Source organism: Phocoena sinus, chromosome 2 (assembly GCF_008692025.1).
Source record: "Phocoena sinus isolate mPhoSin1 chromosome 2, mPhoSin1.pri, whole genome shotgun sequence".
Classification (NCBI taxonomy): Eukaryota; Metazoa; Chordata; class Mammalia; order Artiodactyla; family Phocoenidae; genus Phocoena; species Phocoena sinus.
This window is the reverse complement of record NC_045764.1, coordinates 20,251,491-20,395,669: the sequence shown is the minus strand read 5'-3', so window position 1 is coordinate 20,395,669 and position 144,179 is coordinate 20,251,491. Positions and strand designations below refer to the sequence as shown.

At 47.1% G+C, this 144,179-nt stretch overlaps 2 protein-coding genes and 1 long non-coding RNA gene across 3 annotated transcripts; 2 read left to right on the top strand and 1 right to left on the bottom strand.

Moving 5' to 3' along the window:
• Positions 1 to 23,366: 23,366 nt before the first annotated feature.
• On the top strand, positions 23,367 to 37,462 carry ECHDC3 (enoyl-CoA hydratase domain containing 3). Its single transcript, XM_032621668.1, is given in 5 exon segments — positions 23,367 to 23,567; positions 23,570 to 24,044; positions 30,198 to 30,259; positions 30,262 to 30,422; positions 35,927 to 37,462. Coding segments are annotated over 5 exon segments (1,110 nt in total). The 5' UTR covers positions 23,367 to 23,455; the 3' UTR covers positions 36,227 to 37,462.
• Positions 37,463 to 40,785: 3,323 nt separating this feature from the next.
• LOC116749899 lies at positions 40,786 to 75,865 on the bottom strand. Its single transcript, XR_004348724.1, has 3 exons — positions 75,706 to 75,865; positions 73,072 to 73,126; positions 40,786 to 41,258 (listed from the first exon to the last, which is right to left on the bottom strand). It is a non-coding gene; the product is annotated as an uncharacterized LOC116749899 (long non-coding RNA).
• PROSER2 (proline and serine rich 2) lies at positions 75,828 to 120,115 on the top strand. The gene is made up of 5 exons (XM_032624722.1): positions 75,828 to 75,890; positions 76,865 to 77,567; positions 96,738 to 96,957; positions 114,078 to 114,330; positions 116,038 to 120,115. The coding sequence occupies exons 3-5, from the start codon at positions 96,820 to 96,822 to the stop codon at positions 117,009 to 117,011; spliced, it is 1,365 nt and encodes a 454-aa protein (XP_032480613.1). The 5' UTR covers positions 75,828 to 75,890; positions 76,865 to 77,567; positions 96,738 to 96,819; the 3' UTR covers positions 117,012 to 120,115.
• The last annotated feature ends 24,064 nt before the right edge of the window (positions 120,116 to 144,179 follow it).

The following is a 144,179-nucleotide window of genomic DNA, read 5'->3' as shown; positions in this document are numbered from 1 at the left end:
AGCACTTGGTAAGTAGCAGCTCTTCGATGAATGATAAAAGCACAGTGAGGCCCCAGTGACTACAGAACTCCTGACTGGGTCACCTCAGGCCTTAGGACGGTCACCATGCTGCATTTTTCTATCTCACCCTCCACAGTACTGAAGGATTTCCCTCCTAGCCTCAAAGTTCCCCTGTTTAATATGAGCTCGACTGCCCTTCTCTCTCTACCCTAAGAAAATGAGGCGCATTCCCAAGATATCACAGCACACCACAGCTGGAAGGGATCTTCAGAATCACGTTGTCCACCCCTGAATTTATTGGCAAGAAACACAAGGCTCAGCGAAGTTAGGGCACCGTCTCTCTGCCAATTACTGACTGGTGGCGACCGCAGCCCGAGCCTCCCGAACCCCCTGCTAGGGATCCTTCTGTAAAACCAAAGCCAAGTGCTGATCCCACAACACACGGGAGGGTGGAAAGCAGTGTAGAGGGAGGAGTTCCCTGATTTGAGATCTGATTTGTTTTCAAAACAAGGCCTAGACGCCCAGCCCTTTCCTACTCAAGACATTTGCATAAACCGCCCTCCTGTCTAAAAGTCTTTGCACCCAGACGGCTTCCTCCTGGTCCACAGCCTTTCCTTCGATTAGGACCTAGAGATAAGCACCCTCTCAACAGCGGGCTTTTCTCCTTTATAGGGCTTATCGGTCATCACAGCCGCATTCTCAGTGGAGAGGTAGTCATTTCCCGTCCAGCTGCTACTGGCATGTAAGCTTCATATCAACCTTCTCATCCCCAGGTTTCCAGCACCTCCTACGACATCACACACACAGTGGGTGGTAGAGAGGTATGTACTGACTCAATGGCTGATTTAGCAAATTAAGGACTCCGAGAAGTTCTGCAGTAAAGCAGCCTATATAACTTTGCTTTCACTTAGCATTTCCCAGACCTAGTGGAGCCTGGAACCCTCTTCTTGAGAGATGGCCCTCTGAGGAGCTAGACTGTCCAGATAACAAGGGCACACCTGCGGAGACGACTGTGCCATGCTGCTGCACACAGACTGCCCCACGTTTAAAAGGTTCTGATGCCTCCTGCAGCCCTGTCCCGGAGAGAACAGAACATGGTTTCTTTATGAGAGATAAAAAGAAATCTGACTCACGGTCCCTTCTGCCATCAGAGAAATAAATATATTGTCATCATCCGCAAGCCTTCATTCTCAGGTCAAATAGATCTTCAGAATCTAGGACTCTTGGAAATCAGAAGCACCATCATTTGGCTTCTGCAGTAGTGAAGGTGCCTCTTCCCAGGAAGCAGAAAATTTTTCCGAAGAAAGTGAAATCAGCATCCACTGTGAATTCTAGTCCAGGGCAGGGCCTGACTCTCAATTAAGGTGGAGGAGAAAGGCAGATATTCCAGTCTGAAGCTTACTTTTATGTATCAACTTGACTGGGCCAAGGGATGCTCAGATATCTGGTTATTTCTGGGTGTGTCTGTGAGGGCATTTCCAGAAGAGATTAGCATTTGAATTGGTGGCCTGAGTAAAGAAGATCCCCCCTCCCCAATGCAGTGGGCTTCATCCAATCCATTGAAGTCCTGAATAGAACAAAAAGGCAAGGGCAAATTCCCACTCTGCCCAGGATAACAGTCTTCTCCTGTCCTTGGACATCAACACTCCCGGTTCTAACTCTGAGCCTCCAGACTTGGACAGGAACAACCATCGGCTTTCCTGGGTCTCCAGCTTGAAGAGAGCAAATTGTGGGACTTCTCGTCCTCTGTAATTGCATAAGTCAATCCCACATAATAAATCTTTTGATAGATAGATAGATAGATAGATCCTATTGGTTCTGTTTCTCTGGAGAACCCTGACTGATACACCAAGTGGTAACTATTGCTTGAGGAATCCAAGTACCCACTAAGGGACAACATCAAGGGTAACAGACCGTCTTGCCTGGGAAGATTCAGTTTTGCACAAGATCTAGAACACAGCAGAGGGAACAGGACTCAGCGGTGGGGTCAGCCCACATCCACGTGAAACCAGGAGCAAGAAGGGCAGACACCATGGGACTTCCCTGGTGGTCCAGTGCTTAAGAATCTGCATTCCAATGCAGGGGACGCGGGTTTAATCCCTGGTGGGGGAACTAAGATCCCACATGCCGTGGGGCAACTAAGCCACGTGCTTGAGAGCTCGTGTGCCGTAACTACTGAGCCCCGCGTGCTCTGGAGCCCATGCACTGCAACTACTGAGCCCATGCGCCACAAGTAGAGAGAAGCCCACGCACCGCAACGAAAGACCCTGCATGCCGCTACTAAGGTACCGCGTGCCACAACTGAGACCCGACACAGCCAAATAAATAAATGAATAAATACATATATATTTTTAAAAAAAGGATATGCCCTTTAAAAACAAAAAAAGAAAGGCAGACACCTGGCGGAGGGAGAAGAATCAGAACAAATGAACATCTCCTGGCTGGAGGGCTGTGGGCGTTCAGGGCAACAGCGGCTGCACCCTGGCCCTCAGGGCAATGACGTCACATGCAGAAAGAGCAGAAGGAAACTGAAAGGACCACAGCTGAGAGAGGAGAAAGCTCATCAGAAGAGAGAGGACAAGCTAGAGTAGGTCAAGGGTAACACAAAGCTCAGAGAGAGAGACATGGAGAGAGACCTTTGGCTCCTTAAATAAAGGTGGCGTCCGGGACCATCAGGAAGAGAAGCCTTAGTGCCAGCGAGGGAGGGACATTGGAGGCCCTAGCAGGGGAGGATGGAGAGGAGACCAACATGGCTGTTGTCAGCCGCTCCATCTAAGAGTCTGCAGGGAAATAAGACACGTGTGGAAGCCAGTGGGGCGGCAGGTCGGGTTTAGACTATTGTAATAGCAGAAGGAACATCAGTGTCCTCCAGCCACACGATCGCAGACCCATCAGGTCTCCGTAGGCCCTGCTCTTCCAGCCAAATGCAGGATGGTGGGCGAGGGGGCCCAAAAATGAGTGTAAGCTTTATAAACAATACTGCTTAAGTCATATTTAAAATCTGAAGTTGCCTAAAAGTGTTCTCTCTATAAAGGAGAAAATAAATGCTGGGAACTGACAATGTAGATAGGCCTAGCACCTACCTGAGTATTCCATATCCAGTTCATTCAGCAAAGATTTCCTGCTGAAAGGTTTACCAGGAACTAGTCGAGGCTCCTGGGATACAGCACAAAAATAGGTAAAAAACAGTTGCCCCTATGAAGTTCACATTCTAGTGGTTTGTGTTACTTAGGGTTCCAAGAGGAAAGAGCTGTCACGTGGCCCAGAAGGGTGATTAGGGTTTGATCGCTAAAGGATTAGCTCAAAGGTGTGATTGGGGGCCAGGGAGAAGAGTTACAGTGGCGACCAGACAGAGGAGGGAGGGACTTCATGCCGGACTCCAGGAAGAGAGGCTCAGAGGGGCAGTGACCTCTGGCCAAGTGACCTCGTGGGAGGAGAGCCAAGCAGGGGCACAAGCCTGCTGACCTCACCTGCCTCACCCCCACCTGGAAGCCAGGGGACAGGAGAGCCTGTGGATCCGTTCATACAGGTCAGCCCCCTGCAGCAGAGAGCAGGGTAGCGAAGGCCGGGGCTGCAGGAGAGCTGTGACCAGCCCCTCACTTACCTGGCCTTCTTCCCTGTGTTTCCATTTTTGTGTATCTCAGTCCTCCTCTCCCTGCTCTTATAGGGACATCAGTCATTAGACTCAGGGCCCAACCCAAAATGCAAGATGATCTCAACCCGAGATCCATAACTTGATGACATCTGCAAAGACCCTACAAGGGTCTTTATTTCCAAGTAAGGTCACATTTGCAGGTTAGGGCTTGGACACAGCTTTTTGGGAGACATTATTCAGCCCACTACACTAGCTATGTGGCCCCCAGCAATTGCTTAATTGCTTTGAGGCTCCATTTTCTCACCTGTGAAGCATGGAACCCCAACTGGAAGGGTTGCTATAGAGGTTTAGAAAAGATCAGGGCACAGGCTACAACATGAACGACGCTGAGGACATTATGCAAAGTGAAACAAGCCAGACACAAAAGGACAAATACTGAATGATTCCACTTATATGACGAACCAAGAGTCATCGAATTCATAGGGACAGAAAGCAGACAGTTGATAGGGGCTGGAGGGAGGGGCAAAGGAAAGTTCTTGTTTAATGGGTAGAGTTTCAGTTTTGCAAAGTGAAAAAGTTCTGGAGATCAGTTTCACAACAACACCTACGGAATTGTACCCTTAAAAATGGTGAAGATGGTAAATTGTGTTATGTGTCCTTTACCACAATGTTTAAAATGCATAAAGAAAAGAAAAGATTAGGTGATCTAATCTGAACCGAACGCACTCTGTAAACTGTAAAGCCTTATGCACGAGTCGGGTTTTATGACAGGCATCTCCCCAGAGAACAGTGCCCAGTATAATCAGGTGCTTGTAAACATTCACTGATTGAGTGAATAATCTTAACGATCATTGTTGTTATTCATAGGGGGAGAAAAGGCCATTAGAGGGAGGAAAAGAAGCAGCAGAACCTTGCCCTGCTGAACAGATATGGAGCTTCTAGAAATAGGACTCCTTGATCACCCAAAGCCATGCCAGCTGGGAGGAAAACTGTTCACTGTGTAAGAAAGTGTTGGGAGTATGGCTGATTCCTAACAGAGACCCTCTGGAATTCTGCAGTCACACCCTCTCTCCCACCCGCTTTTCTGCGGGGATGAGGAATGATAACGAGGGGGCATTCTGACCTCCAAAAAGGAAAGGCAGGTGCAGGGAGAGGGGGCTGCTGTGGAACCTCACACCCACTCTGGATCACCTGGCTGCATTTTGAACCACAGCTGGAGAGAGGACCTCGGGAACATCTTAGGGAGATCTCTGAACAGAAACAACTAGAATCCAGCCTCGACTGTCTTCTCTGCATTCGGCCCCTGTCCCTTTCCAGGTACCCGGCGCTGCTCCAGCAGAATAAAAAGCACACGAGCGTCCTCCCTCCTCAAGGGAAAGCATTAACTCTCTTCAGTACCTGCTGGTCTTCCCTCAGCAGCCCATCACTTCCTCCCCACCTTGCATCCTTCCAAGGACGTGCAGGACCCGCCATGCCTGTATTTTTTCACTTTGCATGGAAGTATCTCTGTCATCGAATCAGTAGAAACATCAACTTGTGTTTTCTTTCCTGATGAAAAGTCCCCTTTAAAACATCACTCCATCCTTGCTTTATTTGTTTGAGAAATAGCTGCTATTTGGGGCATCCACAGACACCCAGCTGCTCTGGGAAGCCTGCTGTGGTGTAGGTGTCTGTGTTTCCGGAACTCAGGGCATTATACAAAAGCCAGACGAGGCACCGCGCTGGCGTGACATCTCAAGGAGCAAACGAGACATCTGTATGAAGTCTCGGCCAGGAGTGAGTCTGTTTGTCCTCCTACTCAAATGCTAGTGGGAGGAAGGCCTGAGTGGGCCTGGCAATCCAGACAAAAGGCTGCCCAGGCGTTCACACACACCAACGTCCACTCACACCCTGAGAAGAATCCGCCAAACTGCGATCACGCCTGAGGAAAAGGAAGCCTAGGAAAGTTCAACTGAGAGGATGCTATCCGGGCGGTTTGCCGTGGACCGAGGCTAGGGCACCCCACGCTGCTCTTTTACCTTCTGGATCTTCCATATACCCTCATTCAGCACTTGCGTGAGGTCACAGAATCCATTACACATCGACTGCTGGATGCAGTGGAGGGAGAATTTATAGATGCTTTTGATAAACTTTAAGATCTTGGTTGGAAAAAATTCCTACTGGGGTTTGAACTTAGGAAGGAGGAGTTTTAGGAAGTAAAGAGGCAAAACCATTGCTACCACAGTGGCCTGCGTCCCAGTACCTGAACGGCCTGGGACATTATGACGTATGGCCTGGAAAATCTGAGACGCCTTCTGGCATCTCTGTTTGGCCCCCAAAGAGAGGGGCAAAAAGGCTGGCCTTAGCCTGACACCCAGCTCCAGGTCCGAGTAGGGATGTCAACTGAAGGAACAGACGTAGCCAGAAACCCAGGCTCCATCCCCCCTCCCCCAGCAAACTTGCCTTAAAATTCACCCCAGATCACAGGGTGATTACCTGGTCCTACAGTCATGGCCTGGTCTGGGGAGCCAGGATGGGTGGAGTGGAGGCTACTTGGCCCCAAATGAAGTCCTTTCATAAACGGAGCTGGCATGACCGGACGTGAGGGGACAGAGGCCCCGCTGGCGCTGGGAACAAGGGGGGAACGTCTATGCTCCAGGCACCCCCGTCCAGCCGTCTGAGGGGCCACCTCTCTACCCGGCGTCCCCACCCCTGCCCCTCAGAGCAGCACTGGCCCAGCGCCAGGGACCGGTAGGGGCCAAAGGAAAAGGCTTCCCAGGGCCTTGACCTAAGCACCTCCACAGCAGACATGCCCTCTCTCCTTTTTGACACAAAAGAGGCATCAAGGCCTCCGCCTGACACAGCGAGCCCAACCTCAGAAAGAGCGCGCAAGGAGGTGGGAAAGGATGGCCAGAAAAGGGAAAGAATGCTAAGAACTTTCATTTTCTCCCACTGATTGGGAAAGGGGTGGTTGGAACCAACAAATGGTGACTGGAGAGCAATGCTAATGGGGTGAGAGGTTGTTTTACAGGAACTACTGCTTATTCTTTGGTTGGAATGTGTGGTGTTTTTGTTGCTGTTGTATTTGTGAGTTGTTTATTCTTAGTGGGGTAGGATGTGGGGAAAGGAGAGGCTGTGAAAGCCACCAGGTTGTCCAAGATTGAAGACTCAGAAGGGGCTGGGTTCGGGCCACTGCATCCCCTTGGTGGCCACTGGGCAAGACCCTGGCCCCCCATGAGTAAGGGGTGGGCACACTTACTGCCCATCACCCTGGAAGCAGTCCAGAAGGAGCGAGGGAGAGCTGGAGAAACAGCTTCCTCCTTCGGGTCCCTTGAAGGAGAAAGCTGGGCCCAGACCAGGGGGTCGGGATTGGTTCAAGGGTAGGTTGGATTCTGCCTCACAGGCTGTGAGCATAATTCATTTATTCCACCAATATCTACTCCACGCCCTGTGCCTGTCACCATCCCGATATTACTCTCTGTGTTATACTCTCTTAAAAATAGAGTCTTGCCAAAGTGACAACCTGACTCGAGCTGTCACTTTGGCGGAAGGAGGCAAGGGAAGAGTTTGTGCGCACCTTGGGTAGAAGGCGGAGGGAATTCCTTGTTCTAGAAATCCGCACAGGACGAGGAGGCAACCGTGGTGACAGTGGCTGGGACCCACCTCAGAGTCCTGCACGAGGCCGGGGGAAGGTGGGCAAGCCAGCACAGATCCTTGGAAAGGCCCAGAAATGCTCAGGGGGAAAACCTAGGAAAGAAGTTCTTCTAGAAAAGCAAGATAAAAGCACAGCCATACTGCAGTATAAGCATGAATGTGTATGAGGCTGACCCTTTGGTGACGTTTGGGGCATACCGGTTGCGATAAAACATTCAAACATAATCTTTAAATATTTATACCCTCTGACAAAAGTTCACAAAATCTAAAACTTTCTATCAGGATCGATCACACACAGCAACCACTCTTGGACCCTGTAAAATGGGAAAGGGTTCTGTACCCATGGGTGACTCAAATGATAACTCACATTGGGCCCCTTTTTACCAGTCACCTCTACTGAGGAAGTTCGTCTGGGTAAGACCACACGAAGGAAAGGATGTGACAGATACCATTACAGTCAAGGCCAGATGGCTGAGAGCTCCGGGGCAAATCCAGCCACGGTCCTATTTTTTCCTGGCATATGTTCTTCTGTTTTGTTCTGTGTGTTTTAGGATCATGACCTCGAATGTGGAAGGATGTGTTTTCTATACGTTTCTATAGCATCATTTCTGTCTTCATGGCGGAAACCGATCTAGTCAATTCCAGGCGACCTGAGTCAATTCAATGACTTCCCAGTCGCTCTGGGTCAGTCACATCGGGGTTTTCCTGCTCCTGCTTCTCTCCACAGGGGAGGTCCTTAGGCCAGAAGATGTAGGGGGATAGAGAAGGGGCCACCTTCTGTCCTATGAGCCTCTGCAGAGATGTCACTTGCTTTAGTAAAGGTGACTTCTCTCCAAGGCTTGTAGCCTCCTTGGGCTTTTATAGAAAATCAAGACACAAGCCCTTTCTGTCTGAGATCCTCCCAAACTTATCTTGGTTTTTTTTATCCCATATGTTGAATTTTTTCTTAAGTTGTGCTGAAATACATGTAACATAAAATTGACTATCTTAAACCATTTCTAAGTGTGCAGTCCAGTGGCCTTTAAGTACGATCATATTATTGTGACACCGTCACCACCATCCATCTCCAGAACTCTTCTCATCTTGAAAAATTGAAACTTGACACCCTTTAAACAACAACTTGCCACTCATCCCCCTTCCCACAGCCCTTGGCAGCCCTCATTCTACTTTCTGTCTCTGAATTTGACTCCTCTTGGTACCTCATGTAAGAGGAATTGTGCAGTATCTGTCTTCTAGGGACTGGCTTATTTCACTTTGCATAATGTCCTCAAAGTTCATCCATATTGTACCATGTGTCAGGATTTTTTTTCCTTTTTAAGTCTGAATAATATTGCACCATGTGTGTACATCACATTTTGCTTATCCATTCATCTGTCAATGGACACTTGGTTTGTTACCACCTTTTGGCTGTTGTGAATAATGCTGCTATGAACGTGGTGTACAAATATCTCTTCAAGACTCTGCTTATAATTCTTTTGGCTGTATTCCCAGAAGTCCAACTGCTGAATCACAGGGTAGTTCTATTTTTAACTTTTTGAGGAACCGCCATACTGTTTTCCACACTGGCTGCACCAGTTTACATTCCCACCAACAGTCCACAAGGGTTCCAATTTCTCCACAGCCTCAGGAACGCTTTTTTTTTTTTTTTTTGTGGTATGCGGGCCTCTCACTGCTGTGGCCTCTCCCATTGTGGAGCACAGGCTCCGGACATGCAGGCTCAGTGGCTGTGGCTCACGGGCCCAGCCGCTCCGCGGCATGTGGGATCTTCCCAGACCGGGGCACGAACCCACGTCCCCTGCATCGGCAGGCAGACTCTCAACCACTGCGCCACCAGGGAAGCCCAACATTTTTTATTTTATGTTTTTTTTTTTTAAGCAACCACGTTAATGGGTGTGAGGTGGTGCCCCCTCTCCCCGCCTCCCCGTGGTCCTATCCTGAATTTTAAAAAATTTACTTCCAGTCCCCTCAAGACTCCTCCAGGGAAAGCCCTGTCCAGGGTATCCACATCAGAGTCTCAGTCTATTCTTTGCTGTCTAGATGTTATTTTTGTCTTTTTTTTTAATGGGAAATGTCATGGTCACATCACTGCGATTGTCCCCAACTCTTGTTTATCTGGCAGGGCTTCCTGGTGGTGGGCTGTTACCAGGATGGGTGTGTTGACTGAGAGAGAAACACGCAATGTCAAAGTGGTGAGTTAAGTTTTGCCTGGGGACCTTAAACTGAGGACTATAGCCCTGGGGACAGCCTCTCAGACAGCTCTGAGGAACTGCTTTGAAGAGGTAGAGGAGGAGTCAGGATATGTACAAATTTTTTTTGGCTGGAAATACATATAGTTGAACATACATCTTGGTAAAAGATTCCTGCTAATCACACACACAAAAACCCCAGATACCTCAAGTTAATGATTTTAGTGCTTTTCTATATTCAGGAAGACGCAACAATCCAAGGGCATCAAAAATTTTCCTTAGATATGCATCTTAACTATGTAGGGGCCATGTCATCAAAGCACAGAATGCTTCCTGGGTTTCTACATCCTGAAATCCTCCCAGGGCGCACTGCAGTGGCTAATGGCTTGATCCTTGTAGAACTGGGATGGCAGGCAACATTCTTTTCTTTACAGGTGGGACAGGATGTTGATCCCTTCTGCCTCTCCGTGGCCAGGTGGAGCTCGAGGTGGACTGTCACCCTGAGTTGGTGGCCAGTTGCATTGCCCAGTATACTCTACAAACACGGTATTATATAGTTTTCTATGTGTGCCACAAAGCGGAAACATTTAGGAAGCTCTTATGGTATAACCCTTGTTCTTTGAGTTCTTTGGGCTTTGCCTCTTCACTAAAAGTTAAACTTTTGGAAGTCTAGAATCCTTTCCCTTTAAAAACAAAACAAAAACTCAGCTCTTGCAAATGAAATGGGCCCGGGCTTTCAAGTCATGAATGATGATGATGAGTTTAAATGTTATTTGAGACTCAGTCAACAGCTAGGTTGTGTCCAGGTTATTCCATGATGTCCTTGTGTTGCAGCCCATGACCATCCCCATGGCAATGAAAGATGAGGTCAGGGTGGGGCAACGTGGCCAAACCTCACTAACCATCTCCTCCTTTTACTCAGCCACACAGGAGAGGTGTCATCGCTCTCCCAGAGCTCTAGAAGGTGCGTCTTTCAGCACTGAGTCCCGCCTTTCAAGCCCAGAGGCTGCCTCCTTGGCCACTGTGGCCAAACTGTGATTGGCTGGTTTCCCAGTGGAAGAAAATAAAATGAGAGAAGACTCCGGGTTCCATCAAGAGAAAAGAGAAATGAGTCTCTCCACAGCAGGGTGGCATTTAGCAGGAAGGGAACTGGTTTGGGGAAGCGCCAGCCCTGATTCACTCACCCTCCACCCCGAGAAACAATCCGTGCTATTTGAGGTCAGTTGTTCATCCCTTCTGTGTCCCAGTTTCCTCTTCTGCAGAACAGGCGCTAAATCATACTACAGCATGCGCTGTGGAAATGGATGAATAATCAGGGCCTCCCACAGAGGACGGATGCCCTAAAATGCAAGTCAGGAGCAGCGATGAACACTTATCCCTGGGAAGCGAGAGAGTTTCGGTGCTGGCTGTGTAAATGTGCTTCAGAAGGGTCTGTCCTTGATGCGTGTGACAGAAGGAAGGGGCAGACTGAGCATTGTGAGTTTCTGTAATTCATAAAAAGCCTCTCTCCCTTTCATGCAAAGTTCCCTGGGATGTCTGTTAGGAAGAAAAGTAAGTACTTAGCTTGCTGGAGGCTGACTCCAAATCCTACGTGTCTGCAAAGGTCTTCACACATCTAGATTAATGCTCTTCGTTCTACTGACTTAATTAAGGAATTGTGGCTAGAGCCCAGTATATCACACAGGTACGAGTGGAACTGGGGGACTGGGCGAGAGGCTAGGGCTGTCTGCTCTGGCCTTCGGCTCCACTCTCTTACAACCCCCAGTCCCAAGGCCTCTCCTCAGAACCCCTGGGGCTTCTCAAGACAGTTTGAAAAAACATCCGGACAAAGATCCCTCCTTGCTTAAACTCTACCCAGGCTCCCCTGAGCTTTTCCAGGCTTCAACTTTAGGACTTCCATCTTCATCTCTGCATTGTCCAGTTTTAGCAAGAATCCTGCTAATTTGGTTTAGCTAGAATCCCCCACCCTCCATATCTGATCATCCTCAATATCTGACCAGGATCCTCATCCTTCACCACCCCCCAGGCAATATCTGATCACCCCGGCCTGCCCTTGGCAAGAATCCCGTTAAGGTGGGTTAGCCAGAATCCCCCCGCCAACCCCTGATGTTTTTTCTTAGGAATCTTCCATCCACCAACCCACACCCACTCCTGGGCTGTAAATTCCCACTTGCTCACGCTGGACTTGGAATTGAGCCTGGTTCTGCACTCAGGTCTTTTCCCCTGTTGCAATAGTCCTCAGTAAAATGTGGTTTTGCTGCTTTAACCACATTCAGTCCAGCTCTGGAGTTTCTCTAATGACCCCAATTAGCTTCATGCTACCGTTTGATAGATGAATAGACAAGTATCACTAGAACCTGGGTGTCTTGATTCCAGACTCAGTTCGTTTTCTTTTATCAATACACCGGGCTGAGAATGGTGAGAGCCATTGCTAATGGGGTGATGGAAGTGGTGTTGGCAGAGTCACCACGGGGAAGCGGGAAGGAGGACAGAATGCAACAGATGGATATGAGCAACGTTTTTACAAAAAAGAAAAAAATCAAGGGGGCATGTCTTACTGCAGAAGGTCAGAGGCATTTCCTTCGTATATAAAAGACAGTGCATGGGCTTCCCTGGTGGTGCAGTGGTTGAGAGTCCGCCTGCCGATGCACGGGACGCGGGTTCGTGCCCCGGTCCGGGAAGATCCGACATGCCGCGGAGCGGCTGGGCCCGTGAGCCATGGCCGCTGAGCCTGTGCGTCCGGAGCCTGTGCTCCGCAACGGGAGAGGCCCCAACAGTGAGAGGCCCACGTACCACACACACACAAAAAAAGACAGTGCAGATAAAGGGAAAGAGATCCCTTTCCCATGAGTTGAGGACAGAGGAGAGGATGCTATGTGGGCCAGGAGGACCACACGGCCTGTGTTCCAAAGGGGTGTAACTTACTGAGATTGCCTACTTACTGAAATAAGCATTTTGTAAACTTGTTTCTTAAATCAAAGATAATCTAACCTCAAAGTTTTAACATTTGGGTCTTTCTCTGAAGTTTTTGCTAATCAACCTGTGAACTGTCTGGAATCATTGAACGATATAGTAAAGTAACAATGATTCTAAGATCTCCCTGTGCACACCCTGCCTATCCCCATCTCGGCCACATTTCCCTTCACTGTGATGAATGCAGAGGAGGTCTTTAAAATACCCAAGAAACTGTTCAACCCACAAGGCTGGATGTACATGTACAAGGTAGGGCATCCAGTGGGTGTTTTTATCTCTGCGGAGCAAATGAACTATATCAATAGGTGATTACCAAGTCTGATCCTACAGGTCAAATACATTTTCTCTTTAAAAAACTTGAGACCAGAAGAACCATACTTCTGGAGGACAATTTTGCAACAAGTACCAGAGGCCATCAAATACATTCTTATCCTTTGATCCAGCAACTCTGCTTCTAGGAATTCATCCTTGAGAAACACCAGAGATGTGCAGAGAGATTTATGCAAAAGGTTGCTCACTGTGGTATTCCTTTCATACTAAACATTAGGAAGAATTTAAATGTCTGTCAAGAGCGATTGGTTAAATAAGTTACGGTAAAGCGGTATTGTAACAGCATGCTGCTATCCAAGTCACTTGTAGAATATTCAGTGTCATGGAAGTATTTATTAGGGGAAAAAGCAGGTTTTAAAATATTACACTGTATTATTCTAAGTTTATATTACACGTTATAAAATACCTACATTTACAAAAGATCTGTGACTTAGGTATAAACTGGGCCCTCTTTACTTCTTAAGATCTAGTGATAATCTGTTCAGTACCCCCTCACCAACTCCATGCGTGCGGAAGTTCAAAGCATTCCCTGAGGTTCCTGCCTTTTCCAAGGAGAAGGATGAGGAAGAAGACGCTTATGTTATCACAGCTACACTATGTTGACCCAGATGTGAAACTCAGCCCCATCTGTATGCAGAGTACGGTTACACACAGACACCCACACATAGAGAGGCAGGACAGCCCCTTTGGGAAGGTGGACGGAGCTGGGAGGAGGGCTGGAGGATGGAAAGGAGGAGTTTCTATTTCAGCTTGTAAACCACCTTATTTGTCTGTCTGTTTGTTGGCCGCACCTCACAACATGCAGAACTTCCCCAACCAGGGCTCGAACCCGTGTCCCCTGCATTAGAAGCGTGAAGTCTTACTTAAACACTGGACCACCAGGGAAGTCCATAAACCACCTTAATTTTAAATCGCACCTTTGAATTCCGCCAATATATTCAGCTTATTCAAATTCAGTTTATCCAAATAAATAAACATGCAAATTAAAAACTGTAAAGGCCTTACAGTAGCACAGCATAGTGAGGAGAGATCGGGAAAGCGATGGTTTGACACATGTAAATCCAGGCATGCCAAAGTGTTCTATGGCTATTGTTGTATAGACATCCCTGGATTAATTATAATTAATGCTTTGCACATTTAGACCAATAGTGAAAAAAAAATAAATTTAGCCCAGGTGACAGAGCTCTTGGAGCCCATTTCCCACATAATGTCCCAACATTAAGAATGGAAAGAATTACATTCAAAAACAGAAATAAAATTCTGGTCCAAACAAACTAATGAAAGAGATTTGCCACCACCACGCCCATTATGAAAGAAAAAGCTAAGGGTGCTCCTTTATTACACGTATGATAGGTCTTCAAAACACCACCTATACTTTAAGAAAACAAAGTCAGAAGATCTGATAGGGGATTGAAATCCCGTTGTTTATTCCTGATTTATGTTTCAGCATTTTCTTTTTTTTTTTTTTTTGTTTACAATGTTTTTTTTTTTTTTTTTAAACATCTTTATTGGGGTATAATTGCTTTACAATGGAGCATTTTCTTATCTAAATATCGATCTTTCCTTGAAAGGAAAGAGGGTTTGAAAGGCAGCCCCTTCCATTCACACAGCCCATCTGAATCAGCTCGGGGTGCCCAACAAAAGTCTAGAGACGGGGTGCTTTAAACAACAGAGGCTTATTTTCTTACAGTTCTTGAGGCTGGAAGTTGGAGATCAGGGTGCCAGCATGGCCAGGTTTTTGGGAAGGGCCCTCTCCCTGGCTTCTCACTGTGTCCAGACATGGCAGAGAGAGAGCTCTGGTCTCTCTTCTTATAAGAACACTAATCCCACCATGGGGCCCCTCCTTCATGACCTCAAGTAAACCTAAGCACCTCCAAAGTCCCATTTCCAAATACCACCCCCATTGCGGGTTAGGGCTCCAATATATGAATTTTGAGAGGGCACAATTCGTTCCATGACACGGCCCCCAGCCCTTCTTTATTTGGAGGCCCACGATATCAATATTATATCCACGGTCTGCGATCACAGGGCCCCTCATTCAGAGAAAGCAGGCGTTGTGTTTCGCCTTGTCTCTCTGACCAGACGCAATCTTTGTTTTTAATTTATTAACTCTCTTGCGTTACCCACTAAATCGTCTCTTACATTTCTTTCCTGTCATCCACAGCTGGTCAATATGATGATCAGTGAGACAGAATTCAGAAGGGACCCCATCATCTTTAAAATAGTTTAGAAATGCAGACTCATGGATATAGAGAATAGACTTGTTATCAAGAGGTAGGGGGTGGGGGAGGGGTGGATTGGGAGTTTGGGATTAGCAGATGCAAACTATTATATACAGGATGGATAAACAAGGTCCTACTGTATAGCACAGGGAACTATATTCAATATCCTGTGATAAACCATAATGGAAAAGAATATTTTAAAAAAAGAATGTATATACATATGTATAACTGAATCACTTTGCTCTACAGCAGAAATTAACACAACCTTGTAAATCAACAATACTTCAATTTCAAAATAAATATTAAAGAGTAAATATAAAATAGTTTAGAAACGAATCCACCGAGAGCAGTCCGTGTCGTTTCGCTTGGTTAGGGCGCCTCCATGTGTCTCTAGAGGGAACTACCATTTAAGTGCTTTGAAGAATCGTAATCACTTTGAATCAATAACCCGTAACAATTTTTTTTACCTCACTTACGCTGAAGCATCGCGCGGTGGCATTTACAGAGGTGATGAGAACATGGATCGTGCCCTCAAGAAACTCGTGGTTTCGTAGAGAAACTCAGACACGCAGAACGAAACGTGAAAAAAAGAGGTAAAACGTGACAAATGCCTTCAGTGGTTACAGAGAAAACGCTATGAAAGCCAGAGAGCAGGCGAAATTAATTCCAGCTGGGGCTATCGTTTACGCTTCATGGCAGGTACGGCCCATTTGATACGGGCCTTGAAGACTGGGTATGATTTAGGACCAGTCCTTCATTCCTTCGTTTACGAAATATTTTAAGTAGTGGCATAATAAAACCATCAAGGCAGAAAAGTGCAGGAGCTGTGGGAAGAAGAACGAGGAGTTTTGCATTCCTGGAGCACGGACGTGTGAAGAGTAAGGATGGGAATTAAGGTCCAACAAACCTGGACTTCCCTGGGTGATACAGTGGAGCCAGAGAAGGGACGCTCGTTTATTCCTTGATCTACTCAACAGTCTTGTTCAACAGCTATCAGCGTGCCTGTCTGTGCCTGGTACACGGCATTGGGAAAAACACACACGGGCCCAGCTCTTACAGAGCTTATAGAGGGGAGAGGTGATAAAGAAGAATTCATACATATCAATACCTGATTAAAGGTGATGATAAGGCAGATGAAGAACACGGTCCTATAAAGAATAATGAAGGGCTGGGGACTTCACTGAGTTTGGGGGTCAGAGACGTGCCCTTTGAGACAATGACCTTAGAACTGAAGGAGAGGTGGGTGACGGCCAGGTGAAGCTTCGGGAAATGAACCTTCCATGCTTGTGTGACGGCTCTAAAGAAAAAATGATTTTGCTGAGCTCAAGAGGCTGGAAAAAAGGCTGGTGTGGTTGAAAGATAGGGGCAAGGGAGGCGGGTGGCCAGAGATGGCATAGAGGGAATGGACACTCGTCCATGCTGGCCTTACAGGTCACGGCAGTGAGCCTGCACTTTAAGTGCCAAGGAGAGTTGGGGGGAATGTGACCACACATACAGCTGAAAAACATCACTTGGGTCCAGTGTGAAGAATGCACTAGGAGTGGGTATGGGCAGGTCAGAGACACCAGTTGCGAGGCTTCTGCAATTGCCAGGTGAGACAGTGGGGACTGCACTGAGGCAGGTGTCAATGGGGATGGAGAGAAGGGCTCCAGGAAGGCTAATCTGGCTCCAGGATGGATTTCAAGGGGAAAGGCTAGAGGCAGGGAGGCGAGATTCAGAGGCCATTGCAATTGTCTTAATGGGGGTATAGGAGTGAACCATGAGAGGGAAAGGTGGTCAGGATGTAGTTTGGGGTGGGGAACCCTCAGTCTAGGGAACAAGCAATGAGACACTCCAGGCCTTCAAGGAGACGTGAAAGCTTTGAGTCTGCGTAGGAACAAAAGGAAGAAGTGTGATCGAGTGAGGGCAGAGCATGAGTTTGGACTGGGGCCTATCAGCTTTGGGAAGCAAGGATGATATCCAGTTGGAGACGTCCGGGAAGGAGTGAGAAGTGAGGCCAGAAGCTGTGGGTTCACGAGAGACTGTGATTCTCTAACCTCTGACCAAGCTGTCTCACTTGGGGAATGGGAGAGATGGAGATGATGCCCTTATTTGGGGGTGGGGGGCAAGTCAAATCCTGCCACTCACTCCCCTGCTTAAGCCTCCTATGGGTCCCCACCTTGCTCAGCGTGAGAAAGCCAAGGGGTTGCTGCCACCTAAATAAAAGGCCAGTATCAGCTGGCCCCGCCACCTCTCCTACCCACACTCTGCTCCCACAGCCACCACCTGGAAGCCCTCCTGCCCCAGCACCCTGCTGGGCTTTCCCCACACTTCCGGTTCTCTGCTCCAACACCATCCTATCAAAAAGGCCCTGACCCACTCCACACTTACAACGGAATAACACCCCTCCCTCTGCTTTACCCTTCTCCAGGGTGTTCATCACCATCCGACACACTTCCCACGAATCTATTTGCCACTTCCCTCCCTAGAACCCAAGCCCTCTGTGAGTAAAGACATAGTTGTGAGCACTGCTGTCTCCCCAGTGCCTAGAGCAATACCTGGCACGTGACGTGCTCAAGGAATGGATTATGCAAATTATTTAAATTATTCCCCCCATTTTACAGATGAGGGAACAAGGCTCAGAGATCACTGGCTGAGGTCATCAATTAGTAATCTAATAACTACAAGAGCTAAACCTTCCCCCTCCCTCCTTCCCAGAAACCAAGTAGGAAATCACCTCCCACTTCTGGTCAAGCAAACCCGCCTCGTTCCTTCCTCCCCTCCAACACTCCCTTAACTCCCTGCTGCTGAGGCTGTCTGGAATATTCCAGCAATAGACCACACTGCATGGTGGAATGTTCCATTTGGCTGAAGGTTAACCTGTTCCATGCCAGGATGCCCATTGCTTTTCCTTTCTTTTTAAAGTACTGACCTCATGACTTCCCTGGTGGCGCAGTGGTTAAGAATTCGCCTGCCAATGCAGGGGACACGGGTTCGAGCCCTGGTCTGGGAAGATCCCGCATGTTGTGGAGCAACTAAGCCCGTGCACCGCAACTACTGAGCCTGCGCTCTAGAGCCTGTGAGCCACAACTACTGAAGCCTGTGTGCCACAACTACTGAAGCCCGCGTGCCTAGGACCCGTGCTCTGCAACAAGAGAAGCCACCGCAATGAGAAGCCCACGCACCGCGACAAAGAGTAGCCCTCGCTTGCCACAGCTAGAGAAAGCCCGCACGCAGCAACAAAGACCTAAAGCAGCCAAAAATAAACAAATAAATGAATTTTAAAATAAATAAGTAAATAAATAAAGTACTGACTTCCTCTTAACCTCCTCTGCTGTTGCAGGATTATAATCATGGTGAGGTGTGATGCAGCTGCAGGAGGTGGGAAAGACAGGAACCAGTGGGTTCCCGCCCCTGCGGTGCTCATTCAGAGACCACGAACAGTGTTGAGCTGCATGGCTGTCTCTGTCTTGCACCATTTAATGGATCAAACATTCAACACGCCTCTCCTGAATGACCTCTTGCCCTCCAACAGTCTATCAACTCCACTAACAGGACACTTTAACTTTGCAAACTCATTCAAAACGTTGTCCATACACACCCCTTGTCATCTGTTTGTACCACTTTTCCATATCCTTTACCTGATGTTACTGAATTCATTGGGTTTAAGGCATATGAGCAAACTCAAGAATTTGTGCTAAGTGGGGATAAAGGAAGTTCATTTCATCCATGCACCCTGCTCCCCACCCCATTTCGTTTCTAAATTAATTTTCACCCACCTTGAGGCATGGGTCTTTCTGAAGAAGTTTTAGGTTTGCAAAAGGCATTTGGATAATGACTGGTGGATTATAAATAAAATACAAAATAAAATTGGGGCATTGAACAGCATCTGCAGCTGTGTAAAACAATGAACATGTGGGGCTTCCCTGGTGGCGCGGTGGTTGAGAGTCTGCCTGCTGATGCAGGGGACACGGGTTCGTGCCCCGGTCCAGGAAGATCCCACATGCCGCGGAGCGGCTGGGCCCATGAGCCATGGCCACTGAGCCTGTGCGTCCGGAGCCTGTGCTCTGCAACGGGAGAGACCACAACAGTGAGAGGTCTGCGTACCGCAAGAAAAAAAACAATGAACGTCTGAAACGTTCTGGTGTGTAGGCGCTTGATCCTCCTATGACTTTTCTGGGGGTGGTGGTGGTGGGGAGAAGGGACAGACGTGGGGAGAATGAGGGTGAAAAGCTAGAACAGGAGAATCAGCCGGATGCCAGAGGAATCTCTGCTGAAACTAAGCCCCCAGATCTTTCACATTGTACTCTGAACCGTGTCATTACGTGCCTGTCTTCGAAGGGCCCGAAATCAATAAAAAGAAGTTCAAATACTGCTCCATAAGCAGCTGAAAATCTGCCCTTCACTTTTCTTTCTCTGCACCCTGAGGAGTTCTAAATCTTCCTTCATTCCAACATCAAGCCTGAGATGCCAGGCTCCCTAGAACTGTCTTTTATTCTGCATTATTTCTGCAACGTCCTGCCAAGCATCGGTGGGTCTTTAAAGAAACTGAGAAAAGGTAGCGAAGACACATCCATAGGGCAAAGACATGAGGCACAGGGAAGGCGCACATAAATCAAAGCCAGAGAGAAGCCTGCTAGCAACCTGGAAATCAAATTGTGTCGGGGCTTACGTGGAAAAAGAGATTAGAAGGGCACTGAACAAGAGAGAAGAAAGACAAGCAGCCCCTACCAAAATTAATGAGAGGCAGAGGAGGCCTGGAGAAACAGCCCGAATGAAAAGACTCTCGCACTGCTTAAGGATGGATGAGCGGTTCAGCAAGCGATATCGACTCCCGCCTGGATGACGCAATGGCTGTCCATCTCCACTTCCGTCTTTGTGTGTTTCTCCACTCTCAAACCAGGGCTAGAGGCACAGAAAGATATGAGGGGTGGAAGGAGACGTGAAAGGGATGGGAGAGCAAGTGTAGGAATTTAGATGACCATGGAAACCTCCATCGCAGCCCATCCTTCAGGTGACCCCCAGCGCCCAGTCCCAACTTTGTAACTGCTGTGCTGAGCGCGAGTGGGGCTGGCAAAGCCTCTCTGAACTAGGTTAATGGTACCTGTCTCACAAGTTATCCTGAGCTGGCATAAGTAATGAGCTAAGTGCAGGCACTGCCACAGAGTGGGCGTCTTCATAAAGAGCGACTGTTATTAAATTAAAATTTTTGTTTTTACAATTTTCAAAGTGCTTTTTTAAAAAATTGAAGTATAGTTGATTTACAATGTTGTGTTAGTTTCCGGTGTATGGCAAAATGATTCCATTATACACATACGTACCTATTCTTTTTCAGATTCTTTTCCCTTGTAGCTTATTACAAAATATTGAGTATAGTTCCCTATTAAATAAAGTTTAGAAGCAGGTGGAAGTTGTCTCTGAAACCTTCCATTTTCATCTGTGACGTTCACGCTCCGAGTGCCCTCCTCGTTCCTTCTCCCAAAACCCTCTACTCCAGGTCTCTCCTCTACTCCAGCTCCTAGGCTGGGAGGGAGCAGTCTCTTTATCTCTTCCCAGTCAAACCTTCCGTCCTGCCAATGACACTTCGTCTTGGTAAGAAGGTGGAAAAGGTCCTCCGGTGGTGGACTTTGGCCCAAGATGATCACTTTGGTCAGAGTTTTTGATCCTGCATGACTCAGCCTCAGGGAACATGTTCTGTCTCTTCTGCAGCAGTTGGCATGACTGGGAGGATGGACACAAATCCCAGTGTGCAAACTCGAGTACTCTTAAGGATTTAACTTCCTTTTATTTCTCAGCTTATTTCTATTTCAAATCTCCATTCTGCCTGGTGGCGGAAACTAAGCCAATTTGGAATTCTATTCCCGATCCCTGAGTAATAACCATCTGTTCATTTATAACACCAAGGCTCTGTGCTTGGGCAGTTGTGGCCATCATTAAGAAATCATTGCTCAAAAAGACTTGCTAAAAAAAAAAAAAAAAGACTTGCTTCTTCCAAACACATGGGAGGGTTGTACTTTCCTGCACATCTGAAGGTAAGTGTGGTGGTGTGACTTGCTTTGGCAAATGAATCACGAGACCAAGTGCCAGTTCATGCTTCTCCCATCCATTCCTTTTTTTTTTTTAATTTTATAAATGTATTTATTTATTTTTGGCTGCATTGGGTCTTCGTTGCTGTGCACAGGCTTTCTCTACTTGTAGCGAGCAGGGGCTACTCTTTGTTGTGGTGCGCGGGCTTCTCATTGCCGTGGCTTCTCTTGCTGTGGAGCACAGGCTCTAGGCACATGGGTTTCAGTAGTTGTGGCATGTGGGCTTAGTTGCTCCATAGCATGTGGGATCTTCCCAGACCGGGGCTCGAACCCATGTCCCCTGCAGTGGCAGGCGGATTCTTAACCACTGTACCACAAGGGAAGTCCTCTCCCATCCTTTCTTTTTCCTCTGCCCCAGAGACTGGCAACTTTCCAGATAGAGGCTGCTCCACTGGGTCCCGAGGCAAAGACAGGGCTGACTGAGCACAGAGTTTTCAGCTGATCTGCAGTAGAACAGTAGTGTGAGTGAGAAATGAGGCTTGGTTGTTTGGGGCACATAGACTTGTTTTTGTTGTAGTTGTTTTTGTCACCTCAGCATATTCCAGTCTACCAGAAGGGTACAGGTGACAGCATCCACCCGAGATGTCCTCGTCCCCACCTTGTCTTCAACTTGTCAGTCCACGCCTGCTGAGTCATCTCTGTTCCCCACCTCAGGGCCTCCTCAGGTCCAGACCTTTCTCAGCTGTTTCCAATCCCCTCTCAGAGGACAGGGACAAGTTTGTTGTCACAGCACCGCACTGGACCATGGGAAATTCTATGAGGTGTTTAGGTCCATCTGCCCAGACATTCCGTGCCACCCAGAGTCTCATGAGTGACCTGGAGTTCTACCAAGGAAAGGAGCAATCCTTCCCACTATTCCCACTTCTCCTCCAGGAGGCTTTGGCACACCTTTTTTCCCAAATTCCACTCTCTTCTGGCTTTTCCTGAAGCCCTACTTGCCCTATCCTTGCCCTCAAACCTGGGGGACCTTAATCTGGCCTCAGGTTAGAGGCCTTGTTCCTATTCATCAACTGCTCCCCAAATCTATTATGTCTGCATGGTGTTCTTTCCAATCCCAAGGCTGGGCTTTTACAAATTGAAAGCCAGGAATTGCCCCTGTGTGTCTTAGAGTTCTGCCCCACCTGCCTGAATGGAACAAGGACCAAGGAAATGGAGTGAGTGGTGGTGTTGGTAGAGATGTCAATTGATATTTCAAAATATTATTCTGTACATAAGTGATCTGTCCAATTATGAAGCTGAGAATTAAAGGGGGCCTCACTCAAAGGAATCCAGGGTGTGCCTATTTTAAGCCACTGTGCAACCTCAATGGCCCCGCCTGTAGATGCCTTTGTATAATTGTTATCCTTGCAAAATTTCTCAGTGTCAAAGCCCGAGGAGGGTCCTGGGCATGGTGTCAACCCTACAGACTGGAAGATCTTTGAGGGCCCAGACCCTTCCTTCCAAGTATCCTGCAAATCTCCAGACTTTAGGAAGTTAACGAATACAGGAAGCAGTTAACTAGCAAATGACAATGAGGATCTTCTCATCACACTTCAGCTCTCAGCTGCAGGATGTGCCCTGTCTCATGCCAGCCACTTAGATCCTGAAAAGGGCCTCCCTTTCCCTCCTTGGTGCATTGGGAAAACGCAAGATATAAACATAGATCCCACGGGTTCTCGATAAGAGAAGACACAAAGCATTTAAAAGCCAATACCTGAGTGGGATACAGCTCAAGTAATGACCTGGGATCACATGAGAGGCCTGGGATAGGATGGGTAGGATAAAGCAATTTGTAAAAAGGTGACGTCCCTAGCTCACATCATTCGCTACTTGCCGACACTTCATTTTTCTCCTAATCTAGGCAAACCACTATGTTCTTGGTGTTGTAACAAAAAGGAGCAAGCTACACCACTCCTCGCCTCCTTTAAACCCTTTCATCTGGCCTTGCAAGGGAAAAAACCCTCAGAGCGTGCTTGAAGGTTTAGAGTCGTTCACCCCAGAACCAAGCCCTCGGCTCCTCCCGGGAAGGGCGCCAAGGACCCGGGGGCGGGGCGGCGCGGGGGAAGGGGCGGCGCGGGGGGAGGGATCAGAGGCGGTGTAGGGATATCGGAGGCGGGGCTAGGGGTGGAGCAAGGGTGGTTGGGCGCCAGGGGAGGGGTTACGGGGGGCGGGGCGGCAGGGACCCGGGGGCGAGGTGGCGGGGCGGCAGGGACCCGGGGGCGAGGTGGCGGGGCGAGGTGGCGGGGCGAGGGCGGGGGCGGGGCGGGGGCAGGGCGGCGGGGGCTGGGTCCGGCCTGGGAGAAGAGTCCGGTCGAAACCTGGGCCTGCGATTCCCGACTCGGTTTTGCCCGCTACCCGGAGCGGTCGAAGCGCAGCGGCCCGGCTCGCTCCCGCGCCCCTCGGAGCGCCCAGAGCCCGCGGCCCTTGGCGTCGAGCTCAGCGGCGTCCGACCCCGGCGCGTCTCTGGCCGCCATGGCCGCCGCCGCGGGCCTGCGGGCCTTGGGGGCGAAGGGGTCGGGCTGGCTCCGGCGCGGCCCGTGGCCTCCGCTCACCGCCGGCTTCTGCAGCGGGGGACCGGCCGGGGTCGCCGGCCGGAGCCGGGGTCGCGACCCACCAGCACGCGGCAGCGGGACGGCATCAGGTCAGCGGCCCGCGGGCGTGCGGGGCTGTTCCCAGGGAGCGTGGCCGGCGGGACCCGGGAAGAGAGAGGGGCGGAGGAGGCCGGGCCGCCGACCGCACCACCCCACGCGGAGTACAGCGAGGCTCGGTCAGTGGTCAGCTCCGCCCGCCAGGAGCCCAGTTTATCCATCACAGCGGATCGGTCCGGCGGAGAAGTCCGACGTGGAGGGAATCCGCGGATGCTGCGTTTACAGACGTCCCTTGCCTGGGCCCAGTGGCCTTCGCGACCCTGCAGGACGCACACGGAGGATTTAAGTGGGGCTACCTGGGAGGCCTCCAGCACTGCGTTTAAACCCAGGCCAAGTCGACAGTGCAGTTGGGCTCAGCGTGGGCAGCCTTGTGGGAGGCTCCACCGCTGCTGTACCTTTGAGAAAGCCCTTCAGTAGAGGGTTCTGTGCCTCACAAACCTGACCAGGCTCCGAGACGAGGTCAGGCATAGCCGAGCTGCTCCTTGGCCATCATCTAGCAGTGCCCACGTGAGGGCAGGTAAATAAATAGGCTAAAGGACACAGGGTACTGAGCTCTGACCTTTGGCTCAACAAGCCTAAAACCCTTTTACAAAAACATACCAGGGCACAAACTTGAAAGTGGACGGTGGCGTGATAAAGGTAGAAGGCCCCAGCCCCATCCAGGCCTCACTCTGACGTTTGCCTGGCCAGGGCAGGAGTGCAGAGGGAGGCCTAGGTAGCATGTCTGAGTATTTAGACCTTACAAATCAAGCTGTGAAATATGTTTTCTTCTCCTCCCCTCACAAGTAGGCCGTCATAAGACCTGGAAGGCTGTGTTTGAATTTACAATCCCCAGGCTCCTAGGAACTCCCCCAAAGCAGGGGAGAGCCTGCAGCTTTGTTCTTTCCTTCTCCACCCCTCCCTCCTGCTGCTCTGCCAGGGCCTTGGCACACAGGTCTGCAGACACCCCGTGCAGCATGCCCACAATCTGTCTAATCCTTCACCCCCTACAGACAGCTGCTCACAGCCACCCTCTGGGCCTAATGGTTCCCACTGCAGAGCCAGGGAATTCCAGGGTTTCAGGTGACTGGGGCGGGGTGTGGAAGAGGGCGGTGATTTCCAGGTGGGCACATCCCAACTTCCCAGTGGACTCCTTGCTCACCTGGAGGGGCACCGCTAGAAGAGGGCCCGGGCAGGGGCCCTTCTTGCCTATTTTCAAGGGCACTTCTGTTTTTGCAAATCTGGCCCATTTGGCACGGCAGCCAGGCAACAGAAGATCTCATTGATTCTCCAGAGTGAAACATGAATCAGAAGCGGGGATGGTGGGAACAATCTATCATACATGCTGGGAATGGTTTAGTAGCAAGGAAGCCCGGAGGCCAGCGCTAAAGCAGAACTATGTCAGGCACTAAGTGGGTGAGCTGGAGCAACTCACTCAAGTGTCCCTTTTCAAAGCTGCTTCTCTCGGTGACAGTACTGCCGTGTAGTGAGGGCCAGCTCAGAGTTGGGTACTGTGCTCGGCGCTACACCTTATCCCAGCCCTTACTACAGCCCACTAGGTAGATAACGCCACTTGACAGGGTTCAGAGAGGTAACAGCCTGTTCGAGCTCACATAGCCAGGAGGTAGGGTTGCCAGGAGTCAGAGAAAGGCCCATCTGCCTCCAAACTTCTCCTCACTCTTGCCGTGCCATCTCAGGGTACTTGCCACTTAGGTTTAAAAGAGATGCCAAAAAACTAGACGAGGTTAAAATCCACAGCAGTGGTGGAACTGGCCGTGGAAAACAGAAATGCTCTTTTTGATCATGAATTCAGTCAACAGATACACGTTGAGTGTTGCCCCTGTGTGGGAATCTGGCAGTGTCTTGCCTCCTGGACCTTCTGGTGGTTTATGCCGATAGTATGGCCTTCCGACAGCTCACTGTGGCATCTACAGGGACCATCTCTTGCCCCGTGAATGGAAAGTTTACATTTTTTTAAAATAAATTTATTTATTTTTTGGCTGCGTTGGGTCTTCGTTGCTGCGCGTGGGCTTTCTCTAGTTGCGGCGAGCGGGGGCTACTCTTCGTTGTGGTGCATGGGCTTCACATTGCGGTGGCTTGTTGCGGAGCATGGGCTCTAGGTGTGCGGGCTTCAGTAGTTGTGGCACTGAAATTGTGGCTCAGTAGTTGTGGCTTGCGGGCTCTAGAGCGCAGGCTCAGTAGTTGTGGCACACGGGCTCAGTAGTTGTGGCTCGCGGGCTCTAGAGCACAGGCTCAGTAGTTGTGGTGCACGGGCTTAGTTGCTCCGCGGCACGTGGGATCTTCCCGGACCAGGGCTCGAACCCGTGTCCCCTGCGTTGGCAGGCGGACTCTCAACCACTGCGCCACCAGGGAAGCCCTTAACAATAATTATTTTTAAAATTATTTTCAAACGCTTCTTTCAACTAACCTTTATAATCACTGCCTCCAAGTAGGAAAATAACCTTCTTCATTTTCACCTCCATCTTCTGTCTCTTTAACCACATTAAGGAGGGAAATTGACAACAGATGCAGGGGAGGAAGGACAAAAGTTGGGGGTCACTTACAAATGCATCAAATCAACCCAGATAACCAAAAATATAGAATCCAACTTTAACACATTGTTCATTTAATGAGCATCTATTGAGCACCTGCTATATGCATACTTGCAAGATACTGAGGGAAACAGAAGGAAAAAAGAGTTTCCAGCCGACCTGAAACTGGAAATCTAGTTGAGAAGGAAGACGTATAAAGCCATTTCATAACCTAACCCTAAGATTACTTCACCTAATTTCTCCTTTGTACATTGACTTAGTCATTCATCTCTTTGGTTATCAATGTTTATTAATGATTCAACAAATATTTAGCGATACCTTCACTGTAGACCAGACAGAAGTGAGCATCAGAGAGGGGAAGGGGAAGGTGATTGGGATACATTCTCGTTTTCCTTGCCCTTCCAGAAACCCCTTCGGAGATCACATTACAGTTTCTCATCTCGTGGAGGGACAAACCGGAAAAGGGATTGACTTGACTTCATGGAGATGGGAGCAAGTCAGAGCCAAGACTTCAGTCTTTTGTTTCACATTAATGATGCTTATGGGACATTCCGCTGTTGTGTTTGCCAGGACTTGGTGCTTTAAAAGTTATTTTTCTACTAATCTGGTATGTTTGGTCGAAATAGAAAATCATTGTAGAGAACCAGTGGAGCCCTTCCATCCTCCCTAAAGGGCCTGTTTTGCTCACTTTTCGGTGGTATCTTCATGAACTGAGATCTAAACAGCAAAGGGCCACAGGGGAGCTGAGATTCTCCCCCGGACAAAGGCCAGATCTTCTGGAAGCTTCCACTCCACGGATGCCTCCAACTCACTGAAAAAAGACGCATACAGGACCTCACCCCGATGTAGTAAAATAGGACCTGAAAGTACACTGACTTCTCTAATACTTTTTCGAAGAAAATCACATTGCCCTGGATAAATCTGAACACCATGAACTTGTGTGAGATTTCAGTTGGCAAGCGTAATCAGCAGGCAGACGGGAACAGAATGAGCTAGGTATTTCCCCGTTCAGTTTATGCACGAGAACAGGGGATGGAAGAAAGGAAGAAAGATCTGGATTATCTCCGCATCTAAGTTCTGTAGCAGATCTGTCACAGACCACAAGTGCTGCATGATGGTTAGTTATTTACAAATCAGAAATGGGGCAAATGAGAAGAAACACCTGGTCAGGGAAAAGCGAACGTCACCTCCCTCGGGCAGATGTGGGGGGCTTTCGCTGGAGGCCCGTCCTGGTCTCTTCTTTCGTCCCGTTCAAGTTTGAAGGTGGAAACCCTGGTCCAGGAAGAGTCTTCCCTCCTCCTCACACCCACCACTGACGTGACAAAGGGACAGGGCCACTTGCTTTGGGAACGAGTGTAGAACCCTCCGTGATGCTGTTCAGTGAGGCTGGGGCAGAGCTAAATTTATGTTCCATTTTGGAGTAGGCAGGACCAAAACAAGTACTGAATTCAGGAGGCAAAATAGGAGGACTAATCATTCTTGACAATCAAGGGATTGGTTACCCAGCTGGTGTATTAGCTAGGTTCCCTCTGTCTTCCCTGAATTGCTCTCTAACTTTATTTAAAATATTTTTTAATTATAAAAGTAATAGAGGGCTTCCCTGGTGGCGCAGTGGTTGAGAGTCCGCCTGCCGATGCAGGGGACGCGGGTTCGTGCCCCGGTCCGGGAAGATCCCACATGCCGCGGAGTGGCTGGGCCCGTGAGCCATGGCTGCTGAGCCTGCGCGTCCGGAGCCTGTGCTCCGTAATGGGAGAGGCCACAGCAGTGAGAAGCCCGCGTACCGCAAAAAAAAAAAAAAAAAAAAGTAATAGATACTTCTTATAGAAAATTTGGAAAATCTAGAAGAACAAAAGGAAGAAAAATAAATTACTGATACTACACCCATGATCATACCACCCAGAGAGAACTGTAATTAATATTTTGCTGTATTTCTTTTTCATCCTTTCCCATGTGTACCCATTTGTTTGAATGATCATACATGGGTGTGATTATACAGTATAATTGTGTAGTATCATCATAGCATTGAATGCTTACTATGTGCCAGGTGATACTTTGAGAACTTTAGACATGTTAATTTACATAATCTTCCTGTTCTGTAAGGTTGTTATTATAATTATACCCATTTTACAGATGTGAAGACTGAGGGATAGGAAGAAAGTAAGTGATAGCCGGGGTGTCGGCCCCCAGCAGCCTCACTGCAGACCACCATGCTGATATTTCTCTCAGAAAATTTCATTGTAATGAGAATGTAGCATTCCATTGCATTGGAATATATTTTAGTTTATATAGCCATTTACTTATTTTTGTATATTTATATGATTTATAGTTTTTACTATTATAAAGTAATGATTTGGTGAACATCTTGGTCCAGACAGCTTTTTGCCCTATTTCAGATTATTTCGTAGAATTCCTAGATCGAGGGTAGGATATTTTTAATGTTGGTGATCTACTGGATTGCCTAAGTATTTCCCATCAGCTTGTGTGGAGTCTCAGCCCTTCCTAGACGACAGGCAGGAGACAGACTGTGCCACCCAAGTCACAGCCAACTGACTCTTCCTACCTTCAGCTGATCAGGTGACGGATGACAGTCAGAGCTGAAACAGTCCTTTCTGCCTCTGCAGTCAGACCTTACATGCTCTTGTGCAGCCTGCTTGCTACTGTGTCCCCTGAGAAGCAGCGCTGCCCCTCACCCTCCCCATCCTCACGTATGTGCACGAACCCCCTGTACCCACCAGCAGTTTGGGGTGCTGGTACATATATGTGCATTCCTCTGGAGGAGGGTCATTAGCATTTACCAGATTCTCAAAAGGCGAACCCCCAATTCCTGATATCAGGAATATGATATCATATCCCTAAATATATAATTGGCCATTTTATAATAAAGCTGACAAGTACCAAATGTTCATGAACACAAAAGGTAAGTTCCTTAGACAAAACCTTGGAATCCGTGAAGGTCGTTTTCCTTGGAGCCGCTCCGTGGGAAGCAAGGCCAGGTCCCCGCCTCCCCTCCCTCCTGCCGGGGTCGAAGGGCAAACATTTATACACTGAAGTCACCATAGAAACACAATCTGTTTAGAGTGTCATGGAAAAAAATGGAGAAATTAGCCAAGTTATTTCATAAGCTGCAAAACTAAGTTAAAGTTCTGGAGATTTTGCGGGGGAGGGGTCTCACCTGAGCCAGTTTCCAGCTACCCTCTCTGTGCCAATGCATTTTGGAATTCTGCTTATTTTATTTAATTTATGTATTTATTTATTTTCCGGTATGCGGGCCTCTCACTTTTGTGGCCTCTCCCGTTGCGGAGCACAGGCTCCGGACGCGCAGGCTCAGCGGCCATGGCTCATGGGCCTAGCCGCTCCGCGGCATGTGGGATCCTCCCGGACCGGGGCACGAACCCATGTCCCCTGCATCGGCAGGCGGACTCTCAACCACTGCGCCACCAGGGAAGCCCTGGAATTTTGTTTATTTTGATGACAGCAGGGTGTTCCCCACCATCTTAATAGAATTGAGAGAGTATCATGGTGGTAATTGGAGAAGTAATTACTAAGGAAATTACTTCCCAGGCCCTTTCCCACCTGTTTCAGACTTTTAACACAAGAGCTCCACGCAGGCACCTTTGGGACAGAACTGCTTGTTCCCCAGAGGTCAAAGTCAGCCCTCTTCTGCAGCGGGGTTGCTAGGGGAGCGGTTGAGGGGATAGCATCCTCACAGAAATCATGCTTAGGGACAGACCAGGGGCCTGGAGTCAGACAGAGGTGGCTCAGACCCCATATCCCCCCTCGCAGATCTGGTGGCCTTAGGGGTTACTTCCCCCGTGAGCCTTGGTGTCCTGGTTCCTTCCTTCTGGATCTCAGGAAGACCAAATCACACAGTCTGGCTCACCGTCGATATTTAATGAAAGTTATTCTCTTTGTGACTTCCCCTACGCTTTTTGTCATAGAATCTGATACACTGATAGCATATGAAAAGGGCTCTGAAAACAGTAAAGTCACATAAAATCCTGAGTGTTACTGTCGCACCTCACTCTCGGATGGAAGCGAAGCAGGTGTGTTTGCTCTTCAGGTCATGATGCTGATCCAGACCCACCCGGTCCCCATCATCGCATGGTGAACGGCCTGGCCGCTGCCGCCGGGTGTCAGCTGGTTGCCGGCTGTGACATTGCTGTGGCGAGTGACGAGTCCTCCTTTGCCATGCCGGGCGTGAACATCGGGCTCTTCTGCTCCACCCCCGGGGTGGCCTTGGGGAGAGCGGTGCTGAGAAAGGTAACTGAACTCCCTGCACCTCCTTGCTAACTGAGATCCTCCAGTGCCTGTGAGGGTGAGTTCCAGAACTTTCTTGTTGAAAGTACCGTTGGATTCAGGACATTCTGCCCAAAGCAGAGCTGGCTGAATGTACTAATGTCTCGTGTTGGGAGGTTATCCCAGTGGCTGTCAGTTTGTAAGTCACTGCTTTTCATTCTTGCCTACCCCTCAGTACAGCTGGTTAGGTTTTTAGATATGCTTTGTTTCCATAAAGGTGAACATTTTTTTTTTAATAAATGTATTTTTTTTAAATTTTATTTATTTATGGCTGTGTTGGGTCTTCGTTTCTGTGTGAGGGCTTTCTCTAGTTGTGGCAAGTGCGGGCCACTCTTCATCATGGTGCGCGGGCCTCTCACTATCGCGGCCTCTCTTGTTGCAGAGCACAGGCTCCAGATGTGCAGGCTCAGTAATTGTGGCTCACGGGCCTAGTCGCTCTGCGGCATGTGGGATCTTCCCAGACCAGGGCTCGAACCCGTGTCCCCTGCATTGGCAGGCAGATTCTCAACCACTGCGCCACCAGGGAAGCCCATAAAGGTGAACATTTTTTGCACTCCTATTTGAAATGCAATTCAGACACAGTTTTGTTGCACGGAAAGGTTGCCCATGAGCTATAATAGCATGGTGACATATGCCAGTATAAGAGGCTAGGACATTCTGTCGCTGGCTTCCTGTTTGCCAGCAATCTGTCTCATTCCAGAACGGACTGAAAGTAGCTGATACACTGAGTGTGTCAGGTTTGCAGTGGTTGCAGGAATGTCCTGTACATGGTGTGTCGAATCTGCCCCAGAAGGAGCTGCATTGCCAGAGTTGTTCTGTTGTTGCTAACCCTTGTGAAGTCCACTTTCTTCACAAAGCTTTCCTCCTTCCTATAACGTCATAAAGAATGTTTACTGAACAGCTCTTAAGTGGAAACCGGTGGTTTCCTTGTAAGGAAAAATACATCCTTATTCTCAACTGGAAATCTGTTTTTAAAGGGGGTGCCAGAGTCGTAGCAAGTAGGGAATCTAAATTGCTTTCTAGAATATATTAACCATTTTAGCATCAACTAGGAAAATTAGCAGTTGCTCATATGCTGGAGGCACAAAAGAAATGAGCCCCAAGGGAAATCAAGCCGCAGGACCAAGAGGTTCAGGGGAGCACACCTGCCTTTCATGCACCTCATTAGCTTTTACAGAAATGTGTGTTTGTGAGAAAATTCTGGTGACAGATACCTACAAACACATACACTTCTGAAAACCAGCTGGACATGGGCTCCACATTGGAAAAGGTGACCCTCAGAACACAACAGCTTGCTCCAGTGTCCTCAGACTCAGGGGTGTGTCTGGATCCCACCAGGATACACATTTACCTTAAATGTTATATATTAATTCAATAAATACTTCTTAAGTCCCTGCTTGATGCCAGCACATTAAATTAAAATGCATCACAAAGTTATCGTCAGAGCTTATGAACGAAGTATCTTGTAATTGTGCAAATCAAATCTCCAGGCCTTTTGCACATTAAAGGTGGTTGCTTGGCCAACCTGCTGCTGTTCAGCTTTGACACCTAACATTCTGGAAGGTTCCATGTTAAAGCATTTGAAGACTTTAAATCAGCCCTACTTTCCAGATAAGAATCTATTCTTTCTCAAAACAAACTTTAGGACTTCCCTGGTGGCGCAGTGGTTAAGAATCTGCCTGCCAATGCAGGGGAGTGCGTTCAAGCCCTGGTCAGGGAAGATCCCACATGCCGCGGAGCAACTAAGCCCGTGTGCCATAACTACTGAGCCTGCGCTCTAGAGCCCGTGCTCTGCAACGAGAAGCCGCCATAAAGAGAAGCCCGAGCATCACAACGAAGAGTAGTCCCCGCTCGCCGCAACAAGAGAAAGGCCACGCACAGCAACGAAAACCCAACAGACAAAAGTTAAAAATAAATTCTCATTTAAAAAAAATATTTAAAACAAACTTTAAAAATCAAGGCTTATACTTGAGTCCCAGAAACTTACAAATTGATCATATGTGTCAAATTTTAAATTCGTTTTTGAGAAGAAAGAAGGAAAAAAATTTTTTGTCAAAGACAGGCCTTAAATTCCCAGGAAGCCCAGTTCTCAGAACCATGTTGCATAAATCTCACCTGCGTGGCCCGCCCCAGGAGGAAAACTAGGGATTCACAAAAATCTAAAACCGACCAAAACACACCTGCCTGTCGTCAGTGCTTGGCTGCACCCACAGGGCCGCATCCATACACGGGCCGCCACCTGCGTGGGTGACATGCCAGCGTTCCCGTGCACATCCGCCGGGAAGCAAAACTAGCAGGTGCCTTTGCAAAGTGGCCCAGTCGGGAAGCTCCGCCCCTTTCAACACGGCTGAGGCGGCAGGTGTGGGTCGCCAGTGCCCTCTGCTGGTCACCCTAGGGAACTGCCCAGCGTGCGGAGGACGCTGCCTTTTGTCCTGCAGAAACCGTGGCGAGGAGCCCTCGGGTTCCAGCCAGACTGAGCCTGGGCGTGAATCATTTACCACGTGTGCAAAGTGTCCCCCTCCCCCAGCTTGAGTTAAATATGCATCTTCGTTGCACGTATAGACGACCTGCCTGGTGCAGCTGCTCCCTCCCGCAATCAGAGCTGGTCTCGCCCAGCCCCTAAAGCAGTGGGTACCACAGGCAGGGGGAGCACGTGAAAGACCAGAGCCCCGGCTTCCCAAACCAGTCAGGTCTCCGCGGGAACACTTGCTTCCTCCAGTTTACCCACAGTAACTCTGCATCTGCGGGATCTGAATTCGTAATTGATTAGATCAGAGTAGAACTTGCAAGATGGAAAGGATGTTAAGTGAAAGCCTTGCTACCCAGCCCGCGTGTGGATCACCAGAGAGCCTGGGAACCGGGGGTCTCAGCCGCCCCCCCCCGACCCACCGCTTCAGAATCTGCATGTTAACGGTGACGCTGTGGCCACCACAGGCGTATGTTCAACAGTCCACCTCACGGAAGGGCTGGGGTCTCAGTGACTCACCGGAGGTCTCCGGGCTGATGAAGTTAACCCGTGATCCCCTGTCAGGTCCTTCCCTTCCGGTCCTGCCGAATCGCAGCCCTAATGCTGACGCACCACCAGCTAGTTCTTCTCCTACACGTGCCTTGAGGAACCCCAGAGACCCCTCTGCTTTAAATAATCAGGGGCCTTGATACCTAAAGCCAACACTGGAGATTCATACAAATTTACAGAAGAAGCCTGTTAATAACAGGCACTGCATTTACTAGGGGCCTCCTGGGTGCCCCGCACCGTAGTGTAAGTTTTACACAGCTTTCTCCAATCTTCACAATTCCGCAGGAGAATGGGAATCTTTGCTCCCATTTTTTCAGATGAGGAAACAGACTCAGAGGGTTAAACTGCCCCCTTAAGTTTGTGCGGTTGGTAAGTGGGATTGGAACTTGGGGACATCAGACACCAGGGGTCAGCCTTGAAGGTCAGCCTTGGCTTCAAGTGCTTTTTGTTGCTTTTAATACAGATACTCTGGGAAGAGGAAGTATAAAATCACCACCTTGTTAGGGGGACCCTAACAAGGATTGATAACAGAAAAGGGTGAGAGGAGGTATTTTCTTCTCTCATCTGAAGTTTCAGGGGAAACAGTAAGTAAAGATTGTGCTAATTTGCCATAAAATAGGCTTTCTTTTTCTCAGGGAATGCCACTCTATTATCTGATCCGTGTGGGTACAACCCCTATAAATCAATGTGGTGCTAAATAGCGTTACCCCACCAGGCAGGTAAGGACACTGATGCCAGAGAGGGCCATGAACTAGGCAGGACCAGGTAGGAAGCTGAAGGCAGGCCAGGAGCATGAGTGCCCGGGACAGGGGGGACTCTCGTGTTCTCTTGCGCCTTCCCCAGATCGGACCCCCTGGCCTCTGCCCTTCACTGGGACTCGCTGGGTGTCTTCAGGGGTGTCTTACTTAGCAGCCCTGGATCAGCAGGACCGGTTTTTAGCTCCACATTCAAACAGGCACTTCAGACACGCTTTGCAGTGACAATGCTGTTCCTCTTCAACTATGAAATAGTCTCTGTAGCTCCTGCTGCCTCCAGCATGTCATCATGAAATTTCCAAAATTGGACAACATTGGGATTTAGTCCTCTCCCCTAACTGCAGAGGAGAAAATGGGGCCAACATCGCCTTGTCCCTGGTGGCCAACCCAGTCCACTGTGTGCTCCATCTGCACCTATGATGGCATCTGTACCCACCTTCTGGCCTCTCCTCTTCCACCAAAGCCCAGTCCCCCAGTGATACGATCTAGTCTCATGATTCAAAAAACCACCTTAATCGGTGGTTCTAATCCGGGAGCAGTATTGGCGCCAGGGTCCGTTTGGCAGTGCCTTGATTGTCACAAGTTGGGACAGGGGTACTGCTGCCCGGTAGATAGAGGCCAGGGATGCCACAAACATCCTACAATGCCCAAGACAGCCCCACACGACAAAAAAATTATCTGGTCCAAAACATACAATAGCCCTGAGGCTGATAAACCATGACCTAAGTGCTGATGATAGCACAAGCTAGTCCAATGATCTATAACAAACCACCCTCAACTCAGTGGCTCCAAACAATAGTAATTTCTTTAGCTCGTGAATCTGCAACTTGGACAGGGCTCAGAGAGGAAGGCTTATCTCTGCACCACAGTGTCCGTGGCCTCAGCTGGGAAGATTTGGAAGGGGAGCATGACAGCTGGGGGCAGTGGTCTGAGGGCCCGCCCGCTCCCACATCTGGCTGTTGAGGCTGCCTCTCAGCTGAGACCTCGGCTGGGCTGGTCAGGGGCACACAGGCTGTGTCTCAGCCTCAGAGTGGCTCGGGCTTCCTCACGGCGTGGCAGCTGGGCTCCAAGGCTGAACAGCCGGAGAGAAAGAACCAGTGGAAGCCGTTGTCACCTTCTGACCTGGCCTCTGCAGGACTGTGCCATCACCTCTCCTGTACTGTGTTTGCCTCCATCCATCCACTCCTTAAATCACTCAGTAAATATCCTGGAGGCTGCCTACTATGTGCAAGGTACTCTTCTGGTGCTGGCGATACAGAAATAAACAGAAGAGTAAAAAAAAAAAAGTCTCTGATCTAGTGAAGTTTATGTGCCAACAAAGGAGATAATACAATAAACAAAACGAATGTGTAAAATATATAGTAAATGGTGAAAGTGCAAAGGAAGACAATGCAGCCCGAAGGGGGGATGGTGCTGGGGTGTGAGCTCTGATTTCAATAGAGTGGTGACATGTGACCTGAAGGAGATGAGGAGGGTGCCCCCCTCTCCTGGGTGCTCATGGATCCCATCCCTGGCAGGAGTCTGGGGATGGAAGACCTCAGAGGTGATGGGGACATGGTGTTTGAGGAGCAGGTAACTGGCCCGAGCGTCACGGTACAAACAGTCTCTGCAGAGTGAAGCAGGGCGGGTGGGGCCTGGGCGGCGCTGGGTCGCAGGATGGCCGGTGCCTAAGTAACGGCCCCTGTCCCCTCCCACAGGTGGCCTTGGAGGTGCTCTTCACCGGGGAGCCCGTTTCTGCGCGGGAGGCCCTGCTCCACGGGCTGCTGAGCAGGGTGGTGCCGGAGGATGAGACCACGCGGATGGCGAAGAAGGTGGCCTCGCCGGACCAGCCTGTGCTGTCGCTGGGCAAAGCCGCCCTCTATGGGCAGCTGGCTTGGGACCTCAGGACCGCCTGCCACCTCACCTCCCAGATGATGGTGGACAACCTGGGCCTGCTGGATGCCCAGGAGGGGGTCAAGGCCTTCCTCCAGAAGAGGAAGCCCGTCTGGTCACACTGAGCAGCCTCATCAGAGGAACCGGGGGCCGTGAGCCCAGTGGGCAGCGCTCAGGGTTCCCCCCCACCGGCCCCACCCGTGACCTTCCGACCCCCAGACACCACCGCTGCCTCGTGACTGTAGCAGAGCCAGCCTGCTTTTCCAGCATCAGTCACGTCTCAGTGCACGGGGTCTGGGTTACGAGTCAGCGCTCCCTGGGGAGGGGGTGACCTGGAGAGTCGGGTGCTAATGTGAGCGGAAGGGCTGCACACAAGAAAGTCCATGTGTGACGCTCCTTCCCAGGACCTTAGATGAGGGGATGCCCCCCCCAGGGGAGAAGGTGAAGATAAAACTGAGGCGAGAAGGAAGGATTTCAGCCCGACTCTGTGACCAGAAAGGGCCCCCAAGGTGGCGGTGGTGCCAGTTGCCTACGACAGAAACATTGCAGATCTTCACGAGACGCTCTCCCCTCTGGAAATCTTCCTGATTCTATTGAGAAATAATCATGCCTCTGGCTTTGGGATAATCTTATGGGGTCTTTTAAAGATTACCTATTTAGAGAGACTGGTAATTTTAACTCCCCAACCAGACTGTAAGCTGGTTGAGAGAAGAAAATCAATGAACTCTGTCTTTGATGCCTGTGCTGATGGACGTCTGGTAGGTGCCTGCTGCTTCTGTAATGAAGGTCCCTGCCACCAGGAAACTGGGAACCTGGACCCTGGGCTAAACCTGAGGATAAAAGCATCAGGGAGAGAAAGGAGGGACGCAGAACACACATTGTCCCCACGAAAGATCACTTCCCCTGGAAGCATTTCCAAACTCTGCTCAGCTTCTGGTGAAGAATCCCGACTAGTCTCGAGCACTTGAGTTCCCCAAAGGTGGTTCAGGACCTAAACGTCTTACCTTCTGGCTTCTGGTCCACTTAGGCCCCGGAAGTGGCCCAGACCTCGCCTCCGCCAGCTCACACCTGGGGCTGATCATGTTTGTTAAGGCCAATTTTTTTAAACCTATGATTAGAGTGGCCGTAAATGTAATTCGTACCAAAGACAGAAACCCGTGAGGCTCTACCCGGTGGTTCTCATTCTAATCACGGGGGCAAGCAGCCCCTGGAAGGGAGGTCCCCTAGTGGGTTTCTATTGAGATTGGCCTTTTTTTTTTTTTTCTTTGCCAGAGTTTAGAAAGGTGAAAAAGAGTGTTCTCTTGGAGGGCTTCCCTGGTGGCGCAGTGGTTAAGAATCCACCTGCCAGTGCAGGGGACACAGGTTTGAGCTCTGGTCGGGGAAGATCCTACATGTCGCGGAGCAACTAAGCCCGTGCATCACAACTGCTGAACCTGCGCTCTAGAGCCTGTGAGCCACAACTACTGAAGCCTGCACGCCTAGAGCCCGTGCTCCACAAGAGAAGCCGCTGCAATGAGAAGCCCGCGCACCGCAACGAAGAGCAGCCCCTGCTCGCCGCAACTAGAAAAAGCCCGCACGCAGCAACGAAGACCCAACGCAGACAAAAATAAATAAAATAAATGTAAAAAAGAATGTTTTCTTGGAAAGGAGGAGCTTGTTACTGAGAATGTTCCTCAGAAGAAGAAAGATCATCAGAGCCACCAGTCCCTGGAGCCCAGTACACACCAGCACCCCCTGTACATCCTCATTCAGTCACCACCAGAATCCAGCAGAGCGGGGCCACCATCACCTCCAGCTTACAGATGGGTGGTGGAGACCGGGGAGAGGGAGGGTCCCAGATTCTGTCTGCTGATAAAGCCGTGGGTGCCCTCCCCCCCTCCCCCCACCGCCGGCTGCCCACCTTGTCGGGGAGCCTGGGCTGGAGGGAGGCCGACCTGAAGACCTGACCCCTGCCCCTCAGCTTTCCAGAACCCAGGGCTGGACTAAGCGCGCCCCCTGGAGGACTTTGCCGGTGCACCGGGGACGTGGGATTTGACTATTGGCAAATCACCAGTGGAGTTTTACTACGAATCTGATAAACGATTGTCTGAAATTTCAACCCAGGCTGTGAAGGACTGGCCGTCATGATCTGCTCAAAAATAATCCGCCGGTGGGGCCCCTGCGGGTTGCCCCCCGTGGGAGTTGCTGTGTGGCTGCTGATAGATCCCACAGTGAGGAGAGGGTGTTATAAACTCCGGGCTTTGGAGAAAGTTAGCGAAGTCTTCTCACACGTTCCAAGGAAAACCAAGTTGCCTTTCCAGTTTCTGGATGAGCGGCACCATAGCCTCCAACCAGGAAATCCTCTGGCCTCTAGGCTGGCTTCCCAACCTGTGAGCTGAAGTGCCTCAGGGACTCGCTATAAATCTTAATAATCGCCGGAGCAGAAAATAATCCAGAAGGAAAATCTGCTACCCAAACACCAGTGTCACATAATTCACCCCCACGGCAAATACAAATTGGGGGTGAATTTGCATCTCTGCTTCCTTCCACTGGGATATTGAATGAAAACGTTCTGATCACCACCACAGACGACTGCTTTTGGAAAGCCTCGTGCGTTCATCTTTCCCTCTGTACCATTTACTGCTCAGGGAGCTTTGCTGAGCTCCGCCCAGACCAGCAGATTCAGGGGCTAGAAAGTCAGCGAAAGGGGCCTTTGATTCTGCACGGCCTGGGGGAGAGAGCATTCCCAAGGCCGGCCTCAGCCCCTCAAAAAACCAAACATGGCGCAAATGACTAATTTTACACCAACAAATGGGGGGGCTGCCAGGAGATTTATTGAGCCGAAACTCTCGCCAGGCAGCCCTCGGAAGGAGCTCTCTCTGCTCCCCGGTATGTGCGTTGGCCACAGGTGAGCCAGCATCTATATGACTCTGAATCCCGTGCCTCTGACACCACACCGCAGTCCTCCCAATGTACCAAAAAGATCACAGTTCCAGCCTGGAGAGACGGACGACCAATGCACTCAAAGGAAACCAATCAGAAATGGCAGAGCCAAGGCAACACAGCTTTGCTTACCGAGGGGATGCAGGAGAAGCACAGATTCAACCTCGAAGAACACCGAGTTCAAGTCCGAGGATTGCCACCATCTAGCTGTGTGACGGTGCAGGTGACGGAGCCTCTTTCAGCACCCAGGTCCCCTTCTGGGACCCTCGTGTCCTCCCGGTTCTGACACTGCAGATTCTACAGCAATGGAAACTTGCTGTGAAACCTGAAACAGGTAGCTTTGCTCAGAGAAAATGCTCTTTTACAAAAGGAGAAGATGGGCCTCTTTCCCTAGAAGCGGTGAACAGTGAAAACACCTGATTACACTGGAGAATGATGGAGCCTCAGAGCCTGGGGGCCACACCTGAACCTTTTAAAAATGTCTGGCTGGGAAGCACCTACAGAGTGAAATCGGCAATCATCCTAATTTTGTCTAGGGGCCCCCTTTCCTCTCTCCGTCCTCTGAAAACCCACTGCACTAAGCTTTTAAATTGTTTTAAAATATTTGACCAATGAATGATTATTCTTCCCTGGCAGTCATCAAGAGACCAGAGTTCAAATCAGCCTTATTGAAGCTCACCTGTTACCGTTAATAAACTTAATGAAATTTCAGTCTTGCAAGGGTTTTTCTTTCATGTTCTGGAGCCCAGAATGTATTTTTCAGGTCCCAAACAGAGGCCCTCCCCCCACCCACCCCCCCCCCCCCCCCCCCCCCCCCCCCCCCGAGAAGCTGGCAGGCCATCCTGGGCCTGCAGGGTGGGAGGGCCCGGCCCCCTCTGGCTCCCTGGGGGAGGGGAGGCCGCTGTCCCACAGGAAAGGGGGAGGGAAGGCTGGGGCCGGGTGAGTCCAGTGTTGTGGGGTTTATGCTCCTCTGACATCCTCGCTGATTTTCATAACGATATTTCCTTCCAAGCTGCCTTTCCTGCCCGGGAATGTCTCAGCTCTGACCCAATTTGCAAGTATTTGTTCACAGACTTAAGAAATCTTTCCCTTTTCTGTTGCATGTTTTCAATGTTTACCTTACCTAACTCTGTGTTGAGACGGTACTGGCCACGTTTAGAAATTTCTAGGAATCTAGAAACAGGAAAAATTGTTGATCAGAGTGGAGTGTGATTTAAAGCTTATCAATGCTGCGACTGATGTCGTGGTTGCTCTGTGCCGGGCACTGTTTAAGCATTTTCTGCATGTTAATACGTGAAGCCTCATAAAGTCTCTATGCACTAGGCTTTATGAACCCCATTCTACAGAGAAGAAACTAAAACACAAAGATACTGTGACTTGCCTGTCATCACACAGCCGGTAGGGGGCAGAGCTAGGTCTGAAATCCAGGGGGTCGGGTTCTGAGCACGGACTCTACCCCAGGCCACCCTGCTGCCCCTCTTACTGGCTTTGAGGTGACAGCGACATTCCATCACTTTGTAGACACTTCTGTTGTGCAGGAAGCACACTGAATTATTCTTTTTTTTTTTTTTTTTTGCGGTACGCGGGCCTCTCACTGTTGTGGCCTCTCCCATTGCGGAGCACAGGCTCCGGACGCGCAGGCTCAGCGTCCATGGCTCACGGGCCCAGCCGCTCCGTGGCATGTGGGATCTTCCCGGACGGGGGCACGAACCCGTGTCCCCTGCATCGGCAGGCGGACTCTCAACCACTGCGCCACCAGGGAAGCCCTGAATTATTCTTTTTAATCACAGTCTAGTGTATCACGCTCCCTGCCCCCAAACAAGAGTGTGCGTTCCTACAGGGCCACATCAGTCTCTGTTGTTTATTTCTCAGCGCCTGGACACTGCCCGGCACAGCGTAGACCTCCCATGAGACTTTCCGGGTCCAGGTGAATGCAGCCAGGGTGCAGTTTCCCCACACACCCTCACCCCGTCCTGGCTTGTGACACAGACATGAGAAATTTCTTTAAATTCTCAGACCACATTTTCTAAATCAGTTTTGCAAAGTTGAATAGCTCAGCAAAACGTGAATTAAATCCATGTTTTCTCTGTAGGTCCATGGAAGTTGATGGTGTCTCTGTGTAGGTCGGTATTCAGGAGTTACTTTGGATGAGATCAGATCCAGGGTTCCAAAAAGCCCATTTTCTTTCTTTAAAGCACAGCTGAAGCATGTTTTGGCCTCCAAATGTTTACACTTCTGGTGATAGAACAGAGAGAAAATATATGGTTGGTTGGCAAGGTGAGAAGACAGCGAATAGATTTGCTCTTGACAGACTCCATTGAAATGGTTAATATGCCTATTTAAACCAAAATTGGCTCATTTGTTACTGCTGTCAAAGTTATTATTCTGATCCTTTGATCATTATCCCTTAAGTTACCCAGTCAGTCCGTGCAGTTTTCACACATGAAGTTTCTTCAAGGCCCTAGTCCCATATCAGCAACCCCACCTGGTCCCTAAAGGATGATGGACAGTTGCCAGGGTCACTCACTGTGCCCCTCACCCCACCCAGCCCACCCACCCCAGGGACCCCTCACACCTGTCCTCCTGCCAGTCTAGTGGTGAACCACACACACACACAAGTTACCATGTTCATGTAAAAGCAGATTTAATTTCCTTTATTTCAGTTGCATGGATTTTTTTCCCCCCGGGTCTATTTCCAAAAGAAACAGTTGAAAGGATTTTAAAACATCACTGCATGTATTTATTGAGTCTAAAATGCAGAGCTCCGTGCCAGGCACCATGCGATGGTTTTTTTAAGACAATTCCGACTCTCCAGGAACTTAGTCTAGTAGATAAGTCATGACCACGTTGAAACTCAAATACAAAATGGCCGCCACGCACGGGAGTCAGGTAGTTGGGCTGCTTCTGTGCCCACGCCCTGTGACTTGCTGTGTGATGTGGGGGCTAGTCGTCTAACCTCTTCGAGCCTCAGGTTCCTCATGGTTAGAAGGGGGATGATAGTGATACCTGGCTCCTAAGTGGTTCGAGGATTAACGTAGATGAGACTTGATGACCGCCCCCCCCATGTCCCCATGACCCACCTCCATATCACGTGCAGCTGTGGTGGGCACTTTCCACAGATAACAGCTTCCCCCGTTATGAAATGAGCTGTGTTCCCACAAAGTTCATATGCTGAACTACCCTTGTCCCCCAATGGGACTGTATCTGGAACTAGGGCCTATAAGGAGGTAGTAATTAAATGAGGTCATAAGGATGGATCCCTAATCTAGAAGGATTAGTGTCCTTATAAGCAGAAGGAGAGACACCAGGGATATTTATGCACAGAGGAAAGGCTGTCCACAAGCCAAGGAAAGAGGCCTCGGGAGAAACCAAACCTGCCCACTCCTTGACCTTGGACTTCCAGCCTCCAGAACTGGGAGAAAATACATTTGTTTTTTTTTGTTTTTGTTTTGGTTTTTTTGCGGTACGCGGGCCTCTCACTGCTGTGGCCTCTTCCGTTACGGACGGAGCACAGGCTCTGGACGCGCAGGCTCAGCGGCCATGGCTAACGGGCCCAGCCACTCCGCGGCATGTGGGATCTTCCCGGACCGGGGCACGAACCCGTGTCCCCTGCATCGGCAGGCGGACTCTCAACCACTGCGCCACCAGGGAAGCCCAATACATTTATTTTTAAGTCCTCCAGTCCTCCAGGTGTTCTGTTACAGCAAGCAGACTAAGACCCGCCCCCAAGCACTTTGTCTCCACCTCTGCGGTGGTGCTGGCCCTCCAGTAACGGGCTCAGCCTTCAACACAAACCCCAAAGTGGCGGGGAGGTAAGGCCTCCAGGGACACCCCTCAACACAGCAGGTGGGGTGTGTGGATAACCGCCCCGGGCCCTGGCCGTCGGTGGGAGAAGCTCTCAGGTGCGGGGCTGTGTCTTCTCAGGCGGGACCGGCAGGGCTGAGCCCACCATAGCGCTGACCTGCTCATTAACGCAAACTTCATCAGCTTTTCTCCTTCCTGCCTCACCTGGTCCCACGCCCTCACCTGTGCTTCCCAGGATGACCTTCCAAATAAACCACCTTCACAAGGGCCCTTGATTCGGGGTCCGCCTTTGGGGAACCCAAACTGAGTCAAGGGATAGATTCACATCAGTCACTCAGGGAGCACCCCCCATCCCTCACAAAAAAGTGGAAACAAGATTTAGCCACGGAAGGCACGTGACAGTGGGGCCATCCGACCGGTTGCTAAATGAACACCACAGGAAATAAGTATTACAGGAACCAAGCGGAAGGGATCTCAGCGCCCAGTTACCTTACAAACTGTGACATCACACAGACAAGGTCTGGCTGACTAAAAAGATAACAGACCTAGCCAGCCCTGGTACTCAACGCAGGATGTTCTGACCAGAAGCTGGGGTGCCCTTCCTGGTGACATGCCCTCGAGACTGTCAGGGTGAGCAGCCCCATAAACAATCCAAGCTTTCCGGAAGTTTCCTTAGCAACGTTCAGGAAAAAGGCTGAGCAAGTGCGTGGTCCCCTAACTCCCCTCCAGTGGCCCCTGGAGAAGGAATTTATGAGCTGCTGCATCTCTAGTCACTTCCTTGGCATTTATTGGCTTTTTGATGAAGGTGAGAGCAATTTCCTGTCAATAGCTTCTCATTAGGGGCCTGGTGATGTTCTTTTGACCATTATTTTACTGGGCATCGTGCCTGGTCACTGTGAGAAGAGGTTCCACTTAGAAAGCATCCGTCTTTGCAGCAGCAAAGAGCTCAGGTAATCCCACTGAAATATTCCTCCGGGCCGACAGCGCCCCGAGGCTTGTGTACTGAACTCAGACAACAAGCCAGCCTTTCGTGAACCACTCAGCTTCTGGCGTGGTGCCTCCCCATCTCTTTTTAAAGACATATTTCAGGTTTAATTCTCTGTTTCTTTTAAAAATGAATTATGGAGAACTTGTTGGTGAAATAATCACTAGGACTTACTTCTCAGAGACCACAGGTTCTCACCACGAATGACAAGTCTGCCTTGGAAAAGCCTGGAACCAGCAGGTGTTGGAGGAAGGTGCCCGGTTCCCCTGACGGACTGTTTATCTCGCCCCTGAAGTGCATTGTCTGCACACGGTGATGCTTTAGGAAAGCATCTGGAGACGTCTGAGGCTCCTGTCATTCACCCATACACCCTCCTCCGCCTTCCCTACCACCGTGAATCTAGCCTGGAATGGCTCGTGGCCCAGCTTTCACAGTCCTCAGTGGATAGTTTATCTTGTGTCACCTGTCCCATCCCCACTCCCCTCCGGTCCCCACCCAGACTCTTCTGAAGTGGATCCCAGAGTCACCTCCTCAGAACAGAAAGACACTGCTCTCACCCAGGAAATTCCAAGGGATTTGGGAGCTCTGTGTAGGGAACCACGGTCAAGGAGCAAATATTAGGACAAAAGATGCTCCTGGTGTGCTCATCACTCAGGAAGTGACAAGGGTCTCAGGAGCCCTGCGCCAGGACCTGGGGACAGAGACCAGCATATACATGTTCTCCTATCTCACAACAACCCCTTGGATGTCTTTCCCTCCTGTTCCCAGGCATCATTTTCCAAAATAACTGCCTCCATGCAGACCTGGGGCTCAGGCTCTGCTTTCCAGGGGAAACCCAGGCTGAGATGCCAACCAGGGGAGGGGCCAAGGGAGTTCCAAGAATGCCAACAAAGGGAGTCCCAGGGTGACCACCAGGCACCAGACCCTTGTTTAATTAGAATCTCTGGTTCTCAGCGCTTGAAGCTGCAGTTCCAAACTTCTCCAGCAGAGGGCAGTGGTAGCTTAGCTCTAGACGAACATCTCCACGGCCTAACTGTTACCAGGTTACCTGGACTAGAAAATCACATTTGCTTTTTAGTCCTGAGAATAAAAGAAACATATTTAGCAGAGTCAATACTAGTAAAGTTAGTTAGATGTCAGTTCATCTGAGGCAGTGGAGAGGAAGAAGCTCATAAATATAATTGTTTGCTTTTCTTTTTTTTTTTAAATAATAGAGTCAGCTGACCTCATGGTGTGCTATAAAGATTGCTCCCTGCATTTTTATTCCTGGGTGGTCATCAGAGGAAAGGCTCCATATCAGGGTTTCTCAGGCTCAGCACTGTGGACATTTGGGGCCAGACAATCCTTTGTTGTGGGGTTGTCTGGGCATTGCAGGATGTTTAGCAGCATCCCTGGCTTCTTTCTACCCATGAGATGCCAGTATACCCTCCCCCCACCCCTTGTGACAACCAAAATTGTCTCCAGATTTTGCCAAATGTCCCCAAGGGGGTGGAGGGACAAAATCACCCCAGTTAAGAACCACTGCCCTGGATGATTATCTGGGCCAGTTAGTTTATCAGCGAAACAAAGTATTGATGCTGCAAAATGAGGCCAGAACCATGTTTTCAAGCCTGCCTTGGGCTGTTAGTATCAAAGGGCAGCGTTTACTGAGAGCTTTTCAGGCCCCGGGCTAAGAGCTTCTGTTCTAGACCCAGGCCCACCTCAGAGCAGAACTCAGCACCCTCCACTCTCCCCAAATAGATTCAACTCTCAGAAAGCATTAAAGGAAAATAGGGATATTCCTGAAGATGACTTGAGGAGACAAAGACAAGCCTCTTCCTAAGACTCTTCCTTTGACGTTTCTGTCCTTGACCCCAAAATTCCTCTGCCAGGTCTGGTGGGTAGAGAGGAAAATTCTGCTGTCTTCAGCTCCAGCTCACCCTGCACCCCTCACAAAACCATTACTCCTCCAGCACACCCCATCCCAAGACTCTTATCAAAGTACCCCCCCATCGAAGAAGTTTCTTGCTAACATGGAAGATTTTTCTCCATATTCTTACACCTTCATTCACCTCATTTTTATAGATGAGGATGCCGAGGGATTGTCCCCAAAATCATACAGCCAAAAAGTGATGGAAGCAAGACTTGGACTCCAGACAGAGAAGGAACATCTGTCAGGGCGCACGATACTTTCACGGGCTCGGAAAAGTGTTTTCGTGTTCACTTCTTTTAAAATCAGAAGAATGTCATTATAAAATATAATTTAAAATTTTTTCATGGAGGAAGGAGTGCATCAAGGCAAAAGTGCCTGGGGTCCCGTTAAGTTATCCTGCACCCGACATTGTGCTCCATTTTTGGTGAGGGTGTAGCTGACACACACCTGCTTGATACAGAGCCAGTCTTGGTCCAACATAAGACTGACCTCAATACTGGGGGAAAAATGTAAAAGTACAGGTCTTAGCTATTATGGGGTCAGTGGTATCATTTTCATGGATTCATATATTCACTCAACAAACATTTCAAATGGCCTGCTATAAATGAAAAAATTAAAATTTTAAATATTATTAAACTTTTGCTTTAAATACTATTCAATACATTAGTTCTAAGTTATGAAAAATAGAGGGTTTTTTTTATTTGACACTAAATCCTGAGGGACCGTGATCTCATTGGATATTTTTCCAACACTAGACTTGGGGATGGGGGGGAGTCATGATCCTTCACTCATTTTACTGCACCATCTCTGTGCCAACTAGAGGTGGGGTGATGTCTTAGTTTGCTTGGGCAGCCATGGACTGGGCAACTTAAACAACAGAAATTAATTTTCTTACAGTTCTGGAGGCTGGAAGTCCAAGACCATGCCAATCAAGGTGCTGGCATGGTCCCGTCCTGGTGAGGGCTCTTCTTCCTGTCTTGCAGATGGCTGCCTTATCAGTGGGTCCTCACATGGCAGAGAGAGATCTCTGGTATCTCTTCCTCTTCTTATAAGAGCACCAGTCCCATTGGATCAGGGCTCCATCCTTATGACCTCGTTTAACCTCAATCACCACCTTGAAGGCCCCCATCTCCAATTCAGTCACATGAGGGGGTTTGGACTTCAACATATGAATTTGGGGGTGACAGTCCAGTCCACAGCTGGTGAGTTGGTCAAACAATTTATAGCTGGTATATTTTTAGTATTTAATTGCAAGCCTGCTCTAAACAATCAAGGAGGAAGGGTGTAGTTCTTTGAGCATTCTTCCCAAAAACCTCACCTCTTCTCTGCTCCTTTGCTCCAATTAAAGCGGAATATAATGACATCATACCCTGATGGCAATCTCTTCTTTCATGGCTGGAGCTGGTGGGTAATAAGGGTTATTTCTGTTTGGGATGAGGTGGGATGTTTTGGGTTAGGTTTGGGTTTCTTCTTCTTTTCTACTTTTGAGAATAAGAAAAGGCAGGATTCCTGCCTAGGAAGGGTGGCAAATTACTGTGGAAAGAAATTCTATCAGAATTGACCATTCCATTCAGCAGCTAACATTTTTCAGTAGTCTCTGTTTTCTGCTAAGCTCCACTTCTCCACAGTTGACTCTGATTCTGAATAGTCCATTTTAATGGATATACGAAAAAGAGAAATAAGATTTTTTGAAAATGTATTTAGTGGCGGTACAAAATTATACCATTAATTGTGTTTTGTTTGGTCTGATCTTACATTCCCTGAGCGCATAGTCCTGCTTGGCTGAATGCCCCCCTTTCTATTTGCATAATAATTTCTTGACATTCACATGATTCTCAGATGTTTAGTCTTCCTTAACCACCCAATCTAGAGTCCTCTGGTCACACCATCCATCACCTCCCTTTAATTCCCTTCTCAGCACCTACAACTCTGATTTTCTTTCTTTTCTCTCTTTTCTTTTCCCTCCCTCTCTTGTTTATTTTTTTGCACGAGAATATAAGCTGCATGAGGGCAGGGACCCTGACTGTCTTCTTCATCTCTGTACCTCTCATTTCAAGGACATGCCTGGCATAAAGTAGGCACTCAACCATTATTTGTGGAATGCACAAATGAATGACTGAATGAATGAATAAGATCTCAGCAAGGAGGAGAAGCCTTTTTATCTTGGTTCAGCAGTTTCTAGCTTTGCTTGGAGAGCTCTTTACAACCACTGAGAGGATTGCAAAAAGAATCAAGGCCAAGGGGAAAGAATTCTCAACAGTGAAAGAGAGAGAATATAGAAGCAAAGAAGCAAGGATGAAGCATGGGAACCCAAGAATTCCCCCCAAAGGTGAAAAACCTGCACCATGAAAACTATAAGACACTGGTAAAAGAAACTGAAGATGGTACAAATAAATGGAAGGATATTCCATGCTCATGGATTAGAAGAATTAATATTGTTAATATGGCCATACTACCCAAAGCCACCTTGAGGTTCAATGCAATCCCTATCAAAATTCCAATGGCATTTTTCACAGAAATAGAACAAATAATCCTAAAATCTGTGTGGAACCACAAAAGACCCCGAATAGCCAAAGTAATCTTGAGAAAGAAGAACAAAGCTGGGGGCATCATGCTTCTTGATTTCAAACTATACTACAAGCTACAGCAATCAAAACAGGATGGTACTGGCATAAAAACAGACACTTAGATCAACGGAACAGAATAGAGAGCCCAGAAATAAATCCATGCATATATGGTCCATTTACAACAGAGGAGCCAACAACATACAATGGGGAGAAGACAGTCTCTTCCATAAATGGTGTTGGGAAAACTAGACTGCTATATGCAAAAGGTATTGGGTTACAATATGTTTAAAGCTGGCATTATATAACATAATGCTGTATAACAAAGATAATGTTTTTTTTATTAGAGAACTACTATGCAGTCACCCAAAAAAATTTTGTAGAAAGAGGCACTGCAGGAAATAAAAAGAAGTATACACAAGGGTCCTACTTGTTCGAGTTTCGAAGAGTGGACTTAAAGCTATCTTCACTTCGGTAGCTCAGATGCAATTGTCAATGATTGTCATAATTTCCTCCTAGGGCCATGCATGTTAGAACCACCTGGAATGTTTCATGCCAGACCTGTTGAAGCAGAATCTCTGGGTTTGGAAGAATGCAGGTATTTGCAATTTTAACAAGTTCCTCTGTTGATCCTTATACATTATATCAAGAGGAAGAGAGAAAGACCAAGTAGAAAATTTTCCGGTACAGAACACACAAGTTCACATTTAATAACCCTCCTCCACTCCTGTGTTTGTTTTGTCTAGTCCTAAAGTTGCTTTTTTTTTTTTTTTTTTTTTTTTTTGCGGTACGCGGGCCTCTCACTGCTGTGGCCTCTCCCGTTGCGGAGCACAGGGTCCGGACACGCAGGCTCACCGGCCATGGCTCACGGGCCCAGCCGCTCCGCGGCACGTGGGATCCTCCCAGACTGGGGCACGAACCCGCGTCCCCTGCATCGGCAGGCGGACTCTCAACCACTGCGCCACCAGGGAAGCCCCCTAAAGTTGCTTTTATTAAGGGAGTTGAGATACTCGCCCATGAAGCTTATTTGTTTGTTTTTTAAATGCTGCTTTGATTTCTCAGTCGGGCTGGGTTTACATTGCCCTTGGCATCCTCCCAGAGAATTTTAGTGCCATTGAGAAGATGAGTCTGCTGCCCCCTTTACTTATCCCTTCCACTTTTTGAGCATGATGTCGTAGGAGGTCCCCAACTTTAGACATCTGAAACTCAGAGTCCTGTATAGAGGCACGAGTGTGGACTCTGGCTAGACTTCAAGAGCAACAGAAAAAAAGCAAAAGGAAAACTCCAGGGAGAGTGGACCTTCCCCAAGGGCACTGAGGATGCTGGCAGTCTGCCAAAGTCAATTTCAGTAACAGTGACAAACTAGTTGTGGTTCTTTCCAGACGATGTGTTGTATTAATGGCCATTACCTCCCTGCTTAAACTCCTGAACAGGCAGGGATTTGAAATGAGGATCTTGTAAGAAATGGACATACCTTGAAGATGAGCTCTATTCTTATAAGTTGTATAGAGCACCCCAAGTAAGATACGTGTATAAAGCCTCATTAATAACAACAGTAGGGACTTCCTTGGTGGCGCAGTGGTTAAGAATCCGCCTGCCGATGCAGGAGACACGGGTTCGATCCCTGGTCCCACATGCCTCGGAGCAACTAAGCCAATGCACCACAACTACTGAGCCCACACACTGCAACTACTGAGCCCATGCTCCACAAGAGAAGCCACCGCAATGAGAAGTCCACGCACTGCAATGAAGAGTAGCCCCACTCACCGCAACTAGAGAAAGCCCGCACACAGCAACGAAGACCCAATACAGCCTAAAATAAATCAATTTATTTTAAAAAATTAAATAAAAAGTAATAAATAAATAAAGGTCATAGCGTTAAAAAAGAAAACAACAACAGTAGTTTAAGTTCTACTCAGTTCCAATGAGTTTTTGGTGTGTGACAGAAGTTGTCAACCAATCAAGTACACAAGTGCCCACCTTCCCCCCAGAGGGGAAGTCAATAACAAGAGACACGCTGAGGGCCCACCTCCAGTTCTGCCAGCGCCTTCTGACTACTCAGCACTGCCCAGCAGGTCCCAAAGCACCAAAGAAGCTCCACTCTCACCTGCTTGACACTGGGCTTCTGCACATGATTTCAACTAATAAAACCATCCTGCTCCTTTAAATTTTCTAGTGAATGTTTGAAAATGATTGTGTATCACACTCCCTAATGTAAAGAACTTGAGGTCGAAAAAGAGGGATTACCCACCCAAGAGTCAAGTAGCTCCATCAATGGCAGGTGTAGGACGTATTCATTTCTTCTGGCTGCTGTAACAAGTGACCACAAACTTAGAGGCTTAAAACAACTCAAATATATTACCTCACTGTTCTGCAGGTCAGAAGTCCAAAACGGCTTTCACTGGACTAAGGCCAGGGTGTCAGCAGGATCGCGTTGCTCCTGGAAGCTCTGGACAGAACCAGTCTCCTTGTCTTTCCCAACTTCTACAGGCTGCCCACGTTCTCTGTCTCGTGACTCCCACCAGCGATCACATCACCCCAACCCCTACTCCTGGCATTACATCTTCTCTGGCTCTGACCCACCCGCCTCCCTGTTATAAAGAGGCTTGTGATTATATTGGACCCACCTGATAGTCCAGGAATCTCTACCCACCTCACAATCCTTAACTTCATCACATATGCAGAGTCCCTTTTGCCACGTAAGGTAACATATTCACTGGTTTAGGACACGGACGTTTGGGGGACCATTATTCTGCCTGCTACAGAGGACCAGAACCCAGGTTCCTTGACTCCCAGCCCAGGTATCCCTATGGCTCTCAGGCCCTCACTACCCCTTGGGCTCCTCAGAGTTCAAGGTCATCTCTGAGGTTCAGAGACAGAAGCTGGGTTGCACAGCAGCAGAGGGTTTCCTCTTAAAGTGGCGGTTTACCATTGTGCACACCCCGCATACCCCTGCTACCCCATAACCACCCCTACATTACATCACTCGTCAGAAGGATGGGGCTGGCCCCTTAGGTTCAGGAAGCATCTTGGTGGCTCACTGAAAAGGGCTGGGGGTATAAAGATAGTGTTGCTGACTATCCTGGGGGTACCTCTCAGGAATCTGAGTGTGGTAGGATGAAGCACCTTGGTATCTGCAAGGCCCTGGGAGCAACCCGAGGGCTGGTACAAATGCCCACCAGCCATGCTGAGAAGCCAGCAAAGAAGGGAATCGGGATGAGGAGAGTAGGGAAGAGAGAAGCAGGCTGAGCTGTGGTGTCAGTAGGTCTGTGTGAGGCCAGGACAAAGGAGCCTGTGCCCAGGGAACAGCGAAGGGCTGGCCACCCGGCACTGCCAGCTGAGTCACCTCCACCGACCACTCAGAAACCCCTCAGCCAAGAAAGGTTGGCTGGAGAAGAAACAGAAGAGGACTCCGCCCGGAAAACATGCACCAGCAATCCTGCCAGCCTCATTGCCATGGAAACGATAAAATTCCAAAGGTGTTCCCACTTTTCTACCACCACAGGCAGAGTCCGGGAAGGCTGGGGGCCTCAGAGAGGAGGAGCCGGGTGGGAGGAGAGTGACAGAGGGGTGTCAGCTATGACCAGGGAACCAAGCCCCATCCGCATCCCCAGTGCTGAGCAGACAAACAGGAATATCTGGAGCCAGAGGCGGGTTTTCCTTTCTCTTGGGAAAGCCAGCTGAGAATGCATCCATGGTAACTAGGGATGAGGAATGGAGAGTCTGCAAGTGAAGACAAAGTATCAGCTGCTCATCTAGAGAGGGATAATAATTAACCAGGAGGGTCCCCTTCAGTCCAATGACCCCAGGAGACAAGTGGCAGGGTCAGAGGGTTGGCCTCACGTGTGTGTGACCTGGGCAGCCCCCCCAGGGCCCCCACCCAGAAGGATCTCACGGTTGGGTTCAAGCTCGGCTGTCACCATCTTAAACTTATTCATCATTTTGAAACCGAACAGGACCCTGCGAGACTTTCCCCGGGGCAGACCCCTATGTCCTCCACCTCTTGTTTGTAGAAAAGTTTTAGCCTCCTAGGCCTTCCCCAAGTTCCAGAGAGCAAATTTAATCAGAGAAGTGAGAAAATGCAGAAACAAGGGAAAGCAGTCGAGCAAGACAAAATAAAAATAGTTCAGCCATAAAACAAAGTCAAGGACCCTTAGTTCCTCCTCAGGGGCTACAGATAATATCCTGAGTCGTGTCCTTGAGTTGTTTTGCAGATACTGAAACCTTCACCAGGTGGAAACTGCTGACCAGGTAGACCCCAGACCGGTTGGAACCAGAAGGTTGATGATGTTAACTCCCGAAATACCACCCTGTTACGTCACCACCAACCAATCAGAAGGACGTACACAAGCTGATCATGCACCTGGGGACCCTCCCCCTCACGTTGCCCTTAAAATCCCTTCCCCGAAAGCCATCAGGGAGTTCGGGCCTTTTGGGCATGAGCTGCCTGGACTCCCCGCTTGGAGCCTGCAATGAACGCTGCACTCTCCTTCCCCACAGCCCCGTGTCAGTGGGTTGGCTTTGCTGCGTGTCAGGCAAGCGGATCCAAGTTTAGTTCAGCAACAATTTTTGAACAAGAGACCCCCTCATTTTCATTTTTCACTGGCCCCCTCAAACCATGTAGCTGGTCTCCGGGTGTATCATGTAGGATACGTCGTGTCTGTGTAGGACGAAGGGTAAAGAAGGAATAAAATGCTCAGCGTCTCATTTAAGAGGTAGATCTCCTATCTATTCATTCAGTCAGACAAAATTCAGCAGAAAATTCTCTCCCACCCTCCTCCCAACACCCCCATGAAGGTACACACATGTACAATCCCAGGCTTACCCCTCACACAACTGACCACAGCAAACTGCAGTCCCCTGATGTCCAGGTGGGATCAGGCCAGCGTTTAGGGATGCTGAAGGGTATTTCATTGCTTTTCAGGGAAATAATCTAATGCTCAGCTGATAGGCTCATGTACATTTCTGCCAGGGCTCAGAGGATCCAAGAGAAGAGCTGAACGTCAAAACGAGTTTGAACATTTGGAATTTAAGTTTTTTCACAGATCCAACCACCACCATCAGAATAAGATTTTAAAAACAAAGACGAAGGAAGGTAACACTATTTTTTAAAAGGTGAAGAATAATTTCCTTATAAGATGGTTGCGAAATTTCATTAAACTGCACCTAGGATACTGCCTGTGTGTGTAGAGGCTAAATAAACAAACGTTAATTCCCTTATTCCCTTCAAAGCCCCTCTTTGTACACTCTTTTTTCTTTTCTTCCAATCTTGCTGAGTAAGTTACAGCCTTAAGCTGCCCCTGCCCCTGCCCCTCGGCTACCTAACGTGATGGGCTGAATCATAACAAAACTCCTATGCTGAAGACCTACCCTCAGTACCTCGGTATGTGACTGTATTTGGCGTTGAGCCTTTAAAGAGGTGGTTATGATAAAGTGAGGCTGTATAGGTGGGCCTTAATCCAACAGGACTGGCATCCTGACATAAGAGGAGATTAGGACACAGACAGGTACAGAGGGACGACCACGTGAGGGCACAGGGAGAAGACGGCCATCTACAAGCCAAGGAGAGAGGCCTCAGGAGAAGCCAACCCTGCCCACACCTTGATCTGGGACACTGAGTCTACAAATGTGAGATGATAAAAGTCCATTGTTTAAGCCACCCAGACTGTGGTACTTTGTTGTGGCAGCCTGAGCTGACTAATACACCTAACATCCTCCGAGTTATGGTTCTTGGAGAGGAGCAAGCCTACACTGCCAAGAACGATGAAAACTCTTATCAGGCAACACCCTGAAGGAGGGAGCACTGCTCTTCAGGAATCTAGCTGGGTGCTTTCCACCAGGTATTCGCTGGGTGTCTTTTCTCCTGGGAGTTCATTGCCTCCTTGTAAATAGAAGCCACTGTCCCCTGAGGAGGGAAGTGGGGGGTGTATTTGGGGTCATCAGTCACTCACGCCAGCCCAACCTACCCAAATGTTCACATACTCCTGGGCCCTGTTCCAACCTCAAGAGAAGCCCTTTCTTGGTCTTACAAGTCCTGAGCAGCAAAGCACACATGGAGCCAGTCTTCTGCCCAAGGACCAGGCTGAATGAGCCCACAAATTCTGAATAAACTTCTGGTCTAATGGGCTTTACTTGTGTTCCCCAAGGAAGTTACAGACCAAGAGTTGGAAATGGAGGAGGTGTCTTAACATGTGGGTCTTTATCATTCCTGGCAAAATTATTTGGAGCCATGAAATCTGGATCAAGGCAGGAAAGTCCAGAAGACCTTGTTATACCATTCCTAAAGACAAACACTTCCACTGAGTTTTCTCATTACCAACACTGTGTTGAGCACTTCACGTACACTTTTTTCTCCCAAGCAAGATTTCAACACAAAGGAGCCAGCCTGCATTTAGAAAAGTACCAAGAGTAACGCCCGTGTATTTCGGGTGTCAGGGAAAGAGCTTTTGCAGGGGAGCAAATGCTTTGTCCATTACCACGTCCATTGCTTCTCCCTGGATTTGCTCCCATGTACCTGGATTCTCAGGTATTTAATGGCTCCTTTCTCCTGAGCCCTCTCCCAACATATATCATTTAATAATAATATTAGCTTTTAATGTGTTTACTTATACCCTGTCTTGTTCTGAAAAGCACTTAAGGCAACTCATAGACAGATATACTGCATATGGCGACTAGCATTCATCGATTCAACATAAACAGAGCACTTCCTATATTCCAGGCACTGTGCTAGGTCCTGGAGAAAGAGCATTTACGTTCTACCGGGCTCTCCTGGATCCCTCCTGCACATGTGCATAGTTTCCCAGCCAGCAGGGATGTGTGGAGAGCCCATCTCAACCCTCTGGCTCTCCCATTCCAAGATTTTCTGTTAAATACGTAGCTGGTTCACCACTTACCCCAATCAGGAGCACATCCTCGCACTTGCAGAGATGTGAGTTTTCCCCATCTGTTTCCTGCCAAGTTCTCTGTTGCTGTCAGTGCTGTAGGTTTTCACCCTCTGCTCAAAATTTATTTGACCCCATTGGCAGTAAACTTGATATTTTTTTCTTACCAGCCCCTTGCTGATAAAACAGTGGACAAAACTGGGAAGAGGGCTGGGATGGAAACAGACCAGACAAAAAGGCTGCAGACCCGTTCTTGCCTGAAGCTCTATCCATTTTTCATGAGTAAATGCTTCTCAGTTTGTTATCTGCCTTTGGCCAATTTCCAAAGCACAGAAATGGTTGGTTCTGACAATATTGTCCAGTTTCATACTGTCTGGGGAGGAGAGGATTTACTGACCTTTTCATGTCATGATAGCTGGAAGTTTGGCCTCTGACGTTTGTTTTCTTTTTAATTTTTAATTTTGATGGGGCACTAATTTCCCAGTTTTCTGCTGTTTCCACTGTCCCTATGGCCCTACACTTGTTCTGCTTCATTACTGCCTCACCCTTGAAGGCACTGAGCTTAGGAATTATGATCCACAGTGGTGACACCTAGACAATGTCCTTAAAGTGCAATGGAATGTACAAATAGTGCTCGGGCCTGTGTGCTGGATTCTCTGGAATATAAAAGCATTCAAGAGAAGGTTCTTGTCTTCAAGGCCCCGAAAATCCCAGGGGAGATGCCGAACATGGATACAAAGAGATTACTAACAATGCAATGGCTGGAGTCCACGATAGGCACAGGGATGGACTTCCCTGGGGGTCCAGTGGTTAAGATTCTGTGCTTCCACTGCAGGGGGTGGGGGTTCCATCCCTGGTCGGGGAACTAAGATCCTGTATGCCGCGTGGTGTGGCCAAAAAATAAAAAAGCACAGGGATGTCTTCTGTAGGCTGGGAAGGACAAGAAATGATTTCTCAGGTTTATGACATACAGACCCTTTATATGATCTGTCAGGTTTCTTGTCAATTACTAAATATTACTTTGGTACTTGGAATGAAATTGTTTTCATTGGAAGGAATAAACTAGTTTACCTTAATAAAGATAGAAGAGTTTGGGAAGTGGAATACTAGGGAGTGCTAGCTGTCACCTTGCTGCTGGTGGAACGTGGATAGTAAACAGAATACCACGTCCCAGCTCTGCCACTCCCGTGCTGTGAGATTTGAGAAATTCACTTCTGCGTCTGTGCAGTGAAGGAGGGGTGGGGAAGTGGTAATCATTTTTGGTTCAAATGCCCTGTGGTTCTAAGAGAGGAGAGAACCTTTTTCCTACAATCTCTAGAAGATATGATTATGTTTGTTCCCATGTATCACAAGGATTAGTCACTAGATTTGCCCAAAGCAATGATTCCCAGAATGGTTAAGCGGGGTTTCTGAATGTTTTAAAATTTATTTTAGTAAGAATATTTTGAAAACCTGATGAAGTTGTGACATCTTTTCTAGGCGAAATAAACCACATCTTCCTAAACATACAAAACGTTGCCTAGAATCACAGGGAACTGACACCCTCAGGTTAAGGACTCGAGAGAAAAAGAGACCATGATGAGCTTCAAAGCCCTGGATTCAGCTCTGGCTGTTGTAGGCTTCTCATTCTTTTTAAAATAGTCAAAGAAAAACCAAAGTGAAGGTCTGAATTAAAAACTAACCTAGAGGGGGCTTCCCTGGTGGCGCAGTGGTTGAGAGTCCGCCTGCCGATGCAGGGGACGCGGGTTCGTGCCCCGGTCCGGGAAGATCCCACATGCCGCGGAGCGGCTGGGCCCGTGAGCCAGGGCCGCCACAACAGTGAGAGGCCCGCGTGCCGCAAAAAAAAAAAAAAAAAACTAACCTAGGAAGATCTGTTGTAGAAAATGAAAATTGTACATCGCTGAGAAAGGCAGCCTAAAGAACAAGAAAATCTCACTCTTCACAGAATCCCAGGCCGAAGGGAGGAATGAAAAATTAAAGGCATTAATATTTATCACAGCCAGAGAAGGAAAATCCGCAGGAAATGATGAGCAAGGCTGCAGCTGCAATTATAACCAAAGACAGGAAACTAAAACAGGAGGCTTATCTCATTAGTTAATTTCAATGCAACACTACAGAGGGGTATTTTGGGCGGATGCCTCAAAAGAACCCTTAATCCTTCCGCAGGAGTATTCAGAGATCATCTGGAGAGTTATTAATGCCCTCTCAACCTCTTCTCTTTGCCCTCTCCCTTTTGGAAAGTAGAGAAGGAATCTAGCTAGGTTAAACGAGCATTTTTTTTTTTGGCCATGCTGTGCTGCATGTGGGATCTTAGTTCCCCGACTAGGGATCAAACCCATGCCCTCCGCGGTGGAAGCTTAGAGTCCTAACCGCTGGACCGCCAGGGAAGTCCCTAAGTGAGCATTTTTAATTTCAACTCCTAGAACATTATATTGTGTTCATTTTGAAACCATCTTACAGAGAATCAGCCCACGGGCTGAGGTATAGATGTGTCTGACAGAAGGGAAGAAGCAGAGTCCAGGGGTCCAGCAGGGCCATGGGTTTCAGACTCACTGCTGCTTCTGCTGCCCAGGGCTGCCTCCCAGGTCAGAGGTCAGAGGTTAGAGGTTATCAAACACCCAGGGCAGGGACTCCCACGTTCTGCAAAGTCACAGGCACCACTGTCATCATCTGCTTCCAGTACTCCAGCTGTATTTACAGGCTCCCTAGTCACTCAGGGAGAACGGCATCCTGCAGAAGGACAGAACCCACAGTGCAGAAGGACTCTGGGGGCAAAAGTAAAATGCAATAACTTGTGCGTTGTTCTCTTTCAGGTCAGTGCGTTTTTGCTATTTAGAAGTCTGCTGAGAGACACCCCTGGCAGTCCAGTGGTTAGGAGTCCCGGCTTCCACTCCAGGGGGTGCAGGTTCCATCCCTGGTCGGGGAACTAGTATCCCACAAGCTGCTCTGCACAGCCAAAAAAAAAAAAAGAAGTCTGCTGAAGCGAGCAACATCAAAGCACCCCATGTCCTTAGTCTCTACAGACTGTTCTCCGCACCCAACAGCGATTTTTTGGAATACTGAGTCAGATCCTAACATGCCTTCAAAATCCTCCAGACAGACCCCACCTCTCTCTGAAGGTAATCAGAGTCCCTGACATTGTGTATGAGGCTGTGCTCCTGGCTGTCTTTCTGACACCCGCTCCCCCAGTCCCTGCACTCCAGCCCACTGGCCTCTGTGCTATGTCCAGAGCGCTCCAAGCCCACTCATACCTCAGGACCTCTGCACACACTGTTCCCATGTCTGGAGAGCTCCTTCTGAATCCCTCAATATCTGCAAGGCTCACCCTCACTTCTTTCAGGTCTCTGCTCATATGTCACCTCATCAGAGAGGCCTTCCCAGCCATGCTGCCTAAAATAACAGCCCTTGTTCATCCTTCCCTTAACCTTCTTCACTTTTTCCATAGCACACATCGTCACCTGGCATTCCTATAGATCCTCTGTGCTTTTAAATTGTATCCTTTTGAATGGGGATTTTTTTCTTGTTCCCCAACTATATCCCTAAGACCCAGAATGTGTCTGACAAATAACAGACATTCAATAAATATTTTTGAATGAATGCTACTGGTTAGTCTGCCTAGATGGGTGTATAATGGTATTAACTATTTTCTTTTTAATAGTGAAATATCATAATACAACAGTGCCTACAATGCATATGTACTCTTTAAAGAATAAGTGCGCACCCATGTATTACCACAAAGTGTACCAATGATGTATTCTGAGGTACCAAAATAGATCTTCGATCAAGTCCAAGTACTAAATTATTTCCCCTTATCAGTCAATTGGAACTGTCTTTGATGTAGATAGCAGAAAAGCTGACTCAAAGTGGCTTACACAATAAGGAAATTTATCATATAAAGTCTCATTTTAAAAATCCATAGGCAAAAAAAAAAAAAAAAAAATCCATAGGCAGATACATGCCCCCCATGTTCATAGCAGCACTGCTCACAATAGCAAGACATGGAAGCAACCTAAATGTCCATCGACAGCTGAACGGATAAAGAAGATGTGGTACATATGCACAATGGAATATTACTCAGCCATAAAAAGGAATGAAATAATGCCATTTGCAGCAACGTGGATGGACCTAGAGATTATCATACTAAGTGAAGTAAGTCAGACAGAGAAAGACAAATACCACATGATATCACTTATATGTGGAATCTAAAACATGACACAAATGAACCTATCTACAAAGCAGAAACAAACAGACATAGAAAACAGACTTGTGGTTGCCAAAGGGGAGTGAGGTGGGGAGGGATGGACTGGGAGTTTGGGGTTAACAGATGCAAACTATTACATATAGAATGAATGGACAAAAAGGTTCTACTGCATAGAGCACAAGGAACTATATTCAGTGTCCTGAGATAAACCATAATGGAAAAGAATATAAAAAAGAATGTATGTATGTAACTGAGTCACTTGGCTGTACAGCAGAAATTAACACAACACTGTAAATCAACTATACTTCAATTTAAAAAAATTTGTAAGTAGAAGGAGCTTTAAGCAATGGTTGCTTCAGGGGTTAGGGGGTGTCACCAAAGTATTGTTCTGATCCTTCTCTCCATTCTGCCTTCCTTGGTATCAGCCTCGTCCTAAAGCTGACTCACTAATGGTGGCAAGATGACTGCCCATAGATGCAGGCTGTATGCTTCGTCTTTCATGTCCAAGAAAGAGCATCACGGGCTAAAGATGCTGAGCGTGCTCCGATTAGACTTGCGTGGGTCCATTGCTCACCTCTGGGCCAACCACGTGCCTAGGGGAATGCAATGTGCTCATTGGCTTAGCTGAGCTCAAGTGCTCCAACCTTGGATCCCCAGGTAGAGACACACGAATCCCTGAATAGAAACCAGGGACTGTTGGGAATAGAGAACAGAGTCGTGGTCGCCTAGGGGGAGAGGGGTGAGGGAGGGATGGATTGGGAGTTTGGGATTAGCAGATGCAAACTGTTATATACAGAACGGATAAACAACAAGGTCATACCATAATAGCTCAGGGAACTCTATTCAATATGCTGTGATAAACCATAATGGAAAAGAATATGAAAAAGAATATATATATATATATATGTACACTGAATCACTTTGCTATACAGTGAAAATTAACACAACACTGTAAATCAACTATACTTCAATAAAATAAGTTAAAAAAAAAAGAAATCAGGGACGATTGGAAAGGTGTAATGCAAGCTGGGATGGCATTCACAAATGTCCACTGTACCTTTTTTCACCAAAGAGTAGTTTAGAGCCGATTTTATCCAGCTATAGACATATTCTAGCAAGCTTCATATCTGCTCTCCCAGCCCACAGCAAGTGGACAGCACTCGAAGCAGACAGATTGACAAAAACAGGCAATGGCACCAAGTAGACACAAGATTCCTAAAAACATGATCATTCGGCCACAGGGCAAAAAGACCAACACAGCAGCTCAGTGATGACACCCTCATTACACCTCAGTGTGACAGGAATGGTATGGTGACCCTGAGGAATAAAACCTTTAAGCTGTATCCAGTGGACAATGTTTAGGAAGATAAAAGGATGTTTAATGGATTTTGAAGAGGTTCTATCAAAATGTTAACTATTACAATGAAGACACTCAAAGAAATGTTTCAGTTCTCCCAAATGATGCCAACTAAATGAATGGCTGTTAGCTATAATTATCAAAATTATAGTGAGATGAGAAGCCATACTTTCCACAATTTGGGGGAATTTCTACCTATCACAGACCTATTATTAAAAAGAAAATTATAACAATTTAATGAGCAAAATGAATGGGGTTTTTTTCATAAAAAGCAATAAGTAGTTCCCTCCAACCTCAAAAGTTAAAAAGGGGAACTTAAGTCTCAGGTCACTGTATTTCCCACTTCTAGTAAGTACGCTGGAGCTGCCAATTTAACAAATACTTACTGGGAACCTGAATATTTTTTTCAACTTGAATGTTCCTGATGGTTTTTTGAGCAAGGAGGCAATGGTTAGCACAACCCACAGTTTTGCACATGGAAAACCAAGACTCTAAGTAGTGAAATAACTCACTTTTGGGGGAGCATTGAGTCCACTCAACAGGAAAACGTCCAATATTGTCCCTGTGTTGGGCCATTGATTGTTTTAAGGTACTAAAGACAAAAACGAGAGGAATCAAGATCTGAGATTGAGTAAGACACAGGGCTCCGTCTGGGGATGCCACACTGAAGCTTCTGTTCAATTTTTCAACTCAGTTTTGCATCCCATGGTCCATAGTTTTTTTCTTTTCAATCTTTTCCTCTTTAACCAGGGAAGCCTTAATGGCCAGCAGTCCCCAAAGTGATATAATCTGAGGGCTACCTAGGAAAGGCCTTTACTCCAAATGTTTTCTTCACCACTATTGTGAAATGCCACCAACGGAGAGCACTGGGGGAGGGACACATATTCTGCCAACTTCAGGGGTCCCCTAATATATTGCATATATTCCTGGGAGATATAACAAGACCCTGGCGGTCAAGGCACTGACCAATGAGAAACAAGTTGGGCGGCTGGGCAAGGGGCAGGTGAGCGTGTGAGCTGAAGCTGGGAGCAGAGGTTAGATGAGCTGATTGCTATTGTCTTAACCCAGCCTGACCTACAACTGTCTGTACTTCTCTACCCCCTGAGGCTTCCGCCCTAACCTAGAATAGTCCACTTTAGCTCTTGTCATTTCAGAGCAGTCCCTCAGGCTCCAGGCTGTGCCTCCCTCTCCTGGGCCTTGTGCCCCGCTCCCCTATAACAGTTATGCCTCAACACGCCTGTATCGGTCTGCTCAGGAGGTCTGCCCTGAGAGAGTAGCACAGCCTGGGGGCTTCAAGAGCAGACATTTATTGTCTTATTGTCCTGGAGGCTGAAGGCTGAGATCAAGGGGTGGGCAGGGTTGGCTTCTGCTGAGGCCTCTCTTGGCTTGTGGACGGCTGTCTTCTCCCCACATCTTCATGGGGTCTTCCCTCTGTGTCTGTGTTCAAATTTCCTCTTCTTGTAAGGACAGCAGTCCTATTGGATTAGGGCCTACCTTAGTGACCTCATTTTAACTTACCCCTTTAGAGGGCTTATCTCCAAATACTGTCACATTCTGAGGTGTTGGGGGTTAAGATTTCAACATGTGAATTTGGGGGGTCGTAACTCAGCCCACAACAATACCTGACTTTGAAGAGTCCCCTCAAAGGCCCTTGACTCCCATCCTGAAACACTGCCCCTACATCCATTTCAAATTTATCAGAGCAGGTTTCCTAGATCCAGGATTTTCTAGTCTGAAGTTCTCCTGGAGAACATTAGGCAGGACACAGTGCCTTTAAATTGGGAGACCAACCCTGCAGGCAATTCACGGGTTTCTTTATTTGGTCAGAATTAGAAGTGGGTTCTGCAGGGGTATCTTGAATTTTACCCACAAGATGACTTCTAGTCTGGATTGGGCATCTTTGGTGATGGACACCCTGTGACTTTCTGAGAAGCGGTAGACCCAGGTGAAGAGTATCAATTAAAGCATTTCAGAATTAAAAGGAGAAACTGCACCACCATGGAAATAAAATCAAAAGTCCTTGTTCCCTCTGTTGGTTGAATCCTAGGGATTACGGAAATCCGATGCTGGCAGCATTAGCCCAGATCTTTGATTGGGGCCACCCCTCCGGCTCTATTTCACGTTTCGTTACCTGGGTTGCATACCTTTCAAAGAATGGCCTGTAGTCAGGGTTTGCAGCTCTTTGCCCCACAGGCTGTAGGAATGGCATCACTCTGAGGCCCCTCATGAAAAGCAACTCCAGGTCTTTCAGTCCTTCCTTTCTGGGCTGTGTGACTCCACCTGATTCTGGGAAAGAGCCTCGCATCCCCCCATCCTGACCCCACGCCTCATCCCACCACCCTCGCTGCTGGGCTGGTCTCAGAGTCCAGAGAGCTGGAGGTAAGTTCTATACGTAGTGACATCACTCAGTAGCTCCAGCAAACGGCAGTGTCCCCTCCACTTCCCAACTCCCGGAGCACCCAGGACCAGACAGCAGCCTGACACACCCTCCTTGAATCAGGACCTCACAAAACACTATCCAGGCAGCCTCGAGACGTTCAGCGACACGGCCTCAATTAACCCAGGAAAGAAAGCTTCCCATGCTCTTTCCATTTCCCGCAAAAAAGGGAACGAGATCCCCTCTCCTGGGAATCCTTAAAAATAGGTGAGAGGTTCATCTGTTGTAGCTGGAGGATGCGTGAGGCCGAGTGGAATGTCTCCTGGGGCCTGGGGGATCCTCTGATCCAGAACCCAGCCGTGTGGTTTAAACAGCCCTGGTCACCTTCACAGGGAACCCCTGGGATGGACCATGAACCGTCTCCTCTGTCGTGACTGCCCTGGACGCTGTGGTCTTTCCCCTCCTCAGCACCGGCACTCTTACGTTCAGCTATTCCAAGAACACTGACCATGCATTTGTTTGTTATAATGCACTCCCTGAAGACATGATGCTCGGAGAGGCTAGCGCTCTGGCCATTCCCCAAGCTCCTGTGAGCCCTCATGAGGAGCAACACGCATCAGTGACACAGGGCTTAGCCCGTCTCTCTCTGCAACCTCCCACTGCATCCTCTCCTCACACTGGTTCCATCAAACTTGCTGACGAGCGGCACTCAACCCTGCTGCCCTCTGAGCAGTCATCTTATTGCTCCCTTCCTTTGGCCGCCAACCTTCTGCCTCCGCCTCTTGATCCCTTGTCTCTTCCTTAACCCCCTTCAATTCGGTTTCCATCTACTCCAAATAAGCGTAATTTTCAAAATGGTGTGTTCCATGCACCAGGGGCTCAGGGGGAAGAAGGCATGGGCCTGGCTCCTAAGAGATCAAAGAGCTTCCAACCCACTGGTGGATGCTCAGTTAGATGGGGGTAGAGACAACCACGCCGCCAGGCAGAATGTTTCAAGTGCTATAGAAAGAGAAAGAAAGATGGAGCTTCCTTAAACATACTGAAAATAGAGCTACCATATGATCCAGCAATCCCACTCCTGGGCAAATATCTGGAAAAGATGGAGATTCTAATTTGAAAAGATACACGCACCCCAGTGTTCACAGTAGCATTATGTACAATAGCCAAAACATGGAAACAACCTGTGTCCACTGCCAGGTGAATGGATAAAGAAGATGTGGTATATATACACAATGGAATACTACTCAGCCATAAAAAAGAATGAAATAATGCATTTGCAGCAACATGGATGGACCCAGAGATTATCACACTAAGTGAAGTAAGTCAGACAGAGAAAGACAAACATCATATGATATGACTTACATATGGAATCTAAAATATGATACAAATGAACTTATTTACAACACAGAAACAGACTCACAGACATAGAAAATAAACTGATGGTTACCAAAGAGGAAAGGGGGGCGAGGGATAAATTAGGAGGTTGGGATTAACATACACACACTACTACATATAAAATAGGTAAACAAGGACCTATTGTGTAGCACAGGGAACTGTGTTCAGTATCTTGTAATAACCTATAATGTAAAAGAATCTGAAAAAGAATATGTATACGCATACACACACACATATATATATATAACTGAATCAGTTAGCTGTACACCAGAAACTAACACAATATTGTAAATCAACTATACTTTGATTTAAAAAAAGAAGAAATATAGGCGTGGCCGCGACTGTTTGTTGGGGCCCTGACCGTTTGTCTGCTGCTGGGAGGGACAGAGTTTGCAGCCTTGGGGCCTCCACGTGTGCGCTCCCCAGGGCCTGTGCACCCAGGTGGACCCTCAGAGTTAGCAACCCGTGTTTTCAAAGGTAACCAACTGCCCACACACACAAAAATATTCCAAGCAAAAGCACCAACCTGTCTGCTGTGGTCCAAGAAGGGAGTTCTCCAATTTTCCTGCTTCACCCTTTCTGTATTGTCTACTTGTCTGTAGGGAGCATGGATGGCTGTTGTCATATCATGTAAGGCACTTTTAGAAAGTCAAGGAAACTTGGGGGAATTCCCTGGCGGTCCAGTGGTTAGGACGCTGTGCTTCCACTTCAGGGGGCGAAGGTTCAGTCCCTGGGACTAACATCATGCATGCATGAATGCATAACATAAATAAATAAACTCTTCCCCGTTACAATAAATAAATAAATAAAAAGAAATATATATTTACGGCAAAAAAAAAGAGAGAGAGAGAAAGGAGTAGGTGGAGATTTTGGGGGGACGTGCAAGCCACACTCAAGCTGAGCTTCAAAAGGACCAGCAAGATCTTTAAAGGTACAGAATGAGAGCCACTCTGGCTGATCAGGGTGCAGGTTCAGGAAGCATTCAGGCCACAGAGGCAGCAGGGGTCTGAGTGAGGAGGGAATTTGGGGGTCAAACAGAGGAATGCAGCGCTGAGGAGTCTGGGCTGAGCTTGGCGTGTGTGAGCAGGCCTCTGCTTGAGGGGCCTTTAGCGGGCAGCCTTCACACATCACAAACTGGGGCTTCGCTCCAACTTGTCCACTTATTAGCAACAAAGGAATTGAGTCATTATTACAATAGATGCCCAGGTTCTGTTATGCCACGCCCCATGGTCCTGTCCCACTTGTGAAAAAACAAAACGAGAGAGTTCAGTGGTCTCGTAGTGAGTAATTGACTTCAGCTTCTTAACAAGGGCAGGGTCAGAAGCCTCCATTCTGAGAGTGGGATTGACATCCATACACTAATATGTATAAAATGGATAACTAATAAGAACCTGCTGTATAAAAAAATAAATAAAATTAAAAAAAAAAAGAAGTCTCCATTCTGATCTCCCACGAAAGATGTATGGGCTTGTGCCCAAGTGAGCAAAGCCTGGGGAGAGGGGCGGGTCTCTGAAGTTCCGGGGCTGCTCCAGCAGGATTGGAGGAGCCCCGTGCCTTCCTACCTCCACCTGACATCCACGGTTTCCTCCCAGTTTGTCTCCTAAGAGAACTGGGTCATCACTTCACAATCTGGAAATGGCTGCCAAGAAGGCTCTGTCCCCAGAGGATGGTATTCACTGGTGAAATGGAAGGCCTTCAGAGAGCAGACAGTGGCCAGGAGATAGTGATCAGACCCCAGGGCGGTGGTCAGCCCACACCTGGCACTGACATGCCACACAGACTTGGCTCCCGCGGATGCTACAGTTCCAGTTACTAGATACTTTTTCACTTATTTAAAGATGTCCGGCCAATGCCACCCTACAGGTATGTCTTCGCTGGGCTAGAGGACAAAGGCTATCTATTTAAAAAATATATTTAAATAGCTTTTTATTTCCCTAATCCAATGTTTATGGCTTTCTTCAATTGTCTGAAAACTATTTTGCCAAAAATTACAGTGTGTTATTCTATTACCACCTTATTGTAATAATACCCTCCTTTTATAACCACTCCACCTGTTGGGCAGTGTCCCTGAATTTGCAAAGGCCTTTTACTGAAGAAAGCCACAGATGGGGGAGCAAGAACCATGTCCTTCTGCAGGTTCTCTTGGAGCCTCAGTTTCTCCTCCTGAAAATGGGATATATAATGTCATCTAGTTAACGAATTAGTATCTGAAAAATATTTTGAGATTGAGGTGTGACAACTGCTATAGGATCAGAGCTATGGATGTAGCTTTTAAGCCACAGAAGTGGTCTTGTGTGTAATCTGAATATTCTTAACACACAAAAGGAGCTTACAGTTTAAAGGCATCTTTTAGTAAATGCATTTATGAAATGAAAAATTATGTGGCCCTCTTAGAAATGTCTCAAACATTTGGAATTTCTTAACACAACATTTTAACACAATGTTAAGTCAGAATGGCTTGTTATTTGTTCTGCCCTCTGCTGATTAGATCAGATGAATTTAGCTCTAGAGTCAGACCTCAATGGCTTCAACTATTCAATTTATGAATCTAAGCAGGCCTGTTCCTCTTCAGTGCTCATAAGCACTTCTTCCCAGGAGAGGAAGGGGAAGGGAAAGCCAATGAAAATTAATTAATTTTGCTATTTTTAGTGAATGTGGGAAATGGGCTGATGGGAGACGAAACTCAAAACTTATTACGGAGCTGTTTGGATATCAATTACCCCTGTTCCCCTCAAATGGATGCTGGAAAATGGGCATATTTAGATACTCTGTTGGGCGTAATTATTCTCCCACCATAATACAGGTTTTGCAGGCATGGGCCATCTGTCCTGCCCGGGAGAGTCAGCGTGAAGCAGACTGCATCCCTTCCCCAGCCAGCTCTGCCCCTCACCTGCAGGGTCTTGCATCTATTTTTGTCACCTCTGTCAGCCTGGCTAAGGGGCTCCAAATAAAACCGAAGGAAGACATGAAGATGGCCAAAAAAATGAAGCCTGCGTAGCACGAGCCTGCAGACTTACCTTTTTGTAGCTTCTGTGGTCTTGCCTGAATGAAGGGCTTTACTCTGTGTTGGAGGAGGTGATGCTTTAGGTAGGTTAGCCTTACTCGTGGAATTATTGTTTGGATTTCTTTGGTACATGGAAGCACAGAATCTTTTCACAAGTTAAAAGTACTAACTTTGCATTTGAAAGTCAGTAATTCTTTATGGAACACTTCGGGGAAACGTTGTGGCACATTCCATCGAAATAATGGATTTTTACATAGTTCTCAACCTTTAGCTGAGACACAGCTTCTATTTTGTTGTCATCCCTGTAGGCTTCCCTCTCAGTAACTCCTCAGCTGACTCCACTCAGATGAACATTTTATAAGACAAGATTTCCACATTTCTCATGTTTATGACTATTCCTAAAACTCTCATAAAGTTTGTACTTTCCCCCAATACTAATTTAATAACCTTGAAAATAGTCAACAGTATGAGCACAAATTCCTTAATTGGCTTTACAGAGAGAAAATGCATGAAATAGTACTGCTATCCCCGGTCAACACAGACTCAGGAACGGCAGCTCTGATCAAAAGCAGAGAGCAGTGGATTAGAACAACCACTTTGTCACTTACTACACAAGTGAGATTGAGCAAAGTCACTGAACACTTCTGAACCTCAGTTTCATCTGTAAAATGGGAATAATCACTGTCAAGAGGATTAAATGTGTGTGAATATGTTTTGTCAACCATGAAATGGTATAAAGATGTAACGGTTGTTATTATTTATACCCCTGAAATGTGAGCAACAGGGGCTCCAGGCCTTTTTAGTTCCCGGGCCCCTGGCAGCGGAAGCACGGAGTCCTAACCACTGGAAATTCCCTCCAGGCCTTGAACAGAGCTTAAGAAAGAAGGTCGGGATCTGAGAGAGAAGATTATGAGCCCGAAAGGTGAGGGCCAAACACTTAGCATGAAAAACACATGTCACCGGTCCCATAAGGATGTTAACATGTATGAAGAACAGGCACCTGGTGCCCCAGGTCAAGTCTTGTTCGGAAGATTCTATAATCCAGGCAACTCCCTGGCCTCCAACTTCCTGAGGTCACTGTTTCACTTAATATCAAAATGAAATGCGGTCATTAACAGCTGCATCTAGAATACTCTCATCTATTTCTCTAACATATCCAAGAACACATGGGTGCCTTCTCATCCACACTGTCACCGATTTCCCTGCTTTCCTCTGACTCCAAACCATTACTCCCAGCCCTGCTTTAACCGTCCTTGCTTTCCTGAAATCATGGGATATGACCCTTTCCGTTCCCCCAAAGCACTGCCGGCATTACATGGTTTGGGAGCAGCAGGGAGAGTTACCACACGGTGTGCAAACACTTCAAATCCAACGTCAGACATCGCTGCGCTCTCCAAGTCCCATCGCTCTCGACATAGAGAATGTTTTATATCCACATCTCTCCACAGGCCCTGGTTTTCTTCCATGTTTCTAGCTAGCCCTCCCCACCCCCATTCCTCTAGACTCTTCCATTTCCTTCTCCAGGATCCCGACCCCCTTCTTGAGATACCAGTGGATTACTCCTGTTTCTGTATCATGCAGAATGATTTGACACTTGTGTGTGTGTGTCTATACTTCTCCCAACTCAAGCGTCCTAAGCAGACAGCCTCACCTTTCACAACCCAACAGGGATGATGGATGCATGAATGAATCTAAATTTAATGAGACGCCCAGCAGACGATTTAAAACCAGGTTCCTGACCACAGTGAGGGGAGGCACTCAGCTTGTTAAATGAAATGAATAATGCCCACAGGTGAAGATTGTTCGGGTCATGGTCATAGAAGTCATATTTGAGAGCAGGGTGATGAATGTCTTTGCCCAAGGAGAGCAGAGCGAACTCTGCTATAAGACTCAACTTCGGGAATTAAATACTTCTATTTAATGGACAGTCCAAGCTCCTAGACGCCTGTAAGCTGGGACGAGAACTCAGAGAAGACAGCTTCGGAACAGTCGTGGGAATAGAACCCGGACAGCCAGGGTTTAGGAAGTGAATGGAGGCGGGATGAAGAAGGCAGTAAATGTATTTAGGCCGCTGTGCTCTTACGTGAATCATTTACAAAGCTAGTAAGCATTTTAAGGAAAAGAACTCTACTCCTGTAACTGGTTTACAGAGGATTCTCACCTTGCTGGGGATCTAAGTACGGGATGGTTTCACTGCTGTCGGCAGCTGCTCTCTGCTGAATCCCCATTTCCTACCAGCGATCAGACTGGCCAGATTTAATAATCTGCCTAAGATTTGGGGGGTATTAGACCAGTCTCATTTCTGTATTTAAGATTCAATTCTAATCATTCAACGACGACCACAAAGAAAATAGCAAGTGTTGATGAAGATGTGGAGAAATTGGAACCCGCATACAGGCGTTGCAGGTGGGGTGCAGCCACTGTGGAAAACAGTATGGTGGGTCCTCAGAAAGGTAAACATGGAATCACCATACGATTCAGCAGTTCTACCTCTGGGTATGCACCCAAGATCACTGAAAGCAGGGACTTGAACAGATTTTTGTGCCCCCACATTCACTGCAGCATTATTCACAATAGCCAAAACATGGAAACAACATAAGGGTCCATCACAGAAGAATGGATTTAAAAAGCATGGTCTATACATAAAAAGGATTATTAGTGAACTATAAAAACGATGGAAATTCTAATACATATTATGACATGGATGAACTTGAAAACATACTAAGTGAAAGACGTCGTCACAAAAGGACAGATACTGTGTGATTCCATTTATATGAGGTCCATAGAGTCGTCGAAATCATAGAGACAGAAAGTAGAACGGTGGTGCCAGGGGTGTGGGCTGGGGAATGGGAGTGAGGATTTAATGGGGACAGAGGTTCAGTTTGGGATAATGGAAAAGTACTGCAGATGGATAATGCCGATGGTTGCACAACACTGTGAGTGCACTTAATAGCACTGAACCGTACACTTAAAAATGGTTAAAATGGTAAATTTTATGCTATGTATATTTTACCACAATTAAAAAAAATTTTTTTTAAAGGTTCAGTCCTAGGCATTCCATCTCAAACTCAGTCGCCTGGCCAATCGGCCCCCCAGCAGCTTGCTTGTTCTGCCCTTGGGGTAATGTATATTCCCACACATAGAGCCCCAAGAACTGGAGGGTCCCCTTCCACACGCTTGGATGGACTTGGAGAGTGGGGTGGGTGGAGCTGCCCCATCTTCCCGCAAGGCTCACTGAGCTTGCAGCCCTTCCAGCCCAAGGGAAGGGACTGCTCTGAAATCTCCAGCCTGGCAGGTCACAAGCCTTTCAAGTCTGTCCCCAAACCTCAGTGGGAAGGACACACTGTGCCATGCTCCTCAGCTCCCAGAATGCTCACTGTGACCTTCTTACCCCACTCAGCTCCTCGTGGCCTGGGGGTAACTACGAGGTCACCCTAGCAAGAGTCTAATTCCCCGTTTTGCTGAACCCCAATCTTTATGAGTGATTGCCTTAGGACTCTCGCCCTGACTTGGTTGTGGGGATTAAAGGAACCCCTTCCCCTCTGTGGCAGGCAGAATTCTAAGCTGGCCCCCAAGATTCCAGCCCCCTAAGCGTGAGTGGAGCCTGCAGATATGATGGGATGTCACCTCTGTGATTATGTCACATTATGTGGCAAAAGGGATTCTGTGGATGTAAAGTCCCTAATCAGGGACTTCCCCGGTGGTCCAGCGGTTAAGATTCCACACTCCCAGTGCAGGGGGCCCGGGTTTCAATCCCTGGTCAGGGAACTAGATCTCGCATGCCACAAGGAAGATCCCGCATGCTGCAACTAAGACACGCTGCAGCCTAAATAAATAAATAAATATTTTAAAACAATAAAATGAAGTCCCTAATCAGTTGACTTGGAGATGGTTAGAAAGGAGATTGTCCTGGGTGGATAGAAAGGGAACGCAGGCCCGCTCCAGTCTCCTGTTATAGCCTCCCACCATGAATACTAACTGCATCTCCACAAAGCTTAGGACCTGCAAGCCTCTTCTTAGTTTGGAAATGGGACTGGGGGTGTAGCTGGCAGTAGAGCCAGCTCAGAAGTGTTGACCATCAGGAAGTCCTGAGAAGCTGGTTAGTTCCTGGTGACTTCCTGAATGGGGAATGTAAGAGGTAGGTATTTTGGTCCTCAGGGCAATTTTAGTACAAGAGGGAAAAAAATATCCCACATTTTATTACTCCCAGTGAATGGTAGCATTTGGTGTGATTTCTTTTCCTATTGTGATTCTCTGTAGGAAGAGGGGTTTTTTTTTAATCCTATTTAACAATTTAGAAATTGAAATAAAACATTTTAAGCTTATCAAAGAATTGCCAGTTTCATTTTCCCCATCCTTTCCTCCACCAGTATTGCAACTTGGAAATACAGTTGAGACCCACTGTCTGAGCACCTGGTGGCATCCAGGTGGCACTGACGGGAACAGAGTTATTGAATCTGTAAGCTGGGGACCGACATGGACTCCACGGTCCCACTAAGTGGTTAACGACCCTGCTCAGTGATTCCTGCGTCTCTCTGACTGTAACACTAGGTACATTTTGCTCCCTCAAAATCAGGGAACTAACATCCTTAAGTTCAGGGTCACATCAAAGAAGAAGTTATGTCTTGGGTCACAACAGAATTGTATAAAAAAGAAAGTCAGCCCTTAAATGTAGAAATCTGGTGTAATGAAATCTTTTACCTGAAATGGGTTTAGAAGAATTCAACTTAGCAGAAGGTAACACAAACTACAAATGTTAAGTATTCCAACACACTGCACTCATCTCTCCTTCCAAATGTCTGTGACACAAACAGGACTGGGTCTCATTGGGTCCCAGCTCTTACCTAAGACCCACCTGAGGCCAGTTTCAGCCCATATTCAAATCTCCTGAGAATAAGGTTCACTCCAAAAGCACTCGTGAGGAGTGGAGGCCTTAGTGAAGTTTGTGGGAAGACGGACAGGGTTAAAAGACACTTGCACAGAAAACTTCCCAAGGCTCTCCTGTCCCCGGCTCCCCAGACACCGCAGGTTCCTGGAGCCATTTCCAAGACCCTGTCGGCTTTGCATCCTCCATCTGTAAACCGAAAGCTAGCCAGAGAACAGCGAAAGCGAAGCGAGTTATCCTCAGACAAATTTCAACAACCCCTGAGTCCTCAGGCTTATCTCTGGGGGGATACGGTTCACCTCACCATTGTTTTATTTACAGAATCACTTCTATTTCATCTAGGGATTAATAGAGGGTTGGTGACTAAACTTATCATTTGAGTCTTGTCTGCATCCCACCAAGCCCTCCTGGACCATAAATTCCCTGTAGACAGGGAACTTATCCATACTGTTCACTGTTGCATCTCCCGGACTTTACCCCTAGTAACACCTGGCACAGAAGAAACCACAAGCAATCTCTGGATGAAAAATGAATGGGCTCCATACATTCTCTCTTCCTGTTTGGACGTCAGTCACTTGGCAGGTCCTAAAGCGTGAATGAACAGCACTTCTTCATCAGGGATGTTTTTAGAACCTAGCCTCTCTTTCAGACTCTTATCATTGAGTTCAGATAAAATTATTTACCATTTTCTTCCACATTTGTTTCTTCCAACATGTAGTTCTCCTTCAGAATACCGACCTGGAATACAGACAAGGTAGCCTGTTATCTATTTGCTTTCAGGAAGTATGGAACCACTTTATTATCATCTTTTAAAGTTTTCCTTGAAATTTGTCACCAAAAAACCTCCAGGCTGTAATTTCCTCATTTGTAGAATAATTATTTCTTTTTTTAAATCAAGAAATTTCACTAGCAAGTCATTCTTGAAGTGCATCAATCTCCTTCTCTTCCCTCCTTCTATTATCTACCAAATAGTTATGGAATGTTTGATATAAGCCAGACTCTATGCTATGCACATTGGCATTTATTGTATCAAAAAATTTGTATTAGTCTGTATTGATTTATAACAGTAAATACAGAACCACAACAGAAAATTTGGGACATATACAATACTATAGATAAGAATCACATAATCACAGCCAGAAAGAGTAACTGTCATCCTTTTGATATATTTCCTTCTAATTTTTGAATATATACATGCATTTTTCCATAGCTGAAGCAATAGTTTACACACAATTCTGTAATGTTCTTTTTTCCCCTTTAACAATATATTAGGTATTTTCTTGTGTTCATGAAAAATACCTCATTTTTAATAGCTGCATAATAGTTCACTTAAACTTCCCCCTAATTTTGGATTTTTTGGTTGTTTCTAATTTTCTGACATTATGAAAAAGGAGACAGTGCACAAATATTTTTCCCCTTTTCTGATTATTTCTGTTGAATCCCTAGATATGGAATTGTAGGCCAAAGTATATAAACATTTTTAAGGGTCTTGAAATATTTCACAAAATCACTTTCCAGTAAAGTTATATCAACTTATGCTCCCACTATAATATATAAAATTGCCCATTTCATTGCACTCCTGCCAGTACTGAATGTTAGAATTTTAAAACGTTTTTCTAATTTAATAGATGAAAATATTGCTTACTATTTTAATTTTTTCAATTACTGGGTAATCCAAACACTTTAAAATATAATTACATATACACACTAATCGTTTTTATTTTTTCTTTGAGGAAATTTTCTCATTGAGTTATTAGAGTTTTCTTATCAATGTGTGTGTACTCTTGTATTGAGGATAAAATGAACTGTCAGGGCTTCCCTGGTGGCACAGTGGTTAAGAATCCGCCTGCCAATGCAGGGGACATGGGTTTGAGCCCTGGTCCGGGAAGATCCCACATGCCGCAGAGCGACTAAGCCCATGCACCACAACTACTGAGCCTGTGCTCTAGAGCCCGCGAGCCACAACTACTGAGTCCACGTGCTACAACTACTGAAGCCTCCGTGCCTAGAGCCCGTGCTCCGCAACAAGAGAAGCCACCGCAATGAAGCCTGCTCACCGCAACAAAGAGTAGTCCCCACTCGCCGCAACTAGAGAAAGCCCACACACAGCAACGAAGACCGAGTGCAGCCAAAAATAAATCAACAAATAAATTTTTTTTAAAAAAATGAACTGTCAGATTTGTTCTGTTTTCTATTTTGTTCACAATATTTTTAGTTGTCACAATTTTTAAATTCTTATGTAATCTAGTCTACTGGTGATTTCCTTTATGATTTTTCGATTTCTTTTCTTCCCCCATCTTGAGGTTACATAAACATTTGCCTAAATTTTCTCCTAGTTTTAAAGTTCTTTAATGTAGCTGAAATTTCTTTTAGCACATAATGAAATGTATGAGCTCAACTTGATTTTTTTTTCAAATTACTAGCTTTCTCAAGTCCATTTTATTGAGAATCTGTCCCTTTTTCATTTATTTTAGATGACTCCATCACATATTAAAATCTACAGTATATCAACACTGTCTTTTTCTGCGTTATCCTATTTTATTATCTATATCATTCAATATCTACTAATATTCTATTTTGATACTTTAAATTATTATTTTATACTGTTTAACTAACAAACGGGGAAATTTCCCATCTGTTTCTTCATTTTCATAATCTTCTTAACCCTTCTTATCTGCTACTTGTTCAAGTAAACTTTAAAATAATTTTGTTTTAGCCTCCCAAGGTAGGTGTTAATAGCTTCATTGTACAGTTGAGGAACTGAGTCTCAAAAAGAATAAACAGCTCAAGATTACACATATTCTAAGTGGAAGAGGCATAAAGCAAAATCATGTCTTTTGACATGTCCTCTTTCAGCTCTAAAATGCTGTAATTTTTAGTAAACTCAGGAAGCTTACTCGCTAACCACTTTCTCCTTTCCTGTCTACCTCCCTCTAGTGGTCATTATAAATATTGCAGTTTCTCAAGCCAATTTTACACAGTAATTATTTTTATACAATAAAAATTATATGTTTAGCTTAAAGTTTACTTTAAAATTTTTAACTTACACAGAGTTAATAAGAATAATTGTCTAATATTTTGAGTCATGTATCACCGGCATTTTCTTAGCAAAGAACAGCCTCAGAAGAATTTAGTAAAAAGTCGAGTGAAAAGAAAGTAAAATTTTGTCAATTTCATGGATTTTTAAAGTAGTAACAACAGCAGGTCCAAAGACCCTCCAGATGTTTCTTCGTTCTTTTCTCCATTGACGTTATCTAAGTACTTTTAGGAATAACAATCTTTAAATTCCCCCTCTAAGCCATTTCTTGTTTTCTTACCTCACTTTATGTCCTTTCTCACCTTCTAGTGCCTTTGAGTAGGTTCAGTTGGCACAGAGGTGCCTGGGCAGGGGTGCAGGGGGTACTGGAAGGCAGCCTGAGCTCAGGTACTCACGCTGCGCCCTGGCCAGGTCTGCACCGGCCCCGCGGAAGGGCCACCTGTTCGCAATTCCCACAAAGATCAGGTACGAGCTAGCAGGGCTGGCCTCCTCCCCCTACCGCCTTGGTTGAAACCTCGGTCTCATTTTCTTCCCTGTTCATTTCCTGTCCGCCGCACCCTCCCACCCTTTTTTTCTTTTTGTGCCTTTTTCTTTTCCCTTTCTTTCTTCCTTCCTAATCCCATCGTCCTTCAATTTCTTCTTCCCTATCTCCTCTTCACCTGGAAGAAAAGATACCGTGTAAAATTTAATTCATACACACAAGATAATGTGTACATTAAGAATTTTAAAGCTAAAAAACTAAGCTACACATATGTTTATACACCATAAAAGCTTAACCAAGCGAAAAGAACACTACTAAAAAGGAAAAATAATTCTGGGAAGCACTTATAATGTCTTTTTTTCTTTATCTGAATTTGTGAAAAACAGGGGCTGCCTATATTACTCTCGCCTGTGGCTATTTAATACTATTTAACTTTTACTAAGCCAATTCACGATACATCATTAGTGTTTACATGGAACAAAATTTAAGAGAAAAAAGAACATGAACAGAAAGCTTAGGTCCATTATTCAATGAGGATTAAGGACTGACAGAATTGAGAATCTCTCCTGGATTTGGTTCAGAAAGAGGGGGATAATAATACTTGCCCAATTAACTAGTAAGTGCGGTAGATTAAAGTGCTTTGTAAACATTAATTAAAGATGCAGGGAGTTAGATGAGGCCAATATGTTATTAGTGAAAAAGTTTTCTTCCCTTTAATCAGGTATCTCCTCCTGGGGAGAGCAAAGAAATGATATAAGGACTAAGGAACTGGGGCTCAGCCCCGAGTGCCACCAGTGACTCAGTCATCCTGTGCCACCAACCACTTCCTTAATTTTCTGTAAAATGGGGACAAGCACCAACAGCACTTTGCAATACGGGTTTATGTCTGCCATTTGAGTATATATCAAACACTATAATTAATAAAACCCTATAACTCTTGTTTTCTCCTTTCCTACAGAGTTGTCCCACCCCATGGAAACACCGGTAACATTAACTTCCACCAACTTACAGAAGCCTTCCACAACCAGCTATTAACCTTCAGTGGATATTTCCATGGTGATAAAGAAGAAATGGCACCAAGGAATGGGGTCAAAACCTCTTGGACGAGTTTTCTCTCCTTTCTGAACCTCAGTTTTCCTCCTCTGTAAAATGGGGATAAGAAATTGGGGGTTCTAAGGATTGAATGAAATAATGTGTGTGTGTTAAATGCCTTGTCCAAGGGTAATAAGAATTCGATACGTGGTAGTTATTATTGTCATTAAATGTAAAATAACCTCTCAAAACTGACCAAGGAGGGGAAAAAAATGTCCCGTCTTACTCAGAGCTTCGAATGCAAATCCCTATTTCTCCTCCGAGTGTTTAACTCAGATATGGGGCTGGAGTTTCCTCAGATCGTCCCCAATTCAAACCTCGCACCAACACCGAGAGGCGGCTGCGGGGCAGCGCCGGCGCGGGGGCCTGTCCCTTTAAATGCCCCGGGCGCGCGCCGTGTGAGTTTGGGGAGGGAGCAGCCGAGACCCCGACAGGAGCGCGCACGAGCGCGCGCGGCGGGGCGGCCCTGGAAGGTCTGCGAGGCGCGCGCGGGCGGACAGGCGAACGGGCGGCGCTAGGGCTCGGCTCCCGCTTGCGGTCCGGGTGGGCTCCTGCGGGACTCCTGCGAGGTGAGTGCGGGCTTCTCGATCCCGGACAGGGTCGGAGGGCGGGAGGGCGTCCCGGCAGCCGATCGCCTTGTCTAGCACGTCGGTGAGTGGGGCGACGTTTGCAGCCGGTCGGGGGAGATCGGGGCTCTGGTGGGGTCCAGGGCGGGAAGGGCGAGCCCCTTTGCTAGTGAGCCGGCTGCCTGCGTTTCCCGCGCGTCCCTGCGGGTGCCCTCCCAGGGGGGATCTCTTCTGCTTGCTCTCCCGCTCCTCCGCATCGCGTCCCTTGGAAGTTAGGAAAGGCTCTGGCGCCGTCCGAGGGGCCGTCGTCGACCCGGTGGTCCCGCCCGGGAAACCCGGGGCCTCATTCGGGATCACGGGGTCCGCGTGCGTCCGGCTCGGGGGCGGTGGGGAGGACGCGAGGCTTTCCGACTCCGAGGCTGTCCTGGCGGCGGGCGAAGGTGGTCCATGGCACGATTCTTGCTTTACGCGCAGATAGGTCCGGGTTGTCCCAACACCCCTGCCCTGTCCCCACCGCCCTCCCCGGAGCACCAATTGCCGCCGCAGCCGTCGAATTCCCAGGGCGCTGTGTCCCATCCCCCGCGGAGAGGAGGGCGGGAGCCTCATATTGGCAGGAGGTGGCCGAAGCCACCTGTTGAACTTGGGTCCTGCGCAAAGTGACCAGTAGATTTTCGTCCCCAACCCCTGACCCCCAACAGGTAACTGAATCACGCGGGAACGTGTAGGATCAGCCGGTGAGCAGGGGCGGGAGGGATTATAAAAAGAGAAGGCGATGTGGCCGATGTAATGCAAATAAAATAAATTCCAGAATTTCTCCAAAGCTTTGAAAGTTTCCCAGTATTGTTTTACGGAGTCTAAATTTAAGCACCTAGCCTTTTATATTTTTATTTTTTTCTTAAACCGCAGGAACTAACATCAGAAAACATTTAACTCTTTGCCAGGACCTACTTGGTGCAAAGCGAAAACTTAGAGTAAAGGAAAATGATTTTTGTGTCTTTTCCCCCTAAACACAGTAGAACACTCAGGTCTGTTTCTGGAGACTGTAGAAAGGTTTCTCTGGCTCCAATTTTCATGCAGAACAATTTTTTTTTAATCTATATTTCTGAAAGATATAGAAACACCAAATCAGATATAAGTGTAAACGTGAGGAAAATGCTCACAGGAGAACCTAAGTTTATTAAAGATGCTTTTCTACTTTTTTTTTTAAGCACTACATTCTTACTGCTCTAGCATGCACTGAAAAGTCTGCCCTCAAAGCTCAGTGTCTGAATGTTACAGATTGTTTTTCTAGGTGGAGGAGGTATTTTGGTTCATGAGGCCAATGTGGAAATACAAACAAATGCCCTGTTTACTTGGGATTGGGCGGGAAGGGTGGAAGTTGTCTAAAATCTCTCTTGCCAAACTTGACAGTGTATGTATGGAATCTTGTGTATTTTCTTGCTCAGACCAGTAATAGCCATTTTTAAGGGATGGGGTATATGCCTTGGTAACAGCACTTCAGAGCTTTTTTTACATTTGGGGGGGGAAAAATTTTGGATGCTGATAATTTAAAAGCAACACATTTTCTCCATTACTAGAAATCAGAAAGCCAAAATCAGATAATTTAGAGAAGGCTGGAAAGAGGAGAGATGCTTTTAAGAAAACATGTGGGTGTTTGACACCACGATGGCTCCCTTTGTGGCGGAGGGCGGGATTTGCTTGTTTTCGTGCAGGCCCTGCGTGTTCATTAATTCATTCAGCAGTATTTTCAGGCCTGTTTGACCACCTACAATGTGCTGAGTGCTGAACTAGTCATGGGACATACAGACACATCTAGATAACAGCCACACGGCCCAAACAGATTAAAACCAGATCGAGTAAGCCTTCATCAGGAGCTGAAGATACACCTGGCCCTGGTTCCAAAGTTCTCAGACACCTCAGGAGCCTGTGGTTGGCACCCTGTGTTGATTGTCAAGATCATCTCAAGTAACTACAGGAGAGAGAGCTGAGCCTTGAAGCCTGGGGGGAGAGAGGGGAAAGGCTTGGGTGGAGCAGAACTGAGAACAGGGCATCCTCTGGAACAAGAGTTCAAGTGCGTCTTATCCGCCTGGTTGTGGATGGCCGCCAGTAGTGCCGTGGCATCCTAGAAGCATCCCAGAACCTGAGCCGCTGCCATCACTGGCGGAGGGCGGCTTTTTGTTTCAGTTTCCACTGCCCTCTCTGGTGGCAGTGTTGGTGGCTTCCCCGCTGCCTGTGTGTTCTCAGGAGGATGGTCTGGGCAGCTCTAGCCCTGGGACGTTGCAGCCTTCCCCTCTTGAATCCGAGTGGGGCCAGCATCTGTTCACATCGACACAGTGGCGTCAGTATAGTGCAGTCACTGTAGCCACCTCTGTGGAGAACCACCCTGAAGCTGCACTGCTCAGTAACTCCGTTGTCCCCCTCCCAGACCCGCAGCATTAATCTTGAATCCTGTTTTGAGAAAGTAGGTGCTGGGTTTAAAATCCGTGCAGTTGGGATCGGTAGTAGAGGAATGTGTAGGGCAGAACATTCTGCCTTATTGGTTAGGGATGTGATGGCTCCTTACGAACTCGTATCTTCAGACTGGATATTTCCAAAGACCCTACCACTGGAAACACTTGGTTCTCTCTCTCTCTCTTTTTTTTTTTGTAGTAAAATACATATAACATTGAATTTATCATTTTAGGGTGTACAAATCAGTGGCATTAAGTATATTCACATTATATGTGTTTGAGAAGAATGTGTTTTCTTTCATTTTGTTCTGTAGAGGTCTACAGATATCCGTTAAATGAACCTTATTAATTGCATCATTCCTCACTAACTTTGGGTCTGCTCAACATGTCAGTAATTGAGAGAGGTATATGAAAGATCCCACTAGAATGGGATCTTTGTCCATATCTCCTTGTATTTGAGCTAAAAAATATTCTGAGACTATTTGTATAAACAGCTTTCTATTTTAATATCTAACAGTATGCATTTGTAAATTTATATTGTTAGACATGCAATGTCTAATAGGAATTGAATTTTTCTCATAACATAGTTACTTTTATCACTAGTGAGGATTTTTGCCCTAAAGTCTATTTTGTCTGATGTAGTATAACCGGAAGTGATCTTTTAATTGTTGCTGTTGTTAATATTTGCTTGATATGTCTTTTCCAATTTTTAAAAATTTTCTTTCAAATATCTTTACTAAAGTATAATTGACATTCAATAAACTGCACATATTTAAAGTGTAGAAAAGTACATTTACAATGTTTTGCAACCATCACCATTATCCAGTTCCAGAGCTTTTTCATCACCCCAAAAGGAAACTCCATACCCATTAAACAGTCACTCCCTATTTCCCCTCTGCTCCAGCCTTGGCAACCACTAATCTGCTTTCTGTCTCTATGGATTTGCCTTTCTGGATATTTCATGTTAATAGAATCATACAACATATGTCTGGCTTCTTTCACTTATGATGCTCTCAAGATTTATCCATGTTGTAGCATGAATCAGTACTTCATTCTTTTTCATGGCTGAGTAATATTCCATTGTAGGAATGTATCACAGTTCGCTTATTCACTCATCAGCTCATGGACATTGGGTCATTTCCACCTTTTGGTTATTGTGAGTAGTGAAGTTATGAGGAACCACCAAACTTTATTTTTTTTTTTACCACCAAACTTTTTTCCACGGTAGCTGCACCATTTAACATTCCCACTAGCAATGTTGGAGGTTTCGTTTCTCCACATCCTCACCAACACTTGTTATTTTCCATGTTTTTGTTTTTATTGCCACCCCAATGGGCATGAAGTGGTGTCTCATTGAAGTGTTGATTTGCATTTCCCTAATGACTAATAATGATGAGCATCTTTTCATGAGCTTGTTGCCCACTTCCAGATTTTCTTTGGAGACAGGTCTATTCAAGGACTTGATTCTCTTTTGTATTAGCTATTATATCACCAGCATCTTGCATGTAAGTATAGTTATTTTTATAGGACTTGGTTTGTATAGTATGTACCTTCTCCAACCCTCATTCTATTGTTTTGGTTTTGTTTCTTTCTCTTTCTCTTTCCAGCTTCTGCTGCTCCTTCCAGGAGACCGGTTGTCTGACTAGTGCTTTTTTAATATTTAATATTTTACCTATTTTAGTTATTGGTCCAAAGGCCTGGGCTGTTCGTCTCTTCATTCAGCAGTATTTATAGGCTGTTGGGCCACCTGCCATGTGCTGATCACTGAGTCGTCATTGGAGATATGTCTTTGATTAAAACTAACTGATTAAACTAACTGATTCATAGAGCCTGGCATAGGGAAAAAGAGCAGTACTTAACTCTCTCCACCAGAGGTTTCAATACCAAATAGCCGTGTAACCATCGGGTTCACCACTTTACCTTTGTGGACCTCGGTTTCCTGGTCTGTAAAACTGGGGGCAGGACTAAATGACTTCTCAGGCCCTCTCAGACCCTGAAACTGGAGGTTATACATTCATGATTCACCACAGCTCTCCCTTACAAATGAGTGTTTGTAAAATAGTTTATTTTGTAAAACGTAAAGGAATTATCTTGTGTGGGGAAAAGAAAAAGATGCCTGTGCTCTTTTATACTAGACACGTGAGTTTGGTCAGGTGCTGTTTTCTAAAATGGCACATTTGACATTTTCTGTGAAGATTCAGAGGGTCTGAAGAGCTTTCATGAACATTTAAGTTCCTTCCGTGCTGGGCACAACTGGGAATATAGAGGTCAATGAGTGTGGTCCCCACCTTCGAGAATCTTGTGATCTAGTAACAGAGATATAGGTGTCAAGTGGGAGTCTATCTCAGAGGCCCACAGGTCTTCAGGGAGTGGAGGATAGAGGTACCCTTTCTTTCAGGAGGATGTAATGGAACCGGGCCAAGAAGGGCAGGATAGTGGGATGTCAGAATGGTAGAACCGTGGCTTTGCTCATCATGCCGAAAAGTTTAGCCTTGAGTTTGGGGGCATGAACCGCTGACGGGTCACGAGTGACCTGTGTTCTGCTGTGGACGAGACGTTTGTACACTGAGGCAATAATCTGAGTTGAGCGGAGGGTTGAGGGTTGAGGGTTGAGGAAGGAAGGACAGAAAGATGAAGGAGATAAGACAGTACAGACAAGGGGATGGTGCTGAAAATGTCCAATGTTGAATAGAAGTTCTGGTGCAGAAAAAGTCCAAAAAAGCATTCTTCTGGAGTGGAAATCTGAAGCCTAAATCCAACTCTTTCTGACCTCAGTTTCCTCATATAACTTGTCCTCCACACGTACTAGAGAACCAATGAATTTGTGGTCTGAGCTCCTGCTGATACAGGCAGCTTCACGTGATCAGTCAGGTTGTCTGTAAAGTGTGTGTGAGGTGAACCTGTTGTGTATTTTCCCCCCTATTCATTCCTTTGTGATTTCAGAGGTATCATCTGAGGAAAAGCATTTTAGTATCAATGTGTAATAAAGCCATACTGCAACCAAAATTGCATTTCAAGGAACACTTCGCTTTTTTACAATGTTAATTATCAATTCAGTTCCAAAACTGTTAGGTTAACCATAGAAATCTACCTATATTCAACTATTTTTGACCTACACCAATGGCAGCTTCATACAATTCAATTTACTAACTGCGGGCCAGGGGTCTGACCCTTCCCTTCTCAACCGCTAGAAGAATGTTGCCGGGAACTTGAAAATTCACATAAAAATACAGTGTGTTAAATACTGTATTTCCTACCGAATTCTCATGTCAGTCTTGTTTTTCTTTTCCAAAGTGGTGAGGAGCCGGACAGCTTCAGTAGCCAAGGGGTCTTTGTCAAATTTTGAGTAATTATCAAATTCCACTGTTGATTCATTTAAGGTGCTGAGCTTTCTCTCAGAGAGGCTGATAGGCCCTTGAAATGCTGACATCAGTATCATCTTAACTGTTGGTTAGCGTCATCCAGTTTTTTCAACAAACATTCGGTTGTCCACATTTCTTTTCTTTTTTTTTTTCCCAGTTTTTTTTTTTTTTTTTTTTTTTTTGCGGTACGCGGGCCTCTCACTGTTGTGGCCTCTACCGTTGCGGAGCACAGGCTCCGGACACGCAGACTCAGCGGCCGTGGCTCACGGGCCCAGCCGCTCCGCGGCATGTGGGATCTTCCCGGACTGGGGCACGAACCCGTGTCCCCTGCATTGGCAGGCAGACTCTCAACCACAATTTAACAATATTAAGTTGAAATATAGTTGATTTACAAAGTTGTGTTAGTTTCAGGTGTACAGCAAAGTGATTCATATATATATATATATATATATATATGTGTCTTTTTCAGATTCTTTTCCCTTATAGGTTATTAAATAATACTGAGTAGAGATCACTGTGCTATACAGCAGGTGCTTGCTGATTATCTGTTTTATACTGGTTGTCCCCATTTCTTTTTTTTTTTTCTGGCCACGCCCCGCACCTTGTGGGATCTTAGTTCCCTGACCCGCACCCCCTACATTGGAAGCACGGGGTCTTAACCACTGGACCGCCAGGGAAGTCCCCCATTTCTTTAAAAAGTTCTGAAAGCCCCTTGTCTCTACCCCTCTATTAAAACTGGAGTAGGAGTTTGCACCCAAGGGCCTGGATTTGCAGGGAGGGAGTTGAGTACTTTGTTCCTGGGTTGCAGGTGTCCAGGAAGAGGAAGGAGAGAGCCTCTGGAGATGCACGGCTGGCAAAGAGATTGGGGAAGACTGGGTTCAAAGTCTGATGCAGTGGACTGACCCAGCAGGAGGTCTTGCGGGAGCTTTGCCCCACTCAGGTTTGGACTTAAATCTGTTCAGCCTGAGATAAGAAATGTAAATCAGATCTTGGCTTCCAGTCTAACCAGGTGTTGTAAATACCAGCGCTGGCTGAACATGCTCTCAGTCAGCTTTATTTTTGCTGTGAGGAGGAATGAAAAACTCAGCTAAGAATTTTTTTAAGCTTCTCAGAAGAAAGAAAAAGCACTATAAAACAATAAGGTATAATTGTTATGACAAGTAAGGAGGTCTACATTTTAGCTCCCCGGAGTAGGGCATAGTGCGTGCTCTGGCGACATTTGCTGAATAAATAAAGAGAAAGCACACAAGCTTGTTTAACGAAACAAGAGCAACTTAACCTGGGACTTTTCCTTTGATTTTTTATTTTTTTTAATTTGTTAAACAATCCAGAAGTGCAGTATGCATACAGAATGTAAATATTTTTTAAATGAGCCAAAAATCAAAATTTGAAGTGTCTACCTTTGCAAACATTTCATCAGATGTAACTAGATTTTCCTCCTGTTGATGCTTTTCTGTTTGCTTCTTCCTGGGTTATTACTTTTTGTTATTAGTAACAAAACTCAAATCTGGTCAGGGTTTTTTCGGGTGAGGATTTGCGTTGGGAAAATCTGATTTCCAAATCTTCTGTTCAGTGGTAGTACACTGGTGGTAGTACACTGGTGGTGGGAGACTTCTTCCCTTGGGGCCTGTTAACCAGCCTACCTGGCTGAGGCCTCTGCTGTGAAAGTGTTTGCTTATGAGTAGGCGAATCAGTTACTTTCATGTGGCATACGGCCTTAAGTAAATTAATTACTGCCTCCTATTAACAGTTGAAAATATTCACAATTAAGAAGATCTGAAACCAACCTTGATTTTTACATTGTTTCAGTAAGAGCTTTTCCAAAAAAAAAAACCTCTAAATGAAAGCATGCTAATTCTTCTGGAGAAGTAAAACTACAAGCCTTTGAAGTGTTTGTCTTTAGTACCCTTGAGTGCCAGTTAAGAGTTTAAGGTCCTAAGTTCTTACAGCAGACATTTTCAGAAGTAAGGGAAAAAACCATTCAGAGAAAAAAGCGAAGGAAAAGGAATGCTAAACCATTGACCATGTCAACCGTTTAAAACGCCAGACAAAATTAAGCCTCCGCCCCCAGCTCTCCCAGCAACAACCAGCCTCTACCTGAAAAAGATTTCCCTTTGATGTTCTGTGCTGGGATCCAGTTCTAGTTTGCTAGTTTGCTTAGTGAGTATTTTTTGGAAGCATTCTTTTCTTTCCAAGGCTTTTGTTTTCTGCACATGGAGAAAGAGCCCATACTAAAGAATAGTTACTACTTATTTATTTTACTTCAGCTGTTTATTTGTGTAGAGGCCCATTTTAGAAGTTAATGTTGATCATGGTTACACCGGTCGATGCACACGTGTGTGCATTCATCCTGATACTTATCACATGTTAATATCAGGAAGCATTACTGGCTTAGCGTGTCTGATGTTATTGGTGCCAAGTCTTTAACAGATCATTATTTGTGTTTAAAGTTACTCCCCTCCTGCTCCACATTTGCCCTTGATTGGAATATAAAGGTTGACTGAGAGTAATTTCTCATAAATTTCAAGGCTTTGGTCTCTGAATATGATAGAAGGATAAAGGACACTTACTGCAACAAGGTTAACATGTCTGAAACGACTCCTACGTGTTCAAACTTTTCTTCTACATCAAAGGTCTGTTTTAAGGATACTCTCATGGTTTTAGAGTTTTAAAATATAAATTTTGTGTTCATAGCAGCACTATTTACAATAGGCAAGACATGGAAGCAACCCAAGTGCCCATCAACAGATGACTGGATTAAAAAAACATGGTATATATGCAATGGAATATTACCCAGCCATAAGAAAGAATGAAATACTGCCATTTGACGTAGTGTGGATGGACATAGAGAGTATTTGCTTAGTGAAATGAGACAGAGAAAAACTAATACTATATGATATCACTTATACATGGAATCTAAAAAATAATACAAATGCATGTATATACAAAACAGAAACAGACTCACAGACATAGAAAACAAACATGATTACCAAAGGGGAGAGGGGGGAAGGCAAGGACAAATTAGAGGTATGGGATAAACAGATACAAACTACTACACATAAAATAGGTAAGCAACTAGGATATACTGTATAGCACAGGGAATTATAGCCATTATATTACAATAACCTATCATGGAATATAATCTGCAAAAAATACTGAATCACTATGCTGTACACCTGAAGCTAACACAATATTGTAAAGCAACTGTACTTCCATACAATTTTTTTAAAAAATAAATAAAACATAAATTTTGGTTAAGTAACAAATACTAAGTCAATATTTTGGGATGAATATTTTCCAAAATCCTGTGGCTATAGTTTTAAAAAAAGAGAGAGAGAGCTTTGCCTGCAAGTCTAGTCTAACTGAGGAAAAGGAATTACGAGCATAATGAAATCTGATGTGATAAGTTGTATCAGAGGGACAAAGGTGGCATCAGGTGGTTAAAAAGTGGTGGAAAGTAAGCAGTACTGGAGCAGCCAGGCGATGGGCAGCATTCTGAAGGAAGACTAGATGGGGTTTGCCATCGTTCATGAGCCAGGCTTTGAGGATGGAGAGGAGAGGGACGGGGAAGCAGTCCAAACGTGGCTCACACCCGAGCAGAGCATGAAGGAGACCCGGCTGGATAAAAGGGTTCCTATTGGGCTTCCCTGGTGGCGTAGTGGTTGAGAGTCCGCCTGCCGATGCAGGGGACACGGGTTCATGCCCCGGTCCGGGAAGATCCCACATTCCGCGGAGTGGCTGGGCCCGTGAGCCATGGCTGCTGAGCCTGCGTGTCCAGAGCCTGTGCTCCTCAACGGGAGAGACCACGGCAGTGAGAGGTCCGCGTACCGCAAAAAAAAAAAAAAAAAAAAAAAAAAAAAAAAAAAAAAGGGTTCCTATTGTGGCAATAAGTGTGAAGAGACGAGGTTAGGCCAGATTCCAGACACACTTTAAAGCCCTATGTTCTTACAGCTCCTTGGCAGGATTGGTTAGGAAAACAAAAACGGTGCCCACTTTGATAGGCCTGTGGTCCCAAAAGGAATCCAGGATTTCAGAAAGGTTAATTAGGTCTTTGCAATTCACTGGTGAATGTTGCACTGAATCTTTTTTTTTAATTATGTTTAAAATTTTTATTTATTTATTTTTGGCTGCGTTGGGTCTTCGTCGCTGTGCGCGGGCTTTCTCTAGTTGCGGAAGAGGGGGCTACTCTTCATTGCAGTGCGCGGGTTTCTCATTGAGGTGGCTTCTCTCGTTGTGGAGCACGGGCTCTAGGCGCGAGGGCTTCAGTAGTTATGGCACGCGGGCTCAGTAGTTGTGGCTCACGGGCTCTAGCGTGCAGGCTCAGCAGTTGTGGTGCACGGGTTTAGTTGCTCCGCGGCATATAGGATCTTCCCCGGCCAGGGCTCAAACCCCTGCATTGGCGGCAGGCGGATTCTTAACCACTGCGCCACCAGGGAAGCCCTGTTTTATTTTTAACAAAGTTTTTGAGGGCAGAAAACTTGGAAGAAAATGAACTACAGGACCCCAAACAACTTTTACCTGCCTACCAGGTCAGTTCTTTACATTTGTGTCTAAATGTGCATCTTTGGTACGGAGAGGGATGGGAGGGGCCAGAGACTGTCCTTTATGTGTGAAATGGGAGGTGGGACTGAGAGTTGTGTTGCATTATCAGGTGTGTTGTCATAACTAGAGCACAATCATTTCTATGGAGTTCATCTATAAATTATTTTTAGGGGAAGAAATGAAATGATTAGTCTAAGAATTTTATTCAAGCCGTAATTAAGTTGAATAGTAGAAAAGAAAGAATATCAGGACTCCGTTTCCTTTTAACTTATGGATTAGGTTAATAAAACAGTATAAAAGAGTCTTGGCATCGATTACAGCTTCATTTTCTAGGTAATTTCTCATTATAAAACTTTTTTTTTTTTTTTTTTTTGGGTACGCAGGCTTCTCACTGCTGTGGCCCCTCCCACTGCGGAGCACAGGCTCCGGAAGCACAGGCTCAGCGGCCATGGCTCACGGGCCTAGCCGCTCTGCGGCATGTGGACCGGGGCACAAACCCGTGTCCCCTGAATCGGCAGGCAGACTCTCAACCACTGCGCCAGCAGGGAAACCCTAAAACTCATTTTTGTTAATGCACATCACTCCCATAAAAACAGGAATGAGCAGAGAACTAGACAGAAAACTATAGAAGCTATAGAAAGCTATAAAATTAGGACCCCTGTCTTCTTTGTGTAAATCAGAGCAAAGTACATCAGTACATGTTCAGACAAACAAAGGTTGTCAAGAGCTGCCAGCATTAAGGCCAACAATGGCTATTTTGTGTTTTCTGATTATTTCATCTAAGATTGTGTACATTCCATGAAAAATGGCTCTTTCTTTACTTTCGCCCACTGCTTAACCATAGGAAAAGCCCATGAGTGGTAATGAGCTGTGATGACCCAGAAACAGTTCCCACGGGGAAGCTCCTTCATTTTTAATGTCCTTGAAGGTCAAGAAGAACATATCTTTTTGAAAGCGGCTTGGCCGTTAAATTATCATATTGGGATTTCTCAGGATATAGTCTTCAAGGTAATTTCTGTCCTAAGATTCTTTTTCTAGGTTTGGGAACAAATCTTCCCAACGTTCCTATGAATGGAGAATGAGATGATGAAAGAGTGGGATGTAGGTTTGCACATGGGTCTGGCCCTTGTGGATGGCCCAATATGGGAAGGGGGTGTTTTTAAAAAGCTCATTTCTTCTCCTTTCCCAGCTAAGCTGTGCTTCTGCTGACTGTACCATAGCTGTGGTGGTTCATAGTGGTGTCTAGACAGGAGTCGGGGTCTCTAAGCCTGGATCATAGCCCACAGGGTTCAGAACCCTAAGACCCAACCTTTCTTTTCTTTTGTGAAGCGTTTGCCTTGGCTGTGAGTTGGAGCAGTTCTCTTTCTAAAGTGTAAGGCAGACATGCTAAGCAAAATTAGTTCCACATCACTTGGTTAAGGAGGATCATTTTCCCTTTCGTGTTCAGAACTGCAAAGACAATAATCACCCTTGTGATTTTGTTTAGCATGTCTGCAGGGAATCTAAGTCTCAGAAGACTCGATTCCCTTCCCCCCACCAAGTGGGACAAAGCTTAGTAGTTGAATGTAAGGGAACTTATCTATTTGTTCCAGTTTAGATTCTTAGGTAAATTGGATCTGGTCAACCTTTCCCTGGCTAATTTTGAGCTAAATTATGATCCAAGAAAAGTTTAAATTCAGGGTTTCTCCTTCCTAGTTAAGCCAGACCACCTTCAGCGCTTCCCTCCTAAATTGCCCCAGGGTTTCTAGATTATGGGTGTCTCCTCTGCTTCTCTCTTTAAATCCAAACTCATCTGTCCTGTGTCATCTCCTGAGATCTGGACTTTTCACAGTTTCCCAGGTGATAAAATGATCTGATAAATCATTATTATTCAAACCTGCAGGAAATCTTCCTTATTGTTTTTCGGGCAGTAAGAGGTGTGTAAGAAAACAGTGTGGTGGAGCAGACCAGGTGTAGACTATAGTACAGTCGATGTGTGCCCCACCCCCATCCACCCATCCGCACCACTGGGATGTGTCCCTGGTTATGGATGTAAAATACAGGGCTGTGTGTGCTTTAAATGTATACACATGGATTGTGCTAAGACTCTAATTATAACTTCACTCCATACATTTCAAGATCCATCCACACCATCGTCCAATTGATTGCTTCTGACTGATGAACAGTATTCCATTGTAAAATGTTTACCTTGTTTTTGCTTATTCTTGGAGTTCATCTTTTGTTAGATCTTTTCCCAAGTAATATAATGTATATATACATATATGCATCTTTATTTTATGCTATTTTTAATTAATTAATTAATTAATTATGGCTGCATTGGGTCTTCGTTGCTGCACGTGGGCTTTCTCTAGTTACAGTGAGCAGGGGCTACTCTTCGTTGCGGTGCGCGGGCTTCTCATTGCGGCGGCTTCTCTTGCTGCTGAGCACGGGCTTTAGGCACACGGGCTTCAGCAGTTGTGGCATGTGGGCTCAGTAGTTGTGGCTCCCGGGCTGTAGAGCACAGGCTCGGTAGTTGTGGCGCACGGGCTTAGTTGCTCTGCAGCATGTGGGATCTTCCTGGACCAGGGATCAAACCTGCGTCCCCTGCATTGGCAGGCAGATTCTTAACCACTGCACCACCATGAAAGTACAATTTTATGCTTTTTTTTTTTTTTTTTTTTTCGGTACGCGGGCCTCTCACTGTTGTGGCCTCTTCTGTTGCGGAGCACAGGCTCCGGACGCGCAGGCTCAGCGGCCACGGCTCACGGGCCCAGCCGCCCCACGGCATGTGGGATCTTCCCGGACCGGGGCACGAACCCCTGTCCCCTGCATCGGCAGGCAGACTCTCAACCACTGCGCCACCAGGGAAGCCCTATGCTATTTTTAATGGTATCTTTTTTAGTTGTTGTTTGTGGCTAGTATATAGAAATTGATTTTTTTTTATATTGGCTTATCCCCAGTGACTTTGTTAAACTCTTACTAATTCTAATAATTTGACAGAATTTTGGAGTTTTCTACAAAGACTGTAATTATATGTGAATAATAACATCTTCCTTTTCAATCCCTATTCATTTTTATTCTTGCCTTATATGTGGATTATGACTTAATATACAATATAGAATAGAGGATGGGATGGTGGTAATGGGAGTGGTTTTAATATTTTGCCATCAAATATGATGTTTGCTATAATTTTTATGGATATCTTTTATTGGATTAAAAAAGTTCTCTTCATAATTTGTGAAGTTTATTTTTAAATTATGCATAGTATTAAATTCATCCAATGCTTTTTGTCATCTATTGAAATGACTGTATGACTTTTCTCCTTTAATCAATTAATGTTGTACTGTATGTTGGAAAATCAACATTATTCCAACCTTGCATTTTTGGGATTAAGTCATCTTGGTCATTATTTGCTTTCTAGATCCAGCTTACTAATAATTTTGTTTAGGACTTTTTGTATCTGTGTTCATGAATGACAGCAGCCTATAATTTTTTCTTCTTTATACATTCTTGGGTTTTGGCATCAAGGTTTTAATAGCCTCAAAATGAGATGAGTTTGTTTCTACTTTTTCTCTTCTCTGCAGAAGTTTGTGTAAACTTAGAGTTATTTGTTCCTTGAATGTTTCATAAAACTCTCTAGTAAAACTTTCTGGATGTGCTGTTTTCTTTGTTGTAAGATTTTTACATAATGATTTATTTTCTTTAATGATTATATTACTATTCAGATTTTTTCTTTTATTCGTGGTGTTAGTTTTAAGGAGATCTCTTAGGAATTTGTCCATTTCATCTATCTTTTCAAATTTACTGGCATAAAATTGTTTATAATACCCCCTTTCAATACCTGTGGCATCTATACTTATGTTTCCCTTTTCATTCTGATAGTTTGTCTATTTTTTCTTGATTAGTTCTGCCAAAAGTTTGTCAATTTTATTAGCATTTTCAAAACAATAAAATTTGAAATTTAGTTCTCTATTGTATGTTTTTCTGTTTATCTAATTTCACATTCTTTTTTTTACCCTGTCTATTCTGTGTTTATTCTTTTGGTTTTTTTTCTAATTTAAACGTTACTTGCTTGGTTCATTAAATTCCAGCCTTGTTTTCTAACACTGTAAGCATTTAAGTGATGTTTTAGCTACATCCCACAGGTTTCGATATGCAGTATTTTTATTACCATGTAGTTCTAAATACTTTCTACTTTCTAATAATATTTCTAAGAGTTACTTAGAAATATAAATTCCTAACGACATGGATTCTTCTGATTATCTTTAGGTCACTGATTTCTAATTTAATTGCTTTGTGGTAAAATAATGTGTTTTCTGATACCACCAGTCTTCTGAAATTTGCTGAGACTTGATTTCTGGCCCAGGATGCCATCAGTTTCCATAAGTATTCTATGTGAACATGAAAAAATATGTATTAAGACGTTGCTTCGGACTTCCCTGGTGGCGCAGTGGTTGAGAGTCCGCCTGCCGATGCAGGGGACACGGGTTCATGCCGCGGTCTGGGAAGATCCCACGTGCCGCGGAGCGGCTGGGCCCGTGAGCCATGGCCACTGAGCCTGCGCGTCCGGAGCCTGTGCTCCACAACAGGAGAGGCCACAACAGTGAGTGGCCCGCGTACCGCAAAAAAAAAAAAAAAGAAGAAAAAGAAGTTGCTTCACTTAGTATGTTGTAAATGTCGCTTAGATCAAACTTGTTAATTGTGTTGTTTAAATCTTCTTTATTCCCAGTCTGCTGGATTTATCTATTGTTAAGAGTGGTGTGCAGAAATCTCCCACTATAATGGTGGGTTTATTAACTCATGTTATTTATATTTGAGGTACATGCAGGTAAATCGAAATTTTTATCATTTTGAAGTACTCCTCTTTGTTTCTAGTAATTCACTTTTCCCTTCTTTTCCTTTGTCTGATTTTACTGTAATGATTCCAGCTACTTCCTATCCATCCATTTCTCCCTCCCCACAGGCAGCCTTTGTTGGAATTTTTCTCGTGTATCCTTCCAGAAAGATTCTAGGCACATCAAAGCATAAACAGAGATATTTTTCATTTTTTTCCCTATACACATGTAAGTATACTAGACTCTGTTCTGTCCTTTAGCTCTTTCCACACTCTAAAATGTGTCCCGGAGAACACTGAGCAGCCTCCTCCTTCTTTTAAATCGCTTGTCCTGATTGCTTTTAGGTTCTCCCCCTGGTGCTGTCACCCTCCCAACTGTTGCCAGAGTCATCTTTCTAACCTATAAATGTGATGCTGCCTCTCTCCAGGGCTCCCCATCACCTGTGGGTGAAGTTCAAGATTCAAGTCCCTCTTCGCTTGGGTCCACTTCTCTGTGTGCCTCTATTTGCGCTTTCTCCCTTTTCCAGCTCATTCTGTGTTGTGCTTTAGCTCATTTCAGGGCTTCACCCCAGCCACTCACGACTTTTCAAATAGGCCATGTGTTGCTTACTCTCCTTCTGTGTTCGGAATGCCCAGCATGGTTTGTTTAAACCTGAAATCTCAAACATCTCTTACTGCTGGCCTTTCTGAAAGTCTCTGAGCCCTCCTGGGGAGTATGGGCACCTTCCCCCTGCTCCCATGTGCCCTGTCTTGGCGCTGAACACGGTGATGCATCCGTCCTCCATTAGAGTTGGCGCCATGTGGCAGAATTACTTGTGGAACTTGATAAAAATGCACATGCTCAGCTGTTACCCCCACAGATGTATTCAGTAGATCTGGTTCTGACCCGTTGCTGGATTAAGTTCCTCTGGGGAGGAGATGCCTCTTACCCATCGGTCTTTCTCTAGTACCTGGAATCTGCCCCATATGAAGTAAGAGAACAGTAAACATCAGAAGAACATGCTAAGACTAGAAAGGAATATAGGGTTCCAAGTGAAGCAAGGATTGATTGATAGGACGAACTTTGATTCTGCAGCCTGTGGGGAGTGGGTTGAAGGTGATTGCTTTTAGGAGAGTGGTGACATCACAGTGGTGTTTCAAGATTAATCCAGCAGAAGAATACAGCAAAAGGATGGCCAAAATGGAAAAAGCAAGAACAGTCAGATGACATGGTAAAAATGGTCCTGAAGTCGGGAGGGGGACCAGAAAGGAAGTGGATCCAACTGACATTGGGCAGGAAAAATCAACAGGGCTGGGCAGCTGGTTGGTTGTGAGTGGCAGGGACAGGGAGGTGTCAAAGATGTCCCCAAAGCTGTTTGTGTGACGAGGCTGAAAGCCACTGTGCCTCAGGACGGGTCTTTGACAAGATGACTCATCTCTGGGGTTTGGTGAATAGTGGAAGGACCTAGCTCCTTGGGCTGCTCTGCAGACCTGACTGTGGCCATCTGGAACTTTGACGGAGTGGGGTGACAGTGGGAGGAGGGCTGGATGCCTTCCATCCAGGCCATTCTAGGTCTTTCTGGAATGTACAGGGGAGGATGAAGAGGAGGAGCTTCCTTCCTCTCTGGCTCCAGTGCACTCACTTTGGAGGTTCACTTGCCCCACTAGCTCCACCAGTTCCACGAGCACCATCAACTTGGATGGCTGCTGCGCCCTGACCGGCCATGCTTGGCAGACAGAGATTTACCAAGACTGCAGATCACTTGTGACCTTCAACCTTACCAGAAGAGGCTGTTACTAGTAAATACCGAGCAACAAACACAGGAAGCCCAAGAGAATAAACAGAAACACGCACACGCAGCTCTAGTTTCCCTTTGTGGTGCTAGCTTGTGGCGCCCCCGCAGTGAGCCTGCTCTGCGCCCTCTGGGAGAAGTCGGTTTCTTCATCTATGGAGCCCTCTTAGTCTGACCCTGGCCTCCCTTTTCTAAAGTGCACTGTTAGCAAACACAAAAAGTGAGCCCCTGTTTGGGAAAGGAGACTAGATACTGTGAGGTGGTCATGACCTCACAGACTCACGGCTCTGGCCGCTCTGTCAGACGGATCTGCTCCTGCTTCTTTATCTCACGCTCTCCCATTTCCAGTGCAGACCTTGCCCCCCGCTCAGAAATCCACGCCCCATAGTGGCTCACCCATGGAATTCTATATTTTTGGCTCCTGGGGAACTAGGACCAGGGAGCCCCTGGTTCTCGATTCCTTAAGAGATGAAAGAAGACTGACAGCTCGAGCCTGTGAAGGATATTGAACCAAGGTTTCCACTTTCTCCCCAACAGACTCTGCCTTCTGGAGAATTCTGATTAGCTTCCTCATCTTCTTTCAAGGGAATAATTTGTAGAAGTCTAAACACTACAGTTTTACAGCATCAGAATAGCTTTTAAAACGCTAGTAGCACAGGAGAAAGGCGTGCTCTCGGATGGTATAGTCAGTTATCACCCTCTGCCCCATGGAGGGTCCCATGTGCTGTCTCATTGCACAGATCCGGAGCCAAGTTCCAGGTCCTGCCCCACCGAGCACACGGTCCCCCAGGTCCCTCATTGGAGGTGAATCAGTACCTCGCTTCCCGTCTTTCCTCTGTTGTCAGGGGAAGATTCACTGCCTGCCCCCGCCCCCACCAGATGGCACCTATGGTGGTTTTAGCTCTCGTGCCCCTCGGGATTCTTTAGGGGCTCGTAAGGCCACCTGGTGGTGCTTTCAGCGTAGGGAGGGGTGAGCATCTATTTCCTCACTTGCCGTAACATCAGGTCATATGTAATGGACAGGAGGCATATTCCCTTATTCCCTACTAGCCTTCTTTAGTCTTCTGGAAGGTTTTGTTGAACTCAGTTGTCTGTTGTTCAGGGGCTGAGCTGAATTTCCTGCTGGAACAGTCAGAGGACTGTATGAGACTAGGGCTCGGGGGGGACAGTTTCAGTGTCCTTGTTCCTAAAAGTGGGAACATGAACTTCCCGATGGTATTAACTGATGGGACCTTAACATTTTATGTAGAAACTGCAGTAGTATCACGGCCTCCAAAGAGTCTGGAATTTCGGAGATGTCAACCAAACTTCCATTAGTAATTTGTTAGCTCTCGTCACTTTACCTCAACTCTGAACTGTAACGAGGCTGGAAAAGGAACCATGATGTTGTGGTGTCTGAGGCAGAAAAGAATAGAATTTATAAGCAGTACAGGGAAAGCCTGAGTGTGACGGAGCGTGAAAGTACAGACCCGAAGAGCAGAGGACGGCGCCAGAACATTATTTCATCAAATTTTCAGCACGAAAGAAGTTTTTAGTACACCCATCTTTCCTTAAAAATAATTCTTACTGCTACTCAACCATAAAAAAGAATGAAATAATGCCATTTGCAGCAACATGGATGGACCTAGAAATGATCATATAGTCAGACAAAGACAAATATCACATGATATCACCTATATGTGGAATCTAATATATGAACTTATCTACGAAACAGAAATAGACTCACAGATGTACAGAACAGATTTGTGGTTGCCAAGGAGGAGAAGGGTTGGGGAGGGATGGATTGGGAGCTTGGGGTTAGCAGATGGCAACTATTATATATAGGAGGGATAAACAACAAGGTCCTACTGTACAGCACAGGGAAATATTGATATATTCAATATCCTGTGATAAACCATAATGGAAATGAATATAAAATGAAATATATACGTATGTATAACTGAATCACTCTGCTTGTACAGCAGAACTTAACACAACATTGTAAATCAACTGTACTTCAGTAAAAAATAAAATAAAAATAATTCTTACGTCTTCATAATGGAGAAGGAGATAAAGGAGAAATGGAAATGAGCATCACCAAACAAGTTGACTTCGGGGGTCCTGATCACCTTAGTCCTTACGGTCGAGGCTGTGGACCAGCCGGCTGTATCTCGTGATGCCGGTTCGTCCTGGGGGAATGAGGCCTTCGCTGTCTGAGCTCACTAACCCTCGTCACCTTGTGCTTCCTCCTCCAGAGGTGACCCACTACTTGGGCATGGGACACCGGCCCCTTCCCCACTTCCTGTGATTGAGCCAGCGGCCGGGGTTACTGTGGGGATGCCTGTCCATCACCAGAAGTCAGACTCTTGGGAGATGGACCCTGACTTGTTGCCCGGCTGCAGGCTCAGTGGCCTGAGCAGAGGGGGCAGTCTGGAGAGTCGGGCCAGCAGCTCTCGTTCCAGAAGTCTCACTCAGGTGAGTCCCTGTTTCTCCGGTGCTCTGTGTGCTTGAATGTTGGCTGATTTTGCCCCCCTATCAGGAGTATCTTACAACATCCTTTTGGGGTAACTAGCTTGACGTCTTGGAATACTCGCTCTCTGAAGCGGCATTTCAGTGTGAATCGTATTGAGTTTTGCACAAAATCCAGAGCAGTGATAACTTGGCTGCTAAGACCCAGAGCACGCCGTGCCTGAAGGTGGCCACCAGCCCAGGCCAGGGCGCCTGCCTTTCAGGTCCAATGACTGGAAGAAGGGAAGCACCTCACAGGATAACATCAAATTCACTTTAAAACAGATGTTTAAGTCCTTTACAAATATAAATGCTTTCCTATCCCTTTCTCTCGGCATCCAGACCTTTACGTAAGTGTCAACAAGCTTTGGGAACTTTCACAAAAAGTCTGTAAAGTTAAGAGAAGATCTTTTGGCCCTCCCCACCCCTCAGGGTATTCACCTTTCAGGATGGAGACCTTCATATTCATAGAGGGAAGGACAGGAGAGAGTCCACCTTGGATCTCAATAAAAATGGTCCATTGTTCATCTCAGCCCATCTTCAATGGGAGCACAAATTTTCTAAAGATACACCAATCCCTAAAATTAACCCCAGCTATGCTGAACATAAGAAGGAAGTGTACAGAGGGCAGTTAATAGTAACAATAGAATTTTATAGGCTCCTACTTGCATATTTTCTTTTTTTCAGTCACCATGGTAAGTATGTGATAAATATTTGACTCGCCAAAGGAAAAATGTATTACAAATTACTCTCTGAATATCTGAGAATCTATAAATCCTTAAGAATAGAGAATTTGGGACTAATTTTTTAATTTAAAAACTGTATTTAAAGAATATGTTAAAAGAATAGGTAGAAAGACATACAGATTAATACTCCAGTCATTGGTGGAGTCTGTTCTCCAAAGCACAGTTGGGAAGCAGCTCTGCTCTGATGTAGAGGGTATTTCTAAAACATGGCGTGGATAACTTAGGAACCATAGTCTAAAGGGCTGCCCTGTGTGGGGGGCGGGAATAAAGTCGAGAACGGTCGTCAGATGACCTCGGTCTCTGAGGAAATGGGTATAGTGCGTTATGAGTCAGTGCTCGAATTATTTTCTTGCCTTTCACTTTCATCTTCTTATTGAACTTGAGGCAAATCTCTTAACATCCTTTGTACCATGGCCTCTTTTGATAGAAAGCTGAAGCAATACCTGTTCTCTGTCTCTTCCTGGGAGAGTCCATAACCCCAGGTGTGTCACGTGCACTGAATTTTGGGCAGGAAAGTCGCTACTTTTCTATCTCCACTGTAGTCATATAGGGTCCGTTCTTCACATGCACCAACTCATACCCACCCTCACCACATCCTCTGCGGTGGGTCAAACTCATACTCCAAAGACAGAAAGGACTTGATTGAGCTCTGCAAACCCGTCCATGGAGGACTGCCTTCCGTCTGTTCTGTGTAGGTGATTTATCCCTTTGCTCAAATACTGAAGCACGGTTCTCGGAGGTGGGGACAGAGGCAGAGCTTGCAGTCTGGTGGCTGTGGTTCACCCTGACAGAGTTGGCTGCAGATTTGCTTCCCAGGCAGCAGACTCTGAGATGGACAACGTTACAGCACAGGAGGCTTATTAGGGCTGTTCCTGGGCTCAACATCTGGAAGGAAGAGGAAGCAGGGTTTGGGCAGAGAGAGAAGCTGGGCTGTGAGGCAGACCCAACAGAGGCCTTAGCTGTTCCTCAGGAGGCCCTGGAGCTGCTGGGCCGAGAGTGGAGCCTGGATACCCACTCTGCCATCAGCCCTGGGATGAGGACATCCCTGGAGGGAGGCACGACCTTGACAAGACAGTTCCTTTCAGTTGGAGACAGTCCCCAAAGGGGACTGACAGCTGAGGGCCACCTGCCAGCAGCATTCCCAACAGATGGGGGACCAGGTCCTTCATCCCCAAGGTGACCTGGGGGGCGCATCACACTCCCTACCACGAAGGTGTAGGAGAAAAGGAACAGAGCCTTTTAGAGGGACCGAAGGCACCAGAACAGCTATAAGATGTCTGAACTAGAAGAAGCAAGACTGTGAAATGAATTCGGGGAGTTTACAAGAGACCACCATATAAATACAGCTCTTCACAGAGTGTCTGTCTAGGCAGGTGGGGTGTCCATTCCATCACCTGGCAGATTTGGAGAATATGCATCATTTTGACTCTTTGTCAGGATGTCAGACCCAGGAATTCATCTTCAGAGGCAAAAGCTCTTCTTTGAAAGGAGGTCTACTAAGTTTCAGCTCCGGAGTCACAAGGAGAAATGGTTTATTATAAAACTTTTTATCACGGACGTATTTTTTGGTAAGATATGAGAATTATCTTTAGGTTCAAAGACAGAAAAGACTATAAATCTCTGACATTTGTAAATCTCAGGAGGTCAAGACGGGCGAGGTGAGCACAGCGTTATGCCTGTGAGCCGCCTGTGCCGGAAGGGCTTCGTGAGCCTCAGTGCTGCGCTAAGCGGGTTCCACAGTGGAGCCAAGTACAGATCAGAAGGACGTTCCCCAAGATGTTTATAATTTCCCTCAAGTCCTCCCAGAAATCCATATGCATTTTTCAAGTTGCTTTATTTACTGATACTAATCAGTATCCTGAAAACTGACTCAGGATAGTAATAAACACAGGATACTGGAGACATGCCCGGGTTCAAATTCACATGTGCCTCCCTCTGGAACCTGGGAAAAGTAACTTAATCACTTTTTCATTAGTTATTTTCTTCATTAATTTAAAAGTGGGGGGGGAGTGGGATAATAATTCTTTCTCAAGGGTTACCCGTAGAGATGAAAGGCCCAGCATCTAATCAGTGCTTCCTAATTACTGGTACAAGCTCCTGTGAGTGCCCTGTTAGCCCCAGGTGGAGAATAACTCCACTCCATCCTGCCCCGTCATCCTGTTTGGATCCGTGCTTTCCCATCTATCCGTCTCTTCTCAGTAGGCTTCTGAATTTCTTTCCTTGACCAGAAGGGAGTCTAAATTTGGGGAGGGTCTATATGTTTTTATTCTAAATCCTCAGTCTTTTTATGACTTGTCTCTAAAGAACGACAGTCAACTGTAGTAGTTTCCCACTCCCTGTTCTTTATTCCCTGACCTCATAAAAGGTTTGTCAGTAACAGTGTTTTTAGGCCTCCAGATTGTATGGGATTAAATGCACCCCTTGGAGGGCTCTTTACGTAAAAGATAGTTCCAATTTATAGAAGTGTGTATTTATTTTAAGCAACGGTTATTTTTAAAAAGAAGATAAAACATTAATGCCTAAAGTTAAATGAAAGTATTGTAAAGTTTTTAAACACTAGTTGAAGTGTGGCCTGGAAGATGACAGATCTTTGCTTTTTAGAAACCTTTCTCCTGAGGCAGTACAAGTCAAAAATTAAAATAGCTGCTTAGGTAGGATTGTTGTGGCTATCCACTTGGCCACCGTCATGACCCAGGCTGTTCTAGGAGGATGAAGTATGTGAACTTTTTATCGCTCAAGAGGCCAGTTGTGGTTGTGTACGTGTATTGTTTTTCTTGTAAGGAATTCTTCCTCTGAACATTTTCTAGCAAAATGTATAGCTAGAACTAGAATAAACTGGCCAGGACTTCCCTGGTGGTGCAGTGGTTAAGAATCCACCTGCCAATGTAGGGGACACGGGTCCGATCCCTGGTCCAGCAAGATCCACATGCCACAGAGCAACTAAGCCTGTGCGCCGCAACTACTGAGCCTGTGCTCTAGAGCCCGTGAGCCACACCTACTGAGCCCACACACCACAACTACTGAGCCCACATGCCGCAACTACTGAGCCTGCGTGCCTAGAGCCCGTGCTCCACAACAAGAGATGCCACCGCAATAAGAAGCTGCGACGAAGAGTAGCCCCCGCTCACCGCAACTAGAGAAAGCCCACACGCAGCAATGCAGACCCAACACAGCCATAAATAAATAAATAAATAAATAAATATTTTTAAAAAGAGCAAACTGGCCAAATCCTTGTATACTTGACTAAGAGGGTCTCTTTTTCCTTTGAACTGTAAGAAGGACACCTTCAGTACAGTACAGTTGGTAGTGTAGTTCTGGAACTTACCACCTCGAGAGGTGATGGGGATTCAACATGAAAGGTTCAGGAAGGATTTAGAGACATTCATAAATGATAGCTCTTTAAGGGGACAAAGGAAGCTTTGGGTATAAGGTGACATATTCTTAAGCTCTTAAGGCCAGTATCTCAGACACACATCTCATCAAACATCCGGGGTGCACTTCCAGGGACCAGTACTGCCTCATGCCAGGATCCTTAGGTTCTTCTTATGCACATGGTCTGAAGCCTGCTCTGCCCGGCAGGCACCCTGAAGCTTCCTCCAGAAAAGAATATGATTTAACTAGCTGAAAAGAGGGGATGCTCTTAATACCCATAGGAATTAAGGAATTTCATAATGTGTGTGCCACTTTGAAGGTGGATTGGAAACAGCCCAAGTCCCCAAGCATACTTCCTATTCATTTTTGTCTCTAACTTGGGCAAAACCAATGATCCAAATTCATTGTTTTTGGAGATTTGATATTCAGTGAACTGTCTTGAAACCCTGCCTGGTCCCTCAGCAGACAAATCTTATAGCCCTCAAGTCACATAATAAGACTGTGATCAGACAGCGGTCGTCAGCTCCTGATCACCCCTTCCTTCTCCAAAGCCTCTGAGGTCGTTTGGCCTCACCCGTCGGTCGTGGAAGAAGAAGGTAAAGCAAGCGGGGGCAAAGCTCTCTCCATGGCTGGCTCCGCCTGAAGTCTAAGCAGGACACTAGGAATCTGACATGCTTGTCGCCAGACAGTTTCAAGGAGAAGACACAGAACAGAGGCGTGGGAAGGAGAAGCAGACTGGTCAGTAGTAACCACATTGTCCTTTCAGCTCTGGCTCCTTCCCCAGATTGAACCCAAAACTTCCTGGACAGAGCAGCTATTTTAAAACAAAGCTAAACTGCTTTGAGGAGAGTTCAGTTTGGTAAACATGCAGTAAATGCCTCCCACATACCAGATTGGATAGGTGATGGAATAAAACTTGGTTTTAATCTTTTCAGGAACTCACAGTTTAGTGACACGACAGCCACGCGGAACTCTGGGACGTGTGACAAGCTTATGTGGGGTCTCACGCACAACGCCACGCGCTTGAGGCATTTCCCTCTCAGTCGGGACCGCTTTATGACGTTGCCAGTTCAGGGAAGTTTAAGGCGGCCAGGGAGCCCAGCGTTGTCCTTCAAAGCCATGATTCTTTCCATCTGTAATCAAAACTGCTTGCATATCTCATCCCCCACGGGCTTGTCTGTGTCTCTTTCCGGCCACAAGTAGAGGTTTACGTTAACCATAGTGAAAAATTACAACAGGGACTAGTTAGAAATAACCCTAATTAAGCCCTTGTAATGAAACCGTGGGAAAGGCCACATGCACTTATGGTCTTTCTTATGAGGTTGCCAAAGTAAAGCGTGGCATTCACAGGGGGGTCAGAAGCACAGAAGACACTGATTCCTCTTTTCTTCTCACTGCCCCTACGTTGTGTTTCAGCTCATGGGGGGTGTCTCTCATCACCTTGGGTTTTTAAGTCAATAAAGCCTTGCTCAAGTGTCAGGGAGATCATTTCGGTGTTTGTAGAAAGAGAATGTGACCATCAACTCACATTCTGCCTGAACAAATACCCAAGGCCGCCTACCTGGGAGAGCTGGGGGTTAAGACATCTTGACTCATCTCAAGAAATTATTTTAGCCATCATAATCTTTCTTAAATTTTCTTTCTGGGCTTCCCTGGTGCCACAGTGGTTGAGAATCCGCCTGCCAATGCAGGGGACACGGGTTCGAGCCCTGGTCCGGGAAGATCCCACATGTCACAGAGCAACTAAGCCCATGCACCACAACTACTGAGCCTGTGCTCTAGAGCCGTGAGCCACAACTACTGAGCCCACGAGCCACAACTACTGAGCCTGCATTGCTGCAACTACTGAAGCCCGTGTGCCTGGAGCCCATGCTCCACAACAAGAAAGGCCACCACAATGAGAAGCCCGTGCACTGCAACGAAGAGTAGCCCCTGCTTGCCACAATTAGAGAAAGCCCGTGAGCAGCAATGGAGACGTAACACAGCCAAAAATAAATAAATAAAATAAATTTATTTAAAAAAAATTTTTTTTATTTCTTTCTTTCTTTTTTTTTTCGTTGAAGATACAGATAAGTTCTGCTGGTTCTTTTTTTTTTTTTTCCTCCTTCACAAGGAGTTACCACTGTTGTCTTAATCTGCTGTCAAATCCAATTTCTTTGTTTAAAAGAAAAGCAAAACAAAAGGAAAAAAAGCCTAAGAACGGAATTAATTCAGTGGCTTTTTTAGGTGGGGGTTATTTTAGTATGAGTGTTTTAAGCCTTCTTGACTTTTTTGTTCAGCCAAACAAACAAAGGTTTTTTCCTCTCTGCCATTTGCCTAAAAACAAATCTCCTGTCACACATTTGTACTCCCATAGGTATGTCTAGGATCACTGACTTTTTTTTTTTTTTTTTTTTTTTTGCGGTACGCGGGCCTCTCACTGTTGTGGCCTCTCCCGTTGCAGAGCACAGGCTCCGGACGTGCAGGCTCAGCGGCCATGGCTCACGGGCCCAGCCGCTCCGCGGCATGTGGGATCTTCCCGGACCGGGGCACGAACCCGTGTCCCCTGCATCGGCAGGCGGACTCTCAACCACTGCGCCACCAGGGAAGCCCAGGATCACTGACTTTTATCACTGCTGGTCGCATTTGTTATAAGAGTTGGTCATCCAGCCAGGACCATGTTCCTCTCAGAGCTCCACCGGGACTAGAGGGACAATTTTGCTGTCATCTTTGCAGGAGAGGATAGATGGCACCAGTCTGGGACTCTGTCCTCCTCCTCACGGGAGACCTGTTCAGTGTGCATTCCAGTTACGGCAGTAGATTTGGCGTTTTGAATTTTCTGGTTTGAATACATTAGAAATTATTTTTTCACCATCATAATACATAGATTAGGGTAAAAATGTATGTACTCCCAAATTCTTGAAGCAAAACAGTGTTTCCCTGAGAGGCTTGTAGACATCACCTGCAGTCAGCATGGTAGGTGGGGTAGCACAGGTGAGGGATGGTTCTCTAGACCGTTCTTTTAGCATCAGGAGATTTGTAGCCTTAAAGAACTTCCCTTTATTCCACATCCCAAATTGGCGCATTAAAAACTTCATTGATAGAAAGGAATCAAAAATTTTTTTTTCTGCTGTCAGCCTACTACCTTCCAAATAATAGGGACAAATGTTCGTTCTCTTCCATTCACCCCGTTCCAAGAAAGCTGCTATGTTTTCTTATCCTCATTTCCTCTCTGCTTAGTTCTTTGGGAACTGAGTTAGCAATTCTCTCATCCAATAGCACCAGTGATCAAGCAGGGTCCACCCCGGCCACGGTGCCAGCTCTCTTCCCTCCTCACATGGGGCCACTGGGCCACTGCCTTGCTTTTTTTTCTTAAATGTATTGTAACAGCTTTATTGAGATGTAATTCACATACCCTGTGGCTCACCCATTACAGTATGCCCTTCAGTGGTTTTTAGTAGATTCACAGAGATGTGCAACCATCATCACAACCAAATTTAGAATATCTTTATCACCCAAAAGAAACCCGTGCCCACTAGCAGTCACTCCCCGCTTCCCTCCAACTGCCCTAGGCGCTGGGCAACCTCTCATCTGCTTCCTGGCTCCATAGATGTGCCTGTGCTCGCTGCCTTGCCCTTCAGGCTCTGCCTCTTCCCCGAGGCCCACGTCTTCCTTTTTAACGTCCCTGCCTGAGAGAGGCAGCAGCAGCATCTCCTGGGAATAGAGGTGTAGACAGAACTCTCTCAGCCAAGGGCCACGTGCCCCTTTTCTGGCCCTGAATTCCTGGCTCACCAGCCCTTGGCACTGCAGCTTTTCTCTGTTTCTGCTTCCTTTCCTCTCCTAGGTACAGGCAGAGTCCGGGTTCGTTTGGAGGGCACCTTATTGTTTGGGGAATTAGGCAACAGAGTCCACGGAGTGGTTAGCCCTGCCCCTTAGGTCAAGACTCAAGGCCAGGCTGATCACGAACAAGTCACCCAGCCTGTCCTCCAGCCTCTAACACTCGAGAGACAACTTGGATAGTTGATGACGCAAGAATCTGAGTCTGCCAGGACCTGGGGCTCTGATCGCTGACCAGCCTGGTTAAAACTGATTTATGGGGATGTCCCTGGTGGAGCAGTGGTTAAGAATCCGTCAGCCAATGCAGGGGACACGGGTTCAAGCCCTTGTCTGGAAAGATCCCTCATGCCGCGGAGCAACTAAGCCTGTGCACCACAACTACTGAGCCTGCGGTCTAGAGCCTGCGTGCCACAACTACTGAAGCCCACGCGCCTAGAGCCCGTGCTCCACGACAAGAGGAGCCACCGCAGTGAGAAGCCCGCGCACCGCAACAAAGAGTAGAAGCCCCCGCTCGCCGCAACTAGAGAAAGCCCACGCACAGCAATGAAGACCCAGTGCAGCCCAAAATAAATAAATAAATTTATAAAAAGAAAGGGAAATAAGTAGAACAGAACAGAAAGCAAGCAGAGAACTGGTTCTGGCCTTGGCTGCTCTACAAAATAGTTGTGCGACCCTTGGAAAGTCATTACATTGCCTCTGCACCCGGTTTTCACACCTTCAGGTGAGGGAGCTGGACTGACTGATCTCCGCGTTGCATCTGTCAGCCCGTAAGTCCTGTAGTTTGTCACACAACATAAAATGGTTGAATAGGAGCTTCCCTTTCTAAGCTTATTTTCCAAATGAAATATTATGTTGGGACTCCTTGCTTTGATTGGACGTGCGGGGTTTATATATCCCATTCTCACTTTTGCCGCTCACTTAATTGGGAAATGGGAGTGTGTCTTAAGCTGACGGCGTGTTACAGGTCAGTTGCCTATTTAATTCTACTGTCTGTCTAACCAAAGAGAAATCATTATACCCAGCCAAAGTATCAATAGATTATCTAAAATCTTGGGAATAACCCTATTGAAACACTGAGTTGGGAAGGTCAAAGTAGGAGGAAAAGGGTAGAGAGCATTAATTTATTTCCCCAAGACGTTTAACTCAACAAATAGTTGGGGCTAAGACTTTTTTGGTTCCGGTTGTTACCATTACCACGTCACCCTAACAACATCCATGGTGGTTGTAATTATTAACTAGAGGGATCTTTGTCATGCTAAGAGCCCTACTCATTTTAGACTTGCAGGGTTTTTTGTCGTGGTGGTGGCTGAATCACCAAGCTGAACTTCTCTGCATGGAGAGAAGAAAAATGCGAAATGTCTTAGGGTGACTCTGGGAGGAGCAGGGTTGGTGTGGTGTGTGCTGAATGATGGGCGTGGGGTAATCTAGCAAGACTCAGGCTAGATTAAGAGGAAAGAGGAGGCAGGATGCTCTGTGCCACCTGCCAACCCGCAATAAGTCTAGAAAAATCACAAAACGAGTAGCATCGCTGAATTTTTTATGAAAGTTTCGTGTGCTGGTGGCCAGAGGGCCAAGACAGACCTACATGGTGAGGAGGCAGCTGACACTGTGGTTACAGTGACTGCATCCTGGACACAAGACAAACTCTCAGCTCTGTGCAGAGTTCACAGATGCCTCAGACATGGCTCTTTCCTCTACATATAAAGTCCAGCAAAGGTGAAATGCATGGGTGATGAACAACTACAGTAAAAAATAGAATTTTATACGAAGAGTCGATTGTTCCTGTTAAATAACCCTCAACTTATCTGCTTCTCTCTGTTCCCATCACCATGGCTCTACTTTAGGTGACTTTTAACTTTTGTCTAAATTGTTTCCGTATTCAGTTGTCCATACTGTTTCCTATTTTCCAAACTATTGCCAATGTGATCTCTCCAAAATACGTATCTAACTACCCCTGGTCCCTTTTTGTTGAACTCTCGCCCACTTCTTTCAGATTATTGACAATCATTTCACCTCCAGAGTTTTTCCATATCGGAACCCCTGCCCCAAAAGTGTGAATTGACACCCATACTATGTTTCCCTAACTCGCCATAGTCACCTTGTCATAGCCACTTTGTCTACTTTCTTGTCTGAAGCCCTCATTAGATGAACTAAACCAGACAGCAAGAACATTATTTACACCCTCGTATATACATTGCCCGACGCTTACTAGATGCTCAGATATTTGAATGCATGATTCAATGGGTGCTGTGGGGGTAGGCTGGAGGTGTGGTGACATTTAAATTGGACCAAGAAGGACAGGTGAGATGTGGCTGTGCAGTCATGGGCATTGCTGACAGAGAAACAGGTCTAGGAAATAGCAAGTGATTTGATTTGATTATAGGGCAAGAATTAGCAAACCCCACTCTGTGGACTACATGTGGCCCCCCCACCTGTTTTTGTAAACAAAGTTTTATTGTAACAAAGCTAATAAGCTCATTCATTTACATATCACCTGTAACTTTCACACTGCGTTGACAGAGTTGAATAGTTGCCACCATTAAGACTGCAAAGCCCCAAATATTTACTATCTGGCCCTTTACAGAAAAAGTTTACCAGCCCTGCTATAGAGTATAAAGGGGAGAGGAGTAGGAGTGACATTTAAAAGGTAAGTAGGGTGGCCCCCGCTCGCCGCAACTAGAGAAAGCCTGTGCGCAGCAACGAGGACCCAACACAGCCAAAAGTAAGTAAATAAATAAATAAATTTAAAAGGTAGGTAGGGCCAGATCCTGGAGTTCTCAGAATTAAGTGTAAACCCATTAGTCATATATTCTGTAGACATGAAGGACTTATAAGATTTTAACCCTGGTTCTTTTGTTAAAACCTATTCCTCTCTTCTTTGGTTCAGTGCTCAATAAAAAGTATTAAATAAGGAACGCCTGGTGCCCATTTTCCCCTGTAGTATCCTGCTACTCTTCTAATGTGCCTTCACATGGATCCTCTTATTAGAGGGAAAAATTGAAGTTCTTAAGGGCTACACAACTGCTAGATAAGTAAACTGATAAACTTACAGAGATCTAGTTAATACAAAACTGTTACAATTTGAACTGGAGACAATTTTTCCTTAAAATCACTCTGTTACCCCCCCACCCAGCCCCACCCAATCTCAAAAGAAGTGGAACAGAAAGATATGCCATGAACTAAAATCTAGGGGCACACTGTTTCCTAAGTTCAAACTCAAAAAAGGAAATCCATACAAAATCTGATTATAATGAAAGGAAAATTATAATCTGTCTTGTGGATATATATGCAAAAATTCTAAACAAAATGTTAGCAAATCAGATTCAGTGTTGTATAAAAAGGCTAATAACATCACAACCAAGTTGGACTTATTCCAAGAATGTAAGGTTGGTTTAATAGTTGAAAATCAATCACCATACTTCAGTACATTAACAGAATAAATGAGAAAATTGTGACAAGTACAGTTGTCTCCAGACATTGCCAAATGCCCCAGGGAGGGTAAAATCATCCCCAGCTGAGAACCACTGCAATAAATGAAGAAAAAGCCTTTGACAGAGTTCAAAACCCATTCATTATTTTAAAGACAAACACACTTAGCAAACTAGGAATAGAAGACAGCTTTCTTAATCTGATGAAGATCATCTTTTAAAAACCTACAGCAAACACTGTACTTAATGGTGGAATATTGAAAGCTTTCTCCCCGACATTGGGAACAAGATGAAGATGCCACTTCTGTTCAGCTAACTGGAGGACCCCGGTGGTACGATAAGGCAGAATGAAGAAAATGAAAGGCATGAGGAATGGAAAGGAGGAAGTAAAAACCTCTCATTTATAGACACCACTGTTTATGTAGAAAACTGAAAAGCACCTGCAGATGAACTGTTAGTACTGTTAACTTTGCTTATTTCCAGGTCGCTATATCTTGTATTTCTATAGACCAGAAACATTTAGAAAATGTTCAAAGCGATGCCATTTCTAATAGCATCACAAAACATCAAATACCTAAGAGGATAGATAACAAAATCTGTAAAATCTCTACACTGGAAATTACAAGATATTATTGAGAGAAAATAAAGAACTGGATCAAAGCATATCAAACGTTAGTTCATCAGTATTACCCAGAGGGTCTGTTGAAAGAGACTGAAGGCCCAACCCCTTAAAGTTTCTGATTCAGTAGATCTGAGATGGGGCCCAAGAATTTGTATTTCTAACAAGTTCGCGGGTGCTGCTGCCACTGCTGGTGAAGGACCACACTTTAAGAGCCACTAATCTAAATAAGTATACCATACGGATAGAAAAAATATTGTGAGACATCAGTTCTACTCAATTTGAAGAACTTCCATGAAGTCCAATCAAAATCCCAGCATGGGTGTGTGTGTATATTTATGTGTATATGGAAACTGACCAGCTGATACTGGAAATAAAAAGGGCCAGCACAGACTTAAAGAACAGCAAAACAAGAGGGCTTCAAACTCGGGACCCACTATAATGTTATAATTAAAACAGTGTTTTATCATTGTACAAACAGACAAGTAGACAAATGAACAGAAAAGAGAATCTAGAAACAGATGGACTCATGACCTGTCACCTGATTTACAACCAAGGGGACCTGCAGTGGGGAAATGATAGTCTTTTTTTTTTATTTGGCTGCACTGGGTCTTCGTTGCTGTGCACAGGCTTTTCTCTAGTTGCGGCGAGCAGGGGCTACTCTTTGTTGCAGTGCGCGGGCTTCTCATTGCGGTGGCTTCTCTTGTTGTGGAGCATGGGCTCTAGGCGCATGGGCTTCAGTAATTGTGGCACATGGGCTCAGTAGTTGTGCTTCGTGGGCTCTAGAGTGCAGGCTCAGTAGTTGTGGCGCACAGGCTTAGCTGCCTTGAGGCATGTGGGATCTTCCTGGACCAGGGCTCGAACCTGTCTCCCCTGCATTGACAGGCAGATTCTTAACCACTGTGCCACCAGGGAAGTCCCGAAACGATAGTCTTTTCAAGCAGTTTTGCTGGAACAGTTGGATATCAGTGTAGGAAACAGCAAATTGTGACCTCACACCACACACAAAAGTTCATTCCAATGAATTGCAGCACAAATATGGAAGTTTAAAAACAACCATGCTTTTAGAATAAATAAAAGCAGGTGAACATCTTCATGACCATGGAGTAGGTAGTGGTGTCTTAAATAGGACACAAAAAGCTCTAAAGAAAAGACTGATACATTGTACTACACTAAAATTAAGGACTAGTCACCAGAAGACCCCCATTAACAGAGAGAAAAAGCAAGCCACTGGGTAGGAAAAAATATTTGCAATAAAAACACCCACAAAGGATTTGTATCAAGTATGCATAAAAGAACTCCTACAAATTATTTCTTTAAAGATAACTTGATAGAAAAATAGGCAAAAGATTTGAACAGGCACTTCATAAGAGGATCTCCAAACAGCCAGTTAAGTATTATGAGGAAAAAAATCTCAACACTGCTGTCTTCTTGGGAATGTACTGAATATCAGAAGGAGATGCTACCACATGCAGGGCCATGCACCAACCAGTGTGTGTTGGTCCAGCTGCTTGGGAGAACTGTTAGGCTATGTCTACCAAAGCAGACACGTATCTTATGACCCAGCAGTTGTATATAGGTATATATTGCTTCTCTTCCCAGCAGTGTTCTGTTCTGCTACCTAAGCCATGCGGTAGGTATCTCTCCCCAGCAATATTCTAATTATTCCTATTTACTGAACCCATGCCATGGACAGTCCCCTTTTCCTGAGTGGACTTCCTTCAGGATTCAGCTAACATGGCCAAGCTAGTTTGAGAAATTTGCATGTGTTCTTGTGCTAATCATCCCCCAAACAAGTATATACTGTGCCTGAAACTAAAGAAAAGTCTCTAAACCTCTGGACACTGCAGGCTCTGTGATGGGCCTGGATAGGTGGGCATTTGAAGACCTCTCAGATCACGGTATGAAGTGCATTATTCTATACCACATGGACCAACGCATAGTCACCTTTGCTTCCACTATATTTTTTCGTGTTGTTTTATAGAAATTTATTTTCATCGTAGAGACTCAAATACTTTTATAAGGTTTATAAAAAGCATTAGTCTTACTTGAACCCCTCCCCCCATTTCCGACTCACTGGAGGCAATGACTTTTAACTCATTCCTGTTTGTTATTTACCTTCATTTCCCCCCACTATTGACATTTTATCCTTTCGGTACTTTTTGTATTTGTGGATATATGAAGTATGCATATATTGATATTTAAATCAAGGCAACTCTTGCTTATCTGCATTTTTTTCACTTAACATTATATTCTTTTGAAAACACCATTTAAAATGGCTGTATAATATTCCATCTGTGAATGTGCCCTGATTTGTTCAACCATACCTTTATTGTTGGACATTTTAGGTGGTTTTTCATTTTCTTGCTACCATAAATACTGATATAATTAGTATACCTGTGGGTGTGTGGGGGGGTGTTGCTATAGAGGAATTGACTCACAGATACATGCTTTGTCTCATAACTTTAGTTTTTCCTGTGGTTGATAATTGCTTTGGTTTTATTTGCTTTCTTTGTTCATGTTCTGTGTGGCCCCATGGCTTGCTCTGAAGTAGGTTGGTTGTTCACTGCACAGCTGACATCCTGGGGACAGCACTGTTATCCTGGGGTTCCCTCCGCTTTCTCTCATTCTCTCCTATATTCTGGCTCCCAGGTTTTTCTTCTTGGCTCCTCCCTTGTCTAGGGCAACAGCCCTACCTCCACCCCCCTGCAGTAGCTTCCTGAGAAAGGCACGCATGGGAGATCTGCTGGTTAGACCTTGTGTGTCTTAAAAACACCATTATTGGGACTTCCCTGGTGGTGCAGTGGTTAAGAATCCACCTGCCGGGCTTCCCTGGTGGCGCAGTGGTTGGGAGTCCGCCTGCCGATGCAGGGGACGCGGGTTCGTATCCCGATCCGGGAGGATCCCACATGCCGCGGAGCGGCTGGGCCCGTGAGCCATGGCCGCTGAGCCTGCGCGTCCGGAGCCTGTGCTCCGCAACGGGAGAGGCCACAACAGTGAGAGGCCCATATACCGCAAAAAAAAAAAAAAAAAAAAAAGAATCCACCTGCCAATAATGCAGGGGACACAAGTTTGAGCCCTGGTCCAGGAAGATCCCAATGCCGCAGAGCAACTGAGCCCGTGCACAACTACTGAAGCCCACGCGCCTAGAGCCCGTGCTCCACAACAAGAGAAACCACCATAATGAGAAGACCGCACACTGCGACGAAGAGTAGGCCCCGCTCGCCACAACTAGAGAAAGCAGCAACGAGGACCCAACGCAGACAAAAATTAATTAATTAATTGAAAAAAACCCCACCATTATTCTACTCTAACTTTAACTTGATTATGTAGGAATTCTAGTCCTGAATTCATCTGGAATTTTAAAGGAATCACAACATTGTCTTCTGGCTTCCAAAGCTGCTGCTGAGAAGTCTGTTGCTGTTCTGACTCCTGATGTTTTGTTATGTGACCCGTTTTCCACTCTGGGAAGCTTTTAGTATCTTGCCTCATCTCCCGTGGCTTAAATTTCAATGGATGGGCCTTGGCATAGGTCTGTTTTATTCCTGTTCATCAGGTTATTCTCACGACCCTTTGATGTGGAAACTCACATCCTTCTGTTTAAGGACATTTCCTTGAATAATTTTGCTTGTTTACTTTGATCATTTCTTCCCCTCTATTTGTCCTCATTCCTCTTTCTGGAACACATTATTCAGATGTTGGCCCTCCCACTCGTATTCTCTAGTTTTCTGTTTAAAAAATTTTTTTTGACTTTTTGTTGTACTTTTCCGGTTTCTCTACTTTATCTCTAGGCTTCTATTTCATTTTTTTTCTGTCACAGTTCTAATTTCTAAGAGCTCTTTATTGTCTTCTAGTTTTTAAAAATAGCATCAGATTCTTGTTTATGGTTTCAGCCTCTCCTCTGATCCCTCTGAGGACGTTCATGATCATCTTTTTGGAATTTTCACCATTCTGCACAGTTTGTTTCTTGCAAGTTGCCTTTTCTTCCTTCTTATCTTGTTTTGATGTGTCTTTCATGTTAAAGGGTTTTCTCAGCTGCTTGGTGACCATTAGCTGTATGAACACGCTTAAGAGCAGAATGTTAAGAAACTGATTAAGAATTCTGTGCTGGGGTTTGTTGACGGTGATTTCACTGGTAGAGTGATCTTGCTGAGCTGTTTCCCTGGGGAGCCCAAGGTGTCCACCTCTTAGCTCTTGGACCATTCACTTCCTCGGAGAAGACCTTTCCAATCCTCTGTCCAGAGGGTCAGTTTGATTCCCTGACTCCCAGTTTTCAGAACGGTTCTTTACCATGAACTTGGCTTGATGCCCCCCGGCTTTACCTTCTTTAAGAATAAACATCTAGTTTTCTGCCTGGGTGACCTGATTGCTTCTGAAAGAGACTCTCGTCCAGTTCTGCTCTTTTCAATGTCATCTTAGGCAGGCTTCCAGAACTGCCCAGCACCTCCCCGACGCTGTGCTGAGCCTTGTGAGGGCTCTCCATGCCACTGCAGGCTGATTCCGGCCCCACCCCCAGCTGCTGACTAAGATTCACCCTTCTTGGATTCTCTGTCAGTCACCACCTGTCCTTCTGCTGTCTGCCTTCCCTCATGTTGTTGCTATCACCTCATTTCCTATGATATTTGTTTTTGTGATGTGTATCTTTAAAAACAGATAAAGCCCATTTTTGTTTTAGTGAGGTTTCTGGAGGGAGAGGAGATAAATATGTGAGTTCACTCCACTGTCTTTAACTAAAGATCCCCCCATTGCTATTACGGGGAAACCAAGCACATCTGTTAGCAGTAAGTTGAAAAGACCTCTTCCAAGGAGGTACTGAAGAATTGCTTTCTTGTCATTGACTCATGAGGAACAAAAGTGTCTAAGATCCGTAATCTGCTACACCTTTTGGACAAACTTCTTTCTCATGCAAGTCGAACGGTGAGGGACACACAGGCAGAGGTGTGCCAGCAGGGTTGCCTGGATGGTGCACTCTCCCCAGATGGGAAATTGGAGGATGCCATGAATTCCACCCCAGGCTCTGTATTGATCCCTACATTGTTGTGGGGTGTTTTCCCTTCAGTGAAACCACTGTTGCTTTCATTCCTCGTGTCCAAACCTTTTGTACAGGATGATGAGAGCCTGAAGTACCTCACACATGAGGAAAAGGACGTCCTCCTGTTTTTTGAAGAGACGATTGATTCCCTGGAAGACGACTTTGAGGAACAGGTGCTGTGTGATGGTGATGCTCAGTGCCACTCTCCGCCGTCTCTGGAAGAGAGCACTTCTGGTCCCTCCGAGCCAGAGGACGTAGTGGACTTAGTGCAGCTGGGCCCTGGAGCCGGGGAACCCGAGAGCCTTCAGGATGTGACGGAGGCAGCAGGTGAGGACCAGAGAACAGGTCCCCCACCTCTGACGTGGCTTGTTGTGTGGTACAAGACACAGAGGCCCTCCTTTCTGTCGTGTTCTCTGTGTCTCCAGCCAGTATAGTAGTTCGTGGGGCTGATCAGATTTTTGTAGGGTAGAAGCATCCTCTTGGTAGTCTGATTGTCCAACTAAATAGGTGCTTTCATGGTATATTCGGATGAAAACACATGGAAGGGAAATTTCAAAAGGGCGAGAATAAAGAATGAGACTAATTGGGCAAACAAACATTGCACACATGGATAAAAGAAAAAAGAAAACTGGAAATGGCTTCAGGAAACAATCCCATTCTACAAAGAAAATATACAAAGGACTTGTACTTTAGCCTTTGAGGTTCAATCTCAATTCTTGTGCAAGGTTATACCCCTATTCCAAGGTGGGAGTGTTTGAACTGAAAAGTCAGCTGGTTCAGGAAAACAAAAATGATCAGAACAAAAATTCAGCTCAGCATCTGCTTTGTAAAGTTTGCTTGATTCAGGGTGGCATCAGAGGAGAGGTATGCTTTTTGCCCCTTGAGTTCTGTGATAGAACCAGAGGGACATGGACAAGGAGAAAACGTTCTTCCAATTTTTTTTTTTCCTGGTTGGAAAAGATACTGGAAATGTGGACAAGGGGATAAGGATTGGAAAAGATGAGGGAAAAATAGGATGGAAAATATCTTTGCTCTGTTGACTACAAAATACTTCCATTTGTCACAAGCCTGTAGAAATATATCCCCACCCCTTTATTTTTTGTAAGCAAGGCTGTGTATTACACAGAATTTCATGTACTATTGGTTATATGTTCCAAATACGGGGCTGAGTTTGCAGCCATCTCTTCAAAGAAGAGACTTAATATGAACTTCCCCTTTTTATCACTTCTTCTTTGAAGTTTAGTTCCTAAAATTAATTTGAACCACCGATCCCTTAAAAATGTCAGATCATATAATTGTGCCAAGGAAAACATTTCTTTGAAAGTAAGCCACTTGCCCATCAGTTCTCTAACATGATGTTTTCATAACAACTTTAAGTGCCCACTCTGTGGCAGGCATTGTGTGAGATTCTGAGGATACAAAGATAAATATAACACATAGCTCCCAATTTTGCAGCAGACACGGGTGTATAAATACTAGTGCAGAAAAGTGTTAGGTGATCTGTGATCACGTATGTTAGGATATAGTAAAGAATCATAGGCTGGTGTATTAAACTGTACTGGAGGCTGTCAGGAAACATTTCTGTTTCAAGAGGAAAGTGACACATCCAGTTATCCTTCATCTAGAGAGACCTGAGGGAGGGGTTGGTGGGTACCACAAACTTCCCAGCCTCCATTTCCCCTCTGTAAAATCCCCCATAAGGTAAGCTGTTGTTTCCTCCTGTTACATGTCTCAGGATGATGGCTCCTTAGAAACTTGCATTTACCCATGCTTCCCATGTACTGACTGTTTCTGGCTTGCACATCTTTCACCACTGCTAATTCATTCTTTCTCGTCAGGTGATTATGAGAATCATATACTATGTTCCCTTTCGCTAGTCCAGGGAATAGGGTAGAGGGAGTTTAGCTTACAAGAGGTACTGTTGAAATTGGTATTGAATCCCTTTGAGACCTTTGTAAATTCAGTGAAAAGGAAACGTGATGCATTTATTTCTGCATATGGTGGTAGCTTATGAGGATCCTTGCTACTTTTCAGGGGCTGGTGCTGTTGGAAAGGAAGACACTCCTGTCCTCAGGAAAGAGGATGCTGAGAAGTCTCCCCCTCCAGACCCCCCAGGTCCCGAGGTCCTGCCCCTGCCGCCTCCCAGCCCTGTCCCCGCAGCAGCCCCGGCACACCCCGGGAGAGAGCCCCCTCCTACTCCAGCAGAGCACCCCAAACTGGCCCGTTCGGTCCCCACTCCGCTCGTCATCGCCCAGAAGATGTCTGAGAAGCTGGCAGGGAACGAAGGGCTCTCGCCCACATCCCCGTCCAAAGAGGGCAGGCCTGCAGGATGGAGGACGCTTACTTCCGTGGCCCCTCAACACGGAGACCACTCGCTGTGGCACAGGCACGCCACACAGCCGGCGCCCAAGATCCACCGCTTCCCGAGCAACATCAGCGTGACCAACAGCGCGGGGAAGGACTTCAATAAGACAATCTCCAAGGCCGCGGTCAACGTGCAGGAGCGCAAAGCCCAGGTCCTGGCCAACATCAATGGGGTCTCCTTCCTCTCCGTGGGGGAGACGGAGGACCGGGCCCAGAGGAGCGAGCCCACCGAGCAGAGGAGAAGCATCTCCCCCGAGCAGAGCCAGCCGGGCCCGGCCCGGGAGGCTGCTCCCGCGCGGGCAGGGGCGCACGGCGGCCAGCAGTCCAGAGGCGTGCAGACGGAACAGCCCCTGCCGATGGCCAACGGCTTCCAGAGCCTCCACGACATCCTCAAGAGCCATCCCGGGCCCTTTGTCTCTACAGGGAAGACGGTCACCTTCCGTCCGGACCCGGCCCTCCCCAGCAAACTTGCACCCCGGCAGCCGGACTGCGGCCAGGACGCCAGGAAGCGGTCGGGCTCGCTCCCCCGGGCTGTGGGGTTCAGACCCCAGGGCATCACTGTCCAGTTCTCGGGCCGGGGCTCCACGGAGGAGGCCCGTCGGGAGGCCCTGCGGAAGCTCGGCCTCCTGAAGGAGAACTTGTGACGGAGAGTGGGCGGCGCTGGGGGAGTTAGGGTGACCAGGTACGTGTGGCCGAACATGGATGTGTGCATGCGTACAGCACAGTAGCAAAGCCCGGACTGCGGAACCCCGTGGAGGACCAGCGATGGGGGCCCGGGAGTCAGCCGACTGTCTGTCCCGCTCTGGCCCGCATCCGAGCTGGGACATCCTTCCGAACGAGAGCATCCCGCACCACATCTTCCCGTTTCCAAGAGCTCGGAGAATAACCTTGAACACCTACAGGTTTCAATGATTTGTAAATGCCATATGTTTTTTGGATCTAGGAGGAGGGGGATTGGGTCTGAATTTTCTGTTATTGAGTCTCTAATCTAACCTTTTATCCGAAGTGCATGACACGAAAGCCAGTTTAGATCTCTCATACTCGTTTCTCTAAGAAAGGGACCGTCCCCTCCTTTCCAAGAAAATAAAGAAGTGCTTGTTCAATTTTCATAGTGTCTTAAAATACTGTTTTGGTTTTTTGTTTGTTTTTGAAAGGTGAAAGACAGTATGTTAGCCTAAATATGCCTTTGTTTCTTGGTCTAATTTGGTTTGCCCAGGTTTTTTTTACTTGAAAATTGAAGCCTTTAGAGTATGATTTACTGTAACGTTGAGTTATGGGAGTGGAATGGAAAGGTTGAGTTTGGAAAAGGTGGTAGTTTTAAGAAAGTAAGTCTCATCAGACTACAGAGTCTGTGTTACTGGGAGATATATATATGAGTGTGTACTGTGTATATACATGTACATAATATGTGTTTATAGGTACACAGATGTTATATACAGATATAGATGATGTGCACACACACATTCATTATTACATATATATATAAACTTCTTAAAACCCTATTACATAACTACAGGATGCAAGCACTTCCTATTCTTTTGATACACAAGCCATCTCAGTATTGAGATAATGACATAGAAATTGTTACTTCCTAATAAGGAAGTCTTTTAAGGACACATCTCCATAACTTTTCGTTAAACCAAAGTGCTTTTTCCTCAACGTGTTCTGTTCCCAATTAAATAGTCCGAATAAGCTTCCAACTAAGCAAGAGAGTTCCTTTGTTAGTGAAGTATGCTTTTAAAGATGTCGTTTATCACCTAATTTTAATTTATCACCTAATTTTAGTTTTGCATGTTCCAAGGTGGCTGGTAAACAGAAGGAAACAAAAGATTCTTAACATCCCTCATGTTCTGTGAGCAAGATCTCAGGATTAATTTAAAAGGGAAAAAACAGCGAACTAAGTTACACAGCATGAAAAGAACTGGTTTTGTCCCAGACAATGTCTTACATGCTGAGTTGTAGCCACAAGCATTATTATCAAAACTATTTCAGGCTGGAGTCTAAAACCTCTTAAAATAGACCCGGAAGGACCACACTTGAAAGTCACACCCTTTTGTTGTATGTCTCAGCCACTGTCACAGAATCTGTTTCTTTTCTGTTGAGTATTATTTAAACTCAAACTTCTAAATGTGCTGTGAAGGACGTTTTTCATAGTATTAATTTGCCTTGTAAGTTACATAAAATGATTGTAATGTTTTCCTTAGAACGACAGTATTTAGTGTCTCGCCCAGGCCTTGTCCTCCTGAAATAATCTCATAGCTTCTTGATGGTCTTCATTTAAATGGGTGCTTTGATTTTACAGGTTCTTAAAAATAGTCTTTACTTTACTCCTGTTTATGTTGGATTTGTTTAAAGGATTCTTGAGCCCTGTTATCTCCTTTTTATATAGCGAGATGCCATGTTACACAGTGTTTAAAAATAGATGATCTTGATATGGCTAACATTTTAAATATCCCTTGTATTTGAGGATTCTTTCTTTTCTTCTTATCCTATGACTTCGTTGTGATTAAGGTGAACTTGACTATATGTTAGTATATTTGTTCTCATAATGGCATTTTTGAAAAATAAATTTAGAGATCTATCTTAAGTATAAGCAACTTTGTTTTTGCATTTTATACTTATTCTCAGGTATTTTCTTTTAAATGGTTATATCCTTTCCTTCTGTTTATTCATAATCTTTTCTACCTACTTATTCATAATTATACTGACTGTTACTCTGGCCATTTCTTGTGCCCAAAACCCTAGTAATTAAAGCCATATATTTTGTACAAGGTTCAAATTATAGCTGCTAATGAACTAACCTATTTTTGTATGTATCACCTTAACAAAAAAAATTCATCTTCTGAGGGGCATTTGTTTCCTTGCAATAACTCTGTGATAGGACGTTCTTAAAGGGTCATCTTCAAGGGAATCTTAAGGACCATATTTCAAAGCAAACTTGTAACGAAAAGGAAAGATGAATCTTAAGTGCTCAGTTTGTTTTTTTTTTCAAGTGATGCTTGTAAATCAGTCCATTTTAGTCTCCATTAAGATAAAGATGAAACTCTTTACCTTAATACTTAAAATCAGGAAAAAAAATTCTCCTCTGCTTTTAGGCAGGTATGTTCAAATGGCCAAACCACAGTCTCATCTGCAAAGGGTAATGCCCTGCAGTTACCAGGGTAATAGAGTCTGGTCCAGTGCCCTCCTCCTACTCTATTTGGCTAGCGTGCGTGCTTATCTTCACAAAATTGGTAGAAATGTTGATCTTTGCTTTTCTCTCCCCAGGGTCATTCTCCTCTTATAAGGCTTGTGGGGGAGAAAAGGCAGAGGTGCAGGTGTCCCTCCAGCGTCTCTGAGTCTCTCAAGAGTCTCTCAAGACGCAGAGGGCTCCCCCAGGGCTGCGTTCTTGCTCTCTTCCCCCCACCCCCGACTTCAACAATACAGGATTCTTTACTCAGAGTTCCTGATGGGTAGCTCCCAGGGTGGGCTCCCCATCTGAAACAAGTTTTTGCGAAGAGCTTCATGGAGTTGATAAGTCAGGCCTTATGGAACCCTGAGGATTGACTGACCTTTTTATTTGTAAAAAAAAAAAAAAAAAAAAAATCAGAACTGTATTCTCTGAAATGATGCCATTTGCAGCAACATGGATGGACTTAGAGATTATGATACTAAGTGAAGCGAGTCAGACAGAGACATATACCACATGATATCACTTACATGTGGAATCTGAAACAAATGAATTCATCTATGAAATAGAAACAGCCTCACAGAGAACAGATTTGTGGTTGCCCAGGGGGAGGCGGGGTAGGGGAGGGATGGATTGGGAGTTTGCAATTAGCAGATGCAAACTAGTATATACGGAATGGATAAACACCAAGATCCTACTGTACAGCACACGCAACTATATTCAATATCCTGTAATAAACCATAATGGAAAAGAAAAATACAAAGAATGGTATTCTTTTTTTTACTGAATTCCCACAGCTCTGGCTGTGAGGAATTTGACCTTTCAGGGGATTTGATGGTTATGTTTTTTATGCAGATGATCTAAGAAATCAGTTCTTTCTGTTTATTCAAGAGGAATGAAGAGAGAAAAACAAGATAAATATGAAAACAATTTACTCTTATCAAGAAACTTTTTCTGAAACGTTTGTCACCAAGTCAACACGTCCTCTGAAGGAGCAAAGGTAGTTTTTCAGTGTTTTCTTCCCCTCCACCTGTGATCCAGGAGGAAGGGGAGGCGCGTGGGGAATGCTCACCTGTGAGAGGTTTGTGTTTTCATTGAAATGACAAGTCACCAAACAGGTTTTGTTTCTTCTCTTCACAACAAGGCTCTTTTTCCTCCCATATCCTTTCCTAATCTACTCGCTGGAAAGGCCCTGCTTTCAATATCTGAGAAAAGAGAAGGCAGGGCTGTCAGCTGCCGAGGCCTGGGAAAGTCGGAGCCCTGCTTGGACCCTGCCAGGGAAAGCCCCGTGCCTCCTGCTCGCTGACCACGTCCTCTCCGGAGCCTGCTGGCCCTCCCCGGCCAGAAGCACCCTCTTCTCTAGAAGAAAAAAAACGCTGTTGGGGAACAAATCCACCTGTTTGCATGAGAAAAGGCTGGGCGACAGGATGATGGCCAAAGGGCACCTCCCATCCCGCTCTTTTCAGCATAAAAACCTTTGAGAGTGATGGTTGCAGTCCTTCTAAAATGTCTGTTGACTCAAAAAAATATAATAGAACTCTTTCCTACACATTCCAAATTCGTAAGACTTCAGAAACGCCAGTCACTGCCGTCACCAGCAGGCTCCCTCTCCCTCCTGCTTATTGTCCTAGTGGGGACACGGATGACCCCCGGAGTCCAGTGAGGCTGCCCTACCAGGTACAAACCTGGCTCTTAATGATGTACTTCAGCCTCGCGTCTTATCCTCTAAACTGCGTGAGCGTCCTATTCAACAACAAGCTAAGAGAGGGGTAACGTGGTGGTTTCCAGAAACAACCTGCAGAGCCTGAACGCCAGACAAACCCAGTATTCTCTGACCTGGGTGGGGAGAACCATAAGTCGCCCTAAGGAGCGGGGGGTGCCCAGGGAATCCTGCGATCCTGGGATGCCCTCTGCCTCCTGATTCCGTGGCAACCCCCTGGATCTGTCTGCCATAGGCCCCCACCAGCCCTCCTGCTTTGGGGGGCACACTAGGGTCTAGGAAGCCACCCTGCCTCCTGGTTGAGTTCAGGGTAGGCACTGCTGATTCTCACTGCTTCTTCAGGATCCTCGAGGCCAGCTCTTTCCCCAGCTGAGCAGGACTTCTGAAGTTCAGGGAACGTTTTGTAAACCCATCCTCGTTTGGAGGAGCCCCCGGGTTTACTTTCTGGGTGTGGGAGCCCCTAGCTTGGTGGCTTAGGCTCAGGAGTCTGTGATGCCCCCCCACCCACGTCTGCCCCACTGCCCGCCCCCAGTAAAGGCGGCCACTGCGATGGCCCGACCAGGGCCAGAGGTAAGAATTCACATTTGGAAGCTGAGGTTAATGGAACTTAGTCATTGATAAACAGGTCACATTTCATAAACTTCAACCTCCGAGTATTTGTGCGTGAAGCAGAGCTGCCAAGGGCAGTAGTAACCTAAGTTCTGGAAATGCCTTTAAGAGGTGGGGCTGAGTCAACAGGGACTCCATGTGTCCAGGGAGCTGGCAGCTCTGAGCACGTGTGTGCCCGAGGGTTTCTCAGTGGCTGACTGGCTTCTGCCCTTGGCATACTCTGACGCTTTTGTGGCCTAAGAGGCCTGTCCTTGTTACTAAAGATGCTTTCGGGCCTCTGTGGCCTTTAAAGATATTACATAATTCCTCATGGAACCACATCCCTGACAAGTCGCCGTGATGGCTGTGCTACAAGGGTCTCTTCGGCTTCTAACTAGTTCTACCGTGCAACCGTTTCCTGGACCATCTATTCAGTGTCTAAGCATTTTGAATTTGGGAGAAATAACCTCTGTCTTGTGAAGACAAGTTCAAACAGCAGGAAGGTGCAGGGAGGACTGTCCACGCAGGTAACGTGGTAGCAGCCGAGGTGCCTCACCTTCCCCGGGCTTGGTTTTCAAACCCAGAGCTCAGGCCACACGTGACCGTGCTCTTCCCAGCTCACGGTCCATGTGTTTGTGAAACTCTGTAAAGCTCTTTGTTTTGTCAGTACCATCTTAATGGCCAAATGAACTGAATGAAAGTGCTTATAAATGTGAAACAAGTTACCTGAAACTCGTTTTCTTTTTTTGTGAAGCTTAGGAGGTGTCCCAAGTGGTACTGAATGTGACAGACACTGCGGGAGGTGCTAAATATCATCATTTAGTCCTTGTGACCACGGGCCCCTCTCCCCTTCACAAGGGCCTTGTGGGGGCCACGGGGGCTGCCCTAGTTGGGCTGCAAACCCCCTGCTTCTCGCACCTTCTGTGAAGCCACTCAAGCTGTGCCGGCCAACGCCGTCCACACGCCCAGCCCCCACCTTCCCTTCTCCCGAACACCATCCTCTTTCGCTCCTTCAGCGCTTCTCCCCTCACTCCCTGGCCTGCCCTCGTGTGCCCGGCTCTCACGATGCCCATCCTGATTTGTACTCTCGTTACGTTTCAGCCCATAGGGCCGGGGCTTGTCTCTGGGGATGAGAGGAGAGATAGGTAAAGCCTGTGTTGTTTGGAAGTCAGGCTTGGTGGAAAGAGCATGCCAGTGGGCTGCGCAGGACTGGAAAGAGGAAAGTAAGGCAGGTGGCGTCCCTGGGCCTCCCGGCCTCCCTGCCAGCCGGGCAGGGGTGCCTTGAATCACCACGTGTGACCTCTGCCTTGGGGGATCAAGTTCAAAGCAGGTCCTTTGGCTGCATCCCTCCTCCTTCTCCCTCCCTCGGGACTTGGTTCTGGAGCCCAGAATTGCCAGGGGTGGTTTCCAACACCCCCGGGCGCAAGACTCCCCCGGGCGCAAGACTCCCACGCATGCGGCTGAGTGAGTTCACTGGCGAAACTGCCCATCTGCTCCCTGGCAGTCCTTTGAAGTCATGCTTGTTACTGGAAAGGCAACCAGGCTTCAGGGGAAGTCCAGGACCTGGCTCCACGGGGCTCTGGGCAGGGCGGCTGCCCACACCGGCCTTGGCCTCGCCCCCACAAGAGGCCACCAGCTCAGAGTGGGGAAGCCTCGGTGCCGCTGGGGTTGGACTATTTCACCACCGTAAATTCCCAGCCACACTGCAGTTGGGACACGGCTGCAGCGCGAACTGGTGGTCTCTCTCCAATCGTGTCATAAGTTATGACACTTCTGCCAATACTTGTAAATGGCATTCTTGAAGTTTTTGTCTACGTTTTACTGGGATGTGCCTGCTTTCAGAGAATTGAGCGTCTCCTTGCCTTGGGAGGGTCTACACTTCATTTAATAATGTCGCTATTGTTTACTTTTTTGTCAATTTCTTCTAGGAATAAATCCTTTTAGTGACAGTTTGGGCCAGATTTTATAATTGCTCAATTCGATCTTTTAAACCAAAAGTTTTTCTCATCTCAATCATCCACCTCACAGAGTCTTGATACCTAAAGACCATTGGCTGTTTCTAGAAATCAGATCCACCTTCAAAGGTATATTTTGCTCTAAGTATACCATTCAGATTCCACACTGACTCAAGCCATGTTTTACAAGGGGCAGAGACAGCTGACAGGGCTGAGTGTGTAAAACCCACAAACAGAAGGGACTAGAGAGCCCGTGAGAGTGACCCTAGAAGCTAAGATCTGTCACAGCAGATAGTTCTGTGTGGCCACAGAGATCACACCACGCGAGATTTCCACTCAACACGGGGAATTCATAGCATTAGGAGCCGACTGAAAACGGAAAGAGTGGTTGGTTCACAGAAGCCTGAGCGCCCACCTCCGCGGAGGTGTGCAGACACGGGGCAAGTGCCCTGCAGAGGAAAGCGACCAGAACTGCACTCAGCGGCACTCCTTCCAATTCTGAGATTTCATGACGGATTCACACAGAGCAGGCTTTGTCATTATCCTGACCTGACCCAGCCCTGCAATTGCTGTAAGACTTAACCTCCCTCTCTGAGCCGCACTTTCTTCATCGGAGAAAATGGGGTGAACCGTAATCACCTCATAGGGTTGTTGTAAGGAGTGAATGAGACCACATATGTTAAGTACCACACACCACCATCATCACCATCACCATCACCATCATCACCATCACCATCATCACCATCAAAACCACCACCACAAAGGCGCAACGGGAGTTCCTATAGAGCTTCCAGAATGGCTCTGATCAAGTCCAGCAGCATGGAGGGGTGAGCAGGTCCTGGCCTCACAGCCTGGTTCAGAATCTACCATTCACTATGGTCCCATTCCTACATGCAATCCAGTGGTTACTTCAGTAAAGGAGCTAGTTTTAGATTTAAATTCCACTGCTATTGAGAAACAGGGTTTTGCCACTTTCTAAAAATAGGTCTCCAGTTTATTTTCCTTCTCCAGGGCTGGACAGGTCTGGCTTCCTGCTTAGATACACATGGGAGGACTCCCCATCCAAGCTCACACTTTTCCACGTCTTCTCTCCTCTACCCGCAGAGCTCCTCTCAGAGCTGGACTCCCCGACCGCCCCCCGGGGCCTCCTCCCAGAGGAGGAAGTGCCCGGCCCAGCCCAGCCCGTGAAAGGCTCCAGGGAATACTGGGGGATTGTGTGGCCAGGGCCCCTTGGCTGCCACAAGGCTGCCGAGGAGGAAGTGCTTTTTCTGAGTTGCTGGGCTGGCTGGGCCCTCGGACTTTCCGTCCTGCCCAGCACACTCCCAGCCAGTCCCCAAGGAGGGCAGTGGCCTTCCTCGCCAGCCAGAGCTTCCAGAGAAGCCTCCACAAGGCAGGTGGAATGATCCAGGCCCCAATTAAACCTGCCTCAGGTCAGGAGGCTCCCAGGGTGTCCCCCTCTTCCTCTGCAGCATCACCTCCACCCTCCTCCATGTTCTAGGTGGATGGGCCCAGTAGCTCTTCCTCAAGCAGCTCTCAGCCCATATTGCTCCCAGTCAGTCTCCTTCCAGAATGGAATGGTAGACCCTCTCTCCCTCCCAGAAATGTCCTCCTGGGGCCTTCCCCTGCAAACTCAACCCCTGCTTCCTCCAGCCAGACCCGTCACTACCTTCTCAGGACTCCTAAGGCGGTGGGGATCTTCAGATGCCACCTGGTACCTCTAAGTGAGGGCAGCGTTCCATAGGAAGACCTGGGCTTACGATTCAACGTCAGCTCTCACCAGCTGTATGCACTTAAGGTACTCAGGTAAGAGATTTTGAAAGACTAAATGATATAATGGGTGTGCAAAACGTCCAAAAACTGTATAGTATAGTATAGTATAGTCTACGGCAGTGATTCTCAAAGTGTGGTCCCCTGACTGGCAGAATCAACATCACCAGGAAATATGTTAGAAAGGCAAATTAGCAGAGTCACCTCAGATCTACTGAATGAGGAACTCTGGAGGTGGGACCCAGGAGTCCGGTTTGAACAAGCCTTCCATGTGATTCAGAGGCCTGGGCTAATACACAGAAAACAGGCTCCGTCTTCTAAGTGCACAGATGGGGGAGTGAGCAGAGATGCAGAAGAGGTGCTGGACTGTGATATCATGGCTGGTAGGGACCATCCCCAGTGCCTAGTGTGGCATCTGGCACATGGTGGGTGTTCAGTTAACAGCTCTCACACTGAACAGGTGTTTGAACATTAAAAGACCGGAGGAGCTCTGAAGTCTTCCAGTGAGTATATGTTACTTTTAAATTTTAGAAAGCAGGTAAACCTGTTTGAGGGAGAGAGACAGAAAGAATAGTAGACTTGGGCCACTCTCTTGGTCCTGCCCAGGGTGGCCACGGGGGAGATGATCCACAGGAACCCTCACCTAGACGAGGGGCCAGGCCACACTTTCTGCATCCTTGCCACGCGGCTTTGGGGTCTCCCTTGAGTGTATCAAGTAGTTACATGTTGGTCGTGATCACCATCCATTGATTCATCCTATGAGTATTTGAGCACCTACTACATGCTGTCCCAGGGGCTGAGGAGACAGCTGTGAGCAGGGCACACCTGGTGCCATCTTCCCCAGCTGGCAGTCCAGGGAGGAGACAGACAAGTAAGCAAGGTAACTGCAAGAAGGCAGTATTGTAAAGTGGAAATCCGGGGGCCAGGGACAGAGGAGAGGGCAGCAGTCAGGGAAGGTGGCCAAGCTGAGACCTGAAGGGCACGCAGGGCTCACGGGACTACAAGGGGAGCAGTGTTCTAGGCCAAGGGCACTGCCGGTGCAAAGACCCAGAGGCAAGTTGGGACTAAAGCAGTTAGGTGGGGAGGGCACCGTGAGGGGCTGTGGGTCTCCACAGTGACTGGGATGAAACCTCATGTGAGGTGGGGCCTCAGAGCAGAGGAGGTAGTCTCTGCCCATGTGGCCTTGTGGTCTAGCAGTCATTCAACAAACACAGGGCACCTTTCCAGGCACTGGGGACACAACCGCACAGAAACAAAGCACAACACACACCCTGCTCCTGAGGAGACAGAAACCACACAAAGCCAAGGACGGTGCTTGGGAGAGAGGTAAGCACAAGGCATGGGCGGAACGCCTAACAAGGAGGATGGGTAGGGCCGAGGAATGTGAAGGCGCTGTCATCACCAGGCAGGAACGCGCTCAGCCCTCACATCATCTCAGCCACTCAGGGCTCTGTCTTCAACCAGATGGTTCCAGAATCCCGCTTTGCAATCAAAGAAAGAGGAAATTGCCAAGCCCTCACAGGAGGAACAAGACAAAAAGAGTACTATGCTCTGCTATGCTAATACTCTCTTCTAGGGCATGTATTCTACTACACTATCTATACTATACATAGGATGCTATGCTGTAATAATACATACTAATACTAAACATATTCTATTATACTATACATGTTATATTATACGCGCTCACTCTACCATCTAAATAGCCTAATGCCTGACACACAATCCACACTTAATAAATGTTTGTGGAAGCTAACGCCTCTCCCCCTAACAACAGGGAGTCCTGTTTCTTCTGCTTGGCCTTCAGGGACTGTGAGATAAGAAGAAATATATATATTGGTTTCTGCCCCCAATTCCTGGCACAGAGTTCCTAAAACACTTGGGATTTCCTGGGTGATGGCAGTGTCCTTTGTTCCAATGAGGTGGCTCTGGGTGGGCGCCTGGATGGGGCTGGTCACCAGAAGGACCCAGCCATGATTAGAAGCTTGGGATTTCCAGCCCCGCCCTGCAACCCGCCACCCCCATTCTCCAGGGAGCGGAGAGGGGCTGGAAACGGAGTTAATAATCGATCATGCCTACGTGAGAAGCCTCCACAAAATCCCACTTGGGCGGCTGGTGAGTTTCCAAGCAGATGAGCACAACCACATACTGGGAGGGTGACACATCCCAACTCCACGGGGACAGAAGCTCATGTACTCGGGACCCTCCCAGACCTCACCCTCCGTGTCTCCTTATCAGACTGTTCATCTGTATCCTTTATCATAAAATAAACTGGTAGAGGAAGTGTTCCCCTGAGTTCTGTGAGCTCTTCTAGTAAATAATCTAATCCAAGGGGGAAGAGGTCATGGGAACCTCCAGTTTGTAGCCAAATCAGACAGAAGTCATGGGTAACCTGGGGACCTACTACTTCTGATTGGCATCTATAGAGGAGAAGGGGGCCTCATGGGACTGAGCCCTTACCCTGTGGGATCTGACACCCTCTCCAGGTAGACGGTGTCAGAATTGAGTTAAACTGCAGGACACCCAGCTGGCGACACAGAGAATTGCCTGGTGGGGGAACCCCCCTGCCACATCTGGTTTCAGAAGTGCTGAGTGTGGTAGCAGTGTACAAGTAAAGGGGGGAACAAAGGACGAAAGAAATGAGGTTTTTCCCAATACAGGGCCCAAGTTCTATGCCCTGAGAAAGCCACTTTTAAAGCTCATTCTCTCTCCATCCAAGTACCAGATCTGTCCAGATAATTCAGAGGGAAGTGGTAAATCACAGGCCGGGGACAGATGCTTTGGGTGAAACATCAGCCAGGCTAATGACAGTTAATGGAGACTGAAGCCCGGACACCAGCCATACAGGCTGATCCTCTAATGAACAAGCAGGCCTGGTGGGCTTGCCTGTTGGGCTGGCGGCTGCCTCTGGGGGCCTCACTGTGAGTGGGTCCCAACCAGTCATCCTCTGAAACAGGACTTTGAACAAAACCCACCTCGGATTCACACTATTTCTGAAAAAGCGTTTGGGAGGGGAGAAAAGCCTTGCAGGGGGTGGGAACAGTATGTATAGTGAAAATGAAAATTGGCTGGGCGCCTGGCCCAGCCCTGCCACTAACACACTATTCAACCCGGCCCGAGTCACCTCCCACATCTCCATTTCCTCATTGTATTAGTCAGGATAGATTAGGCTGTGCTGTGGTAACAAATAAACCCCATGATCTCAGTGGCTTAACAAAAGTTTTTTTACTCAAAGTCACTTTGTGGGCCAGGCATCCCTCCTTGTCACATGGCTACAAAGTCAGGAACACTTGGTCTCCAGGGGCCCCGGGCAGGGAAGGAAGAGACATCTGGAGGGTCTTGTCTGAAAGTGGCTGACATCACTCCGCCGCATCACCGACTGGACTCATCACGGGCTGCACCCCACTGCGGAGGCCAGGAATGCAGCCCCTCCGGAGGAGGGGGAAGCGCACAGAGGGTGCCTTCACTGCTCAACCATTAAATCCACGGATTCAGTCATCACATTTCGGGAGGGGCCCCTAATATGTGCCAGGCATTGCATCAAGTGTGGAGCTACAGAGATTTCCCTGTCTTTGTGAAGTTCAGAAGGCAAGATGCACAAAAGGATGCAGTGCTACAGTCCCACACAGGTTACTGTGGGGTGAGCAAAGAGGCACCTGGCCCAGCCTGGGCAAGGGGTGGGCAGCCGGTGCAGGCGAGGATTCCAGGCCAACTCTGAAAAACCGTGTTTGCTGACATATACATATTTGTGTCTGTTACAAATTTAAGTGATGTAAAGGATGTATTAGCACATGATTTACAAATAATGCTTAAAATACACAACACAGGTTCACCTCGGAGATATCGCGGGTTCGGTTCTGGACCCCCAAAATAAAGCGCATGTGCCAATAAAGTGAGTCACACGATATTTTCGGTTTCCAAAAAAATAGCACATATAAAAGTTATGTTTACACTATAATGTAATCTACTAAGCGTGCAATAGTGTTATGTCTTTTAAAAAATGCACATACCTTAATTAAAAAATACTGTATTGCTGGAAAGTGCTAACCATTATCTGAGCCTTCAGTGAGTCGTAATCCTTCTGCAATAGTGACATCAAAGATCACTGATCGCAGGCCACCAGAACAGATATAATAATAATGAAAACGCTTGAAATACCGCAAGAATTACCAAAATGTGACACAGAGATAGGAAGTGAGCAAATGCTGTTGGAAAAATGGCACCGATAGACTTGCTCGATGCAGGGTTGCCCCAAACCTTTATTCTGTAAAAAAATGCAATATCTGCAAAGCACAATAAAATGAGGTCTGCCTGTACCCCACACTGTGAAGTCCACACAGCCAGATGGTTCTCACAGGACGCACCCACTGATTTTTGCCAAGCCCTTGCATTCAACCATGGTTTGACAAATGGAATTGCATCCCCATCAGCTCTTTCCCCAATAAATTTATGGTCCTCAAATCTGATATGTGATCTGGTAAACAACTTCTCACTTTCATATGAATTATATTTATTAAACTAAAACCTTTTTTGATCTGAGTAACTTCTTGGCTGAATCAGATAACTGTTCTCAAATGCTGGGAAACAGTCCCTCTGTTTTCTGTGTTATTCAAAAATGTCATGGCTACGGACACAGTAAGCTTTTCTTTTTTAATTAATTAATTGATTGATTTATTCATTATTTATTTCTGGCTGTACAGGGTCTTAGTTGCGGCATGCAGGATCTTCGTTCTGGCATGTGGGATTTTAGGTGCAGCACGTGGACTCTTAGTTGCAGCATGCGGATTTCTTAGTTGTGGCATGCAAACTCTTAGTTGCAGCAGTTTCCTGACCAGAAATCTAACCCAGGCCCCCTGCATTGGGAGCGTGGAGTCTTACCCACTGGACCACCAGGGAAGTCCCTGGACACAATAAGCTTTTAAGTTTAATCTGCATTGTTAACATTTTCCTTCTTATATCACCTTCTGAAGTATCGACAACCAACAAAACAATAATTCCAGCCCTGGTGTATAGCACTGGCCAATGTGGATGGTGTAATTACTCCCACCGTGGACAATCTCCAGCTACCACCCTGACGTCATTGAAGACACAGTCGGTAAGAAATGAAGGAATCACTGAGCCTGTGGTATTCCCACCAAACAGACAAAGTGGACATAAATATCATCAAAAGCATAGAGAACAGTAATGTAATCAGGGACTGATGAATTTAGAGTATTTGTTACCTTGTTTAATTGTAAATGCATATCATTTCACTTTAAGGTGATGACAGGTGAAGACTTCCCTGGTGGCACAGTGGTTAAGAATCCACCTGCATTGGTAGGGGACACGGGTTTGGTCCCTGGTCTGGGAAGATCCCACATGCCGTGGAGCAACTAAGCCCGTGCGCCACAACTACTGAGCCTGTGCTCTAGAGCCCACGAGCCACAACTACCGAGCCCACGTGCCACAACTATTGAAGCCCGCGCACCTAGAGCTTGTGCTCCGCAACGAGAGAAGCCACTGCGGTGAGAAGCCCGCGCACCACAACGAAGAGTAGCCCCCACTCGCTGCAACTAGAGAAAGCCTGTGCACAGCAACAAAGACCCAACACAGCCATAAATTAATTAATTAATTAATTTTAAAAAAAAAAGGATGATGACAGGTGACCTGAAAAAATTCCTGAAAATCTAACAGTCAGTCCAGTCAACCAGGAGAAGCTGGCTGTGGCCCACGACCAGGAGCAGGTCAGGGAAGACAGGAGGTCTGCCTGAGCTGAGTGAAAGCAAGTGTTGCTGGTATTCCAGGAGTAAAAGGAAAGAAGACCATGCAGGCCTGGGGAGGGCATCAGTTGGGTCAGGGTGGTATGAGGTGACGGCACTGGGGCAGGGTGACTCCATAGCCTCACCCACTGGAACCATCCCCTTTTATTTTCAAAAGCGTCTCGTGTGGGATGAAAATAATAACAGGTGAAGACCTGTAGCCCTTTCGGTCCCCATGTAACTGAGTAGGACCTTCTGGGGCCTTCCTGCGACAGACACCCCCCCCCCCCCACCACCACCATTCCTCTTGTTTGTAGAAAAACTTTAGCCTCCTAGGCCTTCCCCAAGTTCCAAAGAATAAATTTAATCAGAGAAGTGAGAAAATGCAGAAATAGAGGAAAAGAGCCAAGCAAGACAAAATAATAATAGTTTAGCAAACGTCAAGGACCTTTAGTTCTTCCTCAAGGGCTATAGATAATATTCTGAGCCTTATCCTTTGAGTAATTTTACAGATACTGAAACCTCCACCAGGTGGAAGTTAAATGTATGCTGCCTATAAGCACATAGACCTCAGACCAGATAGAACCAGAAGGTTGATGATGGTGACTCCTGATAACCTCACCACCAACCACTCAGAAGAACATCCACGAGTTGATCACATACCCGCAACCCTCTCCCTCACCCTGTCTTCAAAAACTGCTCCCCGAAAGCCATCAGGGAGTTCGGGCCTTTTGGGCATGAGCTGCCTGGACTCCCCGCCTGGTGCCTGCAATGAACGCTGCACTCTCCTTCCCCACAGCCCCGTGTCAGTAGGTTGGCTTTGCTGCGCATGGGCGATCAGACCCAAGTTTGGTTTAGTAGCACCCAGAACCTCGGTTTGGAGCAGGAGTCAGCAAGGAAGGGCTGGTGGGCAGAGAAGCCAGACTGGAGGAGGAAGCAGGAGGGAAGGAGATGGTGGTGGGGAGAGTGGAGGGCACATGCTGGGGGGCTAGGATGACAAGGGAAGGTGCGGGGCTGGCACCGAGACAGTTTCTGTTCGGGAGGGGCTGAGCCCTGAGGCCCCCGGGGCTGGGCAGGCCGGCCTCCCCCAGGGGAACCCGAGCCCGCGTGCCTGTTACTCACTCTTGGTCTCACCAAGCCGGCTGAGGAAGAAGAAGGGTAAATGCAGGTGAAATTCAAGCGTTTGACCCCAAGGTTTCTGACAACAAGGGAGAGGTGAGCAGGACCAGGGGCAAAAGGGGTGAAATGCCCCACATGGTCGATCTCCCATAGGCAGCTTGGAATTCCCAGGGCAGTGACTCTGAGGCTGCGTTTGCGTATTTTTCCACAAGCCAGTTCATGTCCACCTCACTTTCTTCCCAGCCAGCAACCCTCCCAAGTGCCAAAAACGCTAACCCCTCCCAGGCCCTGCCGTGCTCTCATTTTCTCCTCCGTGCAACAGGGGATGGCTGGCCCTTCCCTGAGCACAGAGCCAGGAGGCAGCACAGAGCCCAGGCTGCAGCCTCCTGCTCCCCACTCCCTACTACACGCCAGCAGTGAGCCCTGCGTGTGGCAGGATGAGGCCAAACTGCTCTCTGGGTGAGCAGTGCAGGACAGATGGCTCCAGAATCAAAATGCTCTGAAACCTTAAGAATCTTTCAAACCTTCTCTAAATAAGGCAAAGACGTTAGGGAACAATATTTGGCCTTGAAGCAAAAGGGGAGGATCAAGGGCCCTTCAGGCTTTGGGACATGTGACTTGTGACTTCCATGGCAGCGTTTTATAAAGAGAGCTTAATGGATGGATAATACATTGGAGTGCTGTTTGGGGACTCTCTCTGTGCCCCTCTCTGTGTAGACAGATGATAGAGTAGATAGGTAGATAGATAGATAGATAGATAGACAGATAGATAGTTGTGATGGATGATGGATGGATGGGATGGATAGATAGACAGGCAGAGTTCACAGATACATAGATAGATAGATAGATACATAGATAGATAGATAGATAGGCAGGCAGACAGAGTTCATAGACAGATAGATAGTTGTGATGGATGATGGATGAATGCGATGGTTAGATAGAGTTCATAAACAGATAGATAGACAGATAGATAGGCAGACAGAGTTCATATATATGGACAAACTTATTTAATCCTCACGTCAGCCCTGTGGGGTGAGGCAGGTACCACTGGAGCACGGCTAGGTAACTTCCGGAATCCCTCAGCTGGTAACTGGCAGAGCTGAGATTCGAGCCCAGGCAGGGTTGTTCTTCATGACACTGACTGCTTTCCCGCCCAGTGTCCTGCGCTGGTCTTTTCTCACCCCCTGGGACTCATAGGAGCTGGAAGTCATGGTGCACGTGGCCTTGGACCCAGGGCGGGCCAGGTGGTGGGGCCCACAGCTTAGACAATCTGGGGGCCCCTCTTTAAGGCAAAGACTACGAAATGGTGATGACTAATCGCACAGGCTTTGAAAGCGGCCATGCCCGGGAGGGGCCCTGGGTTTTCAGCTCTGTTGGCCTTGTGTAAACGGACCTCTGCCCTTGTGACCTCTGGGGCTGTCGGTCTCCGATTATCTGTGCAAGGGATTCTGGGATTCTTTCTGTCACTGGCACATTGTGTGTCTCCCTTCTGGGAAAGAGAAATGATAGTCCAGGAGAGGAAACCACACGGGGGTCTGAGGGAAACCCCCCAATCACCCGGCATCCCCTCAGCCCACTGCTGAGAGGAGCGCCGGAATCTGGGACCCTGGGTGGGGCCCCGTGTGTGGGCCGCTCTGAGCCATGCAGGCCCGAAGCTGCTGGCACCGGCCCGCTTTCAAAAAGCATGAATAGCCAAGGGGAAGATGTGGAAAACTTCCTGCCAGACCTGAAGGTGGTGGGATCATTAAAATGTAACCCTCTCAAGGTCACGCGTGTGGCTTGAAGCCGAGAAGGAGGAAAGGACCAGGTTCTCTCCTGAAGGCTATAAACGACTCTTCCTGTGAAGACGAACAGACGAGGTCACAGGTGATCCAAGCCAGAAAGCCTCAGTCCCCAGGGAGTCCATGTGAGGGGTCATCTTTGGTTTCTAAGTCTCAGAAATCGTCACCCTGGCTAGAATGTTCTGTGCTACCAAAGGCTCTCCCTTCCCTCACAATGTCATCCAAGAGCCACAGGGTGGGGCTGAACAAGGCTAGGCATCTGTGCAGGTAGGGGGCACAAGGCTGGCGAGGAGGAGGGCCACTGTGGGGTAGGTGGTCCAGCGCAGGGTCTCAGAGCCTGGGGGAAGTCAGGGAGGGGGTGGAAGCCTCAGGGGGGAGCAGTGTTATGATGAGAGGCTGGTCACATAACGAGAGTGACCGAGGAGGTAGCTATGTTAAGGACAGTGGGAGCCAGCTCTCTCCCCATCTGAGAAGGTGCTGAGAAAACTAGAAGGAACCTTTTGGTGTCAGGTCGGAATCGGAGATACTGGTGTGCCCTTGAGGTATTCAAGTGACGTCGGCAGAAGCAGGAATAAACACAGATGTAACTGCGTGCAGACGCACGTGTGTTTACACACACAAAGGTTCCTGAGCTCAGTCCACGGACACTGCAGTATCCGCGAGTCCACATGGCTCCCAGGCACCACTGGGAAAGAAAGAATGACTCATGACACTTGTTAGAGATGGGAGGTGAGCCACCCGCTCCTACAGTGGGAGATGGTCAGACTCAACTCCACCTCCAACGAGGACCAGTGGGAGCTTATATCCCAGGAGCAGGGTGGGGGTCAGAGGACGGAACATCACTAAGGGGAAACGTCAGGGGTGTTCAGGCTACATCAGCTCAACACAACTCTTGCTGAAGCCAGGCTGGGTGACAGGAAACCAGGTTAGGGATGACGATAGTGAGCCCAGGCCTGCATGGTCTTCCTTCCTTTTACTCCTTTTACTCCTGACACATAGTGAGTGTGGCCAGATACCAAGGGGGGCTATTTAGGTAAACTGACCTGGCACGGTTCCTGCTCAAACTGGATTCTCCAAGGACAAAGAGGGAAGCCCAAAGTCAAGCCCAGAGCAGAGGGCTCAGAGGAGCATGATGTAAGTTAGACCAAGGAGAGTCTTTGTCACCATTCATTCTTCACTAAAAAGCGTCAGGGCTCCTGGGAGGAATGGCCAGTTCCAGAGCTTGGGACTGGAAACCACAAGATGCGCCTAGAATATATGCTTGTGCCAGAAAGTGAGGAAGTGAGTGCTTAAAGAACGATGGGGACATGTCAAAGACATAGAGGTCGGCTTGAACGGGCTCCCATGGACCAGATCTGGGATGATTTGAGCATCAGGATAAATAATGATAATAATGAGACATAACCCACCAGATGAAATAGGAAACCACAAGTCCATGTGTATGTTAATTGATTAATTACATTAATGAGTTATATTTACCTGTATATTTAGAATTAATTATTAACCATAATTATTTGATGAGTAACTGGTTAGGTTACATAGTTTCGAAGTATTTCCCCACAAAACACTTAACAATTAGAAACGAAAACTAACATCAGTGGAGAAGCTTGGCAGACAGACCTTAATCAGGGATCGGTTCCATCAGTGATGGAACAAATGGAAAATCATGCAGCGATGAGAACAGGTACCACACTTCCGTTCCTACCAAGATTTAGATGCTGAATCTAAGCATGAGGCAACACCAGAAAACTCAAACTGAGGGACATTCTATAAACAACTGAGTCTGTGATGCTCAAAAGCGTTGAGATCACGTAAATCAATCAAAGACTGAGGAAAGTCTCCCAGGCAAGGAAATCAAAGAGATGCAACCACTAAATGGGACACAGGATCCTGTACTGGACCTTTTGCTACAGTGGACATTGATGGGAAGACTGAATGGTAGGAACGGGACAGACTGACTTCTTCATTTGATGGTGGTGGTGGAGGAGAATGTCCTTGTGTGTAGAAAATACACACCAAAGTATTCAGGGGTATGGCCATCATGTCAACAGTTTATTCCCTAATGCTTCTGGAAAAATATCTACACCATACTTGCCACTTTTCTGTAAAAGTGTGAGGTTGTTTCTAATGAATCAGTTTCACAGAACTGCAGGTCTCCGAGATGGCAGGGAACTCAAGAGATCAGACAGTCTGGTCCCTCGCCCGGGGGCTGGAAGGGTTTCTTGCCCCCGTTTCACAGACAAGATGGTTGCGACAGAGCAGGTAGTGCGATGGGCCTTTGGTCGCTCATTCCATGAGTGGGGCTGGAGGAAGAGACAGTGGGGAGAACAGCGCGGGGCGGCCACCCCACACCTTTCCATGGAGCCCCACTTCCACTCTGACCCTGCATTGCACCCTGGAGTCCTTTTCTGACCAGGAAATTGCCACATGGAAAGCAGAAAAGAAAAAAATAATAGGAGTTAGGCGTGCACTTGATGGTCAGGGCTCAACCCAGACGGCTGGGGAAACTTCCGCCCATTTTCAAGGTCCTCCCAGCAAGAAGAGCTCCCGCTGCAGCCCATGGGGGAGGGCTCAGGGGAGAAGGAATCCCTCAGGAAAAGCCTGCTCCGGGAGACAGGTGGATATTACCTACGAAAGGACAATGAGACAAAGATATTTATTTCAGGGGAGGCATCTCTGGAAGAAGCAGGCATGGAGACAGGAGGAGACACACGTGCTGTCTGACAGAGGCTGCCCGCGCCGCTCTGGCCCTTGACCACGAGAGACTGTCCTGTCTGTGCCTGGAGGGGTCAGGCCCCACGAGACCGACTTTCCCTCACTGCATCCGGCCCAGACGGAGCTGGACGCCAGAGTGCCGGGCTTGTCCTTCAGAAGGAGAAACAAGAAAAGCTGCTAAGGTCTCGTGGCTGGGATGTGAGAGCACAGGCAGGCTGGCTCCAGAAACACAGATGTGACACCAGGCTGGAGATTCTTACAGCATTTTCCCCTAAAGTCAAACTACTTGAGACATCAAATCAAAGAGGGCAGTCATCTTTAGAAAAGACAATCTGCCTTAAGCTTGAATAGAGGTTTCCCAGGCAGATGCCTGGGGACAGCAGGGATACTGCCCTCGGAGGCCAGGCTGAGGGGACAGCTGCACACATGCCTGGCAGCTGCATCCCTGCCTTTGTTTTTTGGCTGAGACACCTGGAGCATCCTTCTGTACGAGGGAGGCTCCATGTGGCCTCAGACACTGGGCATTCAGGACCCCTTTGGCAGAGGCCAGAGACGTGGCAACTCGGAGTCCTGTGTTTAAAAGCCCTGTGGCCTGGAGGGCAGTACAGCATGCTGGTGAACTATACGGGCTCTGGAGTCAGAACTCCTAGACTCCAGTTCCGGCTCCCGTGTTTATGAGCTTGGGCCTGTGGGGGGGTTACCTGGTGTCTCTATGTCTGGGTTTCCCATCTATAAAATGGAGATCACCATGCCTACGGGATGGGACGGGACAGCCACGGTGGGCTGGTCCTTGTGAGCACCAGCCACCCCCATTCCTCCACCTCTCAGGGCCTCCGCTTCCCCATGCGTGTAGGTGAGGAAACTGTTCCCACGCTGAGCAAGGGACATTGACAGTGAATGTCTTGCATCTCTAGAATGTTCTCTGTGTACGCGTGTTCTTCGTTTCTGTTCTCTGCTTTCCTGGGTCTGGCTTCTCTACATATAGGAGGGAGACAAATGATTATCCCCAATTGCCCCCCCAGAGAATTCACACAAGCTTTCAATCCAGAGATGGGCCTGTGAGGGCGTTACTGGTCTGTGGGGCTTTCCTGCCCTTTATGCTGTGTTGTGGCCAATTGTGACCCACGTGACTGACAGAACGCAGCCAAGGACAGAGGGAGGTGGGAAGGGTGCTTGGTGCACGCTAGAATCCAAGGGTTTAGGTGGGGAGCAATAGCCCGGGAAGCCCCTCAGGCATCACGAGGAATGTCATCACCATCAGTCCTGGAGCCCACAGGTGCCGAGGGGCACTGAACGGAGGCACGCTGGGACACCAGGGGATTTCAGGAGGAAAGAGAGGGAATTCCAAAGGGTGACGCCAATGCCCCCAAGGGCGAGGTCCATCCTTGCCCGGGTTCCAGGAAGCAGTCCTTAACAAAACACTACCGTGTCTATTTCCTCATTCACCCATCTCACCATCAGCGTGATTCATCTCATTCCTCCAGCATCCACTGACTGATTATAATATTGAGAATCTTCAGAGCAATCTCATTGCAGCAAAAGTCATCAGAGAGCAAATATAAACTTTGGAAAACAGAAGCAGATTCTCTCAAAAGTCAGCTGCTGTGGCTTTGACTTTGAGACAGCTGCACTCTAGGGAACTTTCCCCCTTTAGAGATGCGGGGCATATGTGAGGCAGATGGTAGAGGCAGAAGGAGGACAGGGTCCGGGCTGCTGCAGAGCCGAGAGCCTTCACGCAGCCCCCCAACTCTCCCTGTCCGGCTCTTCTGTGTGACTTCCTGGTGGTGGCCCTCTTTCCCAATTTCCAAGCTTTCTCCTTTTTCTTTCATATTCTCAAGTCCACCTTCGTGCTCCTTGTACTTTTATTTTGTCCTTGTAGCCTGTGCTCTCCAAGGTTTCATGAACAATTTTCACCTGTGATTGCTCAGAGCTTTACACCTGGTGCAGTCAGGTTTGTACTTCTTAAAACTTTTAAACCTTTAAGTAAACACGTGCTCAGAAACACAGGGCAATCTGGCGGATGCCCTTAAAGCTCTGTGTAAGGGTAACATGGGTTTTACACTTACACAAAGTCTAACCTTCATCTCAAAAATATTCTTTAAATGTACAGAGAAGCATGTAAGTCTTGTAGAGTAAGACTTACCAACCTGTCGACAAGATGGTAAATGACCGGGAGGGGCTGTCTTGTCATCACGGGATGTTCCCACAGTCCATGGCTAGAGTAATCAGGTGGGAACTATGCTCCTCTGAGCCTTGAGGAAACAAATTTAACTACTGCATATAGAGAGTAGACTCTGTTTTGTCTTTAACATCCAGGCAAATTTTTCCTACTCTATAACACACCTATGTTTATTTTCATAGATAATTGTTTTCTCATCGTCAAATAAAATGGATGTTCCAGGGAGGTGCAGCGGCTTATCCTCTGGCTTTGTCTTCCCCCCTGGAGCATCACCAGGTATCCCCAGGGATTCATGATCCCAGTTTCAGAAGCCCAAGACTGAGGCCATGTGGAGCTTGTTAAAAGGATAGAGAGAAAGGGGGGTGGCAGAGCATTGAAGGGCTGCCAGTCATTTACACTGTAGTCTAAATGCACTCCCCTTTCCAGGGGAGAAGTTTCAAGGTCAGGAAGGAGGAGAAAGGAAGAGAGGCCCAGGATGTGTAAGGGCAGCAGAAGGTACAAAGAGGAAGGAGGAAAGCTGGGATTAGCAAAGTCAGCCTTCACCTCTACGTCTGGCCCAGGGCCAGCCCTGATCCTCTGACATCAGTGAGCAAGCATTTGTAGCATTTGTCACACACCTGCTGGCCCCAGAACATTCCATTCTGAGGCCCCTGGTCAGGAGAGGGCTGCATGGAAGCCCCAGGGAGACCAAGACCCACTGGGACTTGGCTGGGAGCTCAGGCCACAGTATTGATCAGCCCGGGAGATCCTTTCAATCTCCAGGCACCTCTGGCTCCACATTAATTCTCAGCTTCTGGGATGCCCAGGGCCCTGCCCCTGGGGAGCAGGAGGCCCTGATACGGGGTGGCCGGACCCACCCAAAAGGTGACTTCCAGGCCAGGCTAGAAATTCACACTTAGGGCCCAGAGGACGGGTTGCCGGAATGTTCCCTGCGCTGTCTTCACTTCCGGCTGCTGCACCGGCTGCCAGCTACACACCCAGTTCTCGGGAGTCTCAGGAAGGGGCTCAAACTGAGATTAGAGCAGCCTGTCCCATGCGTCGCTGGGACCCCAGAAGCCCTTTCAGCTGAGGATGACTTTGGGCCTGTTGGGAAGGGAGGGGGTCTCCCTGACACCCCTTGGCTGAGTTTGTGACGGGAGAGGGCACGGAGTCCACTTATTCGAGCTGAGTTTGTTGTTTAGGGCCAACAAGGGTCCCTCGGAGGTAAGACTGTGCCGTACAGTTTGAGCCTGGACGCCCTCACGTCCAAACGCAGACTTGCTGTCTTCACTGCCGAGTAAGCAGCAGGCATCTCGGCCTTGGGCATGATTCCACCTCAGGTGGGCTGCGCTCTGACCAATACCCAGCAGGAACTCCCATGCTAAGGTCTGGACGTGGGTCACCTTAATTCCTCCTTGTGACAAACTTGTGCAGTAGTTCCTTTATTATCTCCGCTGAAGGATGAGGAAGCTGAAGGTTAGAGAGGCCAAGGTCCAAGGTCACAGAGCCAGAAAGTGACCGGGCAACACTGGGCACAAAACCCATCTTCTGCCACCTGCTGTCCCCCACCCCAGTGCCCTGCAGGTGGGATGAGGATGCTCCGGGGACACACAGGCTGGTGAGGCTACATCCCCACGTCCGAGGTCAACTGGCCAGGTCAGGGGCACCATGCAAATATCCTGTCCCCAGCTGGGTAGATGTAGGTCAGCAGTTTACAAGAGCTCATCAGAAGGGGTTACAGCCTCCAGCCCAGCAGCCCTGAGATATAAGTGACACACAGAACAGGACCTGAGGGCCGAGGCGAGGTCACACCCTGCTCGTAGAGGCACCCTGACCCCAGTTAAAGGAGAGCCCTAGGATGGGAACAGATTCTGCCGCTTCAGCAGGAAACAGGGCCTTCCTCCATCTACAGAGGCCCCTCTGGTCTTAAATGCACTCATTTCTTTAGTAAACCAGGTGCCAGGGAACGAGGGCTATGTGCCCACTGACCGCTCTTCTCAAATCAACAGTCTCCACCCACGGCTGCCTCCCAGCGCTGCGAGGCCGAGTGTTTGAAGTCGGAACTGAACCAAAACCTGGGTCCCACCATCACTGGACGTGACACTCCCTCCCTCATTCCCCACCCCTGCCCACTAAGGGTGGGCACGACCAAAATAAAGCCAGCCAACCCCACCAGGCCCGGCGGTTCCTCTGCTGGCCGGCAGGTCCATAGAGGACGTGGCGGAGGGGTGGCGCATGGGGCGCCACAGAGCATGGCTTTCTCCCAATGCAGTAACAGGTGCCAGAGGCGTGTGTTCTAAAAGTCTTGGAACCTCCTTATAGAGAAGATGTGGTTTAGCTGTGGCTGCACAGGCTTGGAGGCGAGCGGGGACCTCAGCAGCAGACAGCAGCCCCCTCCTCCCCAACTCCACCCCACCACAGATGCCCTTCCTGACTCTTCTTCTCCAGGGGGCTATGGCTTTACCACACGGAGCCAGAAAACACTGTGCACAGGTCACAGTAAGGCTGTACTAAGAGCAGGCCTCTCCAGAGACCGTGTTCTCCCACCGCAAGTCAGGAGTGACAGTGCTCAGAGAGGCAAATGCTCTTTTTGTTACCCGACAGGGCAGGTCTCAGAATTCCCTATTTTCCTAAAAATGGCACTTGTGGGTCTGAAAGAGATTGCCCAAATTCATTTTTCAACGAAGACATCATTTTCTCAAAAAAAAAAAAAAAAAGCCTTTTGGGTCTGGGTCAGTACAGAACGTTGTTATCAAGGGTAGATTGTGGAGAGATTGAGAGAGAGAGGGAACTGACACAGAGCAAGCAGGCCAGGAGAGCAAAGGGCGGACAGGGAGAGGATCATGGGCCTCTCAGCTGGGTTGCGGCCGCTCCTCCTCTCCCCCAGCCCCAGCCTCAGCCCCTGACCTTGAGCCCAGCCGGCTTCCCACAGCTCCTCGTCACTCTGGCCTGACCTTGCCCACCCAAATGCTGGCCCCGTCTGCAAACACAAACAAGGCCACTTATCTGCATTGCCTAACCAAGGTAAACAGCCCTGCAAGGGCCCAGGCCCTGCCCTCACCCCCAAGGTTGGGCTGCTGGGCCAAAGGTATGCAGAGAGAGGTTTTTTTCGGTGACTATTTCCTCCTCGCAAGACTTTCGGATTCAAGTGGTTCCGGTTGAGTAGTTCCCTAATTGTCATCAAAGAATCCTAAGTCTAGGAGGAGGTTGAAGCAGTTATAAGTCCATCCCCCTGCCCTTCTGCCCACCTTTCTGCCACTTTCAGAGGAAGAAGCCCCATAACTGCCACTGGCCATACTTGGCAGTGACTCCCCACTTTTTCAAACAGGAAGCCTTTCTGAGGTCTGAGCTAAATCCTTCTGGTTTTGGGTGGGCCTATTCCCCTCTGCTCCTGTCGCACATACACAGAGGGCTGATACCGGAGGGCACGCCTCCGCAGGCCTCACCACACACCCTCAACAGCTAGAAGACACTGTCCCTTCCCCCACACATCTGGAAGATGATGGGCCTGATTTCCGGTCCTGGCTATGCTGCCAGCCAACTGTGTGACCTTGAGCAAACCACTTAACCTCTCTGAGCCTCAGTGTCCTCATCGGTTAAAATAAGGGGGCTGGACCAGAGGGTCTCTTAGGCTCTCTTACAAATGATTTATGTCCCCTTAAATTCATGTGTTGAGGCCCCAAATAACCCCCAATGTGACCTTATTTGAAGATAGGGCCTTGAAGGAGGTAACCAAGGTGAAATGAGGTTGTTAGCATGGGGCCCTGATCCAACAGGGCTGGGATCCCTATAAGAAGAGGAAGAGACACTAGAGCACCCTTTCTCACTCCCACAAATGCACACAGGAAAGTCCGTGAGAGGGTGGCTGACTGCAAGCCGAGGAGAGAGGCCTCACCAGGGCCTGGCTCCGCCGACATCTTGACCCTAGACTTCCAGCCTCCACAACTGTGAGAAACAAATGTCTGTGGGACTTGGTTATGGCAGCCCAGGCAGACAGGCCCTTCCCCTCTGCCATCCTGGAGTCAGTAAGATGGCTGGAACCCCAGTAGGAAACTCAGCAACTCCCAGTCCCTGCCTCTGGGGGTTACGGGGGCTCTGTCTTCAATGTCATCTCTGGCAGTGAGTTTCTGCTTCCACAGCGTTCTTTCAGGAGTAGATCTTTGCCATCTTTCACCTGCCCCCAGACACCACCCCAATCTCTTCGCTAGTAAAGGCCTCCAGACCTCAGAGGGCTCCTCAGAGCCCACGAAGAGCTGAAGGAATGGGGTATCAGAGAGAGAGGGGGAGAGAGAGAGAGAGAGAGAGAGTGTGTGTGTGTGTGTGTGTGTGTGTGTGTGTCTGTGTAGGGGTGGTGACTTCATTTGGCAGTGTCCCTCTTCTGGTGTCTGTTCTATCCCTCATCCCCACCTCCAGGTCACCTCTATGCCGAGCACTACTGCCATGTCTGTTTGGTGACCTCCTCCCCAACCTTGCTGGTTGTGCCTTTTGGCCCAAAGAGGCAACCAAGGCCTTTGGCTAACAGACACCCATCCTCTGGTTACGATCTTAAGTAACACTCCCTTGGTCCACAGCCGGCCACAGTGCTCTAAAGCCAGGCCTCTGGCTCCCGTAGCCCTGAGACCTCTCTGTGAAACTGAGCAGGACCCTGTGGAGCCCTCCTGGGTACAAAAACCCCTCCATGTCCCCGTTTCTTGTTTGTAGAAAAAGGCTTTAGTCTCCTAGGCCTTCCCTGAGTTCCAAAGAGCAAACTCAAGCAGTTACTAATTAGGGAAGTGAGGGAATGCAGAAACAAAGGAAAAGCAGATAAGCAAGAAAAGTAATGACAAGAGTTCAGCTATGAAACAGAGTCCTAGTTCCTCCTCAAGGGATACACATAACAATCTGACGCACATCTTCAAGTTGTTCTGCAGAAACTAAGACACACCCAGTCCCCCCCACCCCCCCACCCCCTGCCAAACATGCAGACCCCATACTGGCTGGAACCAGAAGGTTGATGATTAAGATTCCTGAACCATCACTCTGTTACCCCACCACCAACCAATCAGAAGAAAGTCCATGAGCTGCAACCCTCACCCCAAATGTCACCTTTAAAACCCCTCCCC

Coding starts and splice junctions, on each gene's coding strand:
- PROSER2 (XM_032624722.1), top strand. CDS start 96,820: ATGCCTGTCCATCACCAGAAGTCAGACTCTTGGGAGATGGACCCTGAC. Junction 96,958..114,077: donor GTTCCAGAAGTCTCACTCAG/GTGAGTCCCTGT, acceptor CCTTTTGTACAG/GATGATGAGAGCCTGAAGTA. Junction 114,331..116,037: donor GGATGTGACGGAGGCAGCAG/GTGAGGACCAGA, acceptor GCTACTTTTCAG/GGGCTGGTGCTGTTGGAAAG.